We start from the raw sequence: 144,179 nt of genomic DNA on the forward strand, positions 1-144,179 counted from the left end.
CGGCAGAAAGAAAGAAGAAAGAAAGAAAGAAGAAAGAACCTGTAAGAAAAAGACACAGCCGTGACTATCGTCACGGCTGTGTAATTCAGACCAAGAAGCGGAAACCTCTTCAAGGAAAACAGATAAATGATGATTCAGAGAGTCGACCCAGAGCAGAAATAAAAGTGTATAATAGAGATAATAGGTCCACAATGTTCAGGCCTTGCAAGCACAGTAAATTAGTAACGTATTGTCTTTTATATGTGACCAGCCGGAACCATTAAAGGTGCTATCAGTAATCGTCGCGAGTCTATAAAACATTTGTAGGAGTAGGCTTAATATCTTAAACGATATGGAGGCCATGCAGCTAAAAGTAAGTGCTTTATTTAACGACTTTAGATAAGGAAGATTCCACTTCATTTACTTTCCAAGAAATAGCTATTTAAAATGTGACATTATTGGGTAAATATTGAAAAATCTTTAAATAGGGTGATTGTTGCCATAGAAACGGAATAGAACACAAAGATTACAATTTTTTTTTTGATAGGCGGTGCGGGCGCACGGCAAAAGATGTTGTATACGCGCCTGGTTAGATTTCAAATAGATTTCCATTTGCAAGACCTTCGCATCAAATCGTTCCGTGTTCCAGTGTGTAAAACCTGGGACAAAATTAACATTGAGAAAATAGCTAGCCGGTTTTACGCAGTGGTGAAACCCAAAATTTCAGGAGGAATTCAGAAGGCGGTAAAAATCCGGGTGGTGAAAAAAGAGTAAATAATACCCCGGGCCCCATATCCCCCCTTTGATGATCTCGACCAGTTTCAAGTATACATTACAAATTAATGGTATATGTTATTCGTCTGGTTCCATAGATACTCAAAATGTAAAGATCCAAAGATCTCAACGGTCTAAGGTCGATTTATTTATTGTACATGAGCCAAAAGTTAAAGTTGCTCAAATGTACATAAACAAAGGAGCAGGCGAAAATTATGATGTGCTTTTGAATGAATTTGGAGCATGTTTATTTTTTTGCCCCTGTATGATTTAGATAAGTAAGCTCTATAGAGATTTCCCAAAAAGAATCACGTTGTCGATTTCCACCGATAGGCTGTTTCTCATCACGCGTAAAAAATATTTGACAGAAATAAGAAACGTATACACCGATTATCGAGGGCTTATAAAACCAGAATTGTCTATATCACTATTTCCAAAATTCTTATTTATTCATTGATACACTGCTTTCAGAGCATATAGAAGGAATGCTAAAATGGTGGTCCGCAGCTGATGGCATCTTTTGATGTGGACATGTTGTAGCCAGTTCTGCTTTTAGCTTAATATACTGCGCCAATAAAGTATCCTTACACTTGGAAAAATAATTACAATTTCAAAACGGAACAATATTGGGGTAAATTTGTTTTTTCAATAGATGCACTATCTAATCTTGCACATTATGACACCACATTTAATCCAAGTAAAGTTACAAGCAATTGAATAGACGAAGATCCAGTTTTAAAAGTGACAAACTGGTCTATACAAGGCGCAAAAAGATTCCAACAAGTGCAACAAAGAGACAAAACAGTTTCTTCAATGAAGCGTTATTTAAGGCTACATGCTCTTTTTGGTCAAAACATTAAAGTAATCTTTTCCCACAACTAAATATCATAGTCAGGAAATTAATGATGCATCTGGTAGCTTAGATCATAACTTTCATTATACTTAGTTGCAATTATCCCAGAAAATTCTTGATTTGTTTTTACAGAGTCTTGAATTGTCGATGTTTTTGATCAAAAAACATCACTCGGTGTATTTTGAAACTCGAGGCATTAACTCTTCTCAAATTAGCCCCAAATTATAATTTATTATATGCACGTGTAGCAAACACCAATGGGAATAATTGGACGTTGTTTGCGGAGCCTAAATTTGGTTTGATTTTATTTCACAATAATTCTAAGGTGAGAATTTTGACCTGGCATTTCCTTTTTGGATTTCCAATTTAAATTCATTGATATGTGATATTTTGAATAAATAAAGAGTACGCTTACCTTTCTGCAACACTTCCCGGTATCATTAAGCATCTGCTGATAACCAACATTTTAGCTGAAAACAGTCCCTTCCTATCATTTTTGAACAAAATATGGTTCAAAAGTACGTACACTACGCGTATATAATAGCACAGCGAGGTAATGAAGAGAGCTATTTACGGTGGGGTATCTATTGTAAGCTATTAGTGTAGGCCTATAGTATATCTTCCCGCAAGTGACAAGATGTGTCAAGCATGTGCATACATAAGGGCGGTATATTCAAACGGTATTGTCTGGATCATTGAGTATCGATTGCGCACGTATACAGTAACACGGATGTGTGTGGTCCTCCCAGGTTTTGACATGAATTACAAATGACGTCGTGAGTGACCCAGCGTTTTCATTTTATTATTACAAAATTAATCGTCGTTTATCACGAGTCCTAAGAGTCGTACCAGTTCAATTCATCAAAATTAATTTGTATTAAATGAAAAACAAACAGACAAGTAGAGTCATATGTCTTTCTATGACTGTATTCCTACCAAAATCTGATTTTCAATACACTAGAAACGTGTTGATATGTATATCTTTGAAAATCGCCGAATGTTAACCACAGTCACCGTGGCACAGTAGGCATCTCTAGCATTCATAGTGCAATTGGCAGTGGTTCGAACCCTGGTGAAAATTTTAGTATTTTTTATTCTTTTTACTAATGCGCTGTGCCGTTTTTCAAACACGCCCCTGAATGAAATTGATGAGCATGTACCCTAAAGCAGTTTTTATTTCAGTTTTTACTTTTGTGTACTTTTCATAACTTTCATTTTATTTGTCAGTTCTTTTGTTTAAGTTTTCTTTTGTTCCTTTTGTTTTAAATTAAAGCCAAAAGCATAAATTAGCCATTCACCACTCTCAAACCAGATTTGTGGTCTGTGGAGTTTTGAATAGGCCAGTTTGTCACTTTTGAAACTGGACTTACGTCTAATCAAATGCTTGTAACTTTACTTCTTGAAGTCACATTGGATTCAATGTGGTGTCATATTATGTGCAGGATTAGATAGTAAATCTATTAAAAAACAAATTTACTCCAATATTGTTCAGTTTGGAAATTGTGATTATTTTTCCAAGTGTAAGGATACTTAATTGGCGCAGTATACAATAAAGCTAAAGAAGCAATGCACAAGGACGAAACCAAAGCTAACAAGAACTGTCTTTAAAAAAAAACCACCGCGATAGGGTTTAATTTAAATAGACTGGTGAAGTTTGGAGGTGGGTGACCGATATAAAAAATGTATGTTTGGTCATCTGAGGTAATAATATTAAAAAAAAAGAATGTTGGATTTTCACAAAATTTTGGTACAAATTATCTGCATTATGTGCCCATCTTTTTGAAGGTTATTTCAAGGTCAATTTGGGTCATCTGAGGGTAGATAGATATGCTGTTTTTGATAGAACTTGCCAGGAAATAGTCAACATTTTGTACCAAAATATAAAACATAATTTCAAGGTTAGCATAGATTTGTTCAATATTGTGCTCGCATTAGTATTTAAAATAGTAGTATGTAAGATTTTTAGGAAATTAGGACAATTTGCTCTTTTCATACTATCAATAGAACTTCTGTTGCCCAAGGTAATCACGAATGCAGGCGACACTTGTGGTTCCTCCTTGTTTGAATTGAATGTTATGAGCAGTTTTGTTTTTCATTTCAGGCAGAAGAAATCAGCTACCTGCTTAAAGAAAAGAAGATGGGACAAAGGCATCAGTTTTACCGGTACGCGCCATTTGCCTTGGGTATTGGTGAACTTTTATTTTACGGTGGGCTTATATACGGCTGGGCAACCTTGGTTTACGTCCTAAAAGCAGATGGCTATTACAGTAATCTGTGCAACAATGAAACTGCCATAGACACAACGAATGACGAAGATACTCCTCCAACATGTGCCGAGCAAGATGCTATTTTGAACTTGGTTTTTACAGTGGGCGCATTCTCACTACAAGGAAGTGTTCTTTTTACTGGATTAATATTCGACTATTTTGGAACAAGGTTTTTACGTTTATTGCTACAGTAAGTATCGCTCATTTGAATGGTAATCTATTGCTGGATGTATGATTTATATAACGTGACCACATCAAATCATTAGCAAACTGACATGTTTATTATAGCCTAGGGTGTTTTAGAATAACATATGGCATGTATAGTTAGTAGACACCAAATATATCAAAAGATGTTCGGCGTCCCATTTCAAATTGCGAGCAGCCTGGCTGCCTAAAAGATATTCCAAACTATTAGTTTGTGCGTCTCTGGTTCAAATTTTCAATAATCGGCATTTGCTATGTTTTCAAAGTTATTCAATAATTAATTAATCTGTACTTACTTTTTCCAGCCTTTTAGTAGTATCTGGGCTGATTATGATGGCGTTTTCGAGCCCATCAATACCCGAACTTCTGTTCCCAGGAATGGTTTGCATTTCAATTGGTGGTATTGCAATCCTGTTTACTAATATGCAGGTAAGATTCATGAAATCCCCTGTTAAGACATTTTATGGTGTTAGTGATCATTTTCTGATCATGCTGATTAAATATGCAGATTGAGGTAACAGTGGGCGCACGATTGAATCTATATTCGTCTTTTGGTAAATTCATGTTACGTATGAATAATTTTTTCATTAGCGAACAATGGACCAAATCCGACCAATACTTTAAATAATAGAGGGCAACGTCAATTTTAATGGTGCATTTCAAACTCATTGCATTTCTACATGCATACTGATACTGCGTAGCGCACACAATACTGTTTGGGCGCACTACAGTATAGCTATGGTATACTTAACTTGACACTCTGCTTTTCAGAAAAGCACGTCCTTTGATTGATTTCAACCCATCTCCATTGCATCTATATGGCAGTGTTGGGCTATTGTTATCAGATTATCTGTTACGACCTTCGTTCGATACCATGCTAGTGGTGCCGAACAACGTACGCTTTCCGTCGCTACTGATTTTGATACTGAAATAAGTTTTAAAATAATGTTCTTTGATAATTTATGTTGGCATTTCTAGAGTATTATTATTATACATGTAGGGCAATATGAAGGTTACTTTTGCATTGTGCAACACAAGCCACACGCCGTGCTGGGGTTCGTACCATGGTAGGTACTTGCTCAACTGAGGATAATTAGTAAACCAGCAACTCGCATATACACGGTCCCTGGTAAAACTTTGGGCGGAAAGGCTGCATATTGAGCAACCATGTGCTGACTGTATAGCTTGAGTGTGAATGGTCATTTGACTACTTTCTCTGAACCACTAAACTGGAAAACTGTTCAATGGATCAGCGTGAGGGCAGCATATAGATTAGCAAAGTACAACGCATTACGGTTGACGAAGATCACCGTTAACATATTGATATGCTGCTCTCTATAATTAAAGCGTTGACCCATTGTTAGCTAATTCAAAAATAATTCACGCGTGACATGAATTTACCAAAAGACGAATACGGATTTGCCGAACACATGACGATATGTAAGTCGGGTGGGGTTTAAATTTTAACACATTGTCAGGTTATTCTTCTTTTCTTTTCCCTTGTCCTCCTCCTGTTCTCTTATGTCTATTTTGTCTTCCCTTTTTCTTCATTTTCCTCTTCTCGTTCCGCCTTGTACTTTCCCATTTCCTTTTCCTTTTCCTCAATCCTCATTTACTCGCTCCATGTGGACCGAGAAATACCTGGCTACGTTGGGGAAGTTTATGCTTACTGTTTATACCTTGCTTACAAACCAAAGGTTGTTAATCACGTATAACAAAATCCCAATGCCACTTTTCTCTCCATAAAAATAATTGAAATACAGTAAGCCAAATAATTAAGGTAGCAGTTATGTTCACCCCCTGTATATCCTAATTAAAGACAGATATCTCATAGGCCTAACTGGAACCAACAGCAAATAGCTGCATCTTTTACCTCGAATTTAAGACCTCATTCGTTGAAATTGTTCAAGAAATAAAGACACGACGATCCAAAACCCCAAGGAATATGACAATTTAAAAGTAACAGTTTGCTCCATTGCATGTCCCATCGTATTGTACACAAAGCATTCGCGATCAAGAAAACTAGCGCCGTGCTTTCATTGATTAACATGTTAAAACTAGCGTCGTGCTTTCATTGATTAGAACACAAAAGTACAACTTTTGATTTCGTTTCTTCATTAGGTTTTAGATCAATGATTCTTTAATTATCAACCAATTTCAACAAAAAGGTCTTCAAATCAGAGCTTAACGCGGCTGTGTACTCTAGACATTGTTTCTTTCGCGAAATTGAGCTTTTTTGAAATGTATTTACTTTGTTATGTTTTTTATAAATACAAGGAAAGAAAATCCAGATTTGTTAACTCCAACTGCTCTATTTTATGGATTTTATTTCACTATTTCACTCGTTTCCGCAATTTAAAAGGAAAGAAAATCATCGGGGTATACGCGAGCAACAACGCATCGCGTTTTGTAGACGCGCAATATGTTAACGCACAGATACGTACGCATACGCAACGCTTATCTGCATGCGCGGCGCATCTTATGGAAGCGCCACGGAAGCACTGATTTCATAAAAACCTAGCGGTCAAATGGCTCCGTTTTAGCTGATAAAATGTGAATTTTTTCAAGTTCTTTTCCCCGATTTAAACATCAAGATATAAATAGATTTCGCCCAAACTTCTCAAGAGGCTGTGGATGTACCTGATGTTCACGTAATGTAAGGTAGAAAAACGAGAACTGCCGCATTCTCCTGTGAGCTTCGATCAAAGTGCAAAATGTGACCACTTTAAACTTCAACGGCCTTTATTTCATTGTTCATTTTCTCGGTAAAATGACGATTTAGGTACACGATAACTCAATAAATACAGCATCTATAGGTAAGCAATTATGCTCATCATAAAAAGCATGATCGACTTAAGAAACGGTTTTCTCATTTTTTATATTTTGGTCTATTTCCGATTTTAGGCATCATTTTGTGCAAATAGGCGTTTGTGAATTTTAAAAGTTCATTTTATGCCTTATATGGTGAATATCTCAAAAAATAAGGCCAATATCAAAAAACTAAAAAAAATCGTTTTTGGAATGGTGTCTCAAGATTAAGAAAAAAACAATTTTTGGAAAGAGTGTTTTTTTGTTATGATGTACCGAACAAAAATTGCCAAAAACTCACTTTTTTGTGATTTTCTTCATAATTGTTGTTTTTACCAAATCTGTATTTATATTAAGATTCATTGATGTATTGCCTTTATAAAAATGTATACTTTTATATGTCTTGCGTGAATAATTACAAAGTTATGGCACTTTTACTACATGCATGTCTGAGAGTACACAGCTGCCTTAAGAGGACATGTAATGGCTGCTTGTTTTAATTTTGACATATATGTCTTTATTTAGGGCCCTTTAGGGCTGAACACAACGGGTACCTAAATTCTTTGGCTTACTGTACATGTGTTTTTTTCTATAAGATTACATGGACATGTATAAACACAGACTTTTAATATATAAAACACAGACTTTTATTGCAATTTGGCATTTTCTTAATTGCGAAACAATGTGGGTTTGTTGAATATATTTTGCAGATAGGTAATCTGTTTGGAAACCACAGAGCAACTGTTATGACGTTACTAAGTGGATGCATCGATTCTTCTAGCTTTGTAATGCTGCTTATTAAGGTAAAAAAATAATATGTCCTCAAAATTAAATTTGCCAGTATTCTTTATATTACTTTATATGTGCACTAACAAAATAGTGTTTAAACACATCGATCAAAGTTGCATTTTCTTATCCAACACAAACATATTGAATGTAGAAAGTGCATATTGTTAGAGTGTTAGAGAGTTTTTGTTGCTATAACCATCTCTCGCGTGATAGATGATAGGCAGGTCCAATATTTTGAATAGTGGATACTGGCGAGTACGATAAGATTATGCGCTATAGATGCACCGCCTTTTATCGCGCGAGTATCACTCACGAACAGTACTGTTACGAGGAAGCCAAATGGACCATAAAATGAACTTTTTTTAATTTTAGTTGAGCGTACTGCGATCACGTTTGCGTATTACGCTTTATAACGCGCTACATACGCGTGACTCACAAGCGTGTTCCCCGCCGACGCGGCCACTATCTTCTATCGTGTCATAAACGACAGTCAGGAACCAATGAAATTTAGCGCTTACTATGCTAACCAACCCACTGACGAGACTGGTAGCAAACTAATCCCGGCAAAATCTATACTCCCTTGTCAATTCATTTGAAGTCTGGAAAAGATTTTACTTTTGTTTCCAGACTGTACATTTAATTCGCCACAAGCCCATCGCAAGGCTGTATTGTATTATTTTGCAATACATATAAATAGATAATTTATTATGTAATCAAATATGTAATTTTTTAAAAATTCTTTTGTCACATAATTACGTGTAATTAATGTGAACACTTACAATTAATTTTGGTGTAAATAAGGTTTAAAATTTGGATTCAAAAGTATAGTTGCAATAGGATTCACTTGTACAAGATTAGGTACATACAGCATGTACAGAAGTATCAGATTCGATACCAGTGCCAAATCATGAAATGCGGTAATTTGCGCCGACTGATTAATTTGTGAGCTTTCCGGAAATTGGTGTTGGGAACATGATGTGCATCAGTGAAACCTGAATCTCTTTTTGTTAATGTACATCTACTTTATTAGCTCAAAGAGCCTGAGTAGCTTATAGTTTGAGTATCTATAGCCTTAATTTGTTTATATTAATTTTTAATGTATATTTTCCACATTATATATGCAGTTTGGGTACGAAGGTGGAATTTCTATTCAAATAGCATTTGCTACTTTAGCTGGAGCGACTTTCTGCTTCTTTATAAATACATTTGTATTCCTGCCAAAGCGTCATATTCCTTGGCCGTTGCCGCCAGATTATGGACAGAAAAAGAAGAAAGAGGACAACATTGATATAGCGGAGAGAATGGATGCGAAAAGAAAGGAGCAGGAAGAAGAAAACGGACCTAGTGAAACCACCAATGATGAAAGTAAGTGACTGTTATGTTATAATATTTTGGCAATCAAGTTCCTTCAAGGGTGAAACAGTAGGCGTCAAGGGGTGATGAACAGTTGGCTTGGTCAACTTTTAAGATGTGTTGATCCAGCGATTTTGATATAAAAAAAAACGTGTATAATAATAAGAGAGTACCTATAATCCCTGTCGTAGGTGAAAATATGCCGGTAGAATGTACGCTTATTTGTTGAAAAATTGATAAGAATCGCATGTCAGGATCATTAAATCGAATATCCACAAAGTGAATTAGCAATGGGCGGGCGCATGATTTTCTGTATGATAGACATTAACTGATCTTGCATTAACAGCAGCATCGGTAAAACGCCTATTCTCGGCCTGCATAAACAGAATTGACTGATTTTTCGTCACCATTCATGAAAATGTTTGAGAAGAATAACATTCAACCGCATTACTCAAAACTAATAGAGGAGTATCGACACAATCATAATATTTCAATACTCCCAGAGCATGATTTAAGCACTTCCCACCCCGCCACTGTGTTGACTTGCGGTTAGCACAGATGTGTGAGTAAACATGACACCACTGCTCGCACATTGCATTGACGGGCATGGTTAAATTTGAATTTGGACTGATATATTTACAATAAAAACGCATCCAAAATGCTATTTGATTTCACATTTTATGTTACCTACAAAAGGTGTGAATTATCCTTTATGCACACTTTTGTTACTGAAATCGACCAAGTAATAATGACACACGCACAATTCTTAAACAACAACTTTTGCACAGAATTCAAAGGGATTTGAAAAGTAAAGTGGCAGTTGAAACTCTAGTGATAACACGTTTGCAGTGCATGATGGGACTTCCTTAAATCATCCTCTGGTTTACTCCTATACAGTTTCCCGTCAGCTTGCCGAGAGTCAAAGGAACAAAGATTTTCCGACAGTTAAATCCTGTATCTGCTCTCCGTTATTTTTCCTGTTCATTATTTGGTTTTCTATTCTACAATTACGTCTACTGTATTTCCTGGGTACTCTAAACCCTTTCCTGGTCCAGCTATCTGATGGCGATGAAAAACTGGGTGAGTAAAATGTAGATGTTGACCGTGATTTTTCGTTTTGAAGCATAATCTACTCCCGAGATTCTAATCTTATGTACAGACGCGATGAGCACTGTCCTCTCGTCTTATGTTTCTATTTGATATTAAAACTTAAAATTTAAGAATATATTAAGATTTTAGTACTTCTATGTGTGCGGAAGTTAGTTTATCAAAGAGCTAATGACGAATGCGTGACACAAATCCACATCCACGTGTGGTTTGCTACTTTGAGTCATTCATCAACCTTTCTTTTTTTTAAGTGAGCCAGTACACAACGATTTTCAGCTTTTATCAGGTTTGCGGTATTCTTGTGGCGCCATTTTCTGGGCTGATTCTCGACAGGAATAAGTCACGACAAAGTGAGTTATAAAGCTATTAGGAAGTCTAAGTGGAGTATAAGGATAAGGGGGGAAGACCTACGTCATACTTCTCGGTCATACTTTGGTGTATGTGGTGTTGCACCTGTGGGTCACAAGGGGTTACCAAGTGTGGCGAACAGTTTTTGAAATATCTTACCTGAAAGAAGCTGTTCAATTCATAGAGAAAGGGTACTGCTAGTGATATGCATAAGAAATTACCTGTAAAAAATATGAAGGTGCCGTTTTTGGCAATCGTTAAAGAAAACAGTTTACGGACATGTTCGAAGAGTAATACTAATCATTCTAGATGTTTAGAGAAGTATCGTTTAATACATACTAATTCTTGTTTGTTTTTCCTCAGGTGATTCACATCGGGGTCCATTCGAGGATCTCAGCGATAGTGGGCTTGCATTTACTATGACAACTTTACTTTATGTTGTATTCTCAATATGGAATGTTATCCCTGTCATTGAGGTCTTATATGTGACGTATCTTTTACACATCATTACCAGAGGATTCATGTTTGCCCTAGCCGCGGCTGCAATACCAATATTGTAAGTCTTAAGTTTCAATAAAACAATGAGTGCGTGAGAGAGGAATACATACTGAGGTAGACAAAGACATGGAAAGATGGAACGAATTGGAGAGAGAGAGAGATAGAGACTGAAAAAGTAGGCGAGTAGGGAACTGCAACAGCCAAGTTAATAACAAAATAATAGCAATAACCTATCTTAGACAATAGTCCTGAGGTTACTCGACTTTCATTTCGGTAGGGGCGTGAGGCATGGCGCCAAACTTTGGGAACTTCGGTGTGGTGTCTTCGAACTGCTGGAGGCCCTGAAAAGGGGACCCTTGACCCCTTCACATATCCGTACCACCTTTGCATGGTAGTGTTCCCGGTTCTAGTTAAAACGTCCCAGCTGTAAATAAAAAAAATATGGGTACTTTACTGAGTATACTGATCTTTTGTTGACAATTGAATACTTGAATACAAAACCAACCCATGTCCATACTTTGGCCAAATTGAGTTTAGCATAGGAAATTGTTGCTTATACATAGACTTAACAAATGCTACAATATGACTTTAAGAATAAGGGACGCTGACCCGAACCTATCCAATTTAATCTTACCCCTATCAATTATGTTATTTGTTTCACAGCTTTCCCGGTCAATATTTTGGGACATTATACGGTCTTCTGCTGGCTATAAGTAGCATCATCGGTCTATTGCAGTTCCCGTTGTTTATTGTATCGCAGAAATTCTTCGACAACGATCCGTTAGTGGTAAGAAATCATCCGATCCATCACATTGGGTTCATATCTTTTTATCAAATTTTATTTTGGTATAAAATCAAGACGAAACAACTAGTCTTTTATTCATTTTACTCATTAGCTCGTTTACTCGTTATAATGCAATATATTTCAGTTTACATGCAATACAATCGTGCAAATCATGTTTTTGTCTAGTGCCGTACTATTACGCTGAATTTCGTATTCGGCGAGGCTCCTCGTTTGTTTACAAACAGAGGTAGACAAAAGGCCAAATACTCAAGTATCAAAAGGATGGTCCACAATAGAGTGATTCACGCAATATGAATAGGGATTAAAACACTGTGAAGTAGGACCTGTGCTTCTTTTGTCCAATTTGCCATCAAGATTTCGAATGGAAACAGTTCAGACCCAGAACACGATCATGTCAGAAATTAATATTTTGTTCTGGGTCTACACCACATTTCGCCATACTGCATTTTAGAAACGCTTGCTGTTAGAATAAGAAAAATTTTAATGCTAATTTATTGCACATTCTAGGGAAGCGTGGTTACCGTTTTAAAATAACCGAGTGAGAGGGTTTTCAAGAAAATATTTTTCCTGTCAAAACTGAATCATCCTCTGTATAAAAGAAAATATGAATATTAACTGCACATCATATAATATATAACGATTCGTGATACCCAATTGTGGCACATTTGATGTCGTTTATGAGGCAGAGAATTTTATTTCAATTTTATATACGCCAAAATATTTTTTTAATTTAGCGAGAATGGCGATAGAAAAAACGTTGAAAATTCCATGTATAAATTACACAAGACCCCACAAATGATTACTGTTTCGTTTTTATGGTAATCTAATCTTTTATTTCCTGAAATAAAATTATGGGTCTAATGTGGATTAATTGTATAATTGATGAAAACATCGACGTGTATAAAAGAATCTACAAGAAAAATGGTAGGCCACGCCACATTGATAATCTATGCTTTTAGTATACGGCGAGTTCGTAGCGCACGTGTGAATCAAAATCGATATACTATTGTGCGTGTATAGCCTCATTTATTGTTGTTCTATTTCTGTATATAAAACACGCAGTTATCAACAATTGAGCGCTATTAATATACTTTAATGTTTTTAAATAAATAAAATTCCAAAATATGGTACGCTTTCTGTCTTTGCTTGTCACTTGGTATGTTGAAATAATGAAGTTGCGATTATATTTTTAAATTTTCATCATGACACCATCAAGCCTGATAGCCGAGCGGTCTAAGGCGCTGGTGTTATGTCAATATCGTATAGGAGTTCATTATAGCTGCTCAGTGCAGCGTGGGTTCGAACCCCGCCGGCGCCTCTGTATGTATGGCGAAGAGTGGTGTGTTCTGGGTCTGATTATTCGGACTAGTTTTTGTCATATCTGGCAGATGAATAGTAGGCCTACTTATAGTGCTAAATAATCTAGGGTATGGAGGCATTTTAACACTACCTCATTCTAGTATACAAATGTCATTGAACTTTGCCCAGAGTGTCAAGTTCAAAATCATTCAGACCTGTTAAAACTCACACCATCGTGATCCTCTGGTAATATAATATGGATTCAGAAAAAAAGTATACTTTGAGGTATGGAGTTATGGTCCAGTCATAGGTTCAATTTTCCCCCTCTGGGGGCGAAAATGAAATCAGAAAAAAAATAGAAAAAGAAAAGTTTAACAACCTTGTTTGCTTTCTTACCCAGGTAACACTGTCAAAATACCGTAAAATTCCGTCTACAAGCATATATATGCCTCTAAACGAGGTTTTTTTGACACAAGAGACAAGAGGCAGACACTCTCAACAAAAACGTTATTTGGAGTTTGAACAACTATATTACTGATAAAGGCGGCTGTACAAACATGTATATTTGTAAGACCAATCTATTGCAATGTTTTTGAGAAGGGTATTGGCCTTTCATATCTTTCGTTTAAAAAAACCTCGTTTAGAGGCATATATGCTTCTAGACGGAATTCTACGGTATAGCGTAGTGTGATTTTAAGTTGGGTGATAATTGCAAGATTAAAGAGTGATATAGAGCGGGTGTAAAAATCGCTCTCTTGGATATCAGGCTAGCCAGGCTATCAGTCAAAGTCAAATTCACTCAATAAAACTCAATGGGTTCTAGTATTGTCGATTTTGATGTATTACTGAGATACCGAAACATCCTACATAACACGAACTATTCTTTTTCTTATTTATCATGGAAAAGCCAATAATTGGGGACCATTTTCAACAATTTCGCTCCCTGTGGTGCCAAAATTAGACCTATGACGTCACAATGTTACCGTTTTGTAACCGTACCTTTTTGTAATCGTAGATAGGTCAAACTATCCTTTTTCTTCTTTTAATCAAGTCCGAGTAATTTTATTGTTGAAAACCCCTACTTGAGCTGTAAATTATATCTTTTTATTTTCAATTAATCAAATCCATTATATACTTATTGGTTCAATTTTAAAATTCTGGCTGCTTTAGCCTAAAATTAACCTGCGAGGCTGCGTACACCGCACAATACGGTAATTAAGTGGGAAATGACTCGTGTGTTTGTCAGTTGCACTTGTAATGTGAAGGGAGGCCGAAAGCTCTCTAATCATGCTAATGATTGTTTTCTTTTTCACAATTGTATCTTTTCAGGTTAATCTGATACTATTGGGGGCGTGTATGGTTACGATCGTGCTACCAATTTACATTCACTTCTATGCCAAACGAAGAAATAAGGAGTTTAAGGAAATGAAGAAACAACGGAATGAAACAGCTGGTATTGACAACCCAGTGAAGGTGGAAGAAACATGAAGGGATATTAGCTTTTACGAAAAACACAAAATAAAAACGAAAACAAAACATTGTTTACTTGTCCATATACTACTTTTATATGGATCGGTCGGTAAACCGTCGGTTTGCAAAAGTTTTTCCCTCCAAGCAGCATGCCAACATTAATCCTAACACCCAACCCTGCTTTTTGCTATCGGAAGTTAAAGAAGAAACGAAAAAGGAGAGAAGATGAAGAACTTCTTTCTCTTGGCACCCCCGGGATTCGAACCTTAAGACCCCTCGCATGCCAAGCACACGATCACGGACCAGTAGCTACACGGCTAACCCCAGGCAGCGATTCCGCGAGCATAAGTCAGTAATTATAGAACACACAATGGCCGACGGTGGAAAATGACTTTTTCTTATATTTTGCCCAACAGTAGTCAATGGACCCGCAACTAAGTAGGTGATGAAAAATTTCAGATTCACACTTGGTTTCCATGGCAACAGCCAAATTTCAATATTTAGGCCCTTTTAGGCACATTTCAAGATTTTAAAGGTCAAAATATCATGATTTTGAGACATCTGCAGCACCTGAACGAAATTTTTAGAATATTTATTTTTACATGGGGGTATTAGCATTATGTCTCAGCTTCATGATAGTATCAAAAAAAATAACCAGGTGTCTAGAGTTGGGATGTACCATTAATTTTAGAAAGGCGTGTTTTTCAATTTATCAGGATTGTGAATTTAGTGCCAACTTGAGCAGCTCATTATATGTAAAGTAACGCTTTGATTGATCTCAAATTATAGATTCAGGTAAAAGGGACCTTGATAGTTAAATGAAATAAGAAATCAGTTTGGGACCTGCATCCTCTTTGACAGGGTGTTGCCAGATACTTTGATATTTTTTGAAAATTCATAATATATAAGATACACCATTAAAATACAATACTTTTACCGATCATCAAAATTGAACATATAGCAACACATCTTTATGTAAATATTGTCAGAATGCAACAAATCATACACTAAAATCTCATCTGTGGGCTCAAGTGTTGCCAGTTCCCCTGATTTTTTTTCAAAGTTTGTATTTTTCTGATTTTACCACATGGATTTTTGCATTGAAAATAATACAGACTAAATAACCACGCAATCCAGCAGTTCTGTGGCACAATTTGGATCTAATACAGGCCTTTGCTGTTCTACTGAAGTTAAATGTCAATTAAAAGTGTTGGCATTACCCAATTCTGATTCTTTCATTCAGGGATTTCCATTCTACATTAGTCTAAACAAAGAAGATAACATCAATGTACATTAGCATCATTATGTTTGAGGGAATGATCACTTTTGGTTAAACCACTGTCTACTTCTCATTTTGTGTTGTTAGTATATATACAGATGTTCCTGAAGCATAGACAGATTGGCATACTCTTATGTCCTTGCAATTTCAATATGTCTGCAAAATACCCGGATGTCTGTGTTCCTTATTTAAAGCATGGGCACTGCTTTGAAAATATGGCAACCTTCTCAATATATGGAGCCTTTCTCCTCTTTGTCTTAACATCGGTGGTATCAATTTGAAATGATTGGCAGATATCCTTCAATTGTTGCAAAGATAGGTTTGATAATGTGCCCTCATTTGCAAAATGACAAATGTCTATGTTTTGAAACATCACTGGGTGTGGCAAGCATAATGTTGTTGTGACCATACTTTGAAGGGAATCAATGTGGAATTCTTCCTCTGCAGCGTTTATATCATTGTCTGTAAGCTCTGATGCTTCACTTGTGCACTTCGCTCTTCTCCTGGCTGCTTCTCTTGAGAAGAAACTGCTAACCTGTTGACATGTCAGGTATTCTTGGACAGAAAAAAGTTTCTGACCAGCTGCATCCCGTGCCTTTCTCATGCTCTTAGCAACTTCCTTTGCTTCTAGCTTTTTGCCAGTTTCCTCCCCTGTTTGAAACTTTTCTCTCAAGTAGTTTGTCTGTCCAATTGTAAACCTTCCTGATGTTTTCACAACTTTCAATGCCCAACCCATGGGTAGTGTTACTTTATGCTCAGCTGTGGAAGTGCTTTCTGGTTTTCTTTGGGGTGCTGTATCAACTCTTGTGGTAAGCTTTGTTGCATACATTGTACATGCTTTGTCCATTAGGGTTTCATTCTCAGCTGTATATCTATGTTTGCCTATCTTCAGGTGAGTATCTAATTGCTGACGAGTTGAATAACTCTTGATACAAGCATCTTCAGGGCAGCAAAATAGGTCTTCATCGCTGTCTTCTTGTCCTACAGATGTTTGTTTTGCTGGTTCCTTCCTTGGTTTGATTGGGGTGAATTCTGGAGTGTTTTCTGGATTTGCGACAATTGTAAGTTTCCCTATGCTTGGTGTGTTCTGTTCCCATGGAATTAACCTTCCTGGACCAATGTTGTAAGCCCTCCACACTCTTAGCCCTGCTTCAGAGAAGGTAAAATTGTTGAGAAGACTTATCTTCTCATTGGGAAGCTTTGACTTAGGTTCATCTTGTTTGTCTTCAATGGCTACAACGGTAGTACATACTCCGGTAACTCCACCTCTTGCTTCAATTGCCGACTTCATTTCTAAAGCGTCTTCCACATTGTGGCCTTCATTTATATGAATCCTTATGTGAGCTTTCAGGGAAGCTGCCTTGCGATCACAGGGGCCTTTGCCCCTTGAGGATCGGAGAAGTCCATCCTTCTTATTTGTACACCCGCTGATTCTGCCACCTTCTGCATGCCAAGAATTGTTTCAGCAGAATGATAACAACCAGCGTTATCTTGTCTATAACAGATGGATTCCAGTCCAGGCATTGCTTTTTTTTCTGTTTCAACAACATCATTTATTATTGCAGTGACAGTATTACTATCCTGTTGAGAGTTTTCCACAATGTGAACTACTGTAAGTCCCTCCAACTGCTGATTGCAGCCACGCCGTATTGCTACTGAAATATGCCAAGATAGCCCCCTCTTACCAAACCAATCTGACTGGCTTTCCCGATATTTCCTTGGCAAAAACTTCATTGCCCAGTCCTGTGTTATTAATAGGCTTGTTTCATCTAATACATTCAAAATATCCATCCTGCATTTTTCTTGGTTCACACTTCGTAGCTGATGTGCCTTCCACAGTTGAATATATTCTAATGCCTTGGCAATGACATATTCCATCTCAGATTTATCATCAAGTGATATATTACATGTCTCAACTGCACTCCTGATTTCAATAATAACATCATCCAAAATTTGGCATTGATTGCATATTACATCATGGTTGTGAGTACACACAGTTTGAAAGTCTTTGTCTTCTGGGTCACTTAATGCAAAACATCTGCAATGATCTGGTACTGTAGACTCATCTGACACATGTACCTAGAGAGAAATGATAAAAAAATACATGATGTTAATTGATATCCTGACTTACTTTTGAAGATCATACAGCTTTGTTTTATAATTCTGAATCGAACTGCATAATATTGTCATTTGAGCAAAAGGTACACATGATTTTCTAGTTAACACTTTTATAGAATTAAAATTATAGTATTAATTCTAATCCAAGTAGTAGACACCTACTCGTACCTTGAAATCAGTTTTCAAATACCGCTTTGATGTCCGAAGTAAATCTTGTTGTTGTCGTCCCCAAGCATCACTCATCCCATTCTGTACTAGTGTTGATACTACAGTCTCTAGGTCTTCAAATGCTTTTCCCCCTGTAAAAGAATTATTATAATAAGCAAGTTATAATCAAAGGAAACAGAAACAGAAAAAGTGAAATTCTTTCCAATCAAATTACATTATAATACATTTTGGCAAGATGATAACATTTCGTTGTATACATACCATCCGCTGTGAAATAATCAAGGCCTTGTAAAGATGTTCTTACTGATGCTGAACAAACCCCCAGAATTCTCGTCAGGGTACGATCACTGAGAGGCGTGAACGAAGTCTCCTCACAATATGCAATGTATTGCCTTGTCAGTGTGCTCGGTATCATTGTCCTGATAACGTTTGGTACATACAGTACTTCACCAGTAGTTAACTTTATCATCTTTTCTCCATATGGGACATCTTGAACAACATGCGGACTCGTGACAAATGCTAAAAAATGGTCAAGCTTTGCCAAATCAATTCTTATTCTGGTCTGCTTTTCCAACTGCACAGGTGCTCCCCTGCCATGCAAGATTCTGTGTTGACGGGCTATTGAAAATCTGTATCGCGTAAGTTCTGGAAGGAAATGCTTGAGTTCTTCAAAGGTTAACCTGTCGGCCATTAAAGACAGTATTTGTCTTCGCGTGGACCAGTGGTTTGCATTTAGATAACATTCTGTTAGTGCATTCATCAAATCCCTGTCCAGGTCAGAAAGATCAGGAGCATCATCTTTGCCAGGTGCTGAAGAGCAAACTGCGTTCCATAGTTCCTCAACGTTCTTAGGTGCGATTGTACTCAGTACTGTTGAAACAGTTTCCCTTGCCTGAAGTATATGTCTGCGTTTGGTTCTTTCTGATGAATTGTTCCATGATTGTTGCATTTGAGCCACAGGTTCTTTGTTACAGGCTTGGAGATATGTATTCAATAGCTGGAGTTGTGTTTTATGTCCTGATTTATCGTCTTCTTCTTGGGAGCTAGTGTCTTCTGAGGATAAAACTTGAAAAGTTATATCTTCCTCTTCGAAAGTGATGTTTGTGTCTTCACATTCTTCAACAGGTAATTCTTCAGCTGCCTGTTATTGAAAATAGAAAGTTAGGAATAGAAAAATAGGCTTCAATCGAGTCACAGATTGTCAAGATTAAAATTTTGTATAATTTGCTACACAAGCTTTGCCGTGAACTATTATACGGTGACATTTAAAATGATGATACCTTTATTTAAAAACGATACCATGCACGTCTCATTTATTTACATTCACTAGACAGCTTGAAAAATATGACTTTTGTAGATTTCTTCTGAGGAGGCACACCTTGCCTCAGACACCTCCTCTCATGAGTCATGACCCTTCAAATCATCCATGATAATAATGGTGACAGATTTTCGCCACTGATATAGATTATGCTTACCAAATTGTTAGTATCATCAGTTGACAGTTCAGGAATTGATGTGTCAGAAATTGGCGTCGGTGTCAGGTGAGGCATATCTTTTGTTTTAGGCATCAAACTCTTGCGACACCTAATGCAGATAGCTACAAAAGATAGAGATAAAGCAATTAATCACTACACAATCATTGTAAATACTTCAATATAAGTGAACTTTGATTATGGTGGAAGGCCTGTAAATTAACGTTATTATGAATTAGAGAATGTATTGAATAACATGCACATCAAGCTATCCTTTAAGCCTTGCAGATTAAACTAAAAAGTTCTAATCAATTGATGACATTTACCTGAACCAACAGGGAGAAAACAGCCAGTGGTGTCGAATATCCACTTTGACAGCCTCTTTCCGATGCCTCTATCAAATTTTCCTTTATCCTTATGAACTGCTATGGTGTCTGGAACGGTACACAGGCGTGTGGGTCTTTTCCATCCAGTTCCAAGGGCATGCCGATGTATTGGGCAAATGGTAAGCTTTGACAAATTATCGGGTTCTTCAAAGGTCCCTGTACGTGCCAATATCAGCTCCACTTCACTTTCTACACCTTGAAATTTATTATACCTGATGTGAGCACTGATGTCCTTTTGACAAGACATTAGGCTAACTATACTCTCCTCTCCCTTAATTCCTGGATTTGTCCCACAATCCACTCCACTGTACTTAGCCAATGAACAAGTCATGATGAGAGATCAAGGATTATCTAGATGATCTGTGAAAATAAAATGTGTTTTGTGAAGTGAAAATATAAAATACAACATCAAGTATGATCGAGACACGTCTTGGCATATATTTTTCACCATTCACTCTTACCCAAGAGGTATGTGTGCAAAGGATTTAGTAGGGTTGGTTTATGATATATTCACAACTGACTAAAAATGTATCATTTCGCCATCCATACATTTTTCCATATTTCCATGGACTTCCTCAGAAATCTGTAACAGCTCTAGATAAACAGACAGGCAGACAGACAGACACCCCGACATCATGTCAGACAATCAATCAGACGTGGGTGCCCCAACTTCTGTGCAAGCTAAGTTGGGTAATGTTGTTTTTTAGGTTTCTATAGGCTATTACCGTTAGGCTGACATGAAGGCAATGTGTGTAAAAGTAGGCTTATTTCAACTCAATACAAATTATCAAATATTATCAGGTAATTAAATAAACCCAAAATTTATACATTTTACATTCTAAAGGAACTTTCATCTTACCTTGTGATGTTATTCAATGAGAGGACCTCCGTCAATATCACAACCCATCACAATCACTGTGACCAATGAAGCCTCTTGTTTACATTCCCGCGTTCCTGTAGCCAAAGTTGCTAAACCAGATCCCAGACTGTGTTGTTCATTGAGCTATAGAAAGCCCGTAGCCCATATGAAGTATGGATGGCCAACACATGCATAAATTTATCACCTGATTACATGATATAGTGCGGCTTCCATCATTCAAGATGTACCTGTTTGCTTATTTGTTTGTTTTGAACATTTAAAAAAATGGAATGCTCTGGATATTGCATATCATTTGTATTATAGTGTACAAAATCAATTCATATTTGTTAAATAGCTACGAATGTGATGACAATAACAATTTATTATTCTACCATAAATTTATAAGAAATGTTAAGTATAACTTCACTGGTAGAAAAAGAATAAGTATAGAAAAAGCATGACTTAAGGTACACAAGTAAAGCTAATATTTCTATTTTATGCACAAGGAAAAAAAAAGGATTTTTCATATTGTATACATTGAGGTTATGGTAGGGCCTACTTTTAAATTAATTATCTATAAAATAGAAACATTTAATTAAAAAACTTTTTTTAGTGTTTCCAAATTTCAATATTAATTGTTAGGCTCAAAATAGGTATGCCTTCAGTGAAAGGACCAAGCATAGCTTTAAAAATTAGAAAAAATGTGTTCAGACGCAAAAATTAGTCTAAAAATGTGGGGTTTTTTTTATAGAAACACTGTGTAAAAAAGTATCCAAGGTCCCAAAGTTGGATATCTTCGTTTTTAGGCTCAAAATAGGTATGCCTTCAGTGAAAGGATCAAACATTGCTTTAAAAATTCAGAGAAAATGCGTTCACACGCGAAAATTAGTCTAAAAAATGCGTTTTTTTCTAGAAACACTGTGTAAAAAGTATCCAAGGTCTCAAAGTAATTTTGTCCTATATGACTTTCCAAAGGCTTAGTGCATCCATGGAGCAGGTATGAGTTTTGAGGATGCGTTACTTTATTGTAAATGGTAACTTAAAAGTATGCCTTTTTTCAGATGAATTTATTTTAGTAAAACACCCCTATATGCAATAATGGTATCTGCCGCAATGGAAGCTTCAATTACAATGATGATGCACTTAAATGATAGATCTAACCTTGCCTTCCAATCTGGCAAAAGATAGGGTTTGGGTGTTGTATGGAATTTTGTACCCATGCATTTGACTTTTTGCCTTTTTCAACCAACTTTTTTTAAGGAATTTGCCCATATTAATTGTAAATAACATATTTGGTCGTTGCCATGGTAACCAGCCACAAATGTCAAAATTATTATAATCATGGTTGCCCTTGACCAAAGTGTAACTCATTGGTAAACTTTAAAGAAATTGGATATTTTTTAATTTGGCCAGGTATTTTTCATTTTATTTGAAATTACTGGACTTTCTCTCTTAACACTTTATCTATGGGTCTTAGAGTTAATGCATTCTCACTGAGTTCTGCTAACAGTACTTTTGTTTATACAAACTTCTGTCTCGCAAAATGCACATGTAGCCCTATATAATCGGCTTGCTGGATTCAGTCAATAATAAAGATTCGTCTGAAGAATTAATTTGATTCATTTATTCATAGTTTTAATTTACTTTTCTCTTCCCAGAAAACAATAATTCAAAAATGTATACAGTAATACTACTAAGTTAGGTCATATAAAATAACGACAAGCAGCAGAGCAAGCTAATCTCGCTCCCTCCTCCTAGCTAGCCTGATATCCAAGCGAACGATTTTTACCCCCGCTACCCCACTCTTCAATCTTGGAATTATCACCCAACTTTAACTCGCACTACGCAATGTTTTTTGGCAAATTTAGTTTTGATTTTTGGCAAATTTAGTTTTGGTCAGATAAAAAAACAAGAAAAAAATATTTTAGGATTGTATCTACATTTCACCTGCAGTATAATAATTATGAAGGTGTTTTAAAATATGTTTGAATAATACAGTAATTTTGCCAGGAAAAATATGTATCAAAATATCGAATTTTTATTGTTTTTTTATGTCGAAATTAATTGAACTAAGATACGTTGTGATTTGTAACCAACATTTACGAGATGTTTAACTGAATAATTTAATTTGAACAATTAACTCTGTTTACATTTAAAGCTACGTCATGAAAGATAGGAAATCCCCTCTCATGTAATCACAATGTAATTACAAAGTCAGGTGTATTTATTTGGACTGGGAAATCCCCATCACTGCATGGCAGCATGAGACAAAATCCTGAAGTAGTGAGCTATTAATAGATTGTGGGAATTTCCAATGTTCTCTGTATAAATGTAAACATGGTTAACTGGCAGATTTATGAAAGAGCTGTTGTGCAGTTTATTATGTAAAAAATAAGTGAGATATAAATCTGAAAGCTTCAAAATCTATTAAACATTTCCGAAATCAATTCAAAATAAAACTTAACTCTAAATTTAATTAACCTTTTCCGCGAGCACTTTCCCTTAACATGTCTTGCCTTCTAGTTATGTTATGTACTGATTGTTATGGAAATAAATATGAATGAATGAATAAGGTTACTGCTATGTGCCTTCAAAGAACAAAATTCATATGAGCTAGTCAATTTGCATAGCAAATAATGTGCTTTCGATCCAGCAAAAAGGAAGGAGAATTGCAGTACGCTAAAATGGGCGCATCTTTGCCAAGAAGGGAATATATTCTTCTGCCGACTTGCTGAATTCTTGTTTACAAAACAACAAATCTGTCAATGCAAGTTAAAACAGAGAGGACGAAGGCATGTTTCCTGAAGGAAACAGTGAGGTGAACAGTGAAAGCAGCACCGCTTTGGGAATTATCATCTGTGTACGGATATTGTACGCAAAGGATATATATATATAACGCTTTATCTTAGCTGGACAAGTTTGAAACAGGATAAACACCAGTCGTCCAGAACGTTGAATACACCAGAACTTTATAATCAGCAAGAAGTGTTTTGCACAACCGCCGCCAATGCGTTCGGTACAATCAAACTTGGTTTCCTTACCCACCTCTTAATACTGGTGTTCCATAGGGATCAACACCCCATAACTTAGCAGGCCCAAAATGATGCAGCTAGCGATTACATGCCACACTATAGGAAATATTTTGATGACCTCTCCGTCGCTGAAAACCGTTCCTCTACCGTGACTTGTAATTTGCAGGCAGATTTTGATTACTTGCTGAAGTCTTGGTTGATAATCAACTCCAACCGAATCCCATCAAGCGTCAAGCCGTACAAATATGATTCAAGTAGGATTCTTCTCCTTATCCAGACCTAAAATTTGGTCCCACACTTCTCGCTCTTCTGCCTTCTGCCAACGTGGTGGGTATTTGGCTGCACTTCACATTAACCATATGAAGAAAAACTCCAAAAGAAGGCTTTTTATGGTTCTTTCTCCAAATTAGTTCGGATTCAATACATCATGGTTTGCCTCAGTTTGTCCAAATTATACCACATTTTAACATTAAACACACTCGAGCAACTTGTTGAAGCAAGAATCCATGCAAAACATAGGTTACAGTAATGGATGTGGGGTATAATATAAATGATTCGAAAAGCTTGGCGCCAATCATGTTGCCGTGCCCAAGAGCCATCAAAAAGTCACCACATCAATTTATGTACAAAGCGATATCCCTAATATTTTAGCTATAGACAAAGGCGCCCATTTATGACAAAATAATGTGGTGATTCATGGAAATTTTTTCTTACTACTTTTGCCTGTTTCTCCAGTAATCTCCACCATTGTTTCTAATAACTAAACGGAGCGACGATTCACAACGTTGGTCCATTTTCGTATTCATTTATTAAATACCAATGAACATTGGACCGACATAATCTCAAGCCCAACATTGCACTAATTAAAGGCCCATTCAGTGATTTGCTCATCCGGACGATCGTAAAAATCATCAAAATTCAGATTTTGGTACCTTTGTAATTGGCATAGATGTGCTAACATAGCCTGCTAGTGGTTCGGTCGAAAGCCGTGTATTTTAGACAAAATAAAGCATTTGCATGATTCTGGACTTTTGATACTGACAGTACAAAAAGTCCGACTCGAGATCGAAAGAAGCTCACTCTCCACGTACCAACACGCGTTGCGTATTGTTTCTACTACTTATTACATCAGTAGCTACTATTTTAAACAAAATACACAATTTTAACTGTTTTTCATATTTGAATTGACCGTTAGTTTGCCTCGGTGATCTTTAATTGCTTATTTTGTTTTCTACTACAAAATTGTAGCTTAAAAGCGTCTGTTTTAAATCAATTTAGACTCTACTTCCCCCGTTTTAGAAACACTGGACTAGGAAGTTTTTCCAGTCGATTGGTGGCGCACTGTACGAAAATCTCGATTTTCTCAGAGTTGAAGTAGAACACCTTTCTAAAACTTCTGTTTTTGACTAATTTGTCGATGTATTCAGGGAAAAGTGGTTTAATGAAATTCTGTAGACTTATTCTTTATTTCTAAGCAACTCTGACAAATTTCCATTTTTTTAATGTTCCTGTGAAATCACTGAAAGGGCCTTTAAATGAGTTGTTAATATTCATATCAAGAAGGCAATGAACTAAAAAAAAGTTGCCAAGCTGTTTAAATTTATGGTTCAGCAGCACCATGAGCACCGTTGTTAAACACTGTTATGTATAAAGTTCTTATGTTCAGTTCGCAGTGTTGTAGTCGAGACCGGCCTATCCGAGACCAAGACCGAGACCGAGACCACGCAGTCCGAGACCGAGACCAAGACCGAGTCCGGCTGGTCCGAGACCGAGACCAAGACCGAGACCGGCAGGTCCGAGACCAAGACCGAGACCGAGACCGGGCTTAATATAATCACTGGTGCCGCAAGCATTAAAATTTAGGGGTGGGGGTCAGGGAGCGACCATATTTTGTTTGGTTTTACTGAGACTGAGACGCAAAAAATTCACATGGTGGTTTTTGTGCTAAAAAGGAAGATATGTATTTATTTGAACACTAAAAAGGCACATGATAACATACAGGGAAGATCGGCAAGATCCTACTTTATTTTTCCTTCTAACTTGATTTTAGGCAGGATGTCCCCTGTGCAAATATTGCGGGGGACCTGTCCTCATCCCTCGCTTCTGACGCCTATGTTAATAATGAATGACAACTATCTCAGTGACTGATACATGGTGGGCCATATACTAGTAATCCATTTTAGTACTAGCTTTTCAAGCGAGATACCAAAACAACAGATATAAGGGCAGTTCAAATGATCCTTTAGCAACATAATTAAGAAATAAAGGGTAATGCATGGTCCTTTACACGAAAATAATGTGTCCGAGGCAGTAAAAACGTAAATAATGGGTGAGGCGCAGCCGAACCCATTATTTAAACGTTTTACTGCCGAGGACACATTATTTGCGTGTAAAGGATAATGCTGCACCCTTTATTTCTATTCTATTACCACAAAATAGTGTGATTTAAAGAGAAAATATCAAATTTTTTGCCCAAATATTTCAAGTTGTTTACCTCAAGGTGGAGCGCATACGCGTAGCCAAAGCGTATGCACATTCCAATAACACAACCTAACATTCCATTCTCCCCTATAAGCAGGTATGCACATACAATAACACATCCCTGACATTCCATTCTCCCCTACATAAGCAGGTGTGCTGTGCGCTCTGCTGTGCGCTGTGATGATAGAAGAACATGAAGTTCGTTGCCCTTGACACTTTATCGCTAATTAATGGTCTGTCACGTGACGCGTTTCAACAAATCACAGTGCGCGATTTTGAATAATGGGTCGTGGGGGTAATAGAATGATAATTAATGTGCCCAAAAGCTAAGAAAAATGATGCGCCTTTGATCATTATAAATTATGATCCATGTTACAAGTTTTAGCTAGGAATTTGAAAAAAATAGATCCTCGGAAAAAATAAATGTCCATTTTGAAAGAGATAATAAATTAACTTATAATAATTTCACTTAAAATCATATAATTACAGGGCCAAACGTGTTTAGAACGTTGTAGAGCATTTTCCAATGGTCTATAATGTGGATTTTAGGAGAGATTTTAAAATAACTATTATCAAAAATATTATAAAAATGTTGTTTAAATGTTTTTTGCCAAGCTTTTTGTTTTGGCAACTTTATAATAACATTAGGGACAACAAATTCTGAATTTATTTGAAACCTTATTGTTAAAAAAACGTTCCATAACCTTTCCTAAAGTGGACATTTTAACATTATCTGGTAACCTTTGCAAGTCCTTAAAATGTTATAGAGAAAACCAATATGGGTTTCTGTGTTTGCTTGGATTAACTTTAATGTTGCAACTTTTTGAATGATGTATACTATGATTATTTGGGCAAATGCAACGAAATAAAATGTGTTGCTTAAAATAGATTTTAACGGAGCTGTAAATATAATCTAGGATTCTGGAGATAGAGTTTGTTATGATGAATTTATATGATATTTTGACAAATTAATAATTGGGCCTAATTATAAGTAATTGAGTAGGACTTGAAATAAGAATGAGAATGTTAATTAGCGATTTAGTTAATATAACTTTTAATTAATGATTCAATTTATGAAAACTGTTTGAGCAGAATTAAGTGCTGCTAAATGACCAGAATGGTGCTATTGTACTGGTCTCGAACCCGGTCTCGGACCGAGACCTCGAGACCAGGAGGGCCGAGACCGAGACCAAGACCGAGACCAGCAGGTCCGAGACCGAGACCAAGACCAGGGCTAGCTGGTCTCGAGACCGGTCTCAAGACCGAGTCCGGTCTCGAGACCTACAACACTGTCAGTTCGGTTCCGTTTTGGAAAAATTGCTACTCTGCATCGCATTATTTTGCATTATTTTCGCTAGTCTTACTATATTAATAGGCGAATGTTGTGACTATGTGTGTGGGTGAGTTAATGAAATGGCTCCGTCAGTTTCGATCCACATGTCGTACGGGAGATCGGGGAATATATGGGAATGTCCTGTTATTAATGTGGTTGAAAACGGTCAAGAATTGGCCTCAAAATCAGTGAAAATTTGGTCCGTTGCTATCCTAGGTAAACAAAAAAGCAGTCAGTTGCTAAGCTAGCCATGCGCGTCACACGGGCTTATCTAATGCCAAGCCGCTCGCGTAGCGCAGCGATACCGCGCGGGTAACGCAGCACTACGCCGTGGCACGCGTAAACGACGTAGAGTCACGTAATGAATGATATTACGGGTGAACGACCGTAGGTGTAATAAATACGGGAAAAAGATGTTTGTTAAAAAGCACAAGCAACATGAAGAGGTAGGCCTACTATAAATAAAAAAGAAAACAAAATGAGGACAAACAGGTACGAGTATGTGGGTTATAGTTAGTCACAGTAGGAAAATGAAAACGGGAATAAAATAGGCTAAAGAAGAAAAGAAAGAAACTAATCAGGAAGAAAAAAAGCTATATAATAAGATCAGGAAATTTAAATAAAAAAGCTATTAAACTCGAGGACAGAATTAAATAAATAACATGAAAAGCTAATCAGCAAATAAAAAAGAAGCTAAAAGGGAAATGTAAGAAAGGGCAGATTTAGAAAATAACGGGAACGGGATTGAATAAATAAAAAACATGGCAGCGGAAAATAGCAAGCTTAGCAGCAAAAGTTTTTAAAAAATGGAACAAAAATCAACTTGCGCGGGGCGCGATCTGTGTTTTTATGCTGTGGAATTGGTTGGATTAGGGGATGATTATTGAAAAACCCATTTTGTGTGCGGAACGGTTTCGTACTGCAGATTATCGAATCAATTGAACCCGGGTTGATACAAGCAACAGAATTGGCATAAACCCTCCTGCGCTGGTGGGTCACTCATCAAGAAAATGCGTTAGCCATTTGTGCAATCCCATAGTTTAAACTTTATACAGGTCAAAATTCAGAGTTGCTCAAAATTTGTTAAAAGCTATTTTACGACTTATCGTTCCGGATTTATGAACAAAATGGTCGAAGGTCAACATTTAGAATCCACATGGGTCAACTTGAACCGAAAAGTTCCTCCGATTTTGATTTCTGTTTTGACCCATGTATAGCCCAATTGTTGACGTTCGACCCTTTTATATTTTCTGAATCCTTACGACCTGAGGAAATAAGTTTTAACTTTGGGACTTTGGCAAAAGTTGATCAACGTATAAACTTTGACCTCTGAATTATCGGATTGCACAGAGGCTAACGTATTTTTCTAACAAGTGACCCACAAAGAGAGTATATGCCAATTCTGTTGCTTATATTATCTTGGGCTCAAATGTGGCATCAAAATGGATTAGTCTGCACATACCGTAAAACCCCGTCTACAAGGATATACCTAAGAAACGCCCTCAATAAAATTGGTTGCTTTTTGTATTTGGAGTTTGAGCAAATATATACTGGCACTGGGTGGCTATGCATTCCATCTAAGTATGTTGTAACACCAATCAATTGTATTGACATAATAACGACTGTTTCGTATATCAGGATCGTATAGCTCAATTGATAGAGCGTCAGACTTTGGAACTGAAGACATGCTGAAGAGAGCATGGTCCGGGCAACGTTTCCGTTTTTTCATTTTCGTTTAATTTTAACTTTTTGACATGTTCTTTTTATCTTTCTTCAAATCTACTTTTCTACTTTTAATTTTAGGTGTGTTTTTTTTTTTTTTAGTTTTTTTTTATAGTTTTTTTTATAGTTTTTTTAGTAATTTTGTGGTTTTATAGAAACTAGTAAAAGCATTTATTCTAAATAATAGCGAAACCCACGGTTAGACAGATGTGTTGTAAATACTTGTCTGTCCTCGTCTTTGCAATAAAAACCTATGTTGCACCTTTGTGCCATCCCAATTCTTGAGGAATGGTAGGTAGGGTGCGTTTTTGGCTTAAGCACGATTTTGTTTCTACTTGAAATGAAATCAAAATAAATATTGTTCTGTTGCCACAATTGCAGTTTTTTCAATAAAAAAAATAGATGAGGAATAATAATTATTCCATATTTGAATCTATTGTCCCATCAAGAATAGAGTGTCTTCAAAAACTTCAATCAATTCATCTGACAACGGAAACTATTCTGGTCATTCAATTTTGTTTCGCTTGCACCTGTTATATCACAGGCGTTGGTAGAGAAGGCACACTTCTCTTGTCTTCACCGAAGTAGTGATGTAAACACTAACATGATTAATTACCATAGCTAGCAATGGACATACACTATTTGTTGTTCCACTTGAACCCATACTCATAGGCTATTCGCTGTCGATGTGACGTAATTAATCGGATTAACTACCATAGCAATTGATGAATACAATTTCGAATATATAGCCCTGCACTTCATCGTTCACGTGGCACCTATGCATTGAACCATAGTTGTCAAAGAAATGCTAATCACTCGCCATGTAAGATTAGTATTTATGAAAAGAGTGGTATTCAATCTATGTTTGGTGACATACGCGGGTGATTAGTGCAATCTGCTTGATGGTAGTTATTGCGATTATTACGTCACTTCGACAGCGAATTGTAGTATAGACGAATCCAACAAGCCAAGTGATGGTCAGAATTTATTCGGCCATTATTAGTCCAAGAGATTGCCAAATATGGATCAGGAGTATTACATAATAATACCCTGCTATGACAATAGCTGCACTAGGTTAATCGTATAATCTCCTTATGTGGTTAGCATGGCTGGGCCAGGAAATCCACAAGGTCAGCCAATGTATGTACATGTATTCGGTACATGTGCCATATCTTTACAATGGGTGATAAATTTCTGGTTTGTTTTATTTCAAAACGCAACAGTCGATATTCTAAAGCTTGGTCCAAATCCAAGAGAAGAACCAACTCTAGTAATTTATGTGGTTTCAAATTATATCGGCCGTTGCCTTTTTGATAGAAATGGTGTTTGTTGATGTGCACAGTTTCCCATTAGATCATAACATGCTGTTGTACATCGAAGGTCAAAGGTCTTTTAATCCATATTTGGCGTTGTTCTGGGACTGATTATACGCTGGTGAGGTTACGTAATTAATCGGATTAATTACCATAGCAATAGGTGAAAACAATTTTGAACATATCGCGCTGCGCTACAAGCAGGTTACACTCATCACCTGTACTGTGTATGTCTGCAATCATAGATTGAATACAATACTGGTCTTTTCAAAGATACTAATCTTACAGGTGCAGCATGATATGGTTCAATGAAGAGGTACCGTATCAGTGTATAATTGTTTTCACCTATTGCTATGGTAGTTAATCCGATTATTACGTAACTTCGCCAGCGTATTGGAATAAAACAGGAGGATGTGAGTTCATAAGGGCAATGTCGGGGATTATAGGTCACAATCGATGTGGAGAGATGAGAGGTCCGACCAACAGCCATAGCGAATGGTTCATGTTCAACTAATTCCAGCGGACGGTCTGTGGCTAGTAAGGAATCGTCTTTGACCACATGCGCAGATCTGTCTCGGCAGGAAGATATTTAATATCCCGAATTTATAATAGGCCTATGCCTACCAGTTCCATCGTATAACCGATCTGCTAGAGAATATTTGTTACCATGTTTAATAAATTCGTATTAATAAAATGTAGCCAAATGTATATTATGTGTCACACGGTTTTCTGCTGAACCACTAGCAGGCTATGTTACCACATCTATGACAATGACAAAGGTGAATTTTGATGATTTTTACTATCGTCCGGATGAGCAAATCACTAAATGGGTCTTTAGTTCCTTCCTCTCCTTATCCTGCCAATATTATATGAATCAAAGAAAATAAAGAAAAATTAAATTAAACAAGAAAAAAAAGACAAAGAAAAGAAACAATAAAAGAAAAACAATAGAATAAATTAAACTAAATATGAAAAAAAATGATCACGAAAGGAGTCTTTAGAAAATGCAAGAAAATATAAATGAAAAGTTTGAACAATATTTTGTTTATAAAAGTTTGTGTGACCGTGATGAGGCTCGAACTCACCATCTTCCGATCTAAAGAACCAAAGTCTTATGCCTTGCCAAGTGAGCTATGCTCGTGAGATGCGAAATAAAGATAAAATAATACATTGTATACCTGCTTGTGTCGGTAAATGATTTGCTCAAATTCCATAATGATATAATATTGTGGAGGGCGCTAGCGTGAAATATGCTATCATCACAGTCGCTACTATTCCTTGTAGACGGGTTTCTACGGTATTGCGGACACGTCCTTAAAAACTCGAATAGTCAGTACAGTACAGTACAGGGGTAACAAATTTTCTTTCCCTGATCTCAAGCCATGTGTTAACCCTTGTCCTTCTTCTCTTGACCTCTGTGTCAATGGCACATACATTTGGTATGTAGAAAAATTCAACATTGGCATCTCATCCCGCATATCATGCTTTTGCTAGACTTCTCCGTAGTCCACTTGCCAATTGTGCATACTCTGGCTATTACATTTAAGCTTAGCTTAAAACTCTGATTTAAAGGAGTATTTCGTGATCCTAGCATCCTCTTTTTATGACATTTTTCAGTACATATCCACGAAAAAGCATATTTCCAAAATTTCAGTTGATTCCGATATTGCGTTTGCGAGTTATGCATGATTATGTGTATTTGCACTGCTCCATAGACAAATTTCACGATATCTTTGCTAAACGAATAAATCTGCAAGAAATATTTTGTACATAAACATTATGTAGCCAGAGGTTTCCAGTGATATAAAAATCTCAACTTTTTTTGAGAAAAGTGGGGGGATGAGGCTGTGGATCACGAAATGCCCTTTTAATTAATGTGTTCACAATTGATAGACACTTTTACCGTGGTTAATGGTGAAATGACAAAAACTTGATCATTATTGGAGCCTGCAAGGAGTTATCTGATGAGGGCATAAGTGTCTGGTCAACTGTAACGTCTAGCCTTGGTCTTACCCTCCCATGCACTGAGCACTCATATTTTGTATCCTATTTTATTTTTACTCATGCACTGAGCACTCATATTTGTATCCTATTTTACTTTTACTTATTTTCATTTCATAAATTTCCATTATGTTAATATATATATAAAACTAATTTAAGCTGTTGTTTTTAGTGCAAAAAAGTTATTTAAAATACCCACAGTACACTGCAACCATTATCTAGAACATAGTGAATCTTGTAGTGAACAAAGCTTGCTGCGAAAATTATTTCACTGTGGGAGAGATTTGTATGGTATGTTCATACATACCCAAGTCCTGTTGTTAACTGGTCAATAATAACATATGGTATGAATACATGATACATGTGTGTACGCGTGATGAGTTCGTGATGAGTACTAAAAAGAAGACTCTTTGCATTTCCTGATTACTATAAAACTTCGTACACCTACGTGTATTATCTAACATTGTTCTTGTGAGGCAAATGAGTTGATATATAGTTTGTCTATTTAGCTATCTACACGGCGTTGTAACCAGCCTGATCGCACCTATCTTATTAAGAACTTCCAGCAGTCTATATTCTTTCACATACTCATGTATAGTGTCCGTTTGAAAATCTATGACTTCATTTTCATAGTAGTGGTTATAAATCTGTCGATGTGACTCATCTTCTGAAAATGGATAAAATCCATATAATGTTATTTGGTTACACATGGCTGTTGCAAATGTGTAGAGAATTAGTCCACTGGTGGGTATTGTAACATTCCAGATTCTGTATAAAGGAAAACATATTTAAAAGGCTAGTTAAATCGTACTACAACATACCAATCAACTTGCGTTGTAGCTAAGTGCACGACCCAACAACTTTTATATGGTTTATAAGTTTATAAGGAGTATATTATATTTTTCGCATATTTATATTTGACGCACTTTTCCCCTTAAGACTATTTCTCGGGGAAGGGGAGGTAATCGGGAGGTGATTACGCTTCGTTATTCCGAAGGGTCGTTTTCCGAAGGTTCATTACTCAAAATTTACGGTATGGTTCGTTATTCCGAAGGGTAATTACTCTGAATTTAGAATGAGGCTCGTTATTCCGAAGGGTCATAAAACCCTTCGGAATAATGACCCTTCGGAGTAATGACCATTCAGAATTTATATGAACCTTCGGAGTAATGACCCTTCGGAATAACGGTCCTTTGGACTAACGACACGTTGTATTGGTAAAGGGGGGTCTTTTAGAGGTGAGAAAGGTCAGAATCAAGGGCTTTCTTGACTTTCTGGTTTAAAATTGCCTGAAATAAAACCCAGAAATGTGTGGAATGAGCAATGTAGGTGTATTTTAGAGCTAAAATGTCAAATCGTGGTTCTTTCAGCGCTCTGTTTTCATGGTTTTGGTCAAATTCAGTGCAAGCTGCTGCGTAGTCCAAAAAAATCGGTCTTTCCTGAGGTAACTTAAAATATCAGTATCACCATGTGTTATTATAAATATACATCACACACCCCAGAACATACCTTTTCGTTGGGTTGCCCATGCCATGTGGAGAAAAAGCAAAACGAAGTGGCAATGCTAACTCTGTCCTTACAATCGATGCCAACTTGTGAACCGAATCTAGATGAGCAGCGCTTTTGAAATACCACAGAATGGATGAATCCAAGAATTTGAGGCGTGCTTCATATTCTTTCCTCCACCGTATTGCATCATGAGTAGCACTGGTGAAGTTTCCAATCATGTAATTCATAACTTGGTAATTTATCGTCATTATATCCGTATGTTTTCCTACATCACTGATGAACTTTTTAATTGGCGCCATGTTAGCTCGAAAAACGAATTCATGATTATCAATTTCTTTTCCGCAAGCACTGTGTAATAATATACCGCTGTTACCAACGATTGCACACGTTTTGTGGTGGACATATTCCATTCCAAATGTCTGCGGACTTTTGTAAACTTTCCTTAATGTTGCGCTCTTCAAGTTTGGTTTTCCATTTGAATTTGATTGGATCCATCCTAAATTGAAGTTGTATGCTTCAACAGGAATATCGGGTTTGAAGATTTGAATTCTGTTTTCACTCTTCGAGATGTTTAGTAATCTATTCCTGAAATTGAGAACCAAAAATATAAAACAGGTAATCCATAACATAGTTTGATCAGCTCGTATAACATCGCGGATTAATATCTATATATATTATTTTAAGAATTGTCTTATACAGATCGCCAGAACCATCACGGATTATCTGTTGAAGTCCTATACGTTGTCTATTTTCTGCAACACGCACAAAATAGACAAAATAGGTCAATATATTACTCTTAAAGTGGGTCTACCTTTCGGCGTAATGATAAAAGCTTAACAAAGCTTCATTAAAAAACAAAAACTCAAAAGGTATAATGTCGTACATTCTTTCATTCTAGGTATATGTGGTGTGATCCAAAGAGCTTTTAATAGAAATAGAGTCGCAATAGATTATATAATCTTTTGTTCGTTTGATGCCGATTAGAAGATGCGACAGGCTATTCATAAAAGTGGTACCATTGTTTCGCATAAAGGGGTTCCGCCATTAAATTGGTCACTGATCCGGCATCATATTAACGCTCTACACAACAGGCGAGTATCAATAAGTGACCACAGTACAGTCATGTGTAAGGGCAGTCATGTGTAAAGTGGTACCATTGTACTGATGTATCCCAAATGTGTGCTTGTGTGGGTCTGAATTCTATAAGGAGGCTTTAGCTGTCGATGCAATCATCTTTACCACCCACCTGACATAAGGCGTTTCATTTAAATAAATTGAATGCTCTTGCTGATCGATACACATTAGAATGTATGAAGGCTGCCATGTCCAGTCCATATATCTCTATTACACTATAATGGTAATCGCTATACGTATACATGTAAGTACAAGTATAGGCCTATAAAGGTTGTTTTTAAGAAATGTCCATTTAATTTTATTTTAAGAAGGAGATTGGTATAGAAATAGTGGCGTACCCAAAGAGGGGAGGGGGTTGGGGAGGGGCAGATTCACCTCTGTGAGAAGTCTTGGGAGGGGAGGAGGGAGGAAGAGGGGAGGAGGGGATATGGAGAATGAGAGAGGGCTGGAGGAAGGGAGAAATTAAAAGATATAATAAAGACAAGTATATAAATAGAAATATAAGGAAAATTATGGGAATGAAAGAGGGAGGGTGAGAGGGGACAATGAGAGCGAGGGAGTGATAAAGTGTAGGCCTAGGAAAGAATAAGTACAGAGAAGGGAAAAGAAAGGAATGATGAATACATTTAATAATAATTATTAGGCCTTATTAATAACAGCTAATAACTAAACACATAACAGCACTGGGCAGCCATTCGATGATGTCAATGCCTTTATTCGTTACGTAATTAAAACGCCCAGTCAGATGTATTTCACACCTACCAAACACAACTCACCCAATTTCGCAAACTGGACGTTGAATGTACACTCTCATGAATATTGATTGGCAACATTTTCCAATATGTCAGCGCTCTAATCGGAAACAATAGAACAATAGACCCTGCAGAGCGTTGGTGTGATCAAGCATTTGGACAACCAGTTCAAAGATATGAGCAGTAAAAGAGTTTCCAAAACAATAGGAAACAAAAGGAAATACTTCTTTTGTTTGGCTATATCTCAAAATCAATATTTCCGACTTACGACTGATTTTGCTTGATCACATCACATAATTATGATTTCTTAACATCAACATGCTCAACTCAAGTTATCATGACGAATGTCATTTTAAAGCAAGGAATAGCAAAACTGCTAACTTCAATAAGCATAAACAAAGGACAAACTCACTTTTATACAGTTTAAACTCTTACCTGACATCGAATCTCTGGTAAATCAAGTTGCCAGCACCGTCAACGGGTATACCATTTGATCGTAAACTTCTGATTATCATAAAAGCAATTAAAATTAAAACAAATGTTGCAAATAATATCCGATTCAAGCCCCTAAACATGGTGTATGTGGAGAGAAGACAGGTCGAAGGTCGTGATCTCTTTAATAGAACAGTTCCGGTTTGTGTGTATATTTCCGCATCTAACGGAAGCGCCAAAAGGTCTGCTTGCAGAGATAACGTGAAAGCTGACAGGGACAATGATAGACAATAATTATGGGAGGTGCTTCCCATCCAAGTTTTCCCATAACATGGTATAATTCTTTAAAAGTATACATAGCAGTTTAACAAATACCGGTTAGGATGAAAGACATTTGGGGAGGGGAGGGGAGGATAAATTTTGTATCATTATACTCGGTGTGACATCACTTTAAGCTTTCCAGATTTGGTTCAAGATGATTACCGGGAAACATGGAAAAAGTGTTTTTAGAATGTATAGATACCCAGCCAGTGGCGTTTAACAGTCCTCGAAGTGAACTTTATACATCTCATGATATGAATTTTAGGTGTAACTGGGATGAAAAGCCGACCAACATATGAAAATCTTGACCTTTTGTATGTATACATACAAGATATACATGAATTTCCCAAAAGACCTAAGTATTTAAGGGGTTTGTGAAACTTCATGTTTATCTTCAAAAAGAAAGGCCAAAATGTCCATTATTATGATGGTCTGACTGTTAAATGTGAAAAATGTCAATTATTAATAATTTGGTTTTGAATTTGTATTATGTCGCGAATTAAAAAAAAGAAGTAATTTGATATTAGGACATTCTTTGTGTTCAGAATGCAATTTAGTGTGTCTGGTGTGATCTCAGGTCTCACAAATACTGTGCAAAGGTGGGTGAGCGAGCCCTCAAAATATTTATAATACCTTTAACACTCACATTTCCATGATTGCCCCATTTTCCCCTTAATAATCTTATTACCATAATTAACCTATTGATTTTATGTTTTCAAAATAAAGCTTTATATCAATTTAAAATTTCTGAGAACTCGGATTTATTTTTCTAGGGGAAAAATACGGCGTAAATATTACATACATTGAAATATGTTTTGTGACTATTATTTTGTCTCTTGTCATGAATATTTCATTTTATATAACTCATACAGAGATTATTATCATTTGATTGGTCCATTATGATCTTTATATAACCCGACATTTAAATGTTATTAAAACGTTTGAATAAACGTTTTAAGGGTATACGATGTATTGTTGGTCGAAGCAGCAACAAAAAATGTAGTGAGCTTTGGCAAAAATCGCTCAATTCATAGCGAGGGTGTAGAAGAATTCAAATAGCACAGATATAATTTTGTAGGTCCTGTGGTTCTTGAGTTATGTTGTAAAGAGGGCTGAAACAACAACACTTTGGTAATACTTACATAACTCATTAACAAGAATAAATTAAGCAAGTTTTCAAAGTATATGATTTGTAGAGTGAACTTTTGCAAAACACCAAAGTGTTATAGTTTTCAATAATATATTGATTCAGAAAATGAAAATCGATTTTTTTTGGCTGCTTCGACCAACAATACCTCGCACAGTGTCATCGTCCCGATATCTTCATGGCAGAAATCGCCATGGTAGATTGAATCCACAGCCACGCATGGCCATTTTGTTCCGACCTTTGAGACGCATAATGAGCTGAAGGACTCCGACTAAGGCTACTGACAATAGCCTGGTAATTGACCTCTCTGTGTGTGAATGAGCATGTATACGCCATTATGAGGTCAATGGTCATATGCTTTTAGACTGCTTGCACGAGTGAGTGCAGCTAGCCTACGCTGCACTATAGTTCGGCACATATAAAATCAGAATATTTTTGTATATGTTAATCATGTTTAAGTATGTTAGCTCTGTTTACTCGATTTGACACATGCGGCCATAGCCGGGGGTCTTCCATTCATTTTACGCGACGCCAGTATCACAGGCGTGCAGCGTTTACCGCTTCCGTATGCGCTCGCGATAGTGGGCGTCTTGGGTCGCAATCCAAACCAACTAAGCTAGTTTGGCGCGTATGGCCCCACCTATGGCCGACTTAATCCTGACCATTGGATTCGTCTATAAAATTCGTAAATAGCTCTAGTCTTTGTTTGTATTGCTTAAATCCTGTTCAAGTGGATTACGATCATTTAATATTTATTACCTGCAACGTGGTAAAAGAGACATAATGTGGTACCGAAATAAGATATCCTTTTGCTAAAGGAGAAAAGTTCAACAAACCATAATCCCGCTTCTGGATATCTTTTGAAGTCAAGTGATATATTATTTTAAAGCTTATGATATATATTTTCTGAACACGAAATAAAACAAAATTGATCGGGGCCGACTTTACGGCTGGTTTGTGGTGGACGGTAACATATTATTAGTAGGCCTATCTCGTGTGAAAAAAAAAAAATATTAATCTCGGATTCATTTTTATTTGATGCTTTTATCTCACACGAAAGCTCATGAATATCGATGTCAAGGCTATTTACCCCCATTTGTGTATAAATCGTGCCAATAACACTACATGATTGTACATGTGACTGATTCTCGCAGACTAATTTTTAACCTCTTCATTACTGATTAAAAATAACCAAGGAATACTTGCATGCAAGTTATAAAATATATATCTTAGGGATCAAATCAAAACTCGACCGCCGGTTGCCCGCCGGTTCCGGGCGGTTCCGTCCGGTTGGCAGAGGTCATTGGTATATGAATATTCAAGAATGCATGAGTAGCAACCGCCGGTTGGTTTAAGCACATAACCGGAGAGATTAACAAACTGTCGATATGTTTGTTTCGCGATCACAATAGCGCATACTTGAAATTTCACGGTCACAATAGTCCATACTTGAAAATACTACACGATGATCGATTTTTCTTAGTCGTGTGTCTATTGGCTTGTCACCAAAGCAAATTAATTTTGGAAATGATTTCTTGTTTATGGTTAAAATTGCTTGAATATATCACCATTGCTTAGATCGGTTAATTTCAGTTCAGAACAGTGTTTCAATGATTTCTATAGGTTAAGTAATTTAGAAGTTGTGAATGTATTATTTTGTGAATCACATAGGCCTGTATTGGTGATGGACAATTATTATTATTTATATACGAAAGGTCATTTGTTTAAATCTGCCTCCAGAAGACATGATGCGTGCATAAATCACAAAAGAAATTCCCAGTTGAAGTGATAATTGATTGACTAATTTGCTTTGTAGTTCAACTGGGGATTTATTTTGTGATTTATGCAAAAAAATTGCAACTTCAATACTATAATGAACAAAATTGAGGACAATTATATCCTAAAATCGTAGGCCTTTTACAACTTTTGGTTATATTTTAGTCCCGGTAGGCTTATTTTGATCCACCTAAAGAGTATTATATCAGAGCAGCTGATCTAACACTCATATTATTTTATGATTTACATAATAGAAAGGATAGAATTATACTAATTTTTTCGATTCGTGTTCAAATTTTGTCACAACATTTCTGACGACTGAGCAGTGGAGGACTTGCCACCCTGCCCCATGGCTAATCTCCATTGGTGCTGATGAAGGGGGCGGTGCCGAGGGGTGGTGGGATTCGCATATATTTTGTCGATCTTGCAAAATCATAAGTTCTTCTTGCACATCACCTCAACGAGCCTGGCCAACATCATTGTAGGCCCAATATACCGGCCTAATATGGCCTATATTACGAACTTAGTGAGCGACACATCTCATACTCTCACCCCTTTTCCACCTCTCCCCCACGCTCCTTCTTTCTTTCTTTGATTCTTTTTTGCTTGCTTTCTTTTGATTATAAACACAGTTTAGGAAAAACGCATAACCATTGCGTTTTAAAACACAGAATTCCGTGATCGCGATTATCCCCTCGGAAATGAAACTTTAAAATAGGTCTTGTCTAACCTGTCACGATGTAAAATAATTAGAAATAAATAGACCAAGTCTCTGCTTATATTTTATCAAAAGTAAATGCTAAAAGTAGCCACATTGATTGAGAAGAACTCCGAGAAGGTAAATCGATTATTCCTATTGTACTAAATTTGAAAAGAAATCACTTGAAATCACTCCACTCATTCACTCGATGATACCAACCGGCCATATGAACCAGGGTGTGACGACTGACCTCATTACTGTGTATAATTTAGAACCGGACGGAACCGCCCGGAACCGGCGGGCAACCGGCGGTCGAGTTTTGATTTGATCCCTTAGTAAATTTGTGAACTTTTGCTCTTTCTTTGTACATTATTGCCGACTTTAGTCTGATAAGCTCAGATTATGTCACAAAATGGAAGTTTTCTCGTAAAATTTCAAACATCTGTTATCAAAAAGATGTAACATGAAAAACGGTGTTTTTTTCGATGGGAATAAGCAAACTGTGATGAAATTTTATTAGTTTCGCCGCCGTCAAGCCATTATTAACATTTCATCGTAGTTTACTTATTCCGTCGAAAAAGCCACCGTATTTACGCTTGTCAAGCCCTGGCCATTATGGGATAACTTGCATGAAGGAGGTAGGTTTGAGTGACCGCTTTGAATTCCCAGTTTGCCTAATCATGAAGCTCCCGGGCGCGGGCCAAATGGTTAAGGCGTTGGTCTCGTAAACCAGAGAGGTCCTAGGTTAAATTCCCGGGCGGGATTAGGGCCTACTTTCCTATTTCCTCCTTTAATAATGGTTCGACGGCGAAACTGATAAAATTTCATCATCATGATCATAGTTTAAAAAGACGTACCTCGATCTTTCATAAAAAATACTAAGATAAAATTAAATACGCACACAATAACATGCTATCCTAAACCAATAGCAACCTTAAAACCAATTGAACTAATCGACAGTATAAAAAAAATCGGAATATGCGAAAAACATGATACATGATCTCAATGCATGTTTGAGATTTACGTAAACAACAAAAACTTTGGATGCCGGGAAAAATTATATGACAGCGTAATAATGACAGGTAGACAGTGATTAAAGTGAAAATAAATATTAAGAAAAATCCCTTCATATGCGGATAATAGGTAGCACAGAAAATTGAGATACTACAACAAACATATAGTTTACAAAAATATTTAACTGCTTGATTTTGAAACCATATTTCCTGAAAACTAGATGAATGGGTATACAAAGCAAAGTAATTTATTTTTCTTCTGAGTCTTCTAAACAATACTAGTATTTTTAGAAATGTAAACTTGGTGTCTGTACTCCTGTCTTCATACTATTTATATAGCCAACCGTATGAAAGGAAATGCACTTGCACTAGTGATAAGTCCTAATAATACCATTGACCATCTTGACAGGTTTGCTCAATAACATAACCATCAGGACGATCTACATGACACTTGCAATACGGATTTATTTCGGTCAACTCAATGTAGATCATATGCATTGGCTGTGCCACAACGGTAGACTTATTAGTTTTGGGCTTAAAAGTGGCTAAGGTTGGTTTTTGTTTCTTTTTAAAATTAACTTAATTACCTCAAAATGTCAAAGAAGTATGTATTATCGTGCAATAATTAGTCTAATATTCACTTTGGTAAATGACAAAACTAAATTTCTCTTTGATAACAAAAACAAACAAAAGAAAAGAAATCAAGATTCTATATTGAAATAGCTGTGATAGGGGTTCATATTAAAGCTGAATATATATTTTTTTTAAAGCACGCTAAGCATTTTGCGTTGAATTGATCTGCACCAAAGTGTGTGGTGCAGACAGCCATAATGAGCGTCCACGTCCTAAGTATTGATCCAATATTTATCTTAGTAAAGCTATTTTCACCGAGGGCTGAACATGCCAAAGTACCATTTACATGATGTACGGCATTATATCTGTTTGAGACTTTGTGAGTTTCGTCATAGAAACTACTACATGTAGTTCTGCAATGTAGATAAGCGCATCTCTACAGGAATTTACCATGGGAAATTTTCTTTTTCTTTTGAGCACGTTGCTGATAGCCGGTAAGAGTATTTTCCATCTGTTATATCAGCATTTGAATTCGACATTTTTACCTTTTGCGGTTATTTGCGATGGTTCACTTAAAAGTAAAATGTGCATTTATAATTATAGTAGACACACTTTTTGTTAAAAAAAAGGCTGTCCTGTAGGAGAGAAAAGGGTTCTTGAAAATTTAAAGAACCAAAATATGGTTCTTTCTGGCCTTTCCAGAACCCTTTTCAGGTCTAAAATGTTTCTTTCTGACCTTTCCAGAACTATTTTTCCATATAAGGTTCCACATACAGGACTGCTCAAGAACCATTTTACGTTCTACTAAGAACCGTTTTTTTTTCTTCTAAGAGTGCATGGTAGATATTAAATAAAACAGTTAGAACCTTAATTTAAGCGTTATGTAAAACAGTTTGGTAAATTGTGACTGGACGCGGCGAATCAGCCGTAAAGTCGGCCCCGGTCAATTTTGTTTTATTTCGTGTTTAGAAAATATATACCATAAGCTTTAAAATGGTATATCATTTGACTTCAAACGATATCCAAAAGCGGGGTTATGATTTGTTGAACTCTGTTCCTTCGACAAAATTGTATTTTTTATCGGTTATACATGTGTCTCTTTTCTACATTTCTGGTAATAAATATCCAACAGTCATAATTGGCGGTCATTTCAAATCATCCCCAAGTCAACGAGGTTCAGAAATATCCTCTCATTGTTCATTGTGATTATACATACCTAGACAAAATACAATGCTTTGTTATCTACCACTTGAACAGGATTTAGCCAAAGCAAACAAAGACAAGAACTATTCTATAGAAATAGGTAGAAGCTTATTATCCTCTTCAGCAGTAGTATTATTGATTGATTTAAACAGCGTTTGATAAGATACTTGTCGCAACGAATTGATACACCTATGAATACGACCTTCACATACATTTTACACTTTTACTCAGAATACAATTTGCCGAGTTTACGGCTGATTCGCCGCGTCCACTCACAATTAATCAATAATGACATTGGATATTAGTTTATGATCAATGCAATCAGTAGAGTGGCTTTGTATATCCTCAAATTTATTATAAATCCTTTACAGATGTTTAACTTGTTTCTCCTTTTTGGTTTTACCGTAACGAATTCAGTGCAAATCCAAAAAATATTATTCCTAATAGTTCGACCTAATTGCCATAATTGGGGAATGATATTCCAATTATATCCAATCCATACTCCAATGTGTGGATGCACCGTAGTTTAAATAAACCTTAACATATAAAATAAGCCACCCGCAGACAAAGCAGGGGGAACACATATAGAACTGACGCAGGTCTTTCATATTACCACTCTGTGGACTCATTCAGTAGGGAGCCATACAAAGGTGAATGCTAATGATTGGGAGTCAAATGGTGCGGGAGGGGTGGCTTCAAGTTTCAGTAAGTCAGTAGTTTGATAGCGTCATACCAAATTCGTGTCAGCATTAAAGCAATACTGTGTGATTTGCGTAAAGAATAACTTCCTATTTAAATGTTAGTTTTCACTGATCACATTGTCCCTTTTTAAATTACGAGCCAAACAAATGAGGTAAAACGAAGAAAATGGCTATTTCAATGAAATTGCTATTCAGCGCCTATAATGCGTGTATTAGCTATCATGATTATTGGCGGAGCTTCACGCAGCTGGGATGTACAAACGTTAGGCAAGACGTTAGATGGATAGCGATATGCACACAGTTTATAAGTCAAGACGTACGACGAATAGCGATATGCACACAGTTTAAACGTCGCTGTTTCGCATAATATTTGGCCTACACCTCGTATAACTCAAGTTATTTTCTTGGTTGTTCTCGTGATTGCTCGTTTCATTTGAGTATTATACCTGGTGTAAATATGTTTGCTTCGCCACTTTGGTATTGTTTGCGTTAAAAGTATCCATTTGTTTTGGATTTTTTCATATTCAATTTGATACTGTGTTTTGCCATTTTTGATATTGCATTGAATTGATCATGTGTTTAATTGTTTCGCTGTATTATACTTCATTTTCCTCTTTTTGTTTTCTACTCACGTGTTATCTATGTAGTGTACAGCTTGGCTTTTAAAAAAAATTGTGTTTTATGATTCTAATTTTATCTTCTGTTTGATATTTGTTTGCAGTATATTGCCGTTGTTTATACAAAATTAGTTTGGTTAAGCTTATTTTGCTTTATTGCTTATGCCGTCACTTTGAGCATTTCATTTAGTTGTTTCTTTGCTCATTTTGCACGTATTTTTTCCGTGCTATCCCTTTTGTGCAATGTTCATCGTGTGCCTCGTTTCATTTTTTTCTTATTTCTTAATGATGTATATTTATAATTCAATGGGCATTTTGTTTTTACGTACTCATGTTTTAATTGTAAAGCGCCTTTGATGTAATGCTGCCTGGTTAGGGGCACACCATTAGATTTCCAGGGGGTAGCTTGGGAGATTTTGAAGAAAAAAATGCCCATTAGTGAGACGAAAACAAAATTTTGACGGAAACAAAAAACCATTTCACCCCACTGATAAGTAAAAAAAAACCCACTCAACTCTGTTTAAAGGTATAGGCCTACATTGAAAAAAAAAATCGCCGCCAAAGGCAGCGAAAAAAAATCCGCCTGACCCAAACTCCCATGCTCCCTGATGCCGACACTATTGGAGTAGGGTAAGTCGTCTTCCAATACTGAATGTATTGATGCAGCTGCCCGGTGCAGCTGATGTGCATGAGAGATAGTATGAGTGCAAAAACTTACACTCTAAAAAATCGACCGTACGTTATGTAAAAAATAACATACCGTGTATAAACGAAGTTTACATGTTTTGCAAAAAATCATCAAAACGTAGTACCAAGTCGGTTACTGAATATGTGTTTTTCGACATGTAAAACGTTTATTTAACATTAAGTAAAAATCAGTTGACACATCGGAGCGGCGTTATGGTAAAACGATATCGTAATCAACGTTTTACCACGCGGCTATTATATGTACTACATAAAACAACTTTTACTGAACGAGCTAGCTATGTAAACGCAGAGATGGTGGTGACGAAGCAAGTTCGCTTGTCGTGCCCTGTGAACTAGCACGTTCCATAACATGGATTTGTAAGAGCATTTTGATGATTTTAAGGTAAGAATGGTAAACTGATGATCACTGAGTTTGATTGAAGGTTGAAATATTTTGCGAATTTAAAAAAAAAAAAAAAAACACGCTTATGTAGTAATATTAGGCGCCTCATTGAACGAGTTCAATGCAAAGTTGGTTCATTTGGTATAGGGTGAAACCTACGTTCGAAATAATGCCAATCGCAGTGCAATTTGCACCCCAAAAATTGCCTGTTGTGATACAACTTTAAAAGTGTGGTGCACAATTGCGATACCATACTGTACTGACTTTATGTGTTGAATTTCTGAGACTGCACTTCACATTGCTCTGCGTCAGATGAAATTGCACCACAACTTTCAAAATGGGATGCAAAAGTACACCGCAAGATTTTAAAAAAATAATTCGAATACTGGGTGAATCCACAAGTGTTTGGCTTTGTACATTTTTAGTGATCATCAGTTAACCATTCTTACCTTGACCATAGAATACACGCATGTAGCATTTTACACAGAAAACCAACATTATTTACCCTCGGTTATGTTATTGAAATGCTATTTGTACAACCTGTATAAAAAAACGTCCTTTATTTTTAAGTACAACATTAACTCCAAAACAGCTATGCAAAACATTGTATAACAAAGGATATGTAATAAATACCTATATATTGATATATTTTCATTGAAAATGCAGTTTAATTAGCTCGTCTAATGAAACATAATATTATCTCGCGACTGAAATTGCCTTCCGTAGTTAAGTCACGTGATAGTTTCGCGGCCAGGCCTCAGCGCAAGGTTGGCGCTAAGAGCTCATTCTTCGTCAGTTTATCATTTAGAGTGGACGTAACATTTTTTCCCACCCACCACTCCCTTTATGTCAGGGTTGATCTGATTAAAATTGATCAAAATAGTGGACAGGGCGTAAAAATGAGTATCGCAAGAGTGAGACAAATCATATATAAAGGTCTCGTCTTTAAGTCAAAATGTAATTAAGAATGAAATCAGAATATGTTGCATGTCACGGTTCTTTGTGTTGCATAATAGTATGACTATATGGGTGTACGTGTGCGAGTAGTTCACTTCAACTTCAGTTTCTATCTCAGCAACATGTTCTATTCCGTTGCGCAGCTGTAATATTTATTCTCATTGAAATAGTGTGGTGAAGTTTGGCTTCTCCCTCAGAAGCATCAGTAAAATTGATTTAATTTGTGTCATTTTGAGTCTGGAAGGAGAAAGGAAAACATAATTGGTTGAGAGCCCTCGGGTTAGAATATACTGATGTTCTTTCCGTGCGTAAAAGTATGACTAAGGTGTGAGAGTGCGTGAGTAGATCATTCCAGGTCAGTTCTAATTCTGCAACCGTTTTATGCTGTGGCGCAGTTAAATATTCAAATATCGTTGTAAAATAGTGTGGTTAAGTTGCTTCGACTTCAGAAGCATTAGTAAAATTGTTAAAATTTATGCCATTTCAGTCTTGGGCGGTATTTGGTTGATGAATGTTGTGTATAGCGGGAAGGAAGGAATCAACACCAGGTTGGCATGGAGTAGCTAGACAGGGGCCAAGTACTATGCCCTCAGATTTTTCTTGTTCAACAAAATATAAATAAAAAGGAAATATTGTGATCAAGTTTTTATGAGGTTGCGCAGCCGGCTAGTTATCGCGTTGAATTCTAAGGTAGGCTGTCCTATTGTATTTAGAGTAGACATCATATGTATACGATATCATAAGCTTTCAAAGCATGGCAATGCGGGTCAAGGAATCTGGGACAGTTTTTTGGATCATTTTTTTAAAATGATCAATTTAATGTACATAATTATACATATATTACATTAATAAATTCTATTTAGTCTTTCCAATCTTCGTGGGTATTAGCCTACTAGAAGATTTGGCGTTGGTTTCTGATGCCCACCATGTAATCTAAATATGAATATAATATGATAATGAGAAAGGGGTCAGCCATTTAATTTCTTTTGATATATGTAAGTCCGCGGCTTGTTATATTGTCATCGTTAGATGCAGTCTTTATATTCTTCCATTGTTAGATGTAGTCTTTATATTTTCTCTATCGTTAGATAGTGCATTCCCTGTGTGTTAAGGGAACTTTTGGTTTATAGGCGCAACTGGCTTTCGAAGTAATTGTTTGGGAGGCTCGGTCGGGTAATTACCGCGAGCGAAAAAGTTGACCATAAATCAATAAATATTAGCTGGCTGATTCCAATGAATTTTCTCAAAGCATTGCATGAATAAATTATGCGTTTTTTCTGAATGACTGACAAGATGTCCAAAAATTGGTGTAAGGCGTTTCTTTATTTCAGTGTCTAGGGATAATTAACATATTATGTAGTTGCCTCGTTTCCACAATAAAAATGGTTTCTACTTTGAAATAAAACCACAAGACTTTTTTGGTGCCAAACAAAAAAGTTTTTTGCATTAAGTGATAAGGCTTGTAGATGCAGCGGTGATTGACTGAAATAAATCAGATAAGGATGTTTCCCTTTCGTATTCATATACTAGCAAATGTCAAAAATTCTTGACACATAAGCTTATCACTTAATGAAAAAAGACCTTTTTTACTTGTTTATTACTACATATGCGTTTTTTTTATTATTATTTTTATTCGCAAAATATTTCAACCTTCAATCAAACTCAGTGATCATCAGTTTGCCATTCTTACCTTAAAATCATCAAAATACTCTTACAAATCCATGTTATGGAACGTGCTAGTTCACAGGGCACGACAAGTGAACTTGCTTCGTCACCACCATCTCTGCGTTTACATAGCTAGCTCGTTCAGTAAAGGTTGTTTTATGTAGTACATATAATAGCCGCGTGGTAAAACGTTGATTACGGTATTGTTTTACCATAACGCCGCTCCGATGTGTCAACTGATTGTACATAATAAACGTTTTACATGTCGAAAAACACATATTCAGTAACCGACTTATAAATTAACTATACATGTATTTGAATAGGGCTTCAACTTTTTCAATACTGCTGTTTTCTTTGTTTTTTGCCAAATTTTTCATTTCAAAAATACCAGATGACAATTTGAATGACTTATCCTCCGCTTTGAACCAATTTATAAACAATTTCAATTTTTTTACACGTGGGCTGAGACTTTACCGATGCGAATAGCAACACAATTTTTTATAGCAAAACTATGACAATGCGTTCGCTTGTTTGTTCCAGATGTTCAATCTTCACTTCCAAAGGGCGATCACATGAATGCTACAGATGAATTACTGAGTAATTATGGACACGTGTACAGCAGACCTGTTCCTTTTTTCAATCAGACCATTGTGGTGGAATTCTTTATGTATGTCAATCAAATTATAGAATTGGTGAGTATAAAGAGAGCAACTATTTTGGAATAATTCAATCTGAAAAAGGTGTCAGCTTGTTATGCAACCCATCAAGTTCATTTTTGGGGGAAATATCAACAACCCTAGATACTAACTCTACCATCGTGCACTGTACAGACGATCATTAATAATGCACAATGGCATATTTTGTATCTAGGGTCTTTGTTATTTTAGGTATATTTCAGGTATATTTTATCAAACACTCAAATAGCCGCCAAAATGGCTGAATTGCTTGGTGAATTACAATCAAATTTATAAAGATAGGCAAATAATAATAAAATACGCAAAAAGAAACTTGAATTATTGCACGATACATACTCAATGAAAATTTTTAAATGTACAGTCAAAGAATTAAAGGACAAAAATAATATAGCTGTAGCTCATACTCAACCGTACTCACCTCAACACTATATCTCAAACACATCCCTGGACACACACCCCCACACCCCTCCCATACCCATACACACCCACCAACATCCACTGATGCACTCCCACACTTACCATTGCACAAAAACGCAACTTAATAAAATACCAATGTGACGGCATTATAAAAATATATGATAATATGACAATATGACAGGAGAGTGAATTGCATTTAAGGGCTTGGACTACCAAATCACACCAGCCCCCTCCCGTCCATCCATTCGCACAAAAAATGATTCAAACCAAATCACTAGATGGACAGGAGAACACTAAGCATGATTCAGGAGTTCAGCCATGTATGGAACTGGGCTTTCCTTGAATCTTTGCTATTGCCCAATAATATTGAACGTGTATGGGCCGCATTAGCTGTTTACTATTTGGCCCAAGACCCATTTGCCATCGTTCTTACTTTTATGCGCCCCATACACGTTCAATTTTAGTGCAATATCAAACACACTGGATACAATATTTACAATTGTGCACTGGACACCCGATCATTAATGATGCACAATGGTAGATTTTGTATCTGGGGTCTTTGATATTGCTCAATAAAATTGAACGTGTATGGGCCGCATTACTTGAGATGACAATAAAGTTTGTTGCCATATTACAGCGGATGTTCGATCCACCAATCGAGAGCTTTTGCTGGGCCACGTATTCTTTGGCATATAGTAGTGCTAGCCTGCTAGGTCTTTTCTTAATAACATCTCGTATTTGGCCTCCTGTACTGCTCTATCCCTTATACTTGCTCCCCCTGGCTAATTTGTACTACAAGTTGTAGTTTGACGCAATTGGTATATTGCGGTATATGTGTCCAATAGACAAAACAAAGTTGAAGTTGAAGCCCCATTCAAATACATGTAGCTGATTTATTTACTGTCAGTATATAAATTACAGATTCATGTAAATGCCTAATTTTATCTCAAATACACAACTTTGGGCTGAACCACCAGCAGGTTATGTTAGCACATCTATGCTAACGACAAAGGTGAAGTTGTGAAAAGTATCCCAAAATGCCTCAACGACCTCTATTTTGGTTCCATTACAGAACGAGCGAGAGCAGCTTCTTACAGTCAGCGCTTTAATAGAGATGGTAAGTATTGAGACCTTCCTGGGCGTGTTTAAAGTGGCTGTATGCGAAAAGATTATACTGCAATAACAATGGATTTCGCAATACTTATACGTTAATATACGCTAAATAACGGATAAGGTGGCTCACTATAAACACGCTCCCTGTGTAATGGTATAACGGGTATCATTGTCAGATGTCAGTGTGCTAAGGGGTTCGGGTGAATTCCCAGAAATTTGGTATAGCGAAGCCCCTCTTTATAGCAAAATAAATGGTGACAGATTCTTGACTCTTGTTCTATATTGATGTGTTTCATTTTGTCGAACAGAGAGATTCAATGGAGGCATTTAACTTATAGGCACATCATCCTGTAAGACTGTACCTGTGTCGTGAATCTTATACGCAGTTATTGGAATGTGTTACTTTTCTATTATTGTGTTCGTAAAATATTAATAAAAGTTTGTTTATTCCTTTTCATCACGAATAAGGAGTGGCAAGACAGGTATCTCATTTGGAACACTACAAAGTATCCCAGTGTGACACATCTAAACTTCCCGATATCAGAAATATGGCATCCAGATGTATGGCTTTATGAAAAGTAAGTAGTACGCAACAATATTGGTTTTTTGGAATGCATTACAGCTACTTCAATGAATGAAATTTCCTGGTGTCATTCAGAAAAACATATTGGTAGACATTGTTTTTTAATATTTGTTGAACGCCAAATTATAGCATTTCATAAAATGCAATTTCATGCCCTGCAGTACTGGTAAAGGAAAGTGCATTTCTAGTACAGCTTTTGTGAAGGTACTATACATAGATTCTTATTTCATCAAAATAGTAACAAAATTGTTTCCTCCAGTAACGTTGTTTATGCCTGGCTCTAGACCAATCACGCACGCTGTTATACATAGCGAATATGTAAACATCTCAAAAAAAGTAACTAACCCCCTTAAATAATGACCATTACTCAAAAACGGGTGATTGTATTACAAATCTGTAAAATGCGTTGGAAGCAAAATTATTCCTTAATTATTTCTGCACATTTTGACACCTCATTTGCAGCAATTGACTAAATATTGACGTCACAGCGTACATTTAAATCAATGTAACCCTAGATTTGAAAGTTGCAGTAAATTGTATTGATTTTGTATTCAGTGTAATGGACGGAAATCTGTGTAATGATATCTGAGTGTTTCTGTATTGTAAAATTTTTTATGTAAGTGCAACTTTCAAATCTGGACCTCACTACATTAAATTGGCCGGTGTTTTATTGTTTTATGGGCTATCGTATCAAATGAGGTGTCAAAATGCGCAGAAATAAATTCTACTTCCAACGCATTTTGCAGATTTGTAATACAAAAGTCCCCCTTTGAATAATGGCCATTATTTCAGGGGGGTTAGTTACTTTTTTGAGATGTTTATATATGAACATGGTATGAAACTTATAGTTCTGTATGTGATGTGATTCAATAGAAATCACACTATAGTTTGATCAGATTGTAATTCGGCGGGCCTTATAATATCCCGGATTAATGTCAATATATTTTATTTCGAGAATTGTCTTGTGACACCTCGCCAGAAGTATTACGGATTATTAATTCAGTGCTTTGCTTCGTCTACTTTATTTAACAGCACAGACAAGTCAACTATTTAATAGTTTCTACTTTTCGACGTAGTGGTAAACAAGGTAAAAACCTAACAATTCATGCTGATTACGAGCTGATCAAACTATAGTAAAGTTATTTTGAACTAATTTAACAAGCGGTGGCACAATTCTTTTTTTTTTTTTTTTTTAATCTTTGCAGTGTTCACCTGTATTGGCCAAAAGACGGTCTTTGCTGGCTCTCCCCGGATGGAAAGGTGATTTGGGCAATAGCATCTATATTTACAACATCATGCAGAATTGATGCTCGGTTCTTCCCGTTTGACACTCAAAGGTGTACAGTGAGGTTTGCTTCTTGGGTTCATCCATTGTCTCAAATGGATATGACTCTAAGGTCCACTCGATCCATTTCTGACTCCAGGGAATATTTTACAGAAAATGGCATTTGGGACTTGGTTACTGTCGATATGCAAAGACACGTAATACAATATGATGGCTATGGTGGATACCCAGAATTACTATATACTCTTGTGTTATCTCGGCGACCACTATTCCATGTTCTAACTATGATCTTACCATGTGCTTTATTGTCTTTGCTTAATTTAATGGTATTCATCTTACCGACTGAATCGGGAGAAAAGGTATCTTTTGGAATAACAAATGTGTTGGCGTTAGTTGTATTCCTGCAGCTGGTTGGAGAAACAATGCCACCATCATCAGATAAAATGCCAATTGTCAGTAAGTATTATGTGGATCTGTAACTATCTGCTACCTTCTGCATCAGTAAATGGTGCGTTAAGTCGGATAACGTCTTTAAATTAACGCAAGTTTGTCGTACATATTACGAATATTGTAATTCAGGCACCCACAACAACTGTTGTTTCAAATTGATTTCCTTTTACTTTGCGTAAATTACTTTAGATGAAAAAATTCTTAATCTTTATCCTTAAGCTACGCAGCCACGAACCATTTCATGTTATTCATATTAACCCTAGAACTCCCCCTTTAAGATTTTTTATCCGTGACAAAAAACCCAACTGACGTAAGCTAATCGTAGATCCATCCTTTGCGCTCATTTCAGTGATAAGATTTCCCCCAGCACCTTACCCGGGGATAGGACCGGTCGTAAAAGATGACCATAGGGGCGGGGGATAGTGAGGCCCACCATCAATGATTTTCATTTCACTCTAGTCAAATTATTCCAAGAGCTACTGACTTTTTTTTACATGTCAGTTAGCTTGAAATAGTCATTTCCTTTGATATTAAGGAGAAAATTACTTTTGCCTATACTTTGCCAAAATTTGCATCGGCGCCCTCACATTATGACGTCATAGCGACATGTTTGTTTGCATATTTTGGTACCACTTGATAGAGGAGATCCATAGGTATACAGTGGGCCAAATTTAGCGGTATATGACGTTTATAATTGAAAATTAGGGGGTTGCAACACCCGCTCCTTCGTGATCCGTGTTACAAAATATAGGTCAGCGGTAGTTCTATGGTTAAGGGCTAATATATTGAATGAGGTTGAATGTAATGTTATAAACTTGGCTATCCTTTCATAACCATGTGATGCTAAAGAGTAAATGATTTATCTCTGTATCTCTCTCCTTTCCTTTGATCCATTTTAGTAATTTACTACTTCACCCCAATGATCGTAACCGGGTGTCTTGCCGTTACCTCTGGCGTCATAGTAGCGTATTTGCATCAGCATCATACCATCTCTAAAACAACACTGCAATCTGACAAAAACTGTGATGATGATGATATTGACGAATGTTGCGAAGATAGCATTTACCGAAACCATGTAACAACGGTTAGGAAATCAGATAACGCACCTTCGGAAAATGTCAGTGGTCAACATCAGCCATTTGAAGCGTCGAAGAGGAAGAAATGCGCCACTCAAAACACAGAGGAACAAGAATCTGACCTTTGTAAGCTAAGAGGAAATAGCTTTTCTGCAAAAGAACTTGCAACATTGATAAACAAATTACTTTTGGGTACTTGTATTTTCATAACCTTTGTGTCAATGGTTATGACAACTAGCTTGATACTTTGTCACTAATGAATGCCAATTTGATTACCAGTTTCAGTTTATTAGATTATTAGAAATACATTATCTTTTATTTTGTTAACATGGTAAAGACATAGATGTATTCGTACCCGCCAACATTGCGTTTACAAAATGAACATAAGCAAACATTCAAGAAGAAGAAGAACAACGACAATAACCAAAAATCAAAGTGTCTATAGTGAGGCGTCCTTATGTGTTGTAGTAAGAGTGCAAGAACTGCACAATTATTTCATTTTGTACATTTTGAGACATAAATGTTTGAAGTTGTGTTGGAAATAAACTAAATGTTTAATAAGGCATATTGCTGATAAGTTCTTATAGCGAGCGTGATACATGCGAACGAAAAGAGCTCAAATCCGCCGTCGCGGTGACGAATTCGATAGGTTTTGAGCCCTTTTAGCTCCCAGCATCACGTTTGCCCATCATTCGCTATATACCTATTAAACTTTGTAGGTTGTATCTCTAGAATTGACCTTGTGATAGCTTCTTGGTCGTTGCAATTGTCGCTATAATCTTAGACAGAATTAAAAAGACTAATTTGCGTCTGAGGTCACTGTCAATCAAACTCTCCACGTCCCTTGATTGGTTAGTAGCCCGAAATTGATTCACCTAGTGCCGATCGGAGATAAGGCATCGCAGGAAATGGTGAAAAGTTAAATTAAACAACATTTTCTAGGTATTGTTGACATGCACGGTGCCTTCAGGAAAGAAAGTTGTTTTTTTACTGCTATAACTTTTGAGACGGTTTGTATATTTTAAGGTGCACAATCAACCATAAAGCTGTTAGCACGCTGTTTTACCGCCGCGTTCAGAACATCCATCATCACGACACTCGTAAACAAACCATACCCCCGTTTGATTGACAGGTGACGTCAGACGTCAACTAGAGTCTTTGTAATTCTGTCTTTGATTAACTAAATTAAGCAAGTGCAAGATACTAAAAAGATTGTGTTGTGTTGTTAATATTCCGATACCGTTGTATATACTAATACTGGCAGCAATCTGAGCAATGTCACTTCATTTGCTTTTTCGTTGTCGGGCCTTTTAAATATTGTCTAAAGATGACCCAGCAAACACAAAACGTTTTCGACATCATTCACAAAAGGTTATAAAAGGTTGTCAGAAAACGTTTAAATGTCGGGTTATATAAAGGGTACATTATTGGTATAACTTTTTCATAACATTAAATAAAATTTGTTGGTAATTTACTGCACAGCAAACACAAATGTTTTACAGAAGACATTTAAATGTCGGGTTATATAAAGGGTATAAAAACGTTTTAATAACATTCCAAAAACATTTTTGAAAACTTGGTAAAAACCATCCTAAAAAGAATGTTATTTAGGGGATGAAAAAATATTTTGCAAAAACATTTTGCCCAAAATATTTACAATAACGTTTTTAAAATGGTATCACGATCTTTATATAACCCGACATTTAAATGTTATTAAAACGTTTTGTAAAAAACATTTTAAGAATAGTTCTGTCTGTGCTGGGTGCAAATATTTTAACATAATGTTATTTTTAAGTGTTGACAAAATGTTTGGCCAAAAATGTATGCAAAAATAGTTTAAAATGACATTTCGAGAAACATTTTAAAAATATTGGGCTATTCCAGAAAATAAGTGCACACCCCCTATAGAGGAGTAACTTTTCAATCAAAGAAATGTCTGGATTTCCAAGTCTGCTTTCTGAAAATGACTGGAATTCCAAATACCAATGTCACGTGAAAAAGCTTGGAAATCGAATTAAATGAAGGAAAAATCGCGGAAATGTTCAAAATGAACTCCCAAATTGAGGATTTCTGATTTGGAACTATTTTTCTGCCGGATTTTTTTGCCTTTGGACACATTAAAAGTCTGGATTTCCAACAGTCACGACTGGACAAAAACTCCGGATATCCAAACTCCTCTATAGGGGGTGTGCATCTATTTTCTGGAATAGCCCATTGTTGTAGTGTGTTTTCATACAAAACGTTTTAAAACGATTTCATGACCTTCATATAACCCGACATTTTAATGTTATTAAAATGTTTTTACCTAAACCAAAAGCCAAAATATAACTTATTTAAAACGTTTTAAAAACGTTTTTGTGTTTGCTGGGGAGATTGGGATATAACATGTCTGATGTATAATGTCTTTTAGGCCATCTCTCCATGAAGTAGTGTTGTAAACATCACCAAAGTTGTCAAGCCCTGACCAGTTTTTGGTTTTTGTTTGTGAACTCTCCCATTTACCTTGGCCGATAGTACCGGGTGTCCCAAAACAGGTTGCATGTAGATTTTTGAAAACAATCTAAGTTAATGTTAAGGCGTCGGTCACCCACCTTTTTTGTATTTTTGTGGGGCCTGAGAGCACATCAGACATATCGAACTGCATTCTGAATACAAAGAATGTCCTTCTGTCTTTTTTGACATTTTGCGATATTATACAGATTTTTATGGCAAATTATTATAAATTGACATTTTTCATATTTAAGAGTCCTCGAAGTCAAATTTATAAATCTAAAATTGAGGTCTTTTTGGAAAAAAATTTGTGTATAATCAATACGAAAGGTCAATGATCGTCGGCTTTTCATAAAGGATGAATCTCATAATGCTATCTTTAGCCTTTTGTTTACATAAAAATGACGCATTTTGTAATGATAGATTGGCCGTTTTATGCATAAATAGCACGAACGTTTGGTAAAGGCCTCAAACAAATAATAAAGACACTAATACGATGATGAAATTGTATAAGTCGGGGAATATCTGCGTCGCAATGTTTTGTTTTGATTTTAGGAATTTGACCTTAAAAAAGTACGACGTTAAGACATTATCATTCGAAATCAACAAAAGATATTTTAGCAGTATATGGCCATATTATTTCTCTAGAGTGTTTTGAACATGTATGTGAAATAGCTTCAACAATGGTTCGCTGCATAATGGCAAAAACAGCTTTAAAAGGGCGAGAGGTGCCATATTTACGGATTTTTGTCATTAAAAGAAATTGTATCTGGCGTGAATCACGCTACAATTTTTATTCCTAGGACTCTTTGATTCCTTAAAATATTTTTTATAATGATAGAGTGAATCCCCTGGCCCTCTATAATTACGCACAAAAGATCGCCTCCCTTTAAATGCAAAATATTGTTATTAATTTCATTATATTGATGAACAAGATACGCGTGCAGAAATGCCTTCACCAAAATGGTGTTCCTCTCTAATGACACTCTTTCTTTATTTGTTACCACAAGGGTCAAGAAGCTCTAAAAGTGATTTTATTTTCAGATATGCAATATGGTTATTTAGCGCAAATTACGATAAGTTCAACCATGATGAAAATAAAAAGTAAATTATAAAAACAAAGATGTGCTTGTATTAAACTTTCGTTGATCAATATTTTGATGGCTAGTCACTCTTGCGCTCATAAGGTAAGTTGCTTTTAAGATACGGAGTTGAATCTTAGCAAACAATTACAAGAAGGATGAATAATTTAATCATATCTGAAATAATGACAGTGTTTTGTTGTACCAACGGAAAATGTGATTCATTTTCTACATGTAACCTGTTTACGGGACACCTTGTATCAGAGGACTTAAAAGGCTTGCCACATTTTATCACATATTAATGAGGAATGATTTTGCTGTAGGAAACAAGCAAGCAATTATAGGTGATCTCGAAGAATCTGTTTCTTTTAAAACAATTAGTGCCACTCAACCAAGGCCTCTTCGATAAACTTCCCTGTGGAATATTCAAGAGGACAGGTACCAAGTACCATTAGTCTCGTAGACTGTTTCTTTCTAAATCTATTTAAAAACGTATTTGACGCTGCATTCATTCATTGTTGATCTTCAGTTGAATCAAATATAGACTAAACTCATTCAAGTATGTGAATGTGTGTGTGTGGTGGGAGGGTGGGGTGTGCATGGGGGAGGGGGTGGCGGTCTTGTGTTTGGGGTGGAGGTGTTTGTGTGCCAGAATGAGATATTATATAGTTGGATCATCTCCAGTAATTCTTTGACAATTGAGAACGAACGTTCGTTTCTCATCAGCTACAAACGCTGACCTTTTGGCCTCTAAGATGACCTCTGTGCAAGAACAGAGCTTTCATTAGAGACTATTATGAAGGCTCTCTAAAATTGACTCTGCTGAACTGAATATCGGCGGCCATCTTGGATTTGAATGTCAAAAAAAGGTCAAACCATTTACTTGTAATTTTACTGTCCATCACTCAACTCGGCATGATCAGAGCTTTAAAAACTGCCTATTATGAAGGATATACGACGAATTTGAAAATGTCACCTTTCTGATCGAGCTGAAAATCTTCTGCTGAAAAAAAGTTGGTTAATTTGGGAAAACCCATACCAAAGCAGGCCCGTAGCCAGGATTTTTTTGGGGTGCTGATTTTGAAAAAGTGGACTTTTTTTCTTCAAAATTTGGACCTTTTTGGGCTGGGGCGGATTTGGACATTTTTGGACTAAAAAGGCTATGCTCGTAAATGGGACTTTTTGGGTCAAAAAATGGGACTTCTTGGGCCTTTGGTATTTTTGGCTACAGGCCTGTACTCAAGTATTCCTCTAAGCCTAAGGATTCAGAAAACAATAAACCTACTTACTACATACCGTTCTCAAGTCCTAAGCAAATAGGTTAAAAGTAAAATTTTAGGATCTACAGGGGTAAAAAGGTAACAAGTGCTCCGATTTAAAAACAAAAAGGTCAGCATACAACCTATTAAATGCGACCTATTTTGTGATGTTTAATAGGCAATGAAGCATTCTGGACATTCTGGATTTTTTCTCACTTATCGTTACATGACGAACAATTTGAGACCAGATTGACCAAGAACTACTCATAAATATTTTGTTGCTCTCTGTGTATACCTCCTTTAAATTTGCCTCAACTCAGCCTCAACTTGGTGGTGATTAAAAAAGTATTGACCAGTTCGGTCCCACTGTCTGACCAGGCAGCATGTTGTCTGCGCAGGCAACACAGGCTTTGGCAACTCTTCCCAATTTGGCAGACTAAGCCCTAAATTTTATCGTTACATGACGAACAATTTGAGACCAGTTTCGTTGAAATCGAATTTTCACCCTATTATCATTTTAATGTCCAATTCGGAATCAGCATCTCCACATTGACCAAGAACCACTAAAAATCTTTTGTTGCTCTCTGTGTTTAACCCCTTTAAATTAGCCACCTTAAACCTCAACTCAACCTCAACTCAGCCGTAAATTGACTTGACATCGGATATCAACTACACATCAGCACTGTGTTATCAGCCTTTGATTAAAAAATATTAACCAGTCCGGTCCCACTGTCTGGCCAGGCAGCATATTGCCTGTGCAGGCAACACAGGCTTTGGCAACTCTTCCCAATTTGGCAGACTAAGCCCTAAATTGTGCATGGTGACTTTTATAAAAGATCGTTGGATATTTTACTTTTACACACATGTGCTACATGTATGTTGACAATTTTAAACCGGGCGAAAAAAATTCACCGGGAGGAAAATAATTTAAATATACCAATTACATTTATTTTAACTAAAATTGATGACAAAATACTACTGATTGTACATCCATTGATAATTTTATATGTTTTACCTACTTCTTCTATTCTTCTATTTGAAATAGAGCATTGCATTGTGGGATACCATGTTGCCTGTGCAGGCAACATGCTACCTGGCCGGCAGTGTTTCCTGTGCAGGCAGTCGAACCGGACTGTTGACCTTGGTTTCATTTTTCTGATGTTTTTGTTTTATGTGAATATTGATGTCAAGTCCATAATACCCCTAATTTGCCCCTAAATCGTGCCAAAAATGAATGCAATCCAGTCTGCATGATTGTACATGTGACATGATCTGACCCACGCAGACCAATGTTTGATTTAGTGATGTTGAAACTACCCAAGGTACACCTGGATGCAAGTTATAAAGTATTTATCCGAGGATGTTCATTTTATTATATTTGTGTTCCTTATTTTTGCCTCTTTCTCAAATTCATTATTGCCGACTTTGATCTGATATTAGCCCGGATAATACCTCAGCATTCCATAAAAATTTCAGCAATAATTTTTTTTTGGATAAAAAAAATATTATCCTGTTTTGCCAAATGAAACATAGCTAAATCCTAATCCTTTAGTTTGTCCTAACTGGCAATGAAAGTAAAATTTTAATATTTGGTCCATTTTTGGAAATAAGGGTAAAAAACATGCATTTTAGGGCGTTTTCGGCCTTTTTTTGTATTCTGCGACAATCAAGCCCAAAGACTTGAACAAAGTATAATATCAAGTTATGCATTCTAATTTTTGGAAAACACATTTTCCAATCTTTTTCATAACCAATTAGCAAAAATAACATAAAATATTAAAATTATGAGCTAACTCTTACCTTACACTCAAGAATTTGAATGCTTAGACTTGTTTCAAGTCTTACAATTTTGTGACTACAATTGTAAGAAAAACATGCAAAATTGAAATTTGACTTTTATTGCCAGTTAGAACTAACTAAAGGATTAAGATTTAGCTATGTTTCATTTGGCAAAACAGGATAATATTTTTTTTTTATTCACAAAAAAACTGCTGTATTTTTCTGGAATGGGGAGTAGCTCATGTTGTGTTACAAAATAGAAGCTTCCTCGATAAATGTCAAACATCAGTTATTAAAGAGATGTACTTCGATCTTTCATATTTAATAAATAGATAACATTATATAGTCGTGAGAAATGAGGTGAACCTCGTCGGCGATGTGATGTTTTATTCATGTAGGTGAAAACGTGATTATACGCTTTTAAAGAATAACATGTTAACCTAAACCAATCAACCTAACATCAATTAAACTAATCGACAGCAACGGCATTTAAAAACTCGGAATATGCAATAATCGAAAAACATACCGTAATGCTGTGTTAGACACAATAAAGACGTCGGATGCTAAGTGAAAAGATATGACATCGTGATGGCAGCTAGACTGCGATTAAACAAATATCAGGAAAATCCCTTCATACGCGTATGATGAGTAGTCGATAACCTAGATACTAAGGGAACAAACCAAAAGATCGATGACGTTTAGGGGGAGGGGGTCATTATTATTATTATGTCAAAATTTTCAACATTTCATTATTACGTTTCTGGGAGGGAGGGAGGGAGGGAGGGGTCGGCTGAGAAACGAAACTAGTTACGTTTATAAGACGTCATCGATCTTTTGGTTTGTTCCCCAAGTATTATATTATGCAACTGAGTGATTCTGAAAAACTATATTTTCTTAAATATTTTATGAATGGGTGTACAAGCAGAGTAATTGACTTTTCTTCTGAGTCTTCTAAATAAAACTAGTATGTAAACTTAGTGCCTCTACTCGTGTCTTCATAGCCAACTGTATGGAAGGAAATACACTTGTTTTAGTGATAAGTCCTAATAATACAAATTGACCATGTTGACAGGTTTGAGCAATAACCGAACCATTTGGACTATCTACATCAAACGTGTAATACGGATTTATATAGGTCGGTGTAGATCATCATCGTGATCATTGGTTGTCACAATGCTAGACTTACTTTTAGTTTTCAGCATAAAAGTGGCTAAGGTTGCATTTTTTAGCATACTTTTTATTATTCAAACTAATTTCACTGATGATTTTTTTTCAACATCTTCATGACCACTCTTTTTCCACCTTATACCGGGTGTCCCAGAAAAAGGTTACATGTAGATTTTTGACTGTAATCTAAGTTAATGTTAACAAATATAAATATCCTTTTCATGACGTAATCTATGTACCCTCTACTTATACCCAGGCTGTGAATGTCAAGTTCACAACCTATGTACTTAATCCGCATTCCACGCATTCCTGAGCAAGCTCTTTACGTGACATAATGCAACACAAGGTTCATTATATCACCGTTACAGCCACCGTGCATTTGGCGGGGCACTTGAGTAGACCAAGCCATAGCATGACAGATGCAGTATTTTATTCTCATAAATAAAGAATAAAACTAGCTCAGTCAGAAATGTAAAAACAAATAGCAGCGATTTCAAGTCAACAAAATGCAAACAAGGCATAAATGCAAAATATTGTTATTCATTTCACTATGTTGATGACATCAGATACAGCGTGCAAAACTGCTTTCACCAAAAACGTGTTCTTCTCTAATCACCATCTTCCTTTATTTGTAACCACCAAGAGTCAAGAAGCTCTAAAACTGATTTTTTATTCCCACCAGTGTACAATATTTTATTTTTCAATATGTTTCTTTTGTTCAATAAGTTCAACAATGAAAAATAGGAAAAACATACTATTTAAAGGTAATAAAGAAAAACAATCTGAAAACAAAAGTGTGCGTGTGTTCGTTGTGCGATATTTTGATGGTTAGCCACTCTTGACATCCCTGTCATCTTGCGCTCATAAGTTAAGTTGCTTTTAAGATACGGAATTGAAACTTAGCTAACAGTTACAAGAAGGATAAATAAATAACATCTGTAAAAATGACATTCTTTTGTTGTACCATCACAAAATGCGGTTCATTTTCTACACGTAACCTTTTTATGGGACACCTTGTATATATTTTGTAAATGTCCCCAAAGAAGGTATTCTCGTACAATAATTAGTCTGACATCCACTTTGGTCAATGATAAAAAAGTAAGTTTCTTTCTGATAAAAGAACAAAAAACAAAACAAAAAATCAATTGGTAGTGGTTCCTATCAAAGCTGATGAATAGATAACAAGTATGCTACGCATTTTATGTTGGATTGATCTGCACCAAAGTGTGTGGTGCAGACAGCCATGATGAACGTCCACGTCCTAAGGAGTAGTGCGATATTTATCTTAGTAAAGCTATTTTCACCGAGGGATGAACATGACAAAGTACAATATACATGATGTTCGACATGTAGGAGGCAATATACCTGTTGAGACTTTGTGAGTTTCATAACATAACAGAACTAGATTTGTATAGATGTGCTCATCTCTACAGTAATTACCATGAGGTGCTTTCTTGTTCTCTTGTTCACGTTGCTGATAGCCGGTAAGAGCATTTTCTATCTGTATTATCACCATTTGAATTCGACATTTTTATCTTTTGCGTTATTTGCGATTGTTAACTTGTAAAATTGTGTATTTGTGATATAATTATAGTAGACATTAGACAATTAATTTAAGTGTTATGTAAAACAGTGTGGTAAATTAATCATCCGTGACATTGAATATTAGCTCATGTGCAAGTCAATCAGTAGAGTAATTGTGGATATCCTCAAATTGAATGTAAATCCTTTACAGATGTTTAAACTTGTTTCTATGTGTTTTCATCATGTGAGTACGAGTCTTAATATGCAATCCCCGGGAATACAATCACTGGTGCTCCTATAATACATGTATGTTTGGTTTTACTACAACACGTTCAGTGCAAACCAAAAACGAAATTACTCATTATTTCATAATGATACAGCACTATTTTTTCAAAATCAAAAATGGAAATTACTTTTACTAGATATGAAATATTAATCGTATTTCTATAGTTCGACCGAATTGAGATATTTGGAGAAAAAGATAAAATTCCAGATCCAATCCATTATTGGATAAGGGGCCAAGAAACCTTATTTTGCACATTTCAAGCTCCAGGTATAACAGTGTGTGTATAAAAGACAAACAGACATTACAGAAATAGCAGCACTTTTACAGAAACGAAATATATGTGTTGAAGGCAATACATATGATATTCACAGGTTTAATGTTTGTGTATCATTCATTTATTGGGACGGGATGCGTATGTGTGTGTGATGAGGTTTTTCATGTTTCGATTGTGCGGTTGGGCCTCGCGACTACTACCCCGAAATCAAACCAAATATGGAAGGCATTTGCTACCCGTCCTTAAAGGAAGTTGACCTGATATATTTGGAAAATCAAATTCGTTAAAACTTATGCATAACATAAAATTTTGTCCCTTTCAAGCATTTGGAACAAAAAAACACACATGTAAATGTTCCTTGTAAATGCGATTAATCCCTTATGGAATTACTGACATTATATACAGCGTGAAACTAGTAGTCTAGAGTGTTTTTATTAATGGTAAGCATCATGATCATTCAATAAATTGACATAAATAAACAGTTCTGGGTATCTGATGGTAATGTGCTCTCTGATTATTACGATCTAAAGTGTGTTGTCTCACAAGGGTCAATCATTGGCCCAGAGTTTTTATATTGTACTCGCAAAATGTTGCTTCAATTATTCGCCGTCATGGCTTACATTTTCATTGTTATGCTGATGATGTCCAGATCTATGCATTTTGTAATCCAAAGATTCCAGGTGATGCAGCTTGTCAAACTGACTAGGTAGGTTGAGGAGCTCCGTGATTGGTTAAAGGAAAGCTCAAACTAAATGACTCAAAAACAGAGTTTTTTATCGCATCATCTCCCCACAATATGTACAGACTTGCTGACACAAAGATTCAGATTGGCGAGGCTGAAATCACTCCTACATCCACAATCAAGAACTTAGGTGTTCATTTTGATTCTGCAATGAACATGTCTGATCATGTACCATCTGTGTGCAAGTCTATCAATTTCATCTTATGGAACCTGCCGACAATACGTCGTTACATCACTAAGGAGGCATGCTCCAATGCCATGCGGTCACTCGTTCTCTCCAAGCTGGATTACGCAAATGCGCTTCTAAGTTGTTGTAGAGGAAAGGATACCACCAGGCTTCAACGCCTTCAGAACAAACGTATCCAATTCAAAGTTCTTCTTCATATCTACAAGACATTGAATGGTCTATCAGATTTAGGTTGAAACATGTTTTCTAGAAACTCACTGAAAATTGCATGACAATGAGTTTCTGCAGACGAAACATAAGCACCTTTTACTATTGCTTTGAAAAATCTCTGCCCAGTACAATTCGATCTCAATCGGCCACACAACAAGCGAGATGCATGCAAATACGTTTTGTAAACAGTGGCATAAACAACGCTTAAAAGTTACTAAGTTTTTAATTGCACACCTCCAGATTTCAGATTTGACTTGAAACGTGGTTTCTTGAAATTCACAGAAAGTTGTTACTGGGTCTGATTGTGTTCATAAAACTGTAAAAATAACTGAAAATATGTGGAATTGTTGTCTTTCTCAAATTGAGTTATCACAAAGATTATCTTTCCAAAATGCACACATCTTCTTGAAAGTGGAAGACTCAAAGCAGTATTTTTTATCTCCCGTTTTATTCACGTGGTATAACCCCCATGCACAACACTGATAGATATTTATCACGCCGTTCACCTGAGTATAAACGAATACGCTGCCGAAGTGTTGTATATAATAATCAGATTAACTACCATAGCAATAGGTGAAAACAATTTTTTTTAATACATCGCGCTGCACTGCAAGCAGGTTACACTCATCACCTGTGTATAAAAGAAATTTTATGGGAGGTAACAAGAACGAGGATATTTGTAATGAGAAAAAAAAGTCCGAAAACCGAGCTAGCCCCAGTTTTAACCCTCCCTGCTGTATAGTTTCCTATTTTACAAGCATTCAATAATCATATAAATGAGAATACCAATGCCAAAATAAGTTACCAATTCTTTTGACTCGAATTCAACTTTCTCGGTCTTATAGTATTAACTGCTATGAGGGACATAGGCCTAAGGAGATCCCGCGGGCCTATAATTTTAACTATGTCCCGAATATAAAGCAGTCAATATTTGTTTTATTTGTACGTGGTTGCGATTGCGCAGTTTGATCGGAACGCATGTGACCGGTCAATAGTTCATTTCCATGACCAGTCAATAGTTCATTTTCATGAAATTCTCTCAAGGGCGCACACCACTAAATAATCGTCCCATTGAAATACACGTGAAAATACAAGAAAGTAAGTTTGTTTTTCTACCACATGTAACAATATTTTTAATATTTTGGTCGAACCAATGTCTTAATAAATATTAAATTTTTATTATTTTTGTTTTTGGAACAAGTTAAGAAAAACTTGAGAGATACGAACCCCTTAACAGCGCCATCCCGAATTTCAGCTGATACTCGTGCCTCCTCACCAGTTCCGGCCATGATATTGTTCCGAGAGCCTATCACCCATGCACATTCGATCCGGGACATTTTCTGAACAGATTTGTAATGTTGAGTTCCTATTCTATCGTTTTCTTGAAGTATGACAGGGGCATTACGGTAGGTTATAGACTAACGATGCGAATACCAACTATATTTCATAGCACAAAAATAAAAAATTGTTCGCTTGTTTGTTCCAGATGTTCAATCTTCACTTCCAAAAGGAGATCACATGAATGCTACAGATGAATTACTGAGTAATTATGGACACGTGTACAGCAGACCTGTTCCTTTTTTCAATCAGACCATCGTGTTGGAATTCTTTATGTATGTCAATCAAATTATAGACTTGGTGAGTATAAAGAGACAACGAATAAATCTGTTGGTCGATCAATACAATTGAAATCAGCATAATTCTAAGATACACCTTTTTACTTTAAAATTAATTTTCTTGGTAAAAATCACAATAATTGTACCTTTTTCAGTAATGTCAGTTAAAATCATAGTGCGTTGATATACCTCATAAAAATGCAGCTGGTAAAATTAGACTTTAATTAATATCTTTTAGTGTAAGATGTGTGAATGTTACAGGCTTCAACATAGCCCGCGAACTTGTTTTGTTTTGTTTTTGTTTTTTTAGTTAACTTTTTAGCGTTTCAAACTTATATTTTATAATTTTGTCAGAATTTTGATAGCTAAAATGTCCAACTCGATTTTTCCATTGTGGCATCCATGTCCTTTTGTATTGAAAGCAAGGATTACTCAACCAGCGATTTGGTAGCCCAATTATTGTTTAATGCTGAGATAAAAATTGGACATTTGCTCACGTGATCCCGCTCGTGATAGCCTGCAATTGCAAATTATATGCTTCCCTATGTCGTCCATTTATGTCGTCCATTTACCTATTGTGATAAAAGATCCTTACCTGACATCGTGCTTGTGTTGCAAGGTGTTAATGACTCAAGACCAATACACCTTTTACCCAAATTCTCTTCAGAATGCACAATAAAACACACTGTTTGACTAAGTTAACAATATCTGAATCTTTAATTGAAAGTAATTATGATTTAACAATAATCTTGTAGTGAACATAAATACATAAAAGTCAGAATCAATCAAGTACACTATGTTTAATAATGTTACTTAGCCAGTAGCCTTCTTCTTGTTCTTGATTTCAAAGTTCTGACGTAAATCATATCCTGATTCACTTGTCCTGCGAAGATGACTGTTCAGCGAAGTCAACTAAAGACCTTTGCATCCTTTGCATAAAATCCTCGCACAGATGACAATATCCAAAATGGTGCTCTTTTCACCTTTAACACATTTTCTAATGGAAAACAGGCCTGCCCCGCATACAGTCTCACTGCTTCCACTTACATTGAAAGATGAGGAATATAGGTACGCAATCTTGTCACTCAGTGCACATCACACTTGGGTCGAGTGTTATAAACCTAGAGATTTCTGCAGTGGCGGCAGAAAAATTAAACTTTAGAGGGGAACGAGCGCATTTTGTTCCGATTTAACTATGACTTCTTTTGTACGAAAAATGTCAGACTATTTAAACCCTAAATGAAGGTGTGTTTTGTTATTTTATGGGCCCGAATTTCTCTATTTTCCTATGATTTTCTTTTTCTTATGAATTTAGGGGAGTCGGATCTCACCTAAAAATTTAGGGGGTCCTGCCCCCCCCCCCCCGACTATGAATTTCTTTGCCATGTTGAAGTTCTGACAACACTTTAGCTTTTCCACAATCTTCATACGGAATCCGATTCACACTACCACTAGCTCAGATTCCGAGCCTTGATATGATTCCTCAGTAAAGTTGTCATGTTAAAAACAAAATGTGAAAACCATGACCTACCCACTCGGAGCTGTTCTAAATGGGGGCAGTATCAAGATTTGTGGTGATTAGAGGGTTTGTTCGTGATTTATGCCCTAGTCACTAGACTGGATTACTAGTCTCAGATTTCACGCGTTGATTATGAAATATTTTCAGTCGGAAGTGACAAATGGTGAAATCAAAGCGAAAATTCTAACAAAACCCCGATTATGTGCGTTAGTCTGGAGAGTTGGGAAAATTCATTAACGAATTACGCTGCTCAAATATATTGTTACAATAAGAATTACCCATGATTTAAGAGTGTTGAGCAAATATGTAAACTCGCTGATAAAATGGACATAAAATAAAATTTTGACATCCCATTTATTGCTCTGCGATCTTGTTAAAAAAGTTACAAGCATTTCAATGGTAAAGGGTCGGATTTCAAAAGCTGCAGAAGTACATGCAGGATTCTGCATAGGTTACTAGATGCATGAGTATCAAATGAGGGACATGCTTTATTATTTTCACTCAAATTTAAACCATTATGTTTGTCACATGGTTGATTAATCGCTGAAGAGCAGTGACAAGGAATCTGAAGAAGATGGCTAACAAGTCCATCAAGCCCGACACAAACGGTACCCTATATAGTTCGTTAACTAAGAAGTACGAAGTCAATCTGTGGCATCAGGGGTCGATGCTTTGCGTCACACGCCATGCGTTTAAAAAACGCGACGCATAAAGAGCGTGGTGCGCTCGGCAAGTACAAATCACGCCGCATTTGGCTTGCCAAAGAAGCATTTACACACGCATTGTACTGAAATAATCATTCTCATACCTTTCCCGAGGTCTATTTACTTTGTACTTTTGAGAAAGTGGAACAGTATGACCAAAAAGAAATAAAACACCTCGTCAGAAGCATGCGATGTCGCATTACAGCAGTTGTGAAAAGTGGTGGAGGACACGCTAAGTATTGAAGGATAAACTGAAGTAAACTGCATTTATCATGACTGAGAGTAGAGAATGAATGAATGTAAACAAGAGTACTGAGTAGCATGGGATTGAAATAAACAAGTTCAATCAAAGTTATCACTGAGTGGCGAAAATGTTTCTGTTATGAATTTATAGCGGGTTTATTAGCTTTGCACTTATGTATAGGGGCTACTGCAACTTTTGATATCCGACACTTGACCATTGACATGCTTGTAACTTTTCTCAACGGGATCGCAGAGCCACAAATGAGGCACATCAACTACACCAGGTAAATAATTCTTTTACGGTTGTGAAAACTAACCAATAGAAATACACCTAGCGAATTACGTGTTTGCCAGTGACGTCATCGAAATCGAAATCGAAATCGAATTTATATGTTTTATTGTGTCAAAATATAGCTTCAAAACAGTTTTATATAAACATCAACTCAATAACAACAGATGGCGGTATCACTACACTAAAATGGTTCATATGATAATTTCAAGACCAGTTGTAGAATGATAACTGACTCAGTGGGTTGCAATAACATACTATGGCGTCCAAAAGAGCCATGTGTAGAAAAATACATACACCTTTTTCCTCGGGGATGATGAAAATGTTAAACCCTGTTTCGAGTGAAAATGTTAACCCCTTACCAACACTGAAATCTTGTGAGCTAATTTACACTACATTAACTTTGTAATATGTTCAAATATTGCCCAAATATGAACAAAATGTGGCAGACTTACAAGGTTACGAAGTGTAAATTACGTGCTTTGAAGATTATTGTCAGCAAAAGACAATTTTTGTTAATATCAACTGATAATTGGTGTAGCGTTGTGAAAACCATGATACCATATTATTATATTTATTATTTGGTTCCATTATAGAACGAGCGAGAACAGCTTCTTACAGTCAGTGCTTTAATAGAAATGGTAAGTATGATAGAGGTCTTCCTGACGGGTATCATAATGTGCCCATATTTCGGGATCATTTTCAGAAATTTGGAATGCCCAATTTGAAGTCGTGAAATTGCGTAAGGTGATGCGTAGCCGACTGTTTAGAGCGCTGGACTATCACGAATCTCCTGTGCATCGTACGGTTGAATTTTCTTTTTTCCTTTTTTTTTTCATTTCTTTCTATTATAAGAACCTCCCGGTACGCTTGTCCATTCTTTGCATGGCTATTTTGCTACGGAGTGTGAGATGTGGGGCGGATGGGTTTTTGTTTGTAGGGGTGTCAACGTTTGGTTTAGGTACTGCAAAACAGTAATAAACAATTGTAACACTTTTCTAAATACATTTTTGCCTTAAATTTATTAACCTTCACTTTAAAAAAATACTTAACATGTTAAGAGTATACTGATTGGTAATGTTTAGCTATGAAACATTGGTATTTTCTATATCGTGTTCTTTTAATATTAATGATGGTATGTTTATTTCTTTTCTGTACGATAAAGGAGTGGCAAGACATGTATCTCATTTGGAACACCACAAAGTATCCCGGTGTGACACACCTAAATATCCCGATATCAGAAATATGGCATCCAGATATATGGCTTTATGAAAAGTAAGTAGTAGTTAGGCTGCAATATTGGTTTTCAGAATGCATTGCAGCAAATTTTTCTGTTAACAATAAGTCTCCAAAATGTAAGTGATGCAGAAAAAACTTTATTTTGAAGACAAATTACGAATTTCTGTTTGCCTATAGATGAGTTGACTTCTGACGTCAATGCCTGGAGTATGCGCACGCATCATCACAATTTCCGTTGTTTTTTGCCTGGCAGTATATTTTGTTCAGGGCTCGTGTTTTTAAAACTCCCGCCACATCACAATAATGCTATTGAACAGTGTAGTGGTTGCATGGGCTCACTCAAGCATATCGATATACCAGTCCCTTGCCTTTATTGATAAACATTGAAGTCAACTCATCTATAGCATTTTATCAGCCGGTACAAATAGTTGCGATATATTGTGATTTTCTGGTCTATTTTACGCAACAACATCTTTTCACATAGAGCTATAAGTTTATGTCAAACAGTGATTGCTCAATTAAAATACCTCGGCAGGGTATTAAAAAACATTGTGAAATTTGCATGTCAATCTTTCGAGTACATTGTATTAATAGTATGGTATTTAACTTATAGCTCTTTATGTGACACTATTTAGTTTAACATCATAACATGGTGTTAAACTCATAGCTATGTATGTGATAAGACCGACGATTTACATTAATTGGAAATCACACCTGCAGAGTGGTTTCGAACTAATTTAACCAGCGTTTGCGTTGACGAAATCGCAATCTCTAAATTAACACTTTAAAAAAATCTTTGCAGTGTTCACCTGTATTGGCCAAAGGACGGTCTTTGCTGGCTCTTCCCGGATGGAAAGGTTATTTGGGCAATAGCATCTTTATTTACAACATCATGCAGAATTGATGCTCGATTCTTCCCGTTTGACACTCAAAGGTGTACAGTGAGGTTTGCTTCTTGGGTTCATCCATTGTCTCAAATGGATATAACTCTAAGGTCGACTCGATCCATTTCTGACTCCCGAGCGTATTTTACAGAAAATGGCATTTGGGACTTGGTTATTGTTGATATGGAAAGACACGTAATGCAATGGGATGGCTATGGTGGATACCCGGAATTGCTATATACTCTTGTGTTATCTCGGCGACCACTATTCCATGTTCTAACTATGATCTTACCATGTGCTTTATTGTCTTTGCTTAATTTAATGGTATTCATCTTACCGACTGAATCGGGAGAAAAGGTATCTTTTGGAATAACAAATGTGTTGGCGTTAGTTGTATTCCTGCAACTGGTTGGAGAAACAATGCCACCATCATCAGATAAAATGCCAATCGTCAGTAAGTATTATGTGGATCTGTAACTATCTGCCACTTTCTGCATCAGTATGATAAGTATAATTCACTGAGCAAAGTACATTAGTCAAGATAATCGCATTCGGCGCTCGAGCTGAATGCAATAATCCCACGGTCAAGTGCGATTATCTTGACGAATGCATTTCTGCGAAGTAGTTATCCGTCATAAACTTTTCGAATGCATCAGATGTAATTAAATTAATGGCTGTATTGATATTTTAGTTTGAAAATTTAGAAACTGAATACGCTGTCAACTCAGTGACTTGTTAGGAAAATCAATCACTGCATAAGTTAACTACTATCATTCGGTGAGAACCACTAGGTTTACTACTGTCACTAATTGATATACATATTGATATTGAAGCCATTAGAAAAAAAATGATTACCAATACACGTATGTATGCAGTGAAGATGAGAAAAGACAATGAGCGGTTCTTGCAATACAAAAAACTGTTGCTCTATGGAAGTGCCAATCAGCTTAGAGGTGGATGCGTGCTGTCAACCTAGGCTGGATAAAAAAAGATTATAGAACACCCACAGTGTGTGGGACACCGGTGTTTTTAGTGGTCTAGCGCCCCTCTCGCTTTTATGTCCTCGCATACAGGCCAAACCTGTTATCAGATTACAAATTCCGATTGTAACGCCAAAGAATGAAATCAATCAGTTACTCTTTTTGGACGAAAATAATTCTCCATTTCATCTCTACATAATTATAAGACCGATTTTTGCGCTATTACATGAACAAGTATACCTACATATCTAAAACCACCCAATACCTCTTGGCAACACCTGCAACACTGATTAGTGTATATTTCGATACTAGGCTATTTCACGAGCCACTCCCGCCTAGGCGGAAGTGCCTATACACCAAACGCATGTCAATTGAAGCCGTACAACTTATCGCAAATTTGAGACCGTAAAATTTAGACACTTCTTTTGTCTAGATTAGCACAAACCCTCTCACCTCAAGGTTTCATGCCAGATAAATTTTAGTGAGCAACAAAAAATTAGAATAAAAGGATTGTTTGCAAAATAACAATGAGATCTGAATACTGAAACAGGAACCGAAACCAAAAAGATAAAAAGACCCGTATACTACTACCCCCTCCAGACACACACACACCTTAGTGTGCAGGTTTCAGATGTATTGTTTATAGCGTAAAGTTTTCAGATAATCTATTGATTATGCGGTGCAGGTTTCAGATAATACGGCTATGAAGGTAGTTCGTTAAATATAACGCACGGGAGAAGAATACATAACGGTATAGAAATGGGCACTAGAAGTATATTGGTACCGCCGTTAATTGTGCATATTACGAATGTGTTTCATATTGATTTCCTTCTTTTACGTGAATATCACTTTAGATGCATAAAAATGTGACCGTACAGCACGAATGAGCCGTAAATGTCCTCAATTGTATTCCGAGTTACAGTGTAAAATGGGCATGAAGGTCGTATTCATTGGTACCTCAATTTGGTGCTACGTGTACCTCATTTAATGAGATACACGTAGCACCAAATTGAAATACCTATGAATATGACCTTCATGCCCATTTGACACTGTAACTCGGAATACAATTGAGGACATTTACGGCTCATTCGTGCTGTACGGTCACAAATAATCTTTATCTTTATTTTCAAACTACGCAGTCACCAACCCTTTCATGTTATTTATATGCACCAATCACTGCCAATACAAAGAGCCAAGATTGCCTTTAATATATTGAATTACGTTGAATGTGTCATGTGATGTAATAAGCTTGGCTATCCTCTTCAAACCATGTAATGCTAAAGAGTAAACGTTTTGTCTCTATCTTCTTTCCTTTTATCCATTTTAGTAATTTACTACTTCACCCCAATGATCGTAACCGGGTGTCTTGCCGTTACTTCTGGCGTCATAGTAGCGTATTTGCACCAGCATGATACCATCTCTAAAAAACCACTGCAATCTTTCCAAAAACGTGATGGTACTGACATTGAAGAAGAAAACATTTGCCAAAAACATGTAACAATGATTAGTGAATCTGATAACGCACCATGGGAAAATGACAGTGGTCAAAATCTTCAATTTGAAGCTTCTAAGAGGAAGAAAAGCGCCACTCAAAACACAGAGGAACAGGAAACTGACATGTGTAAGCTAAGAAGAAATAGCTTTTCTGCAAAAGAACTTGCGACATTGATTAACAAATTACTTTTGGGTACTTGCATTCTCATAACCCTTGTGTCAATGATTATGACAACTAGCTTGATACTTTGTCACTAATGAATGCCAAAGTCGAAATCAATCATTACCAGTTGGATGTTCTATAATGCACTCAATGCGGTATGTAACGAACATCCCATGATTATCAGAAATACGTTATCTTTTATTTTGTTAACATGGTAGAGGATACTGAAGTAGAGACGTTGTTACGAGTCGTACTTGACTCAAGGACAAAAATAGCTTTTACCCGAACTCACACGAATGCACAACACAAATACACTGTTTGATTAATCTAAAAAAATCAGTCTTTTAGTAAACTATGATTGGTACAATATATGACAATAAATGCACATACAAAATAATCATGTATAATCACTCTTTTAACTAATTAGTACTTAGCCAGCATTCTTCTTCTTGATGGTAATATAGTTCTTGCAATGTTATGGACGGCTGATGTATATATCATCATTCACTTGTCCTGCAAAAAACAGCGAAGTCCGTTGTACACTTGCATTCATAAATATTCTTGCGAATAAAGTCCTCACACAAAAATAGTGTTGCTTTCTCCAAACACTTATCTCCTTGCGCTGCTTTCTCCAAACGCTTATCTCGACCCTAACCTAACACTTAACACCTTGCGCAGATTTCCAAACACTTAACTCTTTCAGGAGTCATGCTTCTTTAACACTGCTCCACTGTATTTGACAGATGTGTTGTTTTATAAACCAGACTCCTGCAATTCGACAGAAGAACTTTAATTCTTTAATGAGGAAGAGCACATTTGTGTACTCGAAATCTCCTTCGTTGCTGCATTAAAAATAACTTAATCACAGGCTATGTAAACTTGATAAAAATGTACCTCTTTTTGAAGCACAATGACGATCAACACAATCATGTATAGTTTACAATCCTTCGTGACATTCTGTAAAGTCCAAACTCCAAGCATCAACTTTTTATGCTCCCAAAAACCCATGATCTATTAATACACCATTCTGTCATATTACAACACTTCCTGTGGGTGATTCCCAGATCTTATCCATTTCACAATCCAAGGATGAGAATATCAATAAAGAGAATCTTCTATAGATGAAGAGGGGTTTCCCCCAAACAATCTAAAATTAGATATGATTCAATTTGTTTTGATCACTTGATGAATGAAAGGGAATTTCGCTAAAACATGCCATAACACACAAACTCTTGCATGATTACTTCCAAGGTGTTTCCCATGTCTCATATTTCTCATGACATAATTTCAGCTTGTAAACAAAGTTAAATAATTAAATTAAATTACTCAGGCCACATCACAACGTATATACTCGTACACGCCAAAGCAACATTGCGTTTACAAAAATAACATTGGCAAACATTCAAAAGACGCAATAAAAACTCACAACAAATGTGTTTTTAAGTGTTTCATGAATGTGTTTATAGACGACAATACATTCTTGATGTGTTATAGTAAGAGCGCAAGAACTGCACAATTTAACTTTCGACGCATAAACGTGCGAGTTTTTAAAAATGTTTTAGGAAATAAAGTGAATGGGTTATTAAAGGCATATTGCATTGCTGATAAGGTACAGCATCCTTTTTGGTCCTATAGCTCTATCGGTGCCCGAAGAGGTACTGATGGCACTTTTTGTCGTACCCTGAACATTTGTGCAGTGCGTTCATTTGTTATTTAAATGAAAACAGTAACACTATAAAACTGTTAATTATTTATTAATTTAATTTATTACATTTCCCGGGATTGATGTTAAGAGTCATCGGTACCTAACCGGATTCTGTAGGTTCAAATTCGATGTGGCGGTTAAGTTCTGATAGCGAACGTGATGCATGCGAACGAAAAGGGTTCAAATCCGCCTTCGTGGATATCCGGATGGCGATTTCGATAGCTTTTGAGCCATTTTTGCTCCCAGTATGCATCACCTTTGTCTATCGATCGCTGTCAGCAATATACATATGAACAACAACTACTTCAGATATAAAGCGCTGTGTAGAGCAAAGCGAGGTCACATGCCGCTGTAGCTGATGTAAATATGGACAGAGTAAATATAGAACAATCATCATTCTGTTCAAATATTATTTAGCACCTATACCATTTTATTGCTGATATACTACATATATTTTCACTTACAAAGATTAACAACGTAATATTTATGACAGAATATAAATTGCCATATACCACGCGCATGTAAAGACCCAACCATGTAATTAAATTTACGATTTTGATTGGTCAAACGGCTGCACGTAGCTTTGAATAAGCTGCGCGTAGCTACTTGCACGTTATGACCCTAATGTCTTACCATAGCCGTACGACATCGAGCCGAGAAGTGGCCAGTACCACTTTTTTTTCTGTGAGTGTGGTACAGTAGTTTCTCTCCCTATGGATAATATAGTTACATGGTTTGTAGCACTTAGTGGAAATTTTATTTCCATGAACACAGCTGCCAACATCCTCTTTTTATGACATTTTTCAGTACATATCCACGAAAAAGCCTATTCCCAAAATTTCAGTTGATTCCGATTTTGCGTTTGCGAGTTATGCATGATTATGTGTATTACACTGCTCCATAGACAATGCGTTGTAATTTCGTTCTGGTGCACCAGAACGAAATTCAAATTTCACGATATCTTTGCAAAACGAATTAATCTGCAAGAAATATTTTGTACATAAACATTATGTAGCCAGAGGTTTCCAGTGATATAAAAATCTCACCTTTTTTTGAGAAAAGTGGGGGGATGAGGCTGTGGATCACGAAATGCCCCTTTAAGTATCCAAGATCGTGCGTTCATGTTGTATTTTGAACTACGCACAGATACGATCGCAGTAGGATTGTGTACAGCAGCTAGCAGCTGTGTTCATTCAAATGAAATTTCTACTATAGTAGAACATTAGCTTTTCAATGGGATTTTTTGGTGAGAGCTAAAATAGTCCCACAGAAGCCTCGAACATTGAATTTTGTAGTTTGAAATGGTTTCAAATTGCTCTATTATTTCAAAATAAGGAGCAAAATCAGTAATAAATTAAAGGTGCCGTTCAATTTAGAAAGTAAGGATCTTTTAGGTAATAATTCAAATAGAAAAATAATGGGTCTTTGGTTGACAGCGATGCTGTAGGGGGTCCTAACTGCACATACCTAGACTGCTGCCCTCATTCGTCAACTGTCTGGGTTGACGAATGAAAAAAATGACAGACTTTGCAACCAGATTCAGTTGTGTCCAAATTGACCGAGTTAATTATTGAAAACGTTTTTTTGGAACTTCAGAGCGTGATCTTGTCACAACATCGCTATACACGGGCGCACAATCAAAGTTGCGCGAGAATATTGTCAAGAGTCCGACATGATGAACTGTAAGTTCATTCAGTCGTCATTACAAGCATAGCATAAATACGTGCGCAGTGTACACGGCTGAAGATTCTAGTCTAATTACAACTCTTATTCATATTTATACATGATCATTAATGTCATACAAATGGTATGAGTTGCAAGCAATGTATCGTCTAGCCACGTTTAACTCGTTAGCGTGCCGATTACGGGAGCGGTGGTGCAGTTGATTGGGAGAGTGGACATCTGGTCCTTGCATCAGAAGCGATGAAGTACTACAAGATTCAGTTCACAATTTGCATTCTCATTTCTTTGCTGCCTGCAAATGGTAAGTTATTTCATCTCATGCAACACCGGGTGCAAGACCATGTATCGCGACATAAAAACAGTATTTAGGCATCCGACTTGTGTCGTATGTTGTCTGGTTTAGTTTACGAGCATCGAACACATAGAAGACACACTTCCCTGTTTTCCTTATTTCAGATGGAAGCTGTATATCTTCAGCCACACACAAATGTCTCGTAGAGGAGCTGCTGGGTAAATATGGACCTCCTTTTACTAGGCCAGTGAAACAATACAACAAGACAGTGGACGTATACATTTTTATGTTCCTTAAACAAATAATTGATCTGGTGAGTATCGTTTTTCTGTCCATGTTAGGGGTGTTGCAATAATTATGTGTACCCCGGGTGGTGAATTACAGGGGGGGAGCAAAGATTTTTGGTAGGCCAGAAGGGGCAAGCATTTTTGGCAGGTCGAAAGAGGGGTCAAGCAATTTGTGGCAGGTCGCTCGCATTATATAAGACAATTTAAGGTTATAAATATCTTGCATTTGTAAGGGGGGGGGCAAAGATTTTTGGCACATCAAAGGAGGGGTGCAAATGTTTTGGTACGTCAAAATGGGGGGGCAAAGATTTTTGCCACGGCCAGGGGAGGGGCAAGCGATTTATGGCAGACCATATTGAGAACTCACCACCCTGGGGTACACATATTTATTGTACAGCCCCTCAGTATACTAGAGTGATCATAATAATGTTTCTGAATGCTCGTCTTAAAGAAACCAATTTACCCATGCCGAGAATGGTCGCGTCCATTAAAGTGACTTTAAGGTCATGAACTAGGAGGTCAATCGGGTCATTGTCATGCGGTCATCGATCGGCGTGTTTGGCAACGGGTGGGCGGCCCATTCTCAAGGCAGATTAATTCCTCCTAGTTTTTTCGTTAGCCAATGAGAGTAAGCCTTTTTTAGAGAGATTGGCTTTGTCTTCTTTTTCAAATATCACAACGCATTCAGCTCTCATCCGACTAGGATCGGAAAATTTAATTTTCCCACCCGCCACTCCCATAAGCGGTTGCGGAAAAATATGAATTGGTTTTAAGGCCAAAAATATCAATAAAAATTTTTTTTTTAATGATATATATAATGTGTTTATGGAGTAAAAGAAAAATTGCAGCATGAAGAAAACATTCATGCTTTCATAAAAATCAATTGTTTTCGATACAAATTTTGCCAATCAATTGAGTAATACAAATATTATTTAGAAATGCGTAAGCCGTAGGCATCTCTCCTACAGGAACGCTTTTGAATATCTCGCAAGTTCCAACCAGGGAAATGCAGAAAAGGAATGAGCATATACATGGTTTGATAAATATGATACGCATACAATTGTGTTAGAGGGTGATGGCGGATCATTTTCAACATTCCATTTAAAAAATTACTCAAATTATAGCCTTATAAGGCGCCCTTGCTTGTAAAGTATTAAGAAATAGTAATTAATCAATAATGATTATCTTTTCAAATATATAGGTTATTTTCCTACAAAGCTACAAGGATGCTTGGGAACATCTCGCAGGCTCCAGCAAAGGAAAAGAACAAATCTTTAATTTAAATAGGCTTCTAAGGCTTCAGCGTTTTGCTTTTAAAGGTTCCTTGCTTGTAAGCAGTTTCCCTTACAATATATAGCGTAACTCACCCTATCAGCTTTTGCTCAACATTTTTTGCTTGTAAGCAGCTTCTCTTACAATATTTAGCGTAATTTACCCTATTCAAATCATAATATGTGTCCCTTTTAGGTACCTCATCTGGAAGGCTATTGGCCTGCGTAGCATCACACAGTTCCGTTGCTTTTTATTTACCGGTATTCCATATATTATCTATTTTCCCATATTTGCATCTTTTTGTATGCTTCACGCTTGCTGAAGCCTTAGCCAATTTTGCTTTTATATAAATTGTTGTTGTATTTATTATTATATGTATTATTAACATATTCGGGCAAGTTGATATAGGTCTACAATTGACCACAGCAAAGCCGTTTAGCAATTATTGTTTAGGTCGAGCTTATTTTAAACAATAAACATTTAAACCTTTTAAACAACTGATGGTTTAAAGTCTTAAACGTTCACTTCTTTAAGGTTGTAAACAGTGGCAAAGTTTAAGGCTTTTAACCAGTTATTGGAAGAGGGGACCGCGTAACCAGCGCTTGTTTAAGATTGGTAAGGATTTTTATATCGCCAAAATAAGAGTTTAAGCCAGGTTTATTAGAAAGTTTTAAATGTAGTGTAACAAAGTACTCTTATTAGCATGGTATATAATTGGGGTAACCATATGGAAATTTGAAACCTACCCTGGAGTTACTTTTTCTGCTGGGATTGTTCTTTTTGCAAAAAACATTTTGAATCGCCTGAATCTGACAATCCATTGCAAAAACAAAGCCTTCTTAAGATTTACAAAATTTATAATTTTACCCCGTTTTTAGGAAAATCTTGATTTTGTCATAATTATTATATTTGCCTATTCATGTTGCAATATTATGGGAATAAAACTAAACATGAGATATATTTGTTTATTTGCTGAATGCTATAATTTCTATTTCACAACAGTTTCAAAATGACTGAAATCGCAAAAAAATAACACTTTTGCATGTACTTTAAAGATTTTCACCGTTAAGGGCGAAATTATGTGCCAATTATGACCTTTACCCCTAACGCCCCAATAGCTGTTTGGTGAACGGGAAGGAAAGAAGGAAGGAAGAAAGAAAGAAGAAAGAAAGTAGGTGATATTAACGTCCTGTATTTCCTAAACCGCACAACATAATTTTGCACAAAATTACTAGGAGACGAAATAATTTATACAAAATTAAAAATACCCTCTAGTTTTCCAACTGCCGCATATTAAAGCATTTCAGTAATGTTTTCCTAAGCCTTCCCCCCCCAATGTTACCTTCCCCAGGGCTCAAAACTATTGCACAGCCTTATGCTTGCCTTGAGACATGCTATAAAACGAGCTATTCCCTATTATTGCTATGCCTATATTAAATGTCAAGTGTCATAAAAATTATATATTAGATAAAATCAATACTCGTATTGGCCAATTTTATTGTCGGTCTATAATGATATACACGAAGGCAAGCATGATTGCAGCTACTGAAATGATTTCGTAAATATAAAACTTACAAAATGATGTAGATTATAATTTTTACATTATCAATAGTTTTTAATTGATATAAACTTGTTTAATCATTCGTTTCAGAATGAACATGATCAACTTCTTAAAATTGCTGCCGTGGTTGAACTGGTAAGAATATATTACTTCGGTAACATCACTTTGTTTCAAATATTTAAATTAATATGCAAAATATCATAATGTGTCAATGCGAGAAGTATTTAGGAGCTCGAATTATGTTCACTGCTAAATTTGATTATAGCGCTCGGAATAAACATCTCAAATAAAGTAACTAACCCTCCCCCCTTAAAAAATGGCCATTATTCAAAAAGGGACTATTGTATTACAAATCTGCAAAATGCGTTGGAAGCAGAATTTATTTCTGCGCATTTTGACACCTCATTTGACACGATAGCACAGAAAACAATAAAACACCGGATATAATATGTAGTGAGGTCCCGATTTGAAAGTTGCACTTACATACAATACAAAAACACTCGGATATTATTACACAGATTTCCTTTCATTATACTGAATACAAAATCAATACCATTTACTGCAACTTTCAAATCTTGGGTTACATTGATTTAAATATACGCTGTGACGTCAATATTTAGTCAATTGCTACAAATGAGATGATGTCAAAATGTGCAGAAATAAATTCTGCTTCCAACGCATTTTACAGATTTGTAATACAATTTCCCGTTTTTGAATAATGGTCATTATTTAAAGGGGTTAATTACTTATTTTTAGATGTTTATTGCATAATGTTTAATTTTTCAGCAAAATTATTTTGCTCAAGACCATATCCACGGCCAGTTAAATGATTTTTTTCATAATCACGTAAATCATAGAAATACGCATTAAGGTATTAGTGAAAGTCTTATAGTTAATGGAACGTAACTAATTCATGCTATATGTCATGCTAATGGATATTTGTTCTACGCTCACTTAGATATCATGATTTCATTAATTTTACCTTCATCTACAATGAATGAAAAAAGATATAGGTCCTCACTAAATAGGACCCAATATTATTTTCAGGGCCGTGTACTAGGAAAATTAACTATGAAAGGACTACTATTTCCACAATCAGAAATTTACATTTTGTGTTTTTCATTTGCTTTAAACGTGGAAAAACAATTATCACTGTTGAAAACGTATCCTGCAAACTTAATACACTGCACAATTGGGCTGTCCTTAAAAATACATGCTTTACAAATTATGCATCCTATATAAATACTTTGAGAAGAATTTCTACAGTTTCTGCAATATACATGTTAAATGTAGACGTATCCATTATCACTAAACAGTACTAGACACATAATGCAGCCTTAATACACTCTTATGTGTAATCGATCAGCAAGGGCATTCTCTCTCTCTCTCTCTCTCTCTCTCTCTATATATATATATATAAATGAAGCGCCTAAAGTCAGGTGGATGATAAAGAAGTTACATTGACAACTGAAGTATGTTTTACAGGCTTGAGACCCGCCTCAAGCACACCTTTTGGGGTATGCCAGAACAATAGAACAATGGTACCACTTTCTCAAGTAGGGCGCTTACACATGACTGTCTATTCATCACTTATTGACAGTCACCTGCCAGGTAAATCGTCAATATGCTGTTGGGTCAGTTCCCAATTTAATGGCGGAACCCGTTTAATTTTTGTTCGAAACAATTGTACCATTTTATGAATAGCCTATCGGCAAATCAACAAAGAAACAACGCGTAACGTAATCTATTGTCTCTACATGTTTATTATAACCTGCTTGGTTGGGTTATTCCTTCCATTCCTTCTTACTCTGTTTTCATTGTTTTTGCTAGCACTGGACAGACGAATTTCTCACTTGGAATACAACAGAGTATCCCGAAGTTACCGCATTACACATCCCAATGACAAACATTTGGCGTCCGGATATATATATATGGGAGAGGTACGTCGAATCTGAGACGTATTGATACATTTGATGCATCAGGTGTTTGATTTTGTTTTCGTTTGGTTTATGTAGTTTGTATATATAATATTTCACAAGGTCATATATTAAAATCCTGTCCATAAAAATGAACAAAAATTACACACAGGATAATACTTCAATACTCTACTCTAAACACATGTCAGTAACCAAGCAGTTGTCCAACTGACACAACAGTAAAATGCACTGACACGGAACAGCTTCCGGGACCACATTCACAGGCAAATAATTGGAACCCAGCAAAAGAAATCTGTGAGAATGCGTACAAGATCCTTGCACAGGTGATTATTTCCAAAGAGTAAGTGGAATAGTGTGGAACGGGCTGCTTCTGTTTTTCACACACTTTCTTCAAGAACAGGTCTTGTTCCACACTATTCCATTTACTCACAGATTTTTTAGGTTGGGTGCCAATTATTGGGCTGTGAATGTGGTCCAGGAAGCTGTTCCATGTCAGTGAATTTTCCTGTTATGTCATTCGGACAGCTGCTTGGTTATTGACCAGTGTTTAGAGTAGAATATGGACGTAATCCTGTGTGCAATTTTTGTTTATTTTCGTGGACAGAATTTTAAGATATGACCTTTTTGAGGCCAGTTTATGATCAACCCTTTTGTACCTTCTATTCAGAATTACGAAATATTTTGTCAGACAAACTTTATACATTGACACGCTATTGTGACTTGTTTACAGGATACAATCTGATGACATGGTCAAGTCAGTGCCATTAATATCGCCTGATGGAAACGTGTATTGGTCTTATCAATCTTATATCACAACTGCCTGCAAAATTGATGCTCGATTTTTTCCATTTGACATTCAAAATTGTAAACTAACTTTCGCCTCTTGGGTGCACGAACGTAAAGAGTTAGATCTGTTTATTAAGACGAACCGCTCGGTTCGCTTGTTTTTGACTAATAATGGCGTTTGGAACTTAACCGAGATAAAAATAAAACGTTTCAACATGACTTATGAAGGTTTTGCGGGAGAATATCCGGAAATACAGGTATCCCTGATATTGAGCCGTCGGTCACTGTTTTACGTACTGTTAATTATTGTACCGTGTACCATGTTATCCTTTATCAATCTGATGGTTTTCATACTGCCGACGGAATCGGGAGAGAAAGTGTCATTGGGAATAACCAACTTCTTAGCAATGGTTCTGGTTCAGCAACTGATTGGGGAGTCCATTCCACCTACATCGGACCAATTTCCTATCATAATATGTGAGTCGTATAATTTCTCTGAACATTATTAATATAAACATTTTTATATCAATCAATCGTATCATTTTAATGCCAAAAACAAGAATTATTTTCCTGCCTTAAAAAATAAATAGACTTTTTGCTCAAAATTTTCTTCCTGATGGCCCCTTATTTTGCAAATTTTATACCCTATATCTTTTTCAATGACTCCCTTTATTTATTTATTTATTTATTTATTTTAGAAAAACATTTATAGCGACATGCCTCTACCTCCGAAAACTGGTAGGCACATATCCGTCACATCTGTCACTTCTAAAGTTGAGTGCCCCCCCAAGTTCACTGTTCCGTACTATATATATTTTTGACTATCATCTGTATTGTTTTATGTTTTAACAGCTTATTACTTCAATCCCATGATTGTGATTGGATGCCTTTCTGTCATGAACGGTGTTATCACGGCGTATTTTCAACAACAGTCACCAAATGATGTACCAACATGGCTTAATAAACTTTATACAATAATTAATCCAAAGAAGCATCTGCAAGAGGAACACAGAATTGTTAAGACAAATGATTCAAACCAAAAAGGCTTAGGTGAGCAAATGATAATGGCAAACAAACCAGATGACGACAATAGAGGTGATTCCAACAGCAACACACTAGATGTTGCAGATCGCGCGAGCTTAACCGGGAAGCACGTAGCTTCAATAATCAATCGGTTATTAATGGTAGTGTGTATAATCATTACAGTTCTTTCCATGATCGTTACAGCTATTTTGTTTATTGTAATTAGGAAATAAAACAGTTGCTTATTGTAACGTACACTCACAGAAAGAAATACACAAATTGTGTAAAATTTTACACAACTTCGATGTACGTATAGAACTCCAAAACAAATAGGTATTTTTTACATAACCATGAATTATGTAAAAAAACATAGCAGATAAGTACTCATTCATTCATTCATTCATTCATTCACTTTATTTATACACGGTTACATGTTCACCTTACATATTAGGTAAACTATTTACATAACTTTTATGTAGATTTTTTTACCTCAGCTATTAGGTATTTTACTACATAATTGTTATGTAATATTTTACACAAATTATGTAAAAAATACATAACATTTATGTAGCATATGAACCCTATAACAAATAGGCATTTTTCACACAACCTTGAATTATGTAAAAAATACATACCAGTTAAGCAAAAAAAAACAGGTCAATAGGATTGGGGCTTTCTTTCTTTCTTTGTTTTATTTTATGCTAAAACATAATTCATGATAGATTTGAAGTCATCAGATCTTGGTCAACTGTTAGATTCATTCAACAATACAATTTCATGCATAAACTATTTTATTTTGTTTTTCTTTTCATTCTATCAGTTCAACCCGCTATCTAGTTAATGTTCAATTAAGCATTTCTCTCTCGCATGTACGATACAATGCTACAGTACACTAATGCATGTCACTTAATCAATTCGAGTCCCACACTTGGTACACTAGGCTACATTATCGAAGTCATGTCAATGCATATCACGTCTATAGTACACTGTCCGTATTACCATTGAAGAAGATCTCCTGTGGTATTTGTGATCTATCTCAACACGTACACACATTGCTATACACGCAGTGCCGGTCCGTCGCAGTATATAGTACACAGTACAGTATTGATCGCTGCAATGTCACGGTGCATGTCAATTCTAATGTTGATCAATCTAGCAAAATGAACCAATAAATAGCCATTTTTAAAGTCTCAAAGAAATCCATGCATAACTTATCGAACGAATCTCCAGTTTGGTTCAAGCTTAATGACTCGAAACCTACCTATTTGAATGAAGTTTCAGCAGGTATGCGCTACCCGATCACACACACGTCGTGTCCACCATTGATTTCGGTCTGCGCTATAATTTCTTACATGAAATAGGTAAAAACTACACGTGTGTCGATTTACATAACACGTTAGGTAGATTTTCTCCAATCAGCGAAGTATTTTGGGCTCACATTTTACTTCATTTCATGCAATGATTACACAAACTAGGTAAACTAGCTTCGTTACAGTTCAAAAATGTATTTGAAGCATTTACAAACTGGCATGGTAAAAGTTTTTGACAAACTTTTACATATATTGTGTATAATTTAATTTACATCGTGGTTTTTTTTTACATAACGTGTGAATATTTCTCTGAGTGTATAAACAATTATTGTTATTGTAAAGTGATAATGCAATTGAATACATGAATTTAAAACCCACCCAAGTCCATGGGAAGTGATTTTGAGAAGAAAAAAAAACCTGTGTATAATTTTTATTCCTTCAGTTAGATTTACCTGGTCAATATGGTAAGTTTTACGTGCAAATGAGTGGGTTAAACTGTATTAGGTATGACGATTAGCATTTCAGGGACTTCGTGGGGTACATTTTAAATGCTGGACTTGGGTGGTTTTTAATCATATACAAAGACAACAATGTTAGAATGAGATTACCACTAGTAAGATAATACAAAATAAAGCACACAGGTATGTATAATGTTGATAAGCATTCTGCCATGTAATATAAACCACACACTTTCCTTGATGAAACCCATTTTTTTTTCAAAAGTCACTCTCCAGCAATGAATGTGTGGACCTTTATACATACTGGATTTCAGACTTTTTTACAAAACTTTTTTCGAAGCAACTTGCAACTTGCAATTATGTCTCTTTAATATATATATATACTATTTCATGACCAAGGATTGTCTCATTAGCCGGTGATGAATTGATGAATCCGGAGTGCACTGCCGTTTCGTGTCGTTTCGTATTTCAACTTGGAACCATGGTAGTTCTTTACGCGGCTATAATGACAAGTGGTGTAGCTAGGGGGTTATTGTTCTTTATTACTTTAATTGTTTTTTGAAGCAAGGAAATGAGCCGGCGCAGAATTCGATCCCTCGTCGTTCCGATCACTAGACGGATAACCATTAGGCCACCAGCACCCCTAACACCCCTAATAAACGGTTGTTGAAACTGGATACTAATGTAGGCAGTCAAGGTATACAATTATACAATAAACACACACCCCACCCACCCCACCCCCATACACCCCCCCCCCACACACACACACACACTCCCCAATATTACACAAGTATAGGAGATCATTATTGATGCTTCATCGTTTCATATTATACAAATTAAGTAGGTAATGGAGCTACGCATTCTGCACAAGAACATATAAGCACAATGGGGAATACATGGGAACGATTGCTTGCTACAAGAGGAAAATGAATCCTAGTGGTAGGATGGTCGAGGGCATCCGTCTAGTGATCGGCATGTCGTTGGTTGGAATCCCGTTCCGGCACATTCCCTTGCAAGTTAGGTTGTGTGCCGATCGATCGTGATTTGTGATTTTCTAAATTAAACAGGGAAATGGAGATCTAAATCATGACATGTTTTTTGATGGCATGTAAAATGTAGTCATTTTTAAGTAAAGGTGAACAATGATGGCGCTATTTATCTTAAATCTTGTTTGCATCTTTCAAACACTTATATAATGGTATTAGAAAATCGGAAAAAAGACTAAACAAATGGCAAGGAAATTATCAAAAAACTTTTTATCATGAAAGGTAAGAAATAATTCATATTATTTAAAGTTACATCTAAAATATATGTACATAGCGCCCTCAATTTGTACCCAAATGTACAGTTTATCGAATAAAATTAACCACAAAAAGCAGAAAAAGATGAATAATATGATAAAGAAGCGAAAAACTATGTTTAAAATAGCTATAGAATATAAACTACGCAAAAAAAGTTTCTTTACGGTTAGGAAATGTACCCACTATTAACATCTAGCAACTAATTGTGTACGTTTGCTAAATAATAGCACGCGGGGGCACGGCCCTACACTTCTTGTATCGCCTTGATAAGAGTTTGAAGCCCTGTCAACAACAGAGGGCAGTAATCCAGCGGTAAAGATGTTTGATGAACCGCGCTAATGAGAAAAAGCTTGTTTCCGGTAAAAATTTACAAGTAACTTTCACAAATTTGTAGATACAGTTACTAGAAGGTCGTACGATGTCAATCCAACCATTTGTTAACCATTTCTTCCTTGATGGCGCAATAATTACTCCTCATGAATATTACTGTCATGTTGATGACATCATAGTTACTCGCATTTTGTTCATTTTGAAATTTTGAAACATTTAACGCTCAAAAAGCACACAAAATCAATCAGAAATATATATTTCTTCATTTCACCTCATTTCACCCCAATCACTATCCTACGACACTCCTGCGAAAAGATATGAATGTTTAAGTACCAAGAGGTCGACTGATAAAAATGGCAAAAGAAGCCTATTCAATGGTTTTAGAGCTGATTTACTGATCCAACACGGTTTCATTATTTCCTCCTTTTCAATTTGAATTTAAAGCATTTTCCTTGATGCATTTTGGATAATCCTTTGCTTATTGTGCAGATGAATGATTAAAGACAAAGGTGAGTGAGTACTAACGTTTTGAGAGATGGGTTTGGAAAAAGGATTCAAAACAGGTCATGTTTACAGCAGTTTGGAAGATACTGTATGTTCAATACTGTATGTTAGCGACACTGAGAGGAGGTGTTACTCCCGACATTTATTTTTATTATGATAAAGTGAATCCTCCGGTCATCTGAATTGTACGCAAAAACGTGTGTACCCTTAATCACCGATTGTCCGCTTGATACGGCATCTTGCGGACCTTTATGATATGCAGCTTGAATTAACGGAATTATTCAAAACCATTTTTTCAATAGAAAGAATATTATAGAATAAACCATAAGAGGTACGCTCTAAAATTATTTTACTCAGTGTGGGGTGTAAATAAAGCTTTGACAATAACCATATTGTGACAGTGACATTAGAGGACTTCTGATTTTTGAAACATTGTGGAGTCACATTTGTCACTTTTGGAGCCATACCATATAAAGTAATACCACTTGGATTCTTCGACAAATCAGAGAACCAAAAGAAGACAAAAGACTGTGCTTTGTTTGCACAACATGTTCCTGTAGATTGTGTGCTATTTTAAGTGAATTAAATGGTAACAACACCAGAGTTACATAAATCTTGATTGCATTCTTTTACAATAGAGTCAAAATATCCGGAGCAGAGTGTTAAGTACGAAATTTTACTCAATATGTTACTCAACAGTGGGGCCAAAAATGTACTCAAATACAGAATAAAATATTACTTCTTGTGGATTGAGTAAGCTTTTACCACCATGTTGAGTAAAAAAGGAAACGGCTCAACTGTTAAGTAAGGTTGAGTAACAGTTAATTGAACAAATGTTGAGTCATGTATTGACTCCTTGACTGAGTAAAATGTTTACTCAAAGGCAGAGTAAAGTTGCTACTAAACTTTCGTTAATTTGCGTTTGCTCTAACTACAAATGAACTGTGATCTTTTTACTATCAAAAGGAGTACGATTTTACTCAGGTTGAGTAAAATAATTTTTAGAGTGTAGTTGCCTATTTACAAACGGGAGTTTCTTAAATCACATAAAATTAACAAAATAATTCTTTGGTGTTCAATTTTCAAACTGAGTATCACTCAACATAGCTATACGACAACACAAGTAGTTTAGCAGGTGTTCAGCATATTCAGTACATTCCAATGCATAGGGTCGTACCGTTGTACATCATGTGTTCCTCTTTCCGAAAACTATCGACTAATTGATAGACCCGATGGCCTGCAAATATGCTGCAGAGGCTGACTGACGCGACGGCTAATTAATTTTTTGTGCAACCCTTGTAATTATACATATAATGATCACAATCAGGTGGTATGAGTTATACATAACCGTATCGTACTAGTACCTGATCACGGGAGTTGTGGTGCAGTTGATTGGGAAAGTGATTGACAACTGGTCCTTGCATCAGAAGCGATGAAATACTACAAGATTCAGTTCACGATCTGTATTCTCATTTCTGTGCTGCCTACAAATGGTAAGTTATATTGCACATATGTGTAACCTTAATGTTTTCTTAGAATTTGAGACGAGTCCCGTTGATGCTGCATTACCAGGTATTGAGGTAACAAACCAGTACCGTAAAATGGGGTAACTTTGGGCACTTTTCAGAGTTTTTAAACCACTGCTTCCAAACAAAACCAATTATATTTCTAATTAACTCTTTTTTGTGACATTAGGGTTCCCTTCTACACCTTGAAGTTAAAAAAGATTTTTTAATAATTTTGTAAGGGTGCCCTAGGGGTTCAAAATGACCTGACCAAAGTTACCCCGCCTTTGGGGCAACTTTGGTCACAGTATTACATTCCATGAAGGAAAAAAATCAAAAAATTGATCTTCGCTGAATATGGGCAAGTTGTTGTTTTTGTGACATTTGACACCTTGCAAAATTAATCAAACACACATCCTTGCTCACAAATATCGATTTTTATTTTATCTGAAAAAAATGTAAAAAATGCTGATTTTGGTCAAAAATCCCGCTTTTTCGTAAATTTCAAGGAAATTACACATGAGCGACTATTATTTCTTCCAAACATATTTCTTAACAAATTGACACCAAATATGACTAAAAACAATATTGCTGTACGAAAATATGACCATTTAAAAAAATATATGTGACCGACCAAAGTTACCCCGCTGACCGAAGTTACCCCATTTTACGGTACTTGGTTGTTAAATAAAATGAGCAGGTCGTGTTATTCTTTTTTTTTTTTTTAAGATCTTTGGTTAGAAGCAGCCTTATTTGGTTTAGTAAAAAAAGCGTAAATCTGAGCTTCGTAATGTTTATCCGTATACCAATTAGGGGCTGTGCGATAAATATGAGTCATGGTGAGAGGGTAAAACAGCGGGGGGGGGGAGACGATAGCGGGCAAGCAATTTTTGTTTTGGCAAGCCGAGAGGGGGGCCCGGGGAGGGGGGACAAACGATTCTTGCCACACATTCATGAGGTGTCTCTCATTACAGATTGATGTCTCTTTTATATTAATGTTGGAAAGCCTTTTTGATGTATTCAATCTATGAAAAGAAGGCAATGTTTTATCACTTATTTTTTTGCAAAATCTCTCAGAGCGTGTCCAAAGACATCTTATTATAGTGATTTAGCTTACAATGATCGAATACATAGAAGACACACACTTACCTCTTTTCCTTATTTCAGATGGAAGCTGCATATCTTCAGCCACACACAAATGTCTCGTAGAAGAGCTGTTGGGTAAATATGGACCTCCTTTTACTAGACCAGTAAAACAATACAACAAGACCGTGGACGTATATCTTAACATGTTCGTTCAGCAAATTATTGATCTGGTGAGTCATTAAGATTTCTCACTTAATATTATGACGATAATAATACTACATGTTCCATGGAGAAATTGAACTATTAACATTAACTATTAACTATTAACATGTCGCTAAATTGAATTACCGTCTACAAGCATTTTTTGATGAAGGGCGACACCATCCACAAAAACATTACAATAGGGAGATTGGTCCTATTGTGATAATACATGTTTGTTGCCGCCTGTATGGCCTGTATCAGTAATATAGTCACTCATTCTCCAAATAATGCTTTTGTGGAGGGTGTCTGCCTTTTGTCGTCTCTTTCATAAAAAAAACACCTCGTTTTAGAAGCATATATGCTTGTAGATGGAATACGGTATTCGGGCAAATTGATACATGATCTAGTCTAACATGAAGCTGTTTGTCAGTAACCTGTGTATCTCTTTGTTACATCACCAACAAAAAATATACAATTTAGAAAATAATGTTAGGCAAACATGCCACTTGGTGATTGAATTGAATTTTGCTTGATCGTCAAAATAATTTATTAAGCTGCTATTCGCCTATCGGTTCCGTCATATGCGAGGAGAGTCTCGAACTGGCAATAGACATGATATGAAGTGTTACGTAACTTTACGCAATGTTATAGGACTGGCTCAATTCCCCATTCATGCATGCTGCCAGATCGAGGCTCTCCTCGCATATGGCGGAACCGTGCAATGGTGAATAAACTTTTTCAATCAAATCGGTGGTTTACAAGCGAAGATATGGTCAATTGCCCAAAGTACTTAGTCCTAAGACAGCTTAAGCCACTTTCGCGTCTTTTCAATTGACTTGATTAACTATCTGATCGGTTCTCTCCAGATGGGTAATTTTAAACAGTGGCACATTTGAAGTGGCATTTTAATTTATGATTTTGAAATACATATCATATTATTTATTTACTAATGTCAATTATTAGTGAAAGAAAAAACATTAACAAACTTTGTTTTTGATCTGAGATATTTGACGATAAGCATTAGAGTTCATTTTACGCGGTAAAAACTTGATGTGCGAAATTGGCAAAAAGTGGCCCAACTCGGGCGATTAAGTTAAATCGGGTATAGCATTTGAACCTGAACTAGAAAAGACACCAAGTAAAGTCTTTCTGTTAGCCAAGTTATTACTGATTCGTATCACATTTACGCCATGCCCCTTTTATTTTTCTGAAAAGCAAACTGCTTCATGAAAGTCGATTTTACGCAATGCAAGCTTGATATGTGCGAAAATGCCCAACTCGCCTTCTGTACGATTTAAATGAGCTAACGTTTGAGTCCGAACTGGTAAAGAAACTAAGCAAGTTTATGCATCTCTTTGCACAGGCCTTATGTTTTCAGGTAATTTCCTTGTCCTATTCTGTTTGTTACGCATTTAATTCTTAATATTTCTAAAAGAGGTTTCGTTGTTTATTTTTATTGCATCTCCACCATCCTTTTGTGTAATGAAAAGTTATTTCATCATATTACAACTTTTTTTTCAGAATGAACGTGATCAACTTCTTAAAGTTGGTGCCATGCTGGATGTGGTAAGAATCAATTATATAGGTAACGCTACCTAATGCAAATATTTTATAAGTAATATGCCAATATAAATATAATAGTACAACATGTCCATTACAGAATTACTCATACTACATTTTAAATATCATTTTGGTATTAATGAGAGTACATGTAAATAAAAGCTAATGGGACTTGGCATAGATATTTGTTCTACGCTTACTTTTATTGTTTATATTAGCGTCGTTCATTATTTTCTGCCATGGCAACCTAGTAGAGAGCATTGAGATGCAAAATTTACACACAAAACAATCGAGCGTTTCTATATATTTGAGGACTGTTTGTGTAAGTATAGTCGAAGAAAATGCCCTTATGGATTTGAAGTTGCGTACTAATGTATTTGTGTTACTGTGTTCAGCAAATTGAATTATACACATACAAGGGGTGTAAATTTTAAAATGCTTTAAGGGAGGTCTAATGAGCGTGAACCTGGTTTGGATGCAGAGGGAGTGTGCCTGTAACAGACACAGCCACCAGAAAAGGACCAGCTCAGATCGCGCGCCAAATAAGTTTGCAGTCCAGAAATTTCTTTTTTTTTCTCAGCCTTGCAAAAAATAGGCAGAGGTGGGAATCGAACCCGGGACCTCCGTGTTGTAAAACCTATTGCGTTACCACTGAGCCAACTGACAATTAGCTATGACAAGTTTGATAGTAATCCTTGATATTGCTGAATAGAATAAATCAATACTGATAGGTCTATTTATATGTACGATGCTATTCAAATTGGCCTATAAACTAGGAATATAATGTGAAATGACTATCAAGATCAATTAATCAAGTTGTCAAGTTATCAACAATCAATAATAAACCGACGTTATAACGTACCCAATCAAGCGAACATATCAAGGTCATATCAGGGCGTTATACAAAGAATGGTCAAAGGTCAACGTTTCCAAAGAAGTATAGTAATAGATGTAGACACAAGCTTTCGTGCGGGAAACATAAACACATAGTCGTCAGTCGTGTGGTTTTTATGAGATTTGATACGGCGCTGAAGTCTATGGCTGTCCCAATATCAGTACCAGACCCGGTTACCAGACGGCAATGTGTGTGTTTACAAGGAATACAAACTCATTTTACCAATAAGTGAACCACATAGAGGAATACGACATCTATCGTGAGCCGATCTGCATTCTGTTGCCTGCAAAAGCCGACGATCAGGTAAAAATTCTAAAAGCAGCGTGACTAGATATTTGCGTTAATTTCATGATACGTGTAAAACGCATTGAAAACGCCAAATTGCAGTCATAAAATATATAATATTAGTAAATCACCCAATCGAATGTTAACGTAGGTATGTGGACAAGAACTGCAATAACAATAACAAACTATGTGCCCAAAGAGTTGTCTTTGGCATGTCGCTTTTTTGAAATATAACCAAAAATATCAAATTTTGGAAAAACGCCCCAAAATTTAAAACAAACACGAACCTTCCAAAATAAATATATATTAGCACTCGGCGGCCCAGTCACTACCTGCCGCTGTGATTTGGGGTAACTCATTGCTTCCCCTCTCCAGATACCGGTACTTCAAGGTCGCTCATACCCCAGCCCTTAATCAAGTCATGAAATATCATAAATTCTTCCTTTAGTCCCAAGAGTAAAATATTCAATGGTCATATAACTCTAGAATGGCTAATTCATGAGGTATATGTCAAAAAAAACCTAAATTTACACATAGGGTTAAAACAATGATTTTCAAAATGCTTGGATTGCCATTTTAGTCTCAAATTATTCGTCGTGCACACAAAAAGGTATCGTTTGCTATGTCTACGGAGTCTAGATTTAATGTTATGACCCATAAACTGTCAAGGTTACATAATATTCTATAAGGTTGTTGAACTTTTGCTCATGATTCTGGATAGAAGACGTTTTGTAAAGCAAAGTATCATTATGCATGTTTTGTATTCATCATAATCGTTTACAGACGAATTATTTGACACTATTTTCATTCAATTTGGAGCCTTTAGAAAATTTGACCTATGACATTGTACCCTATGACCTATTAGGCATCCTGGAGATATATGACAATTGACTTTTCATTGCTTGGGACCAGACAAACAACTTGATTACAGAAATTTTATTCCCCATGTGACCTTTGACTTCAATACCTTAATTTGCTCATGGCATCCAGAAGATTCTGAAACTACATACCTTTCTTTAATACTTGAAGCAAAAACAATTGTATTAGTACGTAACTTCACGGTTATATTGGGTCTTCAATGATCTATATCTTCGCCGTAGAAGTGATGTAATAATCGGCGTAACTACCATAGCAATAGACCGCCCTCCACTACATTGCACTGATCACCTATGTATATGTCTGCAAACATAGATTGAATACAATTCCGCTCTTTTCAAAGATTCTCATCTTACAGGTGCGAGTAATCAGCTTTTTTTGACATCTATGGCTCAATGCATTGGTACCACCTGAACGATGAAGTGCAGGGCGATATATTCAAAATTGATTCATCTATTGCTATGGTAGTTAAGCTTCCTATTTACGTCACTTCTATGGCGAATATCCTCGACTAGTCCGTTATCATTAGTGGTACCTTATCCATAGTTATCAAATCAAATCAATTCAATTCAATTCAATTCAATTCAATTCAATTAAACTCAAATCAAATCAACATTATTTCCAAAACACTACAGAAATAAACAGGTAAAATGGAGGATGTGACATCGTGAAGGCCAATAATATCCGCGAAGGTCAATACGATCCGCGATACTTCACCCAAGCAAAACCATTATATAATTATCATGCAGCCGATGTAAAGTACTTTGAGTCCCTTTGAAGTGGATTCAAATTAAAGCAAATACTAAAACATTATTCACCAACTAAAAATGTCAGTATCCACGTGAATCAGAGCCAGCTGGTATTCCTATTGTTTTCTTTTCGCTCTTTATTTTAGCAATGGACAGATGAATTTCTCACATGGAATACAACAGAGTACCCAGACATTACCGAATTACACCTCCCGTTTACAAACATTTGGCGTCCGGATTTATATTTATTGGAGAGGTAGGTACGTCGAATCTGACGCTCGGTGAAACTTTGTATGCTTCTTTTCTTAAACATAATAGAGAGATTGCGATGTTCCAAACGCAGCACGTGGACCGTACGTTTTTACGTACGTTAATACGGTGTTAAATATTGCTAGTCTCGGTTCCAAACTGGATTGTGCTCATTCGTCACGAAGAAGAACAAGTCGGGTGGAATAAAGACTATAATATCTGATCTAATCTAATCTAGGTCGATAGAGGGCATAATGATTGAAAAAATTAATAGTAAGCGCAGGCTACTGAGTCCCTGCCTAATTCAAACAGCCCGCTTTTGATTTTGATTAAAATTTTGACTTAACATGCTGCTTAAACTTAATTGTATTTTTGTGCTCCCCAACTATTATAGTTGCCCCAAAACATATATTTTGGTAGATTAAAGATCACTTTATCCATTATCATTGACTTTATTTTCAAAATGAGACTTTTTCGTCCTGAAAATTGGGCGCGTTGCATGAACTTCGACATGAGGTAAAATCAGCATATTTCAACGTAGCATCTGCGTTTTATATAACGTTTGAATCCAAAATGGGAAATCGCAATGTCATTTCAATGGGCAATCTCTCCGTATGGTTATCGTGTATAAATTTAGTCGATTTTCAACACATCGCTGTACCTTTATTATAATGATTTGTTACAAACAAAACAGGATCATAATAGTAATTAGACTTTCCTTCGTATGTTTATTATCATTGACTGTCTTTAACATATTGTGAAATGAACAAATTTTGTGCATTTTCAACGATGTATCTACGTTTATTTCGCACGTGGAAAATCTTCAAAACTGGCTAAATACGTGACCTCGCTTCGATACAGGAGAGTGGTTTTGAATAGATTAACGTGCGTTCGATACCTCTAATAAATAATCTCTGTAATATTTTGCTTGCTGCTATTGCAACCTTGTACATTGTTAACACCGTCTATTATGATCATTTTCTTTACCCCGGTTTTGACAGGTATCAATCTGATGACGATGTTAATACGCTACCATTAATATCGCCTGATGGTACGGTGTTTTGGTCTTCTCAAACTACCTTCACCACATCCTGCAGATTCGATGCCCGATTTTTTCCATTTGACATCCAAAATTGCACACTAACTTTCGCTTCTTGGGGTTACGAACGTAAACGGTTAGACCTCTTTGTCAGTCCTGGTCGCTCAGATCACTCTTTTTTTGTTGATAACGGCGTATGGAACCTAACTGAGATCAAAATAGAACGTTACAACATAACTTTTGACAGTTATGAGGGAGAATGGCCTCAAATACAGGTATCCCTGATATTGAGCCGTCGATCACTGTTTTACGTTCTGTTAATTATCATACCGTGTACCTTGCTGTCATTTATTAACCTGATGGTTTTCATACTGCCGACGGAATCGGGAGAGAAGGTGTCATTGGGAATAACCAACTTCTTAGCATTGATACTGGTTCAGCAACTGATTGGGGAGTCCATTCCACCTGCATCGGACCAACTTCCTATCATTATATGTGAGCAATTTATTTATTCTGCTCTTAGATCGGTCAATTCTCAATTTTGTGTTCAATAAATCAGTTTTTCCCTTTTCCGCGCTCTTGCAACCAGTGTTCCATTACATGTTACCAGCCTTTTTCGAAATTTCCTTTCTTAAGCTTGCAGTCTTTATAACATTATCATTTTCATGCCGTCAATATTGTTTTGAAACAACTTCCCATTACATACATATAATTCCACTCATGTTTCAATAAGACATGGTTATAAATGCCTCAACTCCAATCTGAACCAAATAAGAATACAATGAAAGACGACATAGCCTTCCTTTGGTGGAGTTAAATACCACTATTAATTAGGGCTGGGAGCGCTTGCAAAAAACGGGACAACTTTCTTGTATGGCACCTTAAATATCACCTTTAATATCACTAAAAAGTGCTTAAAGATCACTAAAAATTACCATGCATGTCTGAGAGTACACAGCCACCTTAAATTATGTTTGCAACTCCAGATTAGATTGTAGTGACAGTTTAACTCATCAATCAATACAGAGCTTAGCAAGAGATGTTAAGGTTGTAGGTGCAAAGGAATTAAAGGATGATGATGATTTGATTTCGAAATTGTCAGCAATTTTCTGATGGAAGAAATTGCTGAAATGATCTGATAGTTCTTGTGTACAACTATTAAATTAAAAGGCCGCGGATTACCAAGATTGTAAAGATTGAAACCAATTTGAAATGCGATTTTTTGATCATCGGGTTTTTTTTCATGGTTGTGTGATTCACATAGAATCTCTTACAGAATTGTAAATTGTAAATTTGTTAATTTCAAGTTTAAGTTGCGCCATTTTCTTTCTGCAGAGCGTCTTTTATGTTTATCTTTTAAAATATCAGGCGTTAACCATTACCAATTAGGACGAAGCGTAATGGTATGTTTCTGTAGAGGAGTTGATAATAAGCGAGTAATAATGTGTTTTTGTAGAGAAGTTGGTAAGTTTGAATTATAAACTGCTGTCTTCAGATTTTGTAGAAGATTTTTAAAGCCGGGGATGGAATCACAAGGTCCTTGATTAAATCTTCAGTCGGGAGACAAAATATGCGGTGAAATATTTATTTCTTTTTGTGGCGAGCTTTGGTTTGAAGAGAGTTAATAAGTGCTACGCCAGGGTTGTTATCAGAAGTTTGAATATGGCCAACGAGTACAGATGATATCAAGAAGTTATCATCCGTGCAAATAAGCTAGAAGCCCAATGGCCATACATTCACAAATGTCTCTGCCCCCTTTTATCCCTGCTGGGTTAAATGAAGACCATTTTCTGATCAATAATGTAGATTTTTAACTATCATTTGTATCATTCTCTCGTTTTAACAGCTTATTACTTCAATCCTATGATTGTGATTGGATGCCTTTCTGTCATGAACGGTGTTATCACGGCGCATTTTCAACAACAACAGTCATCACACGATGTACCGATATGGCTTTATCGACTTTATCAAATAATGACACCAAAGAACCATCTGCAAGAAGAACACAGCATTTGTAAGATAAATGTAAAAATGATAACGGAAAACAAAGAAGATGCCGACAACAATGGAGAGTCCGACGTAAATACAGTAGATGCTGTACATCGTGCGAGTTTAAATGGGAAGCAGGTGGCTTCAATGATCAATCGATTATTAATGGTAGCGTGTATATTCATTACAATTCTTTCCATGATCATTTCTGCTATTATGTTTATTGTAACGTAGAAAATCATGGCGGAAGTGAAATGAATTTTCCAGAAGCGATAAATGACATATGAGCTGTTGACAACTTATAAAAAGAACTTTTTGATTTGAATAATACAATTCAATAACTTTGGGTTGCTTAAGAGATCATTGGTCGGTGATGAATCGACGAAATCCTATTACTGACGTTAGCAAAGAAATAGTCGGCTGACGTAATAGACTCCTGTGAATAATTTGTAGGTTAGAATTTGGGAAACGATAGCGATTTTACTGAATAAATCAATGATTATCAAATGTACGTACGTATTATGGGCTCTACAGTATGTAATCTCTTAATATTATTTCTATGGTGGAGTTGTAAGTTGATTTGTTAGTTGTTTACAAATGGAAATTTCATGGAGGGGTCGATGAAGGTCTAGTTCCAATTGGGAATATAGGGATTATCAATTGTGTAAAACAATTTCTGTATATATATATATTTAAAATTTGACAAATTGACAAATTGACAACTCGCAACTCTAAAGACCTCGCAAATGTCAACTTACAACTCGCAAATTTCGACTCGCAAAAACCAACTCGCAAATCAACTGGCAATTGCATTTGGGAACTCGCAAACAATGAGATTTCAGCTCATTGCAAGACTTGAGCCAACGGAATGTAAAGCAGTTGAACTTTACAATCAAGAAATCAACGGCTATACTTTCTCAAAGTAAATAAAGGTGCAAGATTCAACTTAAAACGGATACTTTGTAACTGAAAGGACAAACTTAATGGACACGGTCTTATTGGTGAATATGATGAATTATTACATCTCATACATATTCATGAGAGAATGACGCCAATTCATTGGTCAATCGCAACTTGCACAAAACCAAGTAGAGTGATCTATCCTTAGAAATCTTACCCGGGCGATAGTTTCCCCCTATTCATGATATCATCATCCTTAGAGACAAAAGTTCGTACTCCCTTTCGTCAAGCGTGTTTTTGTTTTGTTTTTTGCGCAGACGTGATTCATTATCATTGACTGTCTTTAACATTATTGTGAAATGAACAAATTTTGTGCATTGATCTCGTGCGCTAGTTTGTAATGTTTGAATGTTTCCATGTTCCAGTGTATGATGCGTAGGCCTCTTCCCTTGTTTGCATGATTATATTAGGCCGGCGGGTAAGCATCATTAATTGATCTCGTACACTGGTATGTAATGTGGTGTTTGTACTGTTTACCCCGCATGACTGCTCATATCCATAAGTACCAGACTTGAGTCCTGTTTATCAGGGACAGTCTGTGTAGCTCAGTGGTAAGAGCGCTCGCCCGACAAGCGAGAGGTCTGGGGTTCGAGTCCCCGCACAGGCAGGTATGTCCGGAGTTTTTACTCTGGCATATCTGCCTTTGCATGTAATGTTTCCATTTGTAAATTCATGTTTAATTGTGCTAGTGTGCGATGCGTAATTCTTCTTTCCCCTGTATATTGATGTATCTACGTTTATTTCGCACGTAGAAAATCTTCAAAACTGGCTAAATACGTGACCTCGCTTCGATACAGGAGAGTGGTTTTGAATAGATTAACGTACGTCCGATACCTCTAATAATCTCTCTAATATTTTATGGAACCTAACTGAGATCAAAATAGAACGTTACAGCATAACTTTTGACAGTTATGAGGGAGAATGGCCTCAAATACAGGTATCCCTGATATTAGAGAGCTTGCGATTTCCAAACGTAGACATCGGACGTACGTTGATCTATTCAAAACCACTCTCCTGTATCGAAGCGAGGTCACGTATTTAGCTATTTTTGAAGATATTCCACGTGCGAAATCGACGTAGATATATCGTTGAAAATGCATAAAATTTGTCCATTTCACAATATGTTAAAGACAGTCAAAGATAATGAACATACGAAGGAAAGTCTAATTATTATTATGATCCTTTTTTTTTTTTATAAATCATTATAATAAAGGTACAGCGATGTGTTAAAAATGGACCAAATTTAAACGCAATATTCATACGCAGAGATTGTCTATTGAAATGTGTGTGATACCTTGCGTATAAAAAATTAGCTTGCGATTTGACATTTTGGACTCAACGTAGCATTAAAACGTACGTTCCACCATGGTTCCACGTGGAAATAGGCTGATTTTACCTCGAGTCTAGGTAAAGGAAACGTAGAGAACGAGTGTTTCTCTATACGAATGTTATAATCAAAATATCATGTGTTTTTGTACAGCTGAGGGTGGTGCAATAACTTTGTGTATCCCCGAGGTGGTGAAGTATTATAGGGGGGTGGGGGGGGCAAAGATTGGTTGGCAGGTCAAAGGGGGGGGCAAGCATTTTTTGCAGGTCGAAAGTTGGGTGGGTGGAGAGCAAAGAAATTTTGGCTCAGATATTTTAGGAACATTAGGAACGCGTTCAAATATGCAAAATTCCTGATTGGTTATTTATGTATTTATTTATTTATTTATATATTTATTTATTTATTTATTTATTTATTTATTTATTTATTTATTTATTTATTTATTTATGCATTGAACCATAGATGTCAAAGAAAGGATGTTCACTTGCACCTATAAGATTAGTATTTTTGAAAAGAGCTGTATTGTATTCAATCTATGTTTGCAGACATACACAGGTAATTAGTGCAATCTGCTTGTGTTGGCATGGTTGGGCGATCTATTCAAACATTGTATTCATCTATTGCGATTATTACGTCACTTCTTAACTTATAGAGGCCCTGCGTTCTTTTATCGATTGGCTCCAAACAAAGGATTTGAACCGGTGTCCTTCACCGTAGTTATGGCGGAGTGCAGTTCAACAAAAGCATGATTGCAATCAACCACGACATTTCGGCTCACACCATGGAGGTATATAAATAAATGGAGAATGATCGCCAGAATTCTAATCTCCTAAGTGGACATTATCCCGTTACCTCTATTCAATGAGTCGCCAAACTTGAATTGACCAGCCACTTCAGCCAAGCTATTGATCTCCACGATGGTTATGAGCCTCTACCATGGTTCATTGATTGTCACTCCCAAAATTTCCTCATAGGAATTGACCATACATTGACCCGTACCGGAAGCCTTGTAAAAGAGACTGTATAATGACGTCAGCTAGTCAATCAGATGTTCAAAGTCACCAGTTTTGATAGCTTATAGTTTCAATGTATGATCGTGCGAAAACCCGAAGAAATTCGGATGTTCTGTTCTCAAGTTATGAAACTGTTTTCTACACTAGTTGTGCCGTAACTTGACAAATATACTTAGTTTTCATGTTCATATATTAAGCTTTTAAGGGGGTCTGAGGGAGTTCAAATATAGTGCAAATGAAAGCAAAACGTTTTTACCTTCCGATTGTGAAAAAATTATGTTGGGCCAATTTGGGCCATTTGAGTTACGAGCGAGCAAAATTTACCGGAAGTACTTCGGAATTCAAGCAAAAGTGATGATCAGACAATCTTTGATATTGATATACGGAATGTATAGGCCCTACATACTTTGTTTAAACAGTTTCTCATAGTTTAGTGTATGATAACCGTGATTTTGGTTGAAGCTTCGGGTCAAATTGATTGAGTGCCATGACGGATATGTCATGTTATTGTTTTAAACTTTTAATTCTGTATTGTCATGAAATCGTATAGGCCGCCTAAATCATCATCATTAAACTTCTCATTTTATAATAAATAATTGTCAGCATTTAGGCCTAAATGATTATATTAATATTATTAGGGGCTATCATTTTCTTTGGAGGAGGGGTTCCAAATATACGGGGGGGGTCATAACTTTTGGGGAAAAAAGTCATAATTCAATTTTTCATGACCAAAATGTAGGGAGTCACAAGATGACAACAGATAAGGTGTTTCTTTTTTTAAAAAGACTGATTTCTTGATGCAATTTAACTGAGATACCTAAACCTAGGTATACTAGTCTCAGAATTTAAGCACTCAATTTTTGGCGAAAATGAGATTTTGATATCAAAATTTTATGAAACATGAGCACTTTCCAATTAGTATAAACTTCATTTTACCCCATTGAAATCAATGGCCAGTGAAACAGACTACACAATGTAATCAGCTTAGCATAATCAATATAAACCTGAAATTGCCTATTCAACAATAATTGGTCATAACCAACGTAGTACAAAAGAGGCTTGGCTGGATCATTCTCCATTTATTTATATACCTCCATGCTCACACACATAAGAAATGCACTACGATAAAATAGGTTGATGAAAACAGTGCAACAGAGCATTAATGCCCAAAATTCAAAAGCTGTATAATTTATAAACAATATACACTACACATAAAAAATACTACTACAAGGGATTTTCAACATATAAGAATCCAAACAATCAAGTACCAACATGCACAGTTTTGTCCTTATATCACTTTTGGGTTTATAACAAAATGTTTTCAAGCCTCTATCGTGATTGGCAGCTGCATAAGACATCTCTTTGATAGCTGATAATGCCCATCTATTCACCAAGTGGCTATTAACTGATGAGCACTGTCATTATGCTAATATGAAATCATTGTTTATCAACAAAGGCGAGGGACTCGTCTGTCGATATGCTCAAACAAACCGCTACACTGTTCAATGGCTTTCTTGTACTATATGAAATATGGTGGGCGATTTGAAATGCACGTGCCCTGACCAAACTACGATGCGTACGCACACTGCAGGGCAAAGAACAATGGAAATTGTCATAATTCGCGCGCATACTGCCGGGCAATGACGTCACATGTCAAGTGGTCTATACCCGATCAATGTTGGAGTTGCCTATAGCCTATATGTTTAAAATTCAATATGGCTACCGAACTGTCATGTGGTCCAGTGATTAGTGCGCTGGACTTCTGTATTCTGTATGTAGCAGCGGCGTGGGTTCGAGGTCCACCTGTGCCGAACTGAAATTCCATTTTTTTTTTAAATTTAATATTAGGGAAATGAGACTGGGCGAATTTATGTATGACGTAGAGAGGATTAAGATCCCTTTATTGATCCCTGCCCCCCACCGACTACCCCGGGCTGATTTCATGCAAAACAAATCACCAGATGACTGACTATAGGACATAGCGCCACAACACGAGCGTTGGTAAAGTATGTGGCCTCACTGCAATACATAGCTACGTAAAAACGTACGTGTTAACGTACGTAAAAACGTACGTCCTACGTCTACGTTTGGAAAATCGCAATCTCTCTACGGTCTTATTGGTGAATATGATGAATTATTACATCTTATACATATTCATGAGAGAATGACGCCAATTCATTGGTCAATTGCACAAAACCAAGTAGAGTGATCTATCCTTGTGTTCATGACAAAGCCATTAAAAATATACTTTTAGGTATTGTTCTGTTTGTTTCAGTATGGCACGTTATAAATACATATGTGTTTTGGTCAAAATGGCAACAATCTTTATGTTTACCCATACTCACATGGCATGTAGAATATACCCCACCCCTTTGGAAAACCCACTTGATGAATAGCTGGAAAAGTACCAAAGTATCTTACGGCCCGGTCTTATACGGCTGATCAATGTCTGAGCTTCTGAGACGATCGGAAGTAAATAAATAAATAAATAACAAAACCTGAAAGTGACACTAAAATTAGCATTGTTATTAAAATGCCCGTAGGTCAACTTTTTAAAAAGAACTCCATTCAAATTTGTAATCAAATGTGCACAAAATGTTGATTGAACAGTATGCAAAGCATTAATTTTCGAGATGGGGCTATACAAAGAATTTTTTATGTATCGTATGTCACTGGCATGTTTGATCTTTTCAAAAATCAAATTTTCATCTGAAACATAGATGCTTACAAGAACTAATACATGTAAATTAGCTTTCAAAAGCTAATACACATAGAATCATGGACCATACTAAGTGTTTTAAAAGAAATAAAATCGTCTTCGATATTGCCGCGACGTGCTAAAAGTAAATTTATTTTGTTGAAATCCTTGTAATTATATATATGATTATGACCACGTGCTATGAGACGTGTATACATTTATATAAATCGTATAACAGTAGCGTGCCGATCACAGGAGTTGTGGTGCAGTTGCTTGGGAGTGAATGCAGTGAATGGCAACCGGTCCTTGCATCAGAAGCGATGAAATACTACAAGATTCAGTTCACGATTTTTATTCTCATTTCTGTGCTGCCTGCAAATGGTAAGTTATAATTAGGCCGAGTAAAAAAAAAAACATGTTTCTCGTCCGCGCCCTCCTCCTTTTTTGAAGATTTTTCAAATTTCTTTTTATTTTGTAAACTTTCAGTTATAACTTGTTGAAAAAGATGTTTCAGAAGTTGAAACTTATTTTACGGCTGTGTAAATGCATAATACATCATTTCAGAAGAGTTTTGTGATCACTAGAGGGGCCTACCTCTCAAAACAATAGAATAAAAAGGGCCTCCTCCTTTTTCTCAGATATCAATCTGTATGTCGAATACCCAAAATATGGTACCAAATACAAGTATTTAGCGTCATTTTCCAATAAAAAATAAAAAATAAAAAGCCCCTCATCCTCCTAATTTTCAAAAACCCGGACGAGAAACACATTTTTATTTTTACTTGGCCTTATATGTGTAAGCTTAAGGTTTTCTTAGAATTTGAGATGCGCCCCACTAACCAGTGAGGAAAACAGTTCAAAACAGTTTTTAGCTGTTAAAATGAGTCATGCTATTCTTGTTTGTTAGAAGCATCATTATCTTGCTTTAGTGATAGACAGTGTAAATCTGAGATTCATGACTTTAAAAATTATAGGCTCTGAAAGATTTCATAAACATTGTGCTCTTAATTTTGGGCAAAGTCTGGTACTCAATGTTATCAGTATATTATCTGAATATTAATTATCATCTGAAATAGTTACAGAATTTATTCGGCATCTTTCGAGCACAAATTCATGATTTGTAATTACATCCGAAACTTGATCGCCAAACACAGTGCAATAGCAGATCAGCTATAACACACAACGTAACGATAACAATATGTGTATTAGTTTCATTATTACAGATGTATGTCTATGCTCGGCAGGCTTTGTGAAACCTCTCAGAGCCCTTCAACGCGTCCAAGGACATAGCTTACAAGGATCAAATGCATAGAAGACACATTTTCATCTTTTCCTTATTTCAGATGGAAGCTGCATGTCATCAGCCACACACAAATGTCTCGTAGAAGAGCTGCTGGGTAAATATGGACCTCCATTTACTAGGCCAGTAAAACAATACAACAACACAGTGGACGTATATGTTTTCATGTTCATTCAGCAAATTATTGATCTGGTGAGTAATTAATGTTTCTCACTTAAGGGTACTTGCCCATCAATTTCAATTAGGGGCGTGTTTGAAAAACGGCACAGCGCATTAGTAAAAAGAATACAAAATACTAACATTTTCACCAGGGTTCGAACCACTGCCACCAAGGCACTATGAATGCTAAAGATGCCTACCGTGCCACGGTGACTGTGGTTAACATTCGGCGATTTTCAAAGATATACATATCAACACGTTTCTAGTGTATTGAAAATCAGATTTTGGTAGGAATACAGTCGTAGAAAGACATACGACTTTACTTGTCTGTTTGTTTTTCATTTAATACAAATTAATTTTGATGAATTGAACTGGTACGACTCTTAAGACTCGTGATAAACGACGATTAATTTTGTAATAATAAAATGAAAACGCTGGGTCATTCACGACGTCATTTGTAATTCATGTCAAAACCTGGGGAGTGACCACACACATCCGTGTACGTGCGCAATCGATACTCAATGATCCAGACAATACAGTTTGAATATACCGCCCTTGTGTATGCACCTGCTTGACACATCTTGTCACTTGCTGGAAGATATACTATAGGCCTATACCCTAATAGCTTACGATAGATACCCCACCGTAAATAGCTCTCTTCATTACCACGCTGTGCCAGTATATACGCGTAGTGTACGCACTTTTGAACCATATTTTGTTCAAAAATAATAGGAAGGGACTGTTTTCAGCTAAAATGTTGGCTATCAGCTGATGCTCAATGATACCGGGAAGTGTTGCAGAAAGGTAAGCGTACTCTTTATTTATTCAAAATATCACATATCAATGAATTTAAATTGGAAATCCAAAAAGGAAATGTCAGGTCAAAATTCTCACCTTAGAATTATTGTGAAATAAAATCAAACCAAATTTAGGCTCCGCAAACAACGTCCAATTATTTCCATTGGTGTTTGCTACACGTGCATATAATAAATTATGATTTGGGGCCAATTTGAGAAGAGTTTATGCCTCGAGTTTCAAAATACACCGAGTGATGTTTTTGATCAAAAACATCGACAATTCAAGAATCAAAATAAACAAATCAAGAATTATCTGGGATAATTGCAACTAAGTATAATGAAAGCTACCAGATGCATCATTAATTTCCTGACTATGATATTTAGTTGTGGGATAAGATTACTTTAATGTTTTGGCGGGATTATTTCCCGCCAAAAATTTCAACCAAAAAGAGCATGAAGCCTTAAGGACTCTGGTATATGCGTTTTGACAGTATTTTTTGTGGGACATGAGAACACATCAAACATATCGAATTGCATTCTGAATACAAATAATGACCTTCTGATATCAAATAATTTTTTTTTTTAATTCGCGATATAATACAAATTTTATGATAAATTATTAAAATTTTATACTGTGAAAATATTTGATATAACAGTCCTCAGAGTAAACTTTATAAATCTAATGATATGTACTTAAAGTATATGTAGCTGGGAGGAAAAGCCGACGCGTCGCGACGATCAATTTTGACCTTTTATATTGAAGATATTCAATTTTTTTTTCCAAAAGAGAGAACAATCCATATCTTCAATCCAGGTATTAGAAAATATATTTTGCAACATTTATAATGCATAATCTGAAATTAGTCTTAGTCTTAGTCTTTGGGCTTGATTGTCACAGCATACGAAAAACACCCTAAGCACATATGGTTTTGGCCCTTTTTCAAATTTGGCAAAATATTACAATTTGCCAGTTAGAGCTATAAACTAAAGGATTATGATTTAGCTATGTTTCATTTGGCAGAAGTTGATAATATTTTTAATCTCAAAAATTAGTACTCTATTTTACTGGAATGGGGAGTGTACTCTAACATAAGGCCGTTTGTATAACTTGGTGCCCTGTGTAGCTCTTTATTATACGTATCGTCAACGGGGGTTTTCAGTATCTGGTCAATTCCAGCGAAAGCGGACAAAATTCTCTCTATGTTAACTTTCCACTTTAAAATGTCATTAATAAAGGAAATCACGTTATTGATGGAGCATATCATGTCACGTCCAATGTGCTCTCTTTGTGCATATAGGCCTTTACTAGCAAGTCATACCAGGGGACAAGTTATGATAGCTTAAATGAATTGGCGTTACCCACGAATTCAAAGATAAAGCACCATATATGTCATTGAATGTCCTTCAATCAAAATGAAATTATTACCGTTAGAAAGACGTTTGCATGATCTCTCATCATATGTAAAACGATTGAATTCCACCAAAGTTTGTGGACTCTAGAGGCCATTAAGTCAATTTGGCTAATAATTTTGTTACCCGCGTATCAAAAATAAAATGATCGTCCTGAAAAATGTTAAGTGAATATGCCATAAATGACTATATCATGAAACGAAGTTTCGTTCTATAATTCTGAGGTCCAAGTGATTATTTTATGCAAATACGTTTTACCCATAAAATTCCATAAAATCAAATTTGACGTTACCCACGTATCAACTGTTACCCACGAGTCCAGCAAATATAATTGCCATAACTTAAATTAACATTTAATGACTTTGGACACTGAATTTAGTTTGACAAGCGCTTAAAATTGTAAATCGTAAAAATACGTTCACCGTTTTAAAAAAGAATCGACGACGGTTTAAACTTGTGTTACCCACGAATCCCGAATAGATGCTAACCTTGAAAAATAAGGAGATTGTATATTTTAAGTTTAAATCAGCACATATTCAAGCCATGGGTATGCTATAATTTTGACAGTACTTACAGTTTATACACCTAAGAAACGCAAACCCCAAACGGTACTATAGTACTTATAGCTTTACCCACGAATTCGGCGTTACCCACGAATCCAAGGATTTACTCGTAAATTATATGTTTCTTATGCATCTTAACATTTTGAAAACATGCGAAATAGGTTCCAAAACAGTCCTGTTTAATAGCGTCCTCTTCAAGGTATACTGAAGCTGCATCATGAAGTTTTGATTGATTATCCTAAATTACCATTTTTGGGTAAATGCAATTGGTTAGAGAAACGGGAATCATTGAAACACAATGGAGGAATAACCGCATGGTGGTTTCCAACCTTCTGTAATAGTTTCTATTTTGCCGCTTACCAATACATACCTTCAAATATGTGTTACCCACGAACATTTTGGTTACCCACGAATCCCTACTTAAATTATAGTTAACAATGTATTGATAGTGTTTTAGTTCATAGGAACTGTCAAACACGAGTTAATAGAATATTGCTGCATGAAAATATGGAATGATTTTACTAAAATAATAATATAAAACTGTTTGCTCTGTCTATTTGAATTTGGCAACTTCATTATTCTCAAAATTTTTATACCCAAAATGCCATAATGATCCATTCTAAATATTCCATGTAGTCTGTATTTTGATTAAAATTCATTTTAGTGCCATTGCAGCCTGAATTATTGACATACGGAAAAGTATTTTTTATTTTTATTAAAAAAAATTAATAGGAATTGCTATTTTCCAGACGCTGTTACCCACGAATCCATCCGAGATCCTCATCCTGCGACGAGATACAAAATCTAACTTTATATTTATATGAAGCATTTATTCTAATCTTTCGAAATAATACAGTAATATTAAATGACAGCCACTTTGGAAAGAGTTCGAAGAATTGACACAATCTTAACTGTACACCTGGTTCTTTCTTAAAATTTGTAATAACCAAAATATTTCTGTATAGATATATGTAATAAAATTCTATTTTACGTTCAAAGTCTTCACCGATTTCTAGTGTATATGAGTCACACATAAAATATTGAAAGATATTAAAGAAAGTGAAATTTTATGGCGTACAACAGGTGAAAAATGCTTGAATTCGTGGGTAACATGCATATGCGCATTTAACACTTTATTTGGTCTAGCAAGAAAAGTTATTTTTCAATCCGATGGCACTTCCACCTGATGATTCACTAGACATGATCGTCTCATTTGATAAGTCTAGAATTGAAAAGGAAAACATTTTCAAAATGGCCCCCAGAGAGAATTTTGGCCCGCTTTGGCTGGAATTGACCATCTACTTTATACCATGTATGAAAAGGATGTACGATGTACAAAATACCAAATGTACATTGTACATTTTGTATTTTCATTGTAATTTACTAGTATGCATTACCGACCGATAGTTCATTTGATAACAAGTTTATGAATCTATTTGCACAGAACCCGTGTTCCAGTAATTGACATGTGTGACTTTTAACAAAAGGCGCTGGTTCCCGTAGTATTCCTCATTCAATCCAATTAAATGCACGACCTCGGAGTTACCTGCATGACTATGGCGGGCTATTTTGAAACAGTCATGGTTGCACAAACAGGTACTTCTTTTGAAAGTCCTAAACAAGGTATAGAAGTCGCTGATAGGATATGCAGCTTATAGGACACGGATAACCTCTATTCTGCTTATTCATGTTATAACGAACTTTATTCGGAATATTTCAAAAATGGATTCACCGCTAGGTGTCTGGTTTTGTTGCCTCTCCACCATCATTTTTAATGAAAATAAAGTTATTTCATCATATTACATTTTTTTTTCAGAATGAACATGATCAACTTCTTAAAGTTGGTGCCATGCTGGAACTGGTAAGAATCAATTATATAGGTAAAGCTAACTAAATCAAATACTTTAAAAATTATAATATGCCAAATTATCATATACAACGTCAACATGGTTCGTATTCACGGAACTGATCACTGTAATAGTATGACAGTTTTATTCCAGAATTACTAACACTACATTTTAGGGGACCGGTTAAATTTAATATCATTTTGGTATTAATGAGAGTACATGTAAATAATAGCAAATATTATCTGCCCTGTCAACCTAGGGCATACCAGAACGTGTTGCCTTGTTTGGGGCTTAGTGCCATACTTACAGGCAGAACTGGTGTAAAAGCCCTATTTGCTCATCACTTACCTTGGCGCGATCAAGGTGCGGAGGTGGAGGCAGCTACGGTATTGCTATCTCTGCAGTGGTTCGACAGCTGCTAGTAGGACTTCAGCTGGTGGAATTCCAATATTTGGCATTTGTAGGGTAGTGACGTGTCTTTCCTTTCACATCTTAAGTATTACTGTTTCCTCATTGGTCTCAACTGGAGATACGCTTTACCAGTATTTATGTCGAAGCTGGTGTGCCCCCTGGTGTATCATGAAATGGATATCTTTCAACCGTGATTTGTCTCTAGCGTTCCGCTTTACTAACCACAACGTTTCCAATGTCTGGTAGGGCAATGCTAGCCAGCATTGACACATTATTGATGTTCTGGTGTCGTTTACTCATTTCCTATAAGATCAATGTAAAGGGGGTACATTTTTTTCAAGCATCTATAGCTCAGATTATTTGTGACATGTTCATAACATGTTGTGTATCAATGAACACCTAATTTATTCGCCTTTTTACAATGCACCACATATTGTAACAATCACCTCTTTTACAGCAGAATGCACGTCTCAAACAGAATGTGTCAAATTGACCATTATTCTGTACAGCAAGTTGCAATTCCATATCTTTGCAATCTGGAACCTAGTGCAATCCTCCAAGATACGTTTCGCCCCACAGGCCTGGGTTATCAACGACTACATCCAGAATATGAAAGTAGAGAGAATAGAATGGCCTGCCATCAGCCATGGAAGTTCTGACCTCAACCTGATTGAACACTTGTATGAACAGTTTGCTCATGCTGTGCGTGCCACAGTAGCCTAACCAATGCAACCACATGGATTGTCTTGCGGCGAATCCTGGTTAAGAAATGGAATGCCATCTCAGAGCAACGTGTAGTCTACTGTAGTAGACCAGTTTAATTTATCCTTCCCTAATCTCTCTGACCTGACCATGGAAAACTCGTCATTCCTGTTCTGATTCAACAGCTCAGTTATCCATGAGAAAACTGCTTTTTCTCTGGGCAGGGCATTCACTGGAGATGTGATGTGTTTCGTCATAGATTTTAAATGGTTTCATGCATGGAAACGTATGAACTAAAAAAAAGGAATGCAGCGCAGTCTAAGCAACGTGTGGCCAAGCTAGTGAGCAGCATGAAGAGGATGTATTTGGGGATGTATTAAGCTGTTGTGGCTGCATCTGGGTTTTTCCACCCGCTATTAAGATTATTAACTAGTGTTGTTTGTGCACAGAATAGAGGTTATCAGTGTTCTATAAGCTGCATATCCTATCGGCGACTGCTATACCTTCTTTAGGATTTTCAAAAGAAGTACCTACATATGTGCAACCATGACTGTTTCAAAATAGCCCGCCAAATTCATGCAGGTAACTTCGAGGTCGTGCATTGATTTGGTTGGAATGAGGAATACTGCAGGAACCAGTGCCTTTTGTTAGAAGTCACACATGAGTAACATGGATAAACTCTATAATGATTGGCATGTTCTGTTTGAGACCTCGTTACATTCACATGTCATGTACTCAGCCATGAAAAATTGATTGTTACAGATGTGCTGTTATTGTAAAGCTGAATAAATTAGCTGTCCATCGATGCAACACAAGATGAATTTGTCACAAATAGTTTCAGATATAGATGCTTGAAAAGTTTCCAAACTTTTTGAGGAGTCAGTTTATTAATATCAATATTAGTAGTATTTTATAGTCATTCTATATTTATGTCGTCTTTGTAGATATCTGTATAGATAATCTGCATTTCAAAAAATAAAAACAAGAAAACAAAAACAAAAAGTTAGCTGAAGCTAAGTAAGACTCCGGATTGTTATGAACACAGATATTGAAGGGGCTACTAAAGCAGAAACGGAGAACTGAGGTTGAGGCAGAACTTTTGTGAATAAGCACAAACACAAAAACGTTTTAAAAACGTTTTAAATAAGTTATATTTTGGCTTTTGGTTTAGGTAAAAACGTTTTAATAACATTAAAATGTCGGGTTATATAAAGGTCATGAAAACGTTTTAAAACGTTTTGTATGAAAACACACTACAACAATATTTTTAAATGTTTTCAAAATGCTATTGTAAACTATTTTTGCAAACATTTTTTGCCAAATATATTGTCAACACTTAAATAACATTATGTTAAAATATTTGCACCCAGCAAACACAGAAATGTTCTTAAAAATGTTTCTTTCAAAACGTTTTAATAACATTTAAATGTCGGGTTATATAAAGGTCATGAAAACGTTTTTAAAACGTTATTACAAATATTTTGGGCAAACATTTTTCGCAAAATATTTTTTCAACCCCAAAATAACATTCTGTTTATAATGTTTTGTATGAACTTTTCAAAAATGTTTTTGGAATGTTATTAAAACGTTTTTATACCTTTATATAACCCGACATTTAAACGTTTTCTTTAAAATATTTTGTGTTTGCTGGGCAGTAGATTATCAAACAATGTTTTTTAATGTTATGGAAACGTTTTATACCCTTAATATACCCTTTATATAACCCGACATTTAAATGTTTTCTGACAACCTTTTATAACCTTTTGCGAATGATGTCGAAAACGTTTTGTGTTTGCTGGGTAGATATCTAATTGTGCATTTTATCCATGTACAAGTTCCATTAGGTGTTTTTCATTTTGTTTCTAAACTTCTGCACACTATGAATAAAGTCCAGTACAAGGCTAAATAATTGTTTCCAGTAAGTGGCTTAAAAACCTAAATGCAAAATGAGCCTGGGTTTGTTTTTTAAATTATTTTCCGTAGTCAGGATCGTTATGCCCCTCAAAACACTTATTTATTGTCAAGCATTAGTTAGATATGAAAGATGGAATTAATATACACCTGATCCGTAAACTATGTCTTTTTTAAAGACTATTCTTGTTAAGCGATATCTTTGTTGACGATATGTATTCGAAACACGCTACCGATTGATGGATCTCATAATCATTGATATCGTACACCTTACTACACTATTCAAAATGAAATAAAGCAGTATTGAACAAGTCCCATCGATCAAAATCATACGGCTAATATCGTTCACGAATTCCTGTTTACGTACAGAAGCTAATTGCTAACCAGACACCTTGGTCTGAGGCGGACATTTCATTTTTTATTAATGCATTTAGAAGAGCAGCGACAATATCACTTGCATTAAGGTGGTACTACACCCTTTGATAAATTTGTGACTATTTTTGTATTTTTCTCAAAAAATGATAACACACTGGTAACAAAAGTTATAGGGGCAAGGAATCCAGTTACTACACTGGAATTTCAGTGACTCAAGACAAGCAAGACAAGCGGTACGTTATTTATGATAAAACAAAAAGATGTACAACTAGAATGTACCTCATTTCTTAACATAAATAATGAACCACTTGTCTTGAATCACTGAAATTTCAGTGAAGTAATTGGATTTCTTGCCCCTGTAATATACATAACTTTTGTTACCAGTGTGTAGTTATTTTTTGAGAAAAATGCAAAATTAGTCACAACATTTATCAGGGGTGTAGTACCACCTTAACATTCCAGATATTGATATATCTATATCATATGCAAAGGTTGCTCAAAACGTGTTTATTTTAGGGCTGGTGTTTACATGCAGTTGTAAGATTATGTCCGTTTAGGGCGCTATAACCTCAATTTTTTAGTACAATGTATATACTATAAATGCAAATTTCTTTCAAATGACCGATGCAATTTTTAACAGCATGCAGTATGAACTGAAGTTATCAACTAGTTGCCGTACTGCTCTTCTCCTAAAAATCAAAAGTCCTATTCTTCAATGATTATGAAACTTAGGTGCAAATTCTAAGAACAGATATAAGAAAACCAAAGTTAATGAAAAAGACATGGTGTTTTTTCACACATACAGGCTTGACATTTAGTATGGAATATTTTTTCGCAAAATTCCAAGACTGGTCTGGAAGGGGTCTGCATAAACCGCACGGGATAAATATTAATTGGGGTGTGTCAGGAGATGGTGTAAAGTATTTTTTGACAGAACATGTGCTTTCCATTAGATTTAAGTATGGTTCTCATGATGTAGTGAATTAGCCTAAAATGGCGGATTTATGTAGACTGAATTTGAATTTTGTGGGGGTTAAAATTTCTGAATTTGAGCAGCATTATTCTGATATTATCAAATTTTTTGAGGTTTGAGGTGATATTTACTGAACATAAATACCAATAAGTATTCGTCAGAACTGAAATGCACTTGTAATCTACCAGTTTTGAAAGTGGGAGGAGCTTTAAAAATATGGCTCTGAAAAGTGGTACGCACTCAGAAATTTTAAATGCCCCCCTGGGGCCAAATGTTATAAACTTACTGTACACAAAGAAAGAGCGAGAGTTCATTGGACAACCAAGAATCCGCGCAGTTGATTTGTACCTTAAGTTTATAACATTTGACCTCAGTGAGGCCATTCAAACTTTCAGAGTACGTACCACTTTTAAAAGCCATATTTTAAGCTCCTCCATGGTTCAAAAATTGTTACATTGCAAGTGTATTTCAGCTGTGATGAATGCCAATTGCTGACGAAGTTTAGGAAATATCACCTCAAACCCCTATAAATTTGATAATAACAGAACAATGTTGCATAAAGTCCGAAATTGTGTCCCCCACAAAGCTCTAATTCAGCTTCACTAAATCCGCCATTTTAGGCAGATTCGCTACATTATGAGAACCATAATGTAAACTCAGGGAAAGCACATTTTCTATCAAACAATTATTTTACACTATCTCCCGACGCACCCCAATTAATATTTAGCCCGTGCGGTTTATGCAAACCCCTTCCAGACCAGTCTTGATATTTTTAGAAAAAATATTCCATACTAAATGTCAAGTCTGTATATACTACGTGCAATTTGTCTTTTAAAAATATTTATGAAATGTATTAACTATTTTGAAACTAGGACCTCTTGTTGTATACGGATAACAAAATCGTGTTATTGATTAGGTCTTGATGCCATGTATTGTTGGTTTGCGTGTTTGTACTTTTAGGTACATTATCATTCGTGGTATCTTATCCGGCCATGGTTATCAATTCAATTTAAATCAAATCAAAAAATGAACAGGTAAAATGGCAGATGTGAGATCATGAATGCCAACAAGGTCCGCGATACTTAACCCCTAGGAGTAAACTACGCCTTCTTTGAACTTAAAATTGTATTCACATGAAATATGAATTCTTATCTAACTTTATATAGTTCTATAATACTTATGAGGGATATTTGCTTTTACTTACCAAGCACTTTAAACCATATGTTTATATTACACAGATGATGTGAAGTATTTTTAAGCTTTTCGAAGTCTAAATTAAAGCAAATACTACACAAATATTCAGCAACTAAAAATGACTGTATCTCCGTGAATCTGAAGCTAGTGTTATTCCTATTGGTTCCTTTTTTCTTTCTCTTTATTTTAGCAATGGACAGATGAATTTCTCACATGGAATACAACAGAGTACCCAGACATTACCGCATTACACATCCCAATGACAAACATTTGGCGTCCGGATTTATATTTATTGGAGAGGTACGTCGACTCTGTACTTCATTTGGAAATACATTCTTTTAATATATTATGTTTGCTGTTATTCTAATCTTGTACATTATTAAAACCATCTATTATGATCATTTGTTTACCCTGGTTTATTTACAGGATACAATCTGATGACAAGGTTAATACGCTCCCATATATATGGCCTGATGGTAAAGTCTTCTGGTCTTTTCAAATTTCCTTCACCACATCCTGTAGAATCAATGCCCGATATTTTCCATTTGACATTCAAACTTGCACACTAACTTTCGCCTCCTGGGTTTACGAACGTAAAAGGTTAGACCTCTTCATCAGTCCGAACCGCCCGGATCGCTCGTTTTTTACTGATAATGGCGTTTGGGACCTAACTGAGGTCACATTTAAACGTGACAACAAAACTTATGAGGATTTTGAGGGCGAATTCCCTGAAATACAGGTATCCCTGATATTGAGCCGTCGATCGCTGTTTTACGTATTGTTAGTTATCATACCATGTACCTTGTTGTCCTTAATCAACCTGCTGGTTTTCATACTGCCGACGGAATCGGGAGAGAAGGTGTCATTGGGAATAACCAACTTCTTAGCATTGATACTGCTTCAGCAACTGATTGGAGAATTCATTCCACCTGCATCAGACCAACTTCCTATCATTATATGTGAGCAATTTATTTTTCTTTATTCATGTAAATATACATTATTCTCTTAGATCGGTCAATTCTCAATTTGGTATTCAATAAATCAGTTCTTCCCTTTTCTTCTCTTGCAACTCATATCTACAACCTGTATTCTATTACATTTTACCAGCCTTTATCGAACCTTCCTTCTCTTAAGCTTGTATTTTCATGTCGTCAATATTGTTTTGCACTCTTTGAAAGTATTTTCCATTACATACATACAATTCCATTCATGATTGAAAGAAACATGGTTATAAGTGCCTCAACTCCAATCTGAAACGCATAGGAAGACAATGAAAAACGGCTTATCTTTCCTTTGGATTTTCATTTTCATTCAATCAATGAATGTTTATAAATTGCTATTTTTAGGCACTGTGGTGATTAAAAGAATAATACAAATAGGTTGTCAGTTGGGGTTTAAGGATGTTCACATTTGGTGCAGTCTTAATATGTTAAGGCAGATCATTTAAGAGATAGGACCATATGATTGTAGTTTCCATTTCGGGTACAACTGTGCAACAAGAAAATAGTGAGGTGATGAGCGTAGGTTGCGAGTACAAGTTTAATTTTTCTATAAGGTCGATGCATTATTGAGGTGTAAGTCCATTGATTGAAATTGAATCAATCCGATAGTGAACAGGGTGAATAGGTAGCAAGAGTAGATTTTCCAGAATGTGATTTATTATTATAATGCTCATTATTTCTTTGTGGGAGCAATTATTCTGTCAGTTTTTATATCGATGAGGCAGGGGGAGTTGATTAAGAGGTGGTCCAAACAAGAGTGAATATCCATAGTCAAGTTTTGCAGAGAGACCAGCATGAAAACTAGTTTCACATGATTTTGTAGAAATATACCGTACTTCCAAATGTGGCATAGGCCTAACAAACGCAAATAGAAATAGACGGAAAGTCAAGTATTTGAAAAGTGAGTATTGTCAAAAATATCTGGCTGAAGGATAAATCCGGCTCTGAGAAGAGGAGTGACAATGGCAGACTTAAGTGATTCAAGTACAACACCACATTGAAGTGATAAATTAATTATCCGTGTAATAATGAGAAAAATCTTATCACAAATACACATGCAAGAAATGACCAGGTTTTTCTAGTAGGACTTTTTGTAGTTTTTGATGACGGTATGATTTGATAGTTCATGTGTATAAACATGAGATGGCAGTGGATTAGCAAGATTGAACAGATTTGAAACCACTTTGATTTTTGATCATGATAATTTTATTAACATGGTTGCGCGCTTCACAGAGAATCTGTTTTGTGAATTTCAAGTTTCTGTACAGCGTCGTTTATGTTTAGCTTTAAAATATCTGGCGTTAACAATATTATCAGTTAGGACGAAGAGTAATAATTATGCTTCTGTAGGGGAGTTGATAAGCTTCAATTGTATGATTCAACTGCTGCGTCCAGATACTGTGGAAAATTTTGCAAATCGGGGATGGATTCAAGGTCCTTGATTGAATCGTCAGTCGGGATATACGCTGACATGTTTCTTTGTAGCAAGCTTTGGTTTTTTAAAAAGTTCAATTTGCTACGACCAGTGTGGTGATCAGGAACTTCAAGATGGTATCAAGAAGTTCGTGCAAATAAGGCCCAATATTTGGTTATTTAATGTATAGTATACATTCACAAATGTCTCTGCTCCATTTAACCCTGCTGGGTAAAATGAAGTCCATATCCTGATCAATAATGTAGATATTCAACCATCATTTGCATCATTTTCTCGTAAACAGCTTATTACTTCAATCCAATGATTGTTATTGGATGCCTTTCTGTCATGAATGGTGTTATCACGGCGTATTTTCAACAACAACGGTCATCTAACGATGTACCGACATGGCTTTATCAACTGTATCAAATAATGACACCGAAGAACCACCTTCAAGAGGTACACGCCATTTATAAGATGAATGACTCAAACCAAAAAATGCTAGGTGAGAAAATAATAATGGAAAACAAGGAAGATGACGACAACGATGTGAAAGAGTCCGACGTCGATACAGTAGATGTTGCAGATCGCATGAGTTTAAATGGGAAGCAGGTGGCTTCAATGATCAATCGATTATTAATGGTAGCGTGTATATTCATTACCATTTTTTCAATGATTGTTTCTGCTATTATGTTTATTGTAACGTAGAAAATCATGCTGGTAGTGAAATGAATTTTGCAGAAGCGATAAATGACATATCACTTGTTGAGAACTTAAAAAGAAACATTTTTGATTTGAAGGAAATTGATGAATCGACGAATTCTAAGCTAAAAATAGTCTTCTCACGTAATAGACTCCTGTGACTAGTTTTTAGGTTAGAATTTATTGTACATACGTATTTATTGTACATACGTATTATGTGATCTATGTTATCACTTAGTATTCTTCCTTTGGTGGTAATTCCAAGAGAAGTTGCGAGTTGATTTGTTAGTTGTTTACAAATTCAAGTTTCATGGAGGGGTCAATGAATAATCGTTCACCCAACTGAAACTATAATACCAGCTCATTGCATATCGCACAGGTAAAACAGAAACATGTGTAGTGTGGATTTCTTTATATTTTTTGGTGTTATCTGTCCTTCCTAGAACACCAAAGTGCGAATATTTCCAAACACCTAAATTAGCTAAAAATTTAGGACATGTTACAAAACTATATTTTCTAGAATTTCAGAGAGAACTTTAAATATTGGCCGGTTATTTTTCACACAGTGACGTTAACTAGGCAATGCAATTATACCTATAACATACACTAAAACGCCAAAGTGCGAATATTTCCAAACACCTAAATTAGCTAAAAATTTAGGACATGTTATAAAACTATATTTTCTAGAATTTCAGAGAGAACTTTAAATATTGGCCGGTTATTTTTCACAGGGTGACGTTAACTAGGCAATGCCAATATACCTATAACATACACTAAAACACCAAAGTGCGAATATTTCCAAACACCTAAATTAGCTAAAAATTTAGGACATGTTACAAAACTATATTTGCTAGAATTTCAGAGAGTACTTTAAATATTGGCCGGTTATTTTTCACACAGTGACGTTAACTAGGCAATGCCCATATACATAACATACACTGCTTGTAGAGGTCACGCGTCAATGGTGAGAGTACTGTGTATAGGAAAATGGACAGTAACTGCAGTATGTACACGCAAATAATGTGTCCTCGGCAGTAAAAACGTTTGACTATTTACGTTTTTACTGCCTCGGACACATTATTTGTGTGTAAAGGATAATGCATTACCCTTTATTTCTTAATTAATGGTCTTTTACGTGACGCGTTTCAACAAATCACAGTACGCGATGTTAAATAATGGGTCTTGGAGGTAATAGAATTGTTGCTAATGGATTTATATGGGGTTTTTAATATAAACAAAATTGGCAGTGAGATCGAACTTAAGGAGGCTGTGTACTCTCAGACATGCATGTAGTAAAAGTGCAATAACTTTGTAATTATTCACGCAAGACATATAAAAGTATACATTTTTATAAAGGCAAGACATCAATGAATCTCAATATAATCTTGCTGTGACTTGTATCACATCCTTAACACAATCTCATACTTGTTTCATGCTTTATACAGTATCTCTCTCTGTCAGGTGGCGCTGTGTAGCGCTGCTGTGGTCTTCCAAAGAGTACGCCATCTCACTCGATCTGATGCCAAGTGCGTTGCACCTTGCATTCCTTGGTTAGAAACCAGTTTCACGTCATTAGTCCAAGATGTTGGTAGGCGTATACAGTATACTGTACCTTATATCGTATACTAGTAATGTACGTAATGTAAATTTATGTTTTACACTATGTAATAAATTGATGCTATTGTACTATATAGAAATAAAAATGCATCAGCGGGATTTTAAGTTGTATATAATAAAACACCATGCGTAATACTGATATCGTTGTTTCCTTTTATTCTTTCATTTGTCACGTGTGTTGGGAATTTATTACTATACGTACATTTAAGAACTACCCGTAAAGTACCCTTACAAAATACACATACATTATGTAATACATCGGAAACTCCCATCTGACGTCACTGAGCTAAAAATAGGTCATCCAAGATGACTCATACTTAAAGCCATATTATAACATTTCTGTAAAAATAGATTAATATTTATTTTCCATAAAATGTTAGCTTTTACTGTCAAATATGTCCCCTTGTAATTTTGAGCCGAACGAGTGAGGTAAAAGCAAAGAAAACTGGAATTTACTACTAGCGCCAATGCATGTTACTCCCGCGGTTGTAATACGGTACGATCCTCTGATGCGTATGTGTGTACGAGTCCCGCACGCCGTGTACGTATTGTGTTACGTGTTATGAACATCGCGTGACGTGTTCGACTAATATTTCCATCGTAATAATAAAACGCCGGTTCCAGCGTTTTATTCAAAATCTCGGATTTTGACAAAACTACAGAACCTAAAGTCTTGATATTTGCAGAGTATATTTGTTTACTAAAGTACATTACAATCTTGTAAAAACCAGAATTTAAAATTTTTTTGAGGGCGTTCTCCTCATCAAATGTTATAATATGGCTTTAATACCCAATTTATACTATGACGTCATGAGCTATGCTCCTGAAAATTACTCCTGAATACTACCCAACGGGCACCTTATATACTACTGTCATCATGGGACAAAAAGTTAATATCTGTTCTATCATGCTGTAATATATCTCAAATTGTTCCTCTCATTACTAGGAATAAAAAAAGTCAATTGTCATATTAGTTCAGGAGTTATAGAGTAAATAAGGTCAAATGTCAAATATATCATGCACAGAAACCAAATTTTTAAAATGCACCGATTAAATCGAAATTTGTCTTAAATTTCTCCTCTCAGCAAACCAAATAGGAAAATAATTTATTTGAGAAATGCATAACCTCAGAATCAAATGAAATCATGGATCAAATGTTATGCTTGTACATATTTCTATTGGACTTTGGCTGCATGAACTCTAAGGGGGGACACTTCTACTTTTACGTTGATACTCAGCATAATCCTCCAGAGGATGTAAAGCCAAGGAAATAACTTAGAATACTCTAGTGCGGTGCCAAAGTTGCGGTGCATATTATACAGGGTGCAAGTAAAAAAAGTCTGGTTCTTTAAATGTGTGCTGCAACTGCTCCCTTGAAGGCCTCAGCTGTTGGCAGGGCGAGGACATCTCCCGGGAGGTTGTTCCACCAGTTGACGGTGCGTGAGAAAAATGAGTATCTGTACAGTTGGATGCGAGATTGAATGGCTTTTTGGTACTTGAGAGGGTGATAGGACCTGGTGCTGCTCTGGACCATAGGAGTGAGGTAGTGGTCTGGATTTATGGCAATCTGATGGTGATGGATACATTATGATGAGGCTGGCGGCCTGTCGTCGGCTCTCAAGGGAGGTCCACTGGAGATCACGTAGCATAGCTGTGACACTATCCCTCTGACGGTAGTTGCTGGTAACAAAGCGGGCAGCTTGACGGTGGAAGTTTTCGACTTTGGATATACTCTTCTTGGTGTACGGATTCCAGACAACAGAGCAGTGCTCTAAGTGTGGACGGATTAGAGAGATGTAAGCCTGTTCACGTAGCTTGCGGGCGCTTCCTCTCAAGTTGCGTCTGACGAGCCCCTAACATTCTGTTGGCTTTGGCAGTGATGGTGTTTATGTGGTTTGATAAATTGTTGGATAAGGATAGTCAAAGGTAAGGGTAGTCAGGCACCATGGTCAGCAAACTTTCTCCCATATGGTATTATGTGTTAATTAAGTTACGCCGGAGAGTGAACTTGATGGTATGGCACTTGTCGGTGTTGAACGTGGTGGACCAGCGATGGAGAGAGTCCAAGTCTCGTTGCAAGGCTGCAGAGTCGTTGCTATTATTTACGGGTCCGGTACATCAAGCAGTCATCTGCGAAAAGCCTAGTCTTAGATGTTGTTCCAGATGGCAAATCATTGATGAAGCTCAGAAATAGTAGCGGACCCAACACTGTGCCTTGAGGGACACCTGATGTTACTGGTACCCAGCTGGATGCCTCTCCATCAACCACTACACGTTGGGACCGTTTGGTGAGAAAATTGTTGTTCCACAGCAGGAGGGAGTCCATACTCCATAATGGCGCAGTTTACTGATCAACCGCTGGTGAGGCACATGGTCAAACGCCTTGGTGAAGTCCAGGACTACGGCGTCAACCTGCTCGCACTTATCAAGTGAGCTTGCCAAGTCATTGCAAGTGATGGTCAATTGTGTCTCACATGATCTGCCTGGTCTGAAACCATGTTGTGCGTCGATAAGGATGTTGTTGCTATCGTAGTGGTGCATTACATGGATGAATATAATATGTTCAATGATCTTGGAACAGACGTAAGTAATGGAAACTGGACGGTAGTTGGATGGAATGCTACGGTCGCCCTTTTTGTAGATCGGGGATATGTTTGCCATCCTCCAGTCTAAAGGCACTTCACCAGTGTTTAGAGATTGTTGAAATATACTTGTCAAAATTGGAGCTATTTCTTCGGCAAGATCTTTTAATATTCGGGCTGAAATTGCACCCGGTCCCGTGGCCTTGTTGGTTTTTAGCGACTTCAGGAGCTTAAGGACGCCTTCACAGGTTACATTGGGATTTGTGCTAGTGTCATCACATGTAAAAACAGAACAAAATTGTTCGTTGAAACAGGTGACTTAATTGCCTTTGTTGCTGAACACAACCTTGGTCCCGTCTTTTAGCGAGGAAATGGTACTAAGTTGAGTCAATTTGAGTGACATGACAATACAAACATGCTCTTAAATTGTGATTAAGTATATGTTTGAGATTTCTAATGTTAAGGGGAGTAATTTGAGACCAGTTTCGATGAAATCGGGCTATTTTGTAATTTGGACCTCTGTGTATGAAATTTTTGACATTTGACCTTTTCGACCTTATAAATCCTGAACTAAGCACCGTAGAAAAATATGACAATGGACTTTTTTTTATTCCGTGTGATGAAAGAAACAATTTGAGATACATTATAACATGGTTGGGATAGTTTTTCCCCCGCAGTGACCTTCGACCCCTCGTGGGAGTCCAAATAAACTTGGTTCCACTAATGTAGGAATATAAAATCCCAAACCCATAACGCCCTATACTAGTGTGTATGAGTGACTCTCCTTCTGTACATAATATGATTAGAAAAATTCCATGTGTTTAGGATTCAATAAAATAATAATATTGGTTTGTCAAAATGACCTTTGGTGAATCTTTGTGACCTTTGACCCAATGTAAGTATTCCCGTTAAGAATTCATACCGGAAAATAACTTTCCATAGACTTTATGTACAAAAACAGAGGGTCGTGTTTCCAGCCATAAGTCGAATTACCTAGCCATTTGAAATGTACATTTGATATCATCTTAATCACAACAGAGTTCTTCAAAACATAATCTGAAAATGACATGCATTTTCCGTCTACTCTTTGAGAAAATTAACGATATATTAAACGGCCAGATTTTTGCGTGTTGACATCCGACTGCTTACCCCCGTTTTGACAGCTTTTGACTTCGTTTGTTCATGTAGTCCTGGCCCTAGCTAGAACCCGGCCTACACCGGATAGGGCAGAGATTTTGACACTTGATTTGGGTTATTGGACCTTTGAGGTTAACGAATCACAGAGGTGCTTTTGCGAAAGCGGCTGCGAATTCGAGACATCCAAGATGACCGCCGGCGGCCATTTTGAAAATTGTAAATTTTAGTTTTCACTCAATATTCATGTGTAATACATCATTCTATAGGTTTCTGCATACAAGGAATCAATTTCTGACATTATTTTTATGATTGAAGGTCAGTATAACATGTTTACATTCAAAATGGCCGCCAAATGGTTGCCAACAGATGGGGTTTTCATTAAAATGTATTTAGAATTCAATATTTTAACTTATTTGATGTTAAAAATAACCATGGGTTGCTGATATTATGGTAAGTTGTCTATGTCATTTCTATCATCTCCTGGATATGTTTAAAAATCAAAATGGCTGCCAAAATGGCCGCCAAAATCGTCTTTTTTTTTTTTTTTTTGTTACAGGAGTATTATGAAGTACCAGATTTACAATGAAATGGTGCCAAACATTGTGTTCTTTTGTATTCAAAGTATCTCTCTGGTAAAGGGGTAACAATATGACATCAGCATCAATTAATATGATCTCATGGGCATGTAAACATTCAAAATGGCCGCCAAAATGGCTGCAAAAACATGATTTTTCATTAAAATGATATTTAAAACAGCATTTTAATAGATGTTGTGTTAAATATTTTCATTGAACGCTGATATAATGTTAAAGGAGTATTTCTATCCAAATTTCTTCCTGCTCATGTGTTTTTACATTCATGAAAGAAACCTAAAGCCAAATTTTCATGCAAATCGGACATTCAGTTGGCGAATTATGGGCTATAACATATATTTCAATGGTCCATAGGATTGTGTGTGATACTTTCGTTGTCGACAGAATGAAATTCAAAATCGAACATTTCGGCCCGTTTCTCTAGATATAAATTATAAATTTATAAGATAAATTTGCAAGATTCCTTTTGCACATGATCATTATGCACCTAGTAAGGGAGACCGGGGCAGGTTGGCCCCTTTTTCCCCACTTATCTGGAGAGCTCAGTTTGTGGGTTAGGAGGCTCTCAATTTGATACTTGAGAGCTGTTTACTCTAGGTAAATGCTAACAAATTTATATGGCTCTGTGACTTATACAAAAGTTATAGTAGTTGTAGGAGAGAGCGAAAAGAAAATTAACCAGGCCGGGGCAGGTTGGCCCACCAAACGGGGCAGGTTGGCCCTCTATGCACAACCGTGTGTTATTGCCATATTTCTTTCAAATAAAACATTCTAAAGTTACAACTGCAGTAAGATATCACCTATCATAGTTCCAAGATAATCAAAAAATAAAATTCATTTTGCGCCATCATGGGTCATTCTTGAGGAAATAGCTAAAATCAAGGAAATAACGTTAACCAATCATCTTATAAAACCCATAACGAAAAACTGAAAGGCTGTGGATAACAATTGTAATTGACTTTTTTTTTCATTTTTAACTATTCTGAGTGATGAATTACTTTTTATGTACAAATTCCCAATTATAAAGAAATATGATATTGAAATATTGCTATTTCCAGTCAAAAAGTGCTCAAATAGGACAACAATATAGATTTTTTGTACTATACTCCGCCTTTGAACAATTTTATCCATGGAACTGACTAGTGTTGGTGTGTAAATTGTATTTTGCTTCATTTGACACAAAATGGGTGAAAATGGAGAAAGTATGCATAACTCTTGCCCATAAACACAATGGGGGCAACCTGCCCCAGCACAAGTGGGCCAACCTGCCCCATAGTCTATTTTTTTTGTTTTCCATCAAATTCCGCAAAACAGAAACAGGATGGAAAGCTTTCAACTATATGGCATTTTAAGCAAGACCCATACCTTCCAGCAACTTACAATTTACATAATGTATTATGTGCAACAATAGTGCTTTCTTTCCTTTCTTTTTTCTCCAAAATGACCATGCAAGTAGTTTTAAATTGATAATATTATGTCTCAACAACATGTAATTTATCTGATTTTTTAAGGAAATGGTGCCACATGAGTGCTTTCTTCGAGATCCAAAAATATCTTTGTGGCAGAAGGGTAACGTAAAATATGTCATTCAAAATTATCCCATGGGTAAGTTCAAAGAAATAAAAGTGACTCCCAAAATGGCCACCAAAATATTATTTTTTCATCAAAATCTGTTACAGCGACACTAGGTATCTGGTTTTCAAGGGGATGGTGCCATAAAAGGAGAGTATTTTCCCACATAATCATTATAGCATAGCAGTAATAGGAAAACAGCCTGGACTTATGGGTAATTGGGCATGTTTAAAATTCAACTTGGCCACCAAAATAATATTTTGGATGTTGGTGTAACAGTCATTTAAAAGAGTATATTATATTCTTTTAAATGACTGTTACCCCAACTTTCAAGATACCAGTTTTTTACAGGAGATGTCATTTTTTCAGCTTCATGGCATATGGTTAACATTCTGTCGTAAAATGATTCTGCCGGCATGCTCATACCAACGGGACCCCTTATATACTAGGTGCATAATGATCATGTGCAAGAGGAATCTTGCAAATATATTCCCTTTCCAGAGAAACCGGCCAACATGTTCGATTTTGAATTTTATTCTGTCGCCAACGAAAGTATAACACACAATCCTATGGACCATTGAAATATACGGTATGTTATAGTCCATAATTCGCCAACGGAATGTCCGATTTGCATGAAATTTAGGATTTAAGATTCTTTTATGAATGTAAAAACACATGAGCAGGAAGAAATTGGGATAGAAATATCCCTTTAACATTATATCAGCGTTCCATGGAAATATTTAACACAACATCTATTAAAATGCTGTTTTAAATACCATTTTAATGAAAAAATCATGTTTTGCAGCCATTTTGGCGGCCATTTTGAATGTTTACATGCCCATATGAGATAATATTAATTGATGCCGATGTCATATTGTTACCCCTTTACCAGAGGGATACTTTGAATACAAAAGAACACAATGTTTGGCACCATTTCATTGTAAATCTGGTACTTTATAATACTCCTGTAACACATTTTAATGAAAAAAAGACTATTTTGGCAGCCATTTTGGCAGCCATTTTGATTTTTAAACATATCCAGGAGATGATAGAAATGACATAGACGACTTATGCTTTGTTGTCACCATAATATCAGCATCCCATGGTTATTTTTAACATCAAATAAGTTAAAATATTGAATTCTAAATGCATTTTAATGAAAACCCCATCTTTTGGCAACCATTTGGCGGCCATTTTGAATGTAAACATGTTATACTGACCTTCAATCATAAAAATAATGTCAGAAATTGATTCCTTGTATGCAAAAACCTATAGAATGATGTATTACACATGAATATTGAGTGAAAACTAAAATTTAAAATTTTCAAAATGGCCGCCGGCGGCTCATCTTGATTTCTCGAATTCGCAGCCGCTTTCGCAAAAGCACCTCCGTGATTCTTTAACCTCAAAGGTCCAATAACCCAAATCAAGTGTCAAAATCTCTGCCCTATCCGGTGTAGGCCGGGTTCTAGCTAGGGCCTGGACTAATGAGCACATAACTTATGCCTACATTACTCAATTTTTTGCGTCTCCTTTTCAAATTTGTAAAGATTCACAAGTTCTAGTAAAACACAATTTCAATAATAAAATTGCTAAATACTGTACCGATTTTGCACTGCAAAGTTAGAAGCCACTTTTAATGGTATGAACCCTGCGATTTCAAACACAGCAAAAAAACACGATAGCAATCAAAATGATTTTCGTCTTTTTGACGTACATGAACCAATATAGTTGCTGATTTGCACTTTTCATGATTATATTTTGTTGAACATCTTTTACGTGTTCAATGCAGTATAATTATTTAACAAGACAAAAAAGAAATTCTAGGTCAGTGGCCTGCCAACCTCGCTCCAGCGTCAGGTTTCATCCGGGTTTTTTTTTCAAATGCAATGGCGTGAATAGCTATTTGAAGTGAACTATTAATATGAAATAAACCTCAAATATTATAATAATTTCCATTCACTGACAGAATGGGTAATTATGATCTTGATTATGATGAATGCAATTGAGTAAAAGTAAACCAATAACAACATAGATCTGCCAAGAATTGAACAGGGCATCAGCCTCATTAAACGAGTCATGATAAAGAGTCAAAGTTTAAGATTGTGCATTATCAATTAACCACACCAATAATATACTAAATTTTATGATAACCGTATTAGGTCTTCAATACCATGAAGTTACCACTCTGCTCAGAAGACGTCATCAACAATACCGACAGTTGTCCGCAGTTTACTCCACACATGATCCCTACTCCAGTTGAAAGTTTCTAATTCTCTTGTTCCCTGAAAGCAAGCCGACCATGTGCTAACCTCCAGTTGTCAAAAAAGATTGTTTTTCCCGGCATGCCCTTCGTGATGAAAACATTGTTGGGATGAGTCACGATTTGTCGGAATTGGCGCCACGCCGCGTACCATCGCTTAGCGTCGGGTGCAGGAAGGGCGAGGAGAGATCGGTCATCATTTGAAGATCTGTTTATTAAAATTTTAAAATACAAACAGTGGGATATTTTGCACAATTGCTCAGGCATAGAGATCACCCATATGAAAAGGAAACCATAGGGTTTTTACCCAATGATATGCTCGTTCGCTGACCTATACAACTGAAGACCACATGGCTGTTATATCACAACAGTGATGTGTCCCTTGCTATGTCAAGAATTAACCGGATATGTCAGAGAAAGTGATGACATCACAGGTCTACTTGTTTTATGCACCATTTTTGATTAATTGCTGTTAAGGATAGAGAATGTTTCACACACAGAAAATTATTGCCGATAACTCGGGCATATAGTGAAAAATTGGCTTGGCTCATTTGACTAAACTTTTAACTCAAGTAACCGTTCGTAAAGTTATGAATACGAATACCCAATACTAGACGTAACTTTACGAAGGGTCCCTGTAGTAAATCCCTATGAATTACTAAGGGTACCGTTCGAAAGTAAGTTTAATGAAATGGAACTTACGACTCGTCGTACGTTACGAACGATTTCGAGAGTTACGAAGCTTCGTAAAGTTTAGTGAAATGGTGACATATTGGAACCTATGTACTCAGTTGAATTATATTCGACGCGGTATTGATGTGGAGACAATAGAGAGTTTGCGAAATGAAGTTTGAAAATCAAGTTACTTCAACTTCAGCGGCAACTTCATATAAGATAAGATAAGATAAGATAAGATGTCTCCCTTTTCTTTGGTCAAGTGGGTTATTGTTCACACTTTAAGACAAAAGACTCAGACCTTAGGCGCTTCGTCTGAACATGGAAATAGTAGATCTTATCTACTATTTCCATGGTCTGAATAAACATATGAATAGAGTCACAAAGCGATTACTTTCTCAACAGGGATTATGTCGGGAGCCAGCGCTAATCTCCTTATCATATTATATTTAAACTCCAGGGCATTCCCAATCCCCCCAGTGCTAGTGGCGTTGTCAAGGTTTTTCTGTTAGGGGAGCATGGGGGAGGCGACTTCCAATGGAAAACATTATTCAAAAAAAGGCCTAAAAACATTCAAGATCACTGCTGTCAGCATCCCACAGGGGGATGGTCAAGCAGGAGGACAAGATGTTCAACGGTGAGCTGTCGCTCTAGCTTGGCTACCACTCTGCACCTCCCTGTCTACTTCCAATGCCCTCCCTCTCCTCGATCCTCCTCTCTACCCCTTTCGTACGAGATGCAACGTATTTGAAATATAAAGCACCGTCTCAGAAGTATCCTACACTGTTAGCTCCAGAAAAAACAAGCCATTTAATCCCCCTTGCCGTTGAAGTTTTCACAGAATGCCATTTCGCAAGCTGATTTTTTTACGTTATGATCACACACAAAAGTTTATAACAAAATTAACGTTTGTCACAAAACACATTTTAACCTAATTCAAGTAATAATTGTTAACAATATGTCGAGTGTTTTTTACCACAAGAGATTTACAATAATTGGATTTTGAACTAGGTAATAAATAACTTTTAATAAATAAGTTTGTGCTTTTGAACATCATCATCATCATCATTTGTTTAGATTAATAATTAAGGGAGCCGTAGCAGGCCTCATACAAACCTAATGATAACAGGATCTTGGTTAGGGTCACGAACATCAAAAACAGAAGCGACACATCGTACAAATATTCCTTTCTCTATCTTTTGGAATGCCACTGGTAGAGTAGCAAGGGCCTCATAATGCCCTGGGTGCGATTCCCGTAGTATTCTGGCTGCTCTCAAAGCATCACTGAATATCGATTCCCCTCCTTCCTGAGACTGTTTAAGGTAATGCATCATGTTATAACTGAAATAAAAACCAAGAGAATGGGATATCAAGGCAATAGAACCAAATTGGTTCGGTCTTTCGATCAACCATCGATGCTTCGTCGATCCTTATTATTCATAAAATCAATTCATTGACTATGGTAATTGTGATTACGTGATTATTGTAATTGTGGTTTATCGTGACCCTACTACGATTATTGCCTAAGTCATTTTTTGAAATTTGGAGAACAAGTACACAATATGATTCAAGCATGCTTCAGTTACGCAATCACCCTAGTCATTTTTGATTATCCCCTGTAATTTGACTCATTATCATGTGGTCTTCGTGAATAAACATGTTTAATATAAACCCTTTCCCCTGTTATTAATAGATTTTTAATTGTTTCTTGTTTAATTTATTTTTCTTTTAATGTCTGCTGTTTGTGATGATGCGTGTGTGTCTTGCTCAAAAAAGTTTATGATTTTCATAAAAATATAACATGTAAAATATGCAATGGATTTGTTCATAAAAAAATGTACCAAATTGAAACCAAAAGAACTTCAACGTATAAAACGCAATGAATGAACTTGTAATAATTGTGCACAGATAGCTCAAAAAAAAGATACCAGTTCTGATGATGATAGCGACGATATAAATATAACACATCATCTTCATATAACAGCAGATATTACTGATAATTATTTAACAATACTACAAATAAAGATAATTATTACTAATGACAAATGTATTCATCAACGTAACACCAAACCAATGTTCCTTTTTGAAAAATGGTAAATTAAATTTTGTGAATGTCAATATTAGAAGTCTAAAAAAGAACTTTGACAAACTCAAGGAATGTGTGAAAACCACGACTTTACCATTTTCTGAAACCCAGAGATAAGCCACCTGATTTTTACAAACTCGCTGGATATAACTTTGAATGTGTCAATAGAGTAGGAAGACAGAAAGGGGGAGTAGGCATGTATATTTCGGACAACCTTAAGGGGTCGAGCTGTATTGTCTCAAATATCTCCGAAATGGGAGAAAACTGCCATGTTTGCTGTGAAATTTTGCCTAGCAATATCTATCTCAGGTGCAAAATTTATGGTGCACATTTAAGATTGAAGTCTTTAGATTAATATTTTAGCAATCTTAATATTATTAGTTGATAGGAAATTCTTCAAATATGCCTGTACATATAACGACGCATAACAGCCCACGCAGTTTTTTATAGGTGAACTCTTTTCGAGCAGTCCGTGTTGGACGATGACCCTATCTTTTTGCTGAGGTATTTACAGGACCTTGAAATAAGAATTATGATAGATATTTGCGACTTCAGAATGCAACGAAGGCATGTTCGAAGCTCGTCAATACACAAAATACTACCTGATTTTACACTCTCGTCGACCACTGTCTGGCGCATGTTATTTTGTTACTTTAAATTCAACAAAATTCCAATTTTTTAGGCAAAAAGACTTCTAGAGATACCATCCTGCATGTCCATGTTCGATTTATGGTAATACAATTAACCAATTTTTTTTTTTCTTTTTGTTTAGAATCACGGAAGCCATATTTTGTGCATTTTCGACAGTAACGAGTTAACGCCAATTTTGGTACAAATTTGTCAGTTTTGCCAAAGTTATTTATCCGGTTAACTAACGAATACCAAGGTTCATAGGCGAGCTAATAGCGCTATGTTATTTAATTACTTTTACTTACGATTTTTATCATGATTCCGTTTGTGAACAAATATAATTCCTTATGGGTCTCCAACTTTGTCTTCAAGCTTCTTCACACGACAAGCCATGTGTTGCCAGGCAAGTCAAAAGCAAATTGGGACAAATCGGCACTAAATATGGCCCGTAACTACATCAATATATCACCCAAATGTCCATGTTATTTAGGGTACAATGTTAATGTAAATAAATTGTAATATACAATTTTAAAACAATGTTTAAAATGTTCTAACGTGCGTATGCGCGATTCTTTCTCCCGTTTGAGTTTTAATGTGTATACCTGTAATGTATTGACAATCAATTCATAAGAAGCCCAAAGTTAATACCAACACTGCAGCGCTGGAAACACGGTCAATTCTGTGAAAGGATTTGTGATGAAATCGTTCTGCTTGATTTATCAGGTCTATTAATGTGACAAAGGAACAGGTCTCTAGTTTGATTCCACAACCATTCAAACCGAGCTCATGTTTTATTGTATCATCGTGTATTAAAATCAGGAAGGCTATGTCGTAAATGGACCGGAACAATATAACAATTATACTGTCACCTGTCACTACGGTTCTAAGATACAGGCTGTTCCAGAATGATCTATACCGTGTTTGAAAACATTAATCAACATTGTATTTAATTTGAGTACGGTACGTGAAATACAATGGCATAAATGTCACCTACTTATTGTGTTACTTTCATTGCAAAAACTTCATTCGTTTTGGCGTGATATTGATATTCTTAAAACTGGATGTTTTGCACGTGTAAAAATTGCATGTGTGTAACTTACAGCGCAAAGGCTTCATAAGCACAAGACATTGCTGCTTTATCACTATCGCATAGGCCTACTTTGCAATTATGTGTAGACATCATACAGTTGTCATAGGAGATACACCAAATTTGGCACAGATGTAGAGCTTGAAACACTGAATAATTCTTGATATTGGATTAAGTGACCTTTTCATGTGTTTTCAATATTACGAGGGCTCAGAGCAAGAACTAGCTATGTCCACAATTACATGTTACTCATTTCGGCAACAAATGGATGGTTAATTCTGCACTCCATAATAAATGCAAGTGACACCCTGTAGCTTAAGATGACAGCGAGACAGGTTTCAAGATCGATTTCACGACCAGCCATACCTATTACCTGTTTTATTGTTACCTAAAGCAGTATACAGACTTTTTATTGTACGTACAATATTGTATGTACAATATGTACGTTATTTAATCTATTGCCATTCTATTTCCAGTAATGTTTAAGTTCTAACGAATGTTTGATGACGTAAAATCGATAATATATTTCTGCTAGATATTGTATGTAACATATTATCGATTTTTCGTCATCAAACATTCGTTAGAACTTAAACATTACTGGAAATAGAATGGCAATAGATTAAATAACGTACATATTGTACATACAATATTGTACGTACAATACTCGGAGTCTGAAGCCCGCTTTATGGAGGCCAGACTTTTATTTGAATGATAATGGCTCTGTCACGCCGTATTGAATACCCTCTGTACGGAATGTTACATCACAATTCAGTATAATTATATACAAGGTTGGTACGCGTGTCTGTCATCGACTTGACAACAGGCACACCCGGTACAAACATTTTGTAAATCGTGGAAAGTCGTATTTATGCAAAATGATCAAAAAAATGATACTTTTAGGTGTTATTCTGTTAGTTTCTGTTTGGCAAATCATAAATGCGTACGTGTTTTGGTCAAAATGGCAATAATCTTACTTTTACCCCTACCAACCTGATATAGCTTTACACAACCCTTAAATACCAGGTGCGCAAAGACTTAAAAGTAAATCAACCCCAAACTTTGAATCATACAATATCATTGTCGGTGCTGTATACAGAGCACATACGTCTATTAATGAGTTCATAACAGGTACAGATCCTATTTCAAAGACAATGCTGAAAAAAGCTTGCCTGTGTTTTAGGCGAGTTTAATTAACATAGATCTGTTAAAAGTTGAGGAACATAAAGCCTACCATGATTATTTAGACCTAATCTATTCTTATTGGTAGGCTGGGCCATTTTGATAACAATCGGAGCAATTTTTCAAATTTGACCACTGTAGAGTTCAAACCTTGAACTTTGACCTTTTTACTTATAACTTGAGAACCGTATATCACAGATAGGTCAAACTATACTTTTACTGAATTCTTGTGACCAGAGGAACACTTTGGCATGGTTTATAACTCAATTTGAACAACTTTGAATTTTTCCCTGTATAAAGTTCGATGACCTCTATGGCGGCCATATTGGACAAAATATTTTTGGCCCTCCCCCGAGAATTGTTCACCAGACTGAATACTACATCTGAGCCCAATTTCACACTTTTCACAAAATTTTGACAATTTTTTTGCTATGATTCACCATTCTGCAGCACTATCATAGTAGGGATGTCACAGTGGCTGCACAATAATTCTGCCACACTGTGCATGCAAGCATAACAGTGAATTGAAAAGCGCGCGCTTCAAAGTTGGTCAATTTTAGAAAACATCCATGTCGAAAAATGAATTTCCTCATATGCTCCATTTATCTCAATTGTTTGAATTTTTAATATATGGTGTGTGAAGCCTTTCCGAGGCTACCATCGAGTTTTAAGAGCTACTGCCTGTTTTTTTGTTTTTTTGTTTTTTTTATTTTTGAAGATCGCTCATAAATCAGTAAATATAGGCCTATTGAAATAGTCTGACCTACCACCATTTAGCTGAGATACTAATCTCTCTTGGCATGTAAATTATTTCAGTCGACAACGAATGAAGCACTTGAGGAAAACTGCTTGAAACATAACATTATCAAAGATATTTCGTAGGGAGTAGTTTTTCAAACCACAATTGCTGTAAGCAATTGTGTGTGCCCAAGGCCACGCTATTTTTGTATACGCGGTACAGTCTAATGGCGGTTCCTTTTACCGATTGTCCTCCCATGTTAATCCAGTTAACAAAATGTTAATTTAAAGTCTCATTGCAACTGAATTTTTATTTTTACTTTTCGGATTCAGCTTTGAGTAATGGTGACACATACGATGTTTACAGTAAAAATGATAATTATATTCCAGACACTGTCAAAATGTCAAACTTTGTATTTTTTTGTATTATTTTTAAGTAATTAACTGCAGGTCATTTATTCAGCCTCATAACAGGTTCATACTTCAAAAAATTATGATGAATGAATAGACGTTCATTAAATATTGGGAAAAAAAACACCCAAAATTACTCATGCCTAATTTGCATAATAATATCATGAATACATAATTAGCTGTAATTACCTAATTTGCATAATTAATTACTTTTTGTGTATTTTTTGTTATCAATTGAAAGAACTTGCATACATGTGTGTGCAAAAAAACGCACCTTTATATCATGTACGGTTTTCTATTGGCATCAATTTTGCATATTAATTAGCTGAACTTCGTCATTTTTTCAGGTTTAATTTGTCTGCAGATTGGCCGAAATTGCTAAAATAGTATATTTGGTTAATTTATTATAATTATTCAATGATAGATTTTTTAAATTTTGTTTTCTTTTTAACAAAGTCAGGAAAGATAGGCATTTAACATGTGATATTTAAATTAATGCTGCTTTTTCAAGCAAGCGTCCAAATAAACCTTCAAAAAATGTAGATTTGACGCAACCTGTCGCATCATTAGACACACTCACCCAGGTGGGTCGTAATGTGAGGGGTAGTCCATATGGAATGGAAGATATCCATTCCCATGGCTGTGGTCATTCAGCTTCTTTGCTAATTCAGGAGCGTTGTCAATCTCACCAAAGATGGAAGACTTTAATGGTGAGTGTACTCTTTCACCTATCACCTGCAAATAAAGGGTTCAAAAAATTGAAGTTGATTGCATAATATCACGCACATTTTTTAATATAAAATACAAGGTGAATAATAGCCCATTAGGAATGACTATGTCAAGTACCAGACAACAGAGCACTATATTAGTATCAATAATCCTTATGAGCCAATTAGTGGTTCACAGCAGCTTAGGAGAGTGACAACAACCCTCTGCTAAATCATAATTACTAATTACATAATCATAATTAATCATAATAACTGTGATTCCGAACTGAGATGTGAATGTACACGGCTCATGAAGGATTGAGCTCCATAATCAATGATCTTTCCAACTACACATTCTAGGATTCCATTCCAAACAAACATGGACTGCAACATGGACGAAAGTTCTGCCGGTTGACAAGGTTCTCGAGACTGGCTCATTCAGTGTATGACTTGGCAGAGAGAGACTGGAGCGAGTGGCTCGTCAGTGATCACATCAGGCTTGGGCAGCAATGATTTCAACAATGTATTATGAATTGATAGATGCACGATTTCCTTCAGATTTTAAATTTGTGATTCTATACTCAAAATGCTGCAGTAATACTAGTAATAACTATCGGGAAGGGTTTCTGTTCATTTTAAGCTGAAATATATAATACGGTAAACCCCAATTTTGGCAGTTTAACATGAAGTTCTATGGGATGATATAAAGTCATATTTTGTCGAACTTTGCTTTAATTTGTTGACTTAAAAACACGGAAAACCCATACCAATGTACAGTAGGCATGGCGGCCTACACACCTAATTATAAGGATTCAGAAAAAAAAATTTGGGCTTCCGGTGTAGATATTTGAATAGCGCTCAAATTTTAATCAAACTGGTCTCAAATGGTCTAGCATCATGGAAGGGAGGATTGAAAAGAATCTTTCTCAAGACGACCATCATGCGGTTATTGTTAACTACATGTATGCACACAACACAGGGGCACTCACAGTAGGCAACTGACCCCTACTGGTAGCGCTGTATTGTAGATATAGGAGATGAACTAGTTAGCGTCATATATCAAAAAGTATAAAAGCTATGATTTTAGTACTTGCTCAATGTTTCAATTACTTATTCTTTTCAAAATATCTGAATTTTCAACACGGTACAAGCTTTAATAACGGGGACCATACATTTGTATGAGAAAGAAATCCTACCATCTATCAAAACTCCCGTTTTATTCCAATGCACATTGTGCTTCACCGGGCCGCCATGACTTGGTCGCATTTGGAAGAGGGGTGTCACGAAACCGTAATAGGTACAAATTTAGTACTTTCTGTCAATCAAGTATGGTTTATTCTCTACATGTCAATCTTTAAATCATTAGCATAGTCCTTATAATAACGGGGGACCGCCTTGATGAGTAAATGACAGCAAACCAGTGAAAAATACCACAAAACTCGGTCAGTAGAGCTCCGTCCGTACATGTCAATAGCGTCATTATCGATTGCATTAGTCGACCGTAACGGACAATTCGATCGCTCATTGGATTAATATTATCACGTGGTAATAAATTTGCGTTGGACAATCGATTACTATATTGGTTTAGTACTGCATATCTCGGTTTAATCTTCACTAAGCGGGTTTATGGCTGGAAAGGTCATGGTGAATTTGCCGTGGACATAACTGCACTATGCCATGACGACACGCAACATGAACGCGCATCATTAGTTTTCTACCAACGCTAGATATTATTATCGGACAATCAAACGAGAAGTCCTTTATTACAGTTATAATTATGGTAATTGCCAGGCAATCTAACAGAATTTTGGAACTGAGAATCAGGGTACACGTAGGGGGCTGATGGAAATTCAAAGACAAGGCTGCCTTTCGTATGAAACGTAAACTTACCCGCGTCATAGCTCTCGTTTTAGGAACACCGCTCATGAAGGCGATACCAAACGTGTGGAGGCATCGTAACAGACGCGTCACGCCTTCCTCAGACTCCATGTATTCCTCAAATGCAACGTCGGGTGGCAGAGAAGCTTCTAGAGTCTGTCGATCCCAGAATATTCGTGTCTTGTCTTCTTGCCGTTGGTTACTTCGTGTGTAAGATCTACCTAGCCAGTCTATCTGGTAGGATGTGGTGTGTCCATCAGGCCCTTAAAAGAAGGATCGAAATACTTGGCAAATCGGGGAAGCACATATTTCGGAAACTGACTATGTTTTTGACTGCATAAAAGATGCCAATTGGCATTACGTGAACTAGGTACAATTATAGCTGCCACCTTTCCTCTAACAAGTTGAAGTTTTCCTTCTTTTCACTACTGGCCCACATGACTAGCATAATATTACCTTAAAAAACCATAATATGTATAGCGTACCGTGGTCCTAATTCTAAAAACTACAAAGTGGGATTCTAATATACGCCTATACTGCGGCTGCCATGAAACCATTACATATAGTGTAGGGTGCAAAGTGTCAACAGTGGTTCTACTGTCATAAATGTGATACACACTACGGACGAAACGCTATCACTCATGTAGTTTACTGAAAAAAAGTGTAGTCAACATGTACGATATTACGGGGATAGTCTTAACATTTTTAAAACATATGTGGTGTACCGCAAGGTGCAATCCCGTGGTCCCGACGTCTTATAAACAAACATAACTTTCTATCATAGACAGACATTACTTACAAGTGATAAGCAGATTTTTCTTGCCATCGCTAATGGACACCTCGTGAGGAGATATGTTTGGGTCAATATCAATTGGATCGATCAAACGCTGCATATTCTTGCTATTCAAACAAGCATCACATCTAAGGTGTAAAAATTAATTTAAAGTAAATATTAAAGTTTAAAAAGGAACTGTTGGAAACTGCTTATCCACACACACAAAGTAGGGACGGCTTTTTCGTTTTCAGCCAATTTTACAAGTTGACCTCAAATGACCTTTGACCTCAGTATGTGACCTTGAACACCATCATTACATGAAAGCTCATGATGCAACTTTGGCTCAAGTTTGATATAAAATTGGATGGTTTGAACCCAATACACAAATTTATTGATCGAGCTATGAGTTTTAACGAGTCCAATATTTTTAAACTCATAGCGAGACCAATAAATTTTGTGTTGGGTGAAAAAAACATCCAATTTTATCATTATCATGTTTTCAGAATCTTTTCTTGGTCAAAAACATGACTTTTGGACAAAAATGTGATTTTTTGGTCAAAAATGTGATTTTTGGTCAAAAATGCGATTTTTGGTCAAAATATGATTTTTGGTCAAAAATGAGTTTTGGTCAAAAAATTGTAGAAAACAAAATTTTTGGGGAAAAGGTGAGCCTATCCAACACAGTCCAAGTTTTGAGTCCAAGTGTTGATTATATTGGACTCTTCAACTCTGTACAATGTATAGGAAGGAAGATTCTGAGAACATAATAATGGTTGCAATAGGATTTGAACTGTTCATATGACACCAAAAAACTTTACATAATTGTTGACGGACACGAACACACGGACACACCCACACCCCTACCGACACGCAGCCGGAAGGACACACGACTCGTACTGTCATAAGGTATTTTCCTTCGGATGACCTAAAAACTGCGTACACTTCAAATTTGGTTTAGTGACCTGAGCTTTCGACCTTAGCCATGTTAGCGTGAAAGAGAAGACAGCATATACAAACACACAGGTGATCTATTTCCCTTTTTTGTGTACGACTAATACCACACCACTCCACGCCATACATAAATTCTCCCAGTCACATTTCCCCAATATGAAATTTAAAAAAAGTAAAATTAAATTTGGCGGAGGCGGGGTTCGAAGCGGTGTACCTAAATCGTCATTTTACCGAGAAAATGAACATTGAAATAATGGCCGTTGAAGTTTAAAGTGGTCACATTTTGCACTTTCATCGAATCTCGCAGGAGAATGCGGCAGTTTTTATTTTTCTACCTTACATTACATAAACATCGGGTAAATCCACGGCCCCTTCAGAAGTTTGAGCAAAATCCATTCATAACTTGATATTTAAATCGGGGGAAAGAACTTGAAAAAACCCACATTTTATCAGCTAAAACGGAGCCATTTGACCACTAGGCTTTTGTGCTTCCGTGGTGTTTCCATAAGATGCGCCGCGCATGCAGATAAGCGTCGCGTATGCGTAGCGTATTTGTGCGTTAACAAATTGCGCGATACGCAACGCGATGCGTTGTTGTGCGCGTGTACCCTGCTGGTACAACAAAGATTTTCTTTCCTTTTCAATTTCAAACACGAGTGGAATAGTGAAATAAAATCCTTAAAATATTGCAGTTGGAGTTTACAAATCTGGATTTTCATTCCTTGTATTTATAAAAAACATAACAAAGTACAAACATATCAAAAACACTCAATTTTGCGAAAGAAGCAATGTCTAGAGTACACAGCTGCCTTAATAGCGCTCAATTGTTGTTAACTGCGTGTTCTATATACAAAACAATAAACATGATAAATGGGCGTCTATATGGACAATACATTATATCGATTTTGACACGTGCTCGTGTCTCAGTACATTTCCATGGTCAGTAAGATACATACGTTCGATGTTTTGATCAAGTATGTAAATAATCGACATTAGACCCCAAATGTTTTTCAGGAAATAAAAGATTAGATTACCATAAAAACGAAACAGTAATCTTTGGTGGGGTCTAATGTAATATTCACATAGAATTTTCAACGTTTTTTTCTATCCTTATTCTTGCTCAATTAAAAAATTATTTGGCGTATATAAAATTGAAATAAGATTCTCTTCCTCTTCAACGACATCAAATGTGCCACAATTGGGTATCACGAATCGTTATATATGATGTGCAGTTAATATTCATATTTTCTTTTATACAGAGGATGCTTCAGTTTTGACAGGAAAAATATTTTCTTGAAAACCCTCTCACTCGGTTATTTTAAAAAGGTAACCACGCTTCCCTAGAACATGTAGAATGTGCAATAAATTAGCATTAAAATTTTTCTTATTCTAACAGCAAGCGTTTCTAAAATGCAGTAGGCCTATGGCGAAATGTGGTGTAGACTAATACTTTAACTGATTAACTTTCGATTATTTTAATAGTAATCCTCTATTGCAATCGAACTAACTTTTGCGATTTATTATTATCACTTTCACAGTCTCTCTTCGATTAATCCACATGTCCAAAGGCGCTATCAAATGATAGAGAGATTGCTATGTTATAAACGCCCTGCGTATACGGCATTCTATATTGCTAGTCTCGGTTCCGAGCTGGATTGTGCTCATTTGTCACGAAATGACGGGTGGAACAAAGACTAACATCTTGATGATCTGGTCAATGGATGGCGACGCGCTTGAAATTTAATGGTCACCGGGTCCTATGCCTACTTGATGCTACTTCAATACAGCATGCTTTAGATTTTGACTGAAACCAAGGTTAACATTAACTTGTATTTTAGTGCTTCCCAAATACTATGGTTGCCAAAACACATGAGCCTAGGCCCTACTTTGGTAGATTAAGGACAACTACATCCATATATCATGACTTTCAAAATGAGTCTTTTTTGTGGTGAAAATTAGGCGCGTTGCATGAACCTCGACATGCCGTTAAATCATCATATCGTCACCCGTGAGATTTATACGACCTTGGTGCAGTGGCGTGCGCAGCACATTGAAAGTGGGGGCCAGGTTGTTCAGTTCCCAGTCTGATTAGGAGTGTGAGGGGGCAAATTTTGACGTTTTTCCCCCGAATGACCAACAAAAGTGGGGGCCATTGCCCCCCCCCCCCTTTGTGCAACGCCACTGCGTTGGTGTACAAAATGTGAAATCGCAATGTCATTTTTATACGGAAAGTATGACACACACATTTCAATCTCTGCGTATGAAGCTCGGTAGTCATATTTTCGCACATCGCTGTAGCTTTATTATAATGATTTGTTACAAACAAAATTGATCATAATTATTAATAGTTACACTTTCCTTTGTATGTTCAATACCCAGGTCAATATCCTTGATTCCATTTAATATAATTATTGTAAAACGAGCTAAAACGGACACATTTTGAAAATATTCGTTTTCGCCTGCACGGTCATTTCATACGCGACCTCGCATCGTCACAGAAGAGTGGTTTTGAATAGTCACACGGGCGTATGATCACGGTGTTTGGAAAATCTCTCTGAAATCTGCCAACAACGATTTCTGCCATTGAAGGGTAATTGACCCGGGGTAATTGATTGCTATAACAATCCGTTGTTGATATGCACACCAAGAAACCATGGAAGAATCTTATCTCTTTCTTCCATGAAGAAACTAAGGAACTTGTCTTGGTATTTTAGCTACTAGTGGTTCAGGTGGTTTCAGGTTTTGTGTGTAGGCCTATATAAACGAAATACTATTGGAAGTATCTACTGATATGATGCTAATGCTGTTGCGTAATCAAGTCTCTGGTTTCAACTTATGGTCCTGATGGTCTTTATTGTAATCATAATGAAATTTCATTAAAATTAAAGATTAACTTTCATTATGACCATCCTCGCATATTTTTCAATTTAAATCAAGATCTAAATTCGCGTTGATGTACCAGTGGCCAAAACAATAGATGTGCCATTTAATAGTCCTGAATCGAGGCATGTTTGTTCATATCGGACCCATAACTGATATTACGAAAGTTGATGGGTGTATTCAAGTTAATGACACATTATGGTATTATGGAGATTTTTAATGTTGGTTTCTTTCTCAGGCCGAATACATAGTACATCATCATACAGTTCTCACAGATTTCTTTCTCATATTAATGGTGATGTATTAGACTTTCTTTGACGGTCTTACCTGCAATGATCTCGCAACCAGATATAGTTGAAATCCATTCGTACGTCATCAACTCTCATTTCCAAGCAATCGTCATTCAACTTGATGTCATAAGCAACTGCTGCTTCCTTGTGCTGTAATGCTACGTGTACGTAAGATTGCTTTGAATCATCTTCCACTAGTTTCGAAGAGGAAATATGAATAGATCTCCGCGGAGAAAGATTCAGAAAGCATCGTCGTCCAAGAATAGGCACATAAGGAAGCAATCTCAGCATTTTCAATGACAAGTTTTGCCCGACTCTTCCTATGCGTCTTTTATCGTAACTTGACCAAATATAGGTCTATATACATGATATATAGGTCTATTGTAATGAACTTAATAATTAAGTTCTGTTTCGCTATTAAAGAATTATT

The 144,179-nt window shown here is 36.2% G+C and overlaps 7 protein-coding genes across 7 annotated transcripts in view; 5 read left to right on the forward strand and 2 right to left on the reverse strand.

Annotated features, from left to right (window-relative positions):
* Window positions 1–14,894, forward strand: part of LOC140154696 (equilibrative nucleobase transporter 1-like) — a 21,412-nt gene extending 6,518 nt beyond the window's left edge. The window contains exons 2-10 of the mRNA XM_072177266.1: window positions 3,708–4,063; window positions 4,383–4,506; window positions 7,596–7,688; window positions 8,799–9,039; window positions 9,925–10,107; window positions 10,386–10,484; window positions 10,846–11,038; window positions 11,644–11,767; window positions 14,414–14,894. Coding sequence (XP_072033367.1) covers window positions 3,744–4,063; window positions 4,383–4,506; window positions 7,596–7,688; window positions 8,799–9,039; window positions 9,925–10,107; window positions 10,386–10,484; window positions 10,846–11,038; window positions 11,644–11,767; window positions 14,414–14,572 — 1,536 coding nt within the window. The 5' untranslated portion in view covers window positions 3,708–3,743 and the 3' untranslated portion in view covers window positions 14,573–14,894. The remainder of the gene's footprint in view (window positions 1–3,707; window positions 4,064–4,382; window positions 4,507–7,595; window positions 7,689–8,798; window positions 9,040–9,924; window positions 10,108–10,385; window positions 10,485–10,845; window positions 11,039–11,643; window positions 11,768–14,413) is intronic.
* Window positions 14,895–32,021: 17,127 nt separating this feature from the next.
* On the reverse strand, window positions 32,022–36,694 carry LOC140154706 (alpha-2,8-sialyltransferase 8B-like). The gene is made up of 3 exons (XM_072177276.1): window positions 36,549–36,694; window positions 34,228–34,812; window positions 32,022–33,486 (listed from the first exon to the last, which is right to left on the reverse strand). The coding sequence occupies exons 1-3, from the start codon at window positions 36,686–36,688 to the stop codon at window positions 33,228–33,230; spliced, it is 984 nt and encodes a 327-aa protein (XP_072033377.1). The 5' UTR covers window positions 36,689–36,694; the 3' UTR covers window positions 32,022–33,227.
* Window positions 36,695–42,423: 5,729 nt separating this feature from the next.
* On the forward strand, window positions 42,424–54,370 carry LOC140167293 (neuronal acetylcholine receptor subunit alpha-7-like). Its single transcript, XM_072190627.1, has 6 exons — window positions 42,424–42,569; window positions 48,849–49,000; window positions 50,493–50,537; window positions 51,002–51,111; window positions 52,322–52,857; window positions 53,751–54,370. The coding sequence occupies exons 1-6, from the start codon at window positions 42,527–42,529 to the stop codon at window positions 54,182–54,184; spliced, it is 1,320 nt and encodes a 439-aa protein (XP_072046728.1). The 5' UTR covers window positions 42,424–42,526; the 3' UTR covers window positions 54,185–54,370.
* Window positions 54,371–62,955: 8,585 nt separating this feature from the next.
* On the forward strand, window positions 62,956–74,407 carry LOC140167305 (neuronal acetylcholine receptor subunit alpha-7-like). Its single transcript, XM_072190637.1, has 6 exons — window positions 62,956–63,188; window positions 66,414–66,565; window positions 69,895–69,939; window positions 70,464–70,573; window positions 71,340–71,875; window positions 73,729–74,407. The coding sequence occupies exons 1-6, from the start codon at window positions 63,146–63,148 to the stop codon at window positions 74,151–74,153; spliced, it is 1,311 nt and encodes a 436-aa protein (XP_072046738.1). The 5' UTR covers window positions 62,956–63,145; the 3' UTR covers window positions 74,154–74,407.
* A 2,964-nt stretch (window positions 74,408–77,371) lies between these two features.
* LOC140167315 (neuronal acetylcholine receptor subunit alpha-7-like) lies at window positions 77,372–84,904 on the forward strand. Its single transcript, XM_072190646.1, has 6 exons — window positions 77,372–77,747; window positions 77,903–78,051; window positions 80,949–80,993; window positions 82,689–82,798; window positions 83,526–84,058; window positions 84,434–84,904. Exons 1-6 carry the CDS (start codon window positions 77,687–77,689, stop codon window positions 84,835–84,837), a joined length of 1,302 nt encoding a protein of 433 aa, XP_072046747.1. The 5' UTR covers window positions 77,372–77,686; the 3' UTR covers window positions 84,838–84,904.
* Window positions 84,905–89,680: 4,776 nt separating this feature from the next.
* LOC140167327 (neuronal acetylcholine receptor subunit alpha-7-like) lies at window positions 89,681–99,218 on the forward strand. Its single transcript, XM_072190653.1, has 6 exons — window positions 89,681–90,000; window positions 91,180–91,328; window positions 92,821–92,865; window positions 95,811–95,920; window positions 96,915–97,447; window positions 98,799–99,218. Exons 1-6 carry the CDS (start codon window positions 89,940–89,942, stop codon window positions 99,173–99,175), a joined length of 1,275 nt encoding a protein of 424 aa, XP_072046754.1. The 5' UTR covers window positions 89,681–89,939; the 3' UTR covers window positions 99,176–99,218.
* Window positions 99,219–136,844: 37,626 nt separating this feature from the next.
* On the reverse strand, window positions 136,845–144,097 carry LOC140163569 (trimethyllysine dioxygenase, mitochondrial-like). Its single transcript, XM_072186885.1, has 4 exons — window positions 143,787–144,097; window positions 139,653–139,774; window positions 138,866–139,116; window positions 136,845–137,003 (listed from the first exon to the last, which is right to left on the reverse strand). The coding sequence occupies exons 1-4, from the start codon at window positions 144,038–144,040 to the stop codon at window positions 136,845–136,847; spliced, it is 786 nt and encodes a 261-aa protein (XP_072042986.1). The 5' UTR covers window positions 144,041–144,097.
* Between the last annotated feature and the right edge of the window lie 82 nt (window positions 144,098–144,179).

This window comes from Amphiura filiformis, chromosome 1 (genome assembly GCF_039555335.1).
Source record: "Amphiura filiformis chromosome 1, Afil_fr2py, whole genome shotgun sequence".
Classification (NCBI taxonomy): Eukaryota; Metazoa; Echinodermata; class Ophiuroidea; order Amphilepidida; family Amphiuridae; genus Amphiura; species Amphiura filiformis.

Excerpts from the sequence above, each read along its gene's own strand:
- LOC140167327 (XM_072190653.1), top strand. The coding sequence starts at position 89,940 with ATGAAATACTACAAGATTCAGTTCACGATCTGTATTCTCATTTCTGTG. Across the intron at positions 90,001-91,179 it reads TTCTGTGCTGCCTACAAATG|ATGGAAGCTGCATATCTTCA; the intron begins GTAAGTTATATT and ends TCCTTATTTCAG. Across the intron at positions 95,921-96,914 it reads GATTTATATTTATTGGAGAG|GTATCAATCTGATGACGATG; the intron begins GTAGGTACGTCG and ends CGGTTTTGACAG.
- LOC140167293 (XM_072190627.1), top strand. The coding sequence starts at position 42,527 with ATGGGAAATTTTCTTTTTCTTTTGAGCACGTTGCTGATAGCCG. Across the intron at positions 49,001-50,492 it reads TCAATCAAATTATAGAATTG|AACGAGCGAGAGCAGCTTCT; the intron begins GTGAGTATAAAG and ends GTTCCATTACAG. Across the intron at positions 51,112-52,321 it reads GATGTATGGCTTTATGAAAA|TGTTCACCTGTATTGGCCAA; the intron begins GTAAGTAGTACG and ends TAATCTTTGCAG.
- LOC140167305 (XM_072190637.1), top strand. The coding sequence starts at position 63,146 with ATGAGGTGCTTTCTTGTTCTCTTGTTCACGTTGCTGATAGCCG. Across the intron at positions 63,189-66,413 it reads GTTCACGTTGCTGATAGCCG|ATGTTCAATCTTCACTTCCA; the intron begins GTAAGAGCATTT and ends TGTTTGTTCCAG. Across the intron at positions 70,574-71,339 it reads GATATATGGCTTTATGAAAA|TGTTCACCTGTATTGGCCAA; the intron begins GTAAGTAGTAGT and ends AAATCTTTGCAG.
- LOC140167315 (XM_072190646.1), top strand. The coding sequence starts at position 77,687 with ATGAAGTACTACAAGATTCAGTTCACAATTTGCATTCTCATTTCTTTG. Across the intron at positions 78,052-80,948 it reads TTAAACAAATAATTGATCTG|AATGAACATGATCAACTTCT; the intron begins GTGAGTATCGTT and ends CATTCGTTTCAG. Across the intron at positions 84,059-84,433 it reads CCAATTTCCTATCATAATAT|CTTATTACTTCAATCCCATG; the intron begins GTGAGTCGTATA and ends ATGTTTTAACAG.
- LOC140154706 (XM_072177276.1), bottom strand. The coding sequence starts at position 36,688 with ATGTTTAGGGGCTTGAATCGGATATTATTTGCAACATTTGTTTTAATT. Across the intron at positions 34,813-36,548 it reads TACCAGAGATTCGATGTCAG|GAATAGATTACTAAACATCT; the intron begins GTAAGAGTTTAA and ends TCTCAATTTCAG. Across the intron at positions 33,487-34,227 it reads ATGGGCAACCCAACGAAAAG|AATCTGGAATGTTACAATAC; the intron begins GTATGTTCTGGG and ends TCCTTTATACAG.
- LOC140163569 (XM_072186885.1), bottom strand. The coding sequence starts at position 144,040 with ATGCTGAGATTGCTTCCTTATGTGCCTATTCTTGGACGACGATGCTTT. Across the intron at positions 139,775-143,786 it reads TGGTTGCGAGATCATTGCAG|ATGTGATGCTTGTTTGAATA; the intron begins GTAAGACCGTCA and ends TTTACACCTTAG. Across the intron at positions 137,004-138,865 it reads AAACGAGAGCTATGACGCGG|GTGATAGGTGAAAGAGTACA; the intron begins GTAAGTTTACGT and ends CTTTATTTGCAG.